The 131,255-nt window shown below is 57.4% G+C and overlaps 15 protein-coding genes and 2 non-coding genes across 20 annotated transcripts in view; 8 read left to right on the top strand and 9 right to left on the bottom strand.

The window, feature by feature from the left end:
• The window catches only part of THOP1 (thimet oligopeptidase 1), a 10,219-nt gene extending 5,453 nt beyond the window's left edge, over positions 1–4,766 (top strand). Inside the window, exons 5-13 of the mRNA XM_062510308.1 lie at positions 609–711; positions 820–980; positions 2,003–2,138; positions 2,223–2,589; positions 2,804–3,005; positions 3,092–3,278; positions 3,532–3,660; positions 3,911–4,047; positions 4,134–4,766. Of these exons, the coding sequence (XP_062366292.1) occupies positions 609–711; positions 820–980; positions 2,003–2,138; positions 2,223–2,589; positions 2,804–3,005; positions 3,092–3,278; positions 3,532–3,660; positions 3,911–4,047; positions 4,134–4,289 (1,578 nt within the window). The 3' untranslated portion in view covers positions 4,290–4,766. The remainder of the gene's footprint in view (positions 1–608; positions 712–819; positions 981–2,002; positions 2,139–2,222; positions 2,590–2,803; positions 3,006–3,091; positions 3,279–3,531; positions 3,661–3,910; positions 4,048–4,133) is intronic.
• Positions 4,767–9,573: 4,807 nt separating this feature from the next.
• Positions 9,574–14,458, top strand: ADAMTSL5 (ADAMTS like 5). Its single transcript, XM_062510318.1, has 12 exons — positions 9,574–9,632; positions 10,497–10,557; positions 10,659–10,804; positions 11,091–11,151; positions 11,229–11,337; positions 11,424–11,551; positions 11,650–11,773; positions 12,227–12,310; positions 12,886–13,049; positions 13,146–13,389; positions 13,659–13,730; positions 14,145–14,458. Exons 1-12 carry the CDS (start codon positions 9,574–9,576, stop codon positions 14,456–14,458), a joined length of 1,566 nt encoding a protein of 521 aa, XP_062366302.1.
• Positions 14,459–18,195: 3,737 nt separating this feature from the next.
• Positions 18,196–24,397, bottom strand: PCSK4 (proprotein convertase subtilisin/kexin type 4). Its single transcript, XM_062510300.1, has 15 exons — positions 24,194–24,397; positions 23,659–23,763; positions 23,483–23,578; positions 22,760–22,888; positions 21,762–21,838; positions 21,567–21,655; positions 20,957–21,129; positions 20,669–20,881; positions 20,369–20,469; positions 20,004–20,107; positions 19,781–19,898; positions 19,283–19,453; positions 18,973–19,097; positions 18,656–18,775; positions 18,196–18,584 (listed from the first exon to the last, which is right to left on the bottom strand). Exons 1-15 carry the CDS (start codon positions 24,395–24,397, stop codon positions 18,196–18,198), a joined length of 2,214 nt encoding a protein of 737 aa, XP_062366284.1.
• Positions 24,398–24,685: 288 nt separating this feature from the next.
• REEP6 (receptor accessory protein 6) lies at positions 24,686–28,848 on the top strand. Its single transcript, XM_062510382.1, has 5 exons — positions 24,686–24,800; positions 26,929–27,022; positions 27,262–27,400; positions 27,601–27,769; positions 28,799–28,848. Exons 1-5 carry the CDS (start codon positions 24,686–24,688, stop codon positions 28,846–28,848), a joined length of 567 nt encoding a protein of 188 aa, XP_062366366.1.
• A 529-nt stretch (positions 28,849–29,377) lies between these two features.
• Positions 29,378–30,335, top strand: C28H19orf25 (chromosome 28 C19orf25 homolog). 2 transcript variants are annotated; one of them, XM_062510389.1, is made up of 3 exons: positions 29,378–29,429; positions 29,893–30,066; positions 30,150–30,335. In XM_062510389.1, the coding sequence occupies exons 2-3, from the start codon at positions 29,919–29,921 to the stop codon at positions 30,320–30,322; spliced, it is 321 nt and encodes a 106-aa protein (XP_062366373.1). In that variant the 5' UTR covers positions 29,378–29,429; positions 29,893–29,918; the 3' UTR covers positions 30,323–30,335. The 2 variants fall into 2 exon arrangements, with proteins under 2 accessions (XP_062366373.1, XP_062366372.1); XM_062510388.1 differs by lacking the exon at positions 29,378–29,429 and having other exon boundaries at positions 29,769–30,066.
• A 1,005-nt stretch (positions 30,336–31,340) lies between these two features.
• Positions 31,341–34,082, top strand: GZMM (granzyme M). Its single transcript, XM_062510350.1, has 5 exons — positions 31,341–31,639; positions 31,717–31,861; positions 32,339–32,599; positions 32,764–32,979; positions 33,880–34,082. The coding sequence occupies exons 1-5, from the start codon at positions 31,341–31,343 to the stop codon at positions 33,898–33,900; spliced, it is 942 nt and encodes a 313-aa protein (XP_062366334.1). The 3' UTR covers positions 33,901–34,082.
• A 468-nt stretch (positions 34,083–34,550) lies between these two features.
• On the bottom strand, positions 34,551–48,157 carry APC2 (APC regulator of WNT signaling pathway 2). The gene is made up of 15 exons (XM_062510246.1): positions 48,149–48,157; positions 44,079–44,237; positions 43,915–44,005; positions 43,672–43,840; positions 43,490–43,598; positions 43,291–43,404; positions 42,995–43,072; positions 41,878–41,958; positions 41,415–41,796; positions 41,247–41,342; positions 41,012–41,151; positions 40,854–40,931; positions 40,655–40,771; positions 40,298–40,512; positions 34,551–39,936 (listed from the first exon to the last, which is right to left on the bottom strand). Exons 2-15 carry the CDS (start codon positions 44,217–44,219, stop codon positions 34,551–34,553), a joined length of 7,197 nt encoding a protein of 2,398 aa, XP_062366230.1. The 5' UTR covers positions 44,220–44,237; positions 48,149–48,157.
• Positions 48,158–49,695: 1,538 nt separating this feature from the next.
• On the bottom strand, positions 49,696–52,215 carry RPS15 (ribosomal protein S15). Its single transcript, XM_062510386.1, has 4 exons — positions 52,154–52,215; positions 51,712–51,797; positions 50,477–50,711; positions 49,696–49,866 (listed from the first exon to the last, which is right to left on the bottom strand). Exons 1-4 carry the CDS (start codon positions 52,154–52,156, stop codon positions 49,753–49,755), a joined length of 438 nt encoding a protein of 145 aa, XP_062366370.1. The 5' UTR covers positions 52,157–52,215; the 3' UTR covers positions 49,696–49,752.
• Positions 52,216–53,541: 1,326 nt separating this feature from the next.
• Positions 53,542–79,396, bottom strand: DAZAP1 (DAZ associated protein 1). Of its 3 annotated transcripts, none has more exons than XM_062510331.1 (12): positions 79,249–79,396; positions 72,834–72,874; positions 72,204–72,370; positions 71,867–71,932; positions 71,213–71,323; positions 68,848–68,896; positions 64,510–64,592; positions 61,099–61,252; positions 59,573–59,602; positions 59,000–59,140; positions 58,030–58,212; positions 53,542–54,931 (listed from the first exon to the last, which is right to left on the bottom strand). In XM_062510331.1, exons 1-12 carry the CDS (start codon positions 79,278–79,280, stop codon positions 54,759–54,761), a joined length of 1,230 nt encoding a protein of 409 aa, XP_062366315.1. In that variant the 5' UTR covers positions 79,281–79,396; the 3' UTR covers positions 53,542–54,758. The 3 variants fall into 3 exon arrangements, with proteins under 3 accessions (XP_062366315.1, XP_062366316.1, XP_062366317.1); XM_062510332.1 differs by having other exon boundaries at positions 71,213–71,320; XM_062510333.1 differs by lacking the exons at positions 64,510–64,592; positions 71,867–71,932; positions 72,204–72,370; positions 72,834–72,874; positions 79,249–79,396 and having other exon boundaries at positions 71,213–71,324.
• Positions 79,026–83,113, top strand: GAMT (guanidinoacetate N-methyltransferase). The gene is made up of 7 exons (XM_062510358.1): positions 79,026–79,185; positions 80,652–80,837; positions 81,409–81,554; positions 81,636–81,699; positions 82,480–82,547; positions 82,657–82,767; positions 82,973–83,113. Exons 1-7 carry the CDS (start codon positions 79,026–79,028, stop codon positions 83,111–83,113), a joined length of 876 nt encoding a protein of 291 aa, XP_062366342.1.
• A 1,098-nt stretch (positions 83,114–84,211) lies between these two features.
• Positions 84,212–87,666, bottom strand: NDUFS7 (NADH:ubiquinone oxidoreductase core subunit S7). The gene is made up of 8 exons (XM_062510367.1): positions 87,615–87,666; positions 87,390–87,426; positions 87,116–87,181; positions 86,658–86,772; positions 85,826–86,005; positions 85,706–85,752; positions 84,811–84,899; positions 84,212–84,409 (listed from the first exon to the last, which is right to left on the bottom strand). The coding sequence occupies exons 1-8, from the start codon at positions 87,628–87,630 to the stop codon at positions 84,312–84,314; spliced, it is 648 nt and encodes a 215-aa protein (XP_062366351.1). The 5' UTR covers positions 87,631–87,666; the 3' UTR covers positions 84,212–84,311.
• A 32-nt stretch (positions 87,667–87,698) lies between these two features.
• On the bottom strand, positions 87,699–88,459 carry LOC134054256 (variant surface antigen B-like). Its single transcript, XM_062509862.1, has 2 exons — positions 88,043–88,459; positions 87,699–87,755 (listed from the first exon to the last, which is right to left on the bottom strand). The coding sequence occupies exons 1-2, from the start codon at positions 88,457–88,459 to the stop codon at positions 87,699–87,701; spliced, it is 474 nt and encodes a 157-aa protein (XP_062365846.1).
• TRNAN-GUU (transfer RNA asparagine (anticodon GUU)) lies at positions 87,884–87,957 on the bottom strand. The gene has a single exon. It is a non-coding gene; the product is annotated as a tRNA-Asn (tRNA).
• A 74-nt stretch (positions 88,460–88,533) lies between the features above and the next one.
• Positions 88,534–88,606, top strand: TRNAF-GAA (transfer RNA phenylalanine (anticodon GAA)). Its single transcript has one exon. It is a non-coding gene; the product is annotated as a tRNA-Phe (tRNA).
• A 487-nt stretch (positions 88,607–89,093) lies between these two features.
• Positions 89,094–99,472, bottom strand: PWWP3A (PWWP domain containing 3A, DNA repair factor). The gene is made up of 15 exons (XM_062510287.1): positions 99,405–99,472; positions 98,544–98,596; positions 97,788–97,883; positions 97,198–97,292; positions 96,879–96,949; positions 95,498–96,421; positions 94,925–95,038; positions 94,220–94,290; positions 93,691–93,767; positions 93,150–93,210; positions 92,803–92,878; positions 92,496–92,546; positions 91,627–92,057; positions 90,853–90,941; positions 89,094–90,634 (listed from the first exon to the last, which is right to left on the bottom strand). The coding sequence occupies exons 3-15, from the start codon at positions 97,842–97,844 to the stop codon at positions 90,559–90,561; spliced, it is 2,193 nt and encodes a 730-aa protein (XP_062366271.1). The 5' UTR covers positions 97,845–97,883; positions 98,544–98,596; positions 99,405–99,472; the 3' UTR covers positions 89,094–90,558.
• An 883-nt stretch (positions 99,473–100,355) lies between these two features.
• On the bottom strand, positions 100,356–113,906 carry LOC134054502 (calcium/calmodulin-dependent protein kinase type IV-like). The gene is made up of 11 exons (XM_062510338.1): positions 113,706–113,906; positions 113,334–113,396; positions 110,874–110,956; positions 110,715–110,787; positions 109,267–109,357; positions 109,098–109,172; positions 107,984–108,059; positions 105,726–105,852; positions 103,691–103,843; positions 102,276–102,455; positions 100,356–102,200 (listed from the first exon to the last, which is right to left on the bottom strand). The coding sequence occupies exons 1-11, from the start codon at positions 113,904–113,906 to the stop codon at positions 102,135–102,137; spliced, it is 1,188 nt and encodes a 395-aa protein (XP_062366322.1). The 3' UTR covers positions 100,356–102,134.
• Positions 113,907–117,965: 4,059 nt separating this feature from the next.
• On the top strand, positions 117,966–126,874 carry LOC134054255 (skin secretory protein xP2-like). The gene is made up of 7 exons (XM_062509861.1): positions 117,966–118,717; positions 120,613–120,691; positions 120,895–120,995; positions 121,521–121,593; positions 121,765–122,290; positions 125,072–125,263; positions 126,666–126,874. The coding sequence occupies exons 1-7, from the start codon at positions 117,966–117,968 to the stop codon at positions 126,872–126,874; spliced, it is 1,932 nt and encodes a 643-aa protein (XP_062365845.1).
• Positions 126,875–131,255: the final 4,381 nt, after the last annotated feature.

The raw sequence follows: 131,255 nt of genomic DNA, 5'->3' as shown, positions 1-131,255 counted from the left end.
AGGAAGGAATTTTTTTCCTAATATCCCATGTAATCCTACTTCCTGTCAGTCTGAATCCATTCTTCCTTTTCCCTGTCACAGGGAGAGGAACCCTGGCAGGGCTCAGGGCAGGGTCTGAGGCTCAACTTTGGATTTTGCCCCTGATTTTGGGTGATGTCACCCCCGCCCTTTTTCCTTTCCATTAACAAAGTGGGAGTTTAGATATTCCTGGAAAGCTGAAATTGGGGAATTGGCACCAAATCCCCACATGGCAAGAGCTGGAGTTGGGGTGAGGGAACCTCCCTCTCTTACCATGTACCAGCAGAGGAGCTCAAAACTGGGTTAAAAACAGAAGAAAAGGTGAAATAAGGAGAGAGGAGGTTGTTTCTGCAACACCTGCAGCTCCTGAGGCAGCAGGGGCCAGGCAGGACCTTGCTGAGGTGGCTGATCCCTGCCAGGTGTGAACCCTGGGAGCCTTTCTGGGCTGCTTGCACACCATCATTAATTCTGCACCCTTGGGCTGGGTCAGAGCCAAGTCCAGGCTCGGTGCTGGGCAGCTCAGCAGGGTGGGCACAGAGCCTGAGTACCCCCCTGGCTCTGACTTCTCTCCTATTTTCTGTGTTTTGAAGAAAATCAAAGCTATTAAGAAAAAGCTGAGCGTGCTGTGCATAGACTTCAACAAGAACCTCAATGAAGACACCACTTTCCTGCCCTTCTCCAGGGAGGAATTAGGTATGGGGTGCTGTGCTGGCAGGGCCCCGAGTGCCTGCAATGGATGATCCCAGAGAATTCCTTGAGAATCCTGGGTTCTCCCTCATCCCCTGCCTGCTCTTTTCCCAGGGGGGCTCCCTGAGGATTTCCTGAACTCCCTGGAGAAGACAGAGGATGGGAAGCTGAAGGTCACACTGAAGTACCCACACTACTTCCCCCTGCTGAAGAAATGCTACGTGCCTGAGACCAGGAGGAAGGTGGAGGAGATGTTCAACTCCAGGTGCAAAGAGGTCAGTGGGACTGACCAGGGCACCCAGGGGATCTCCCCTGGGATTTGTGAGTGACCAGAGCACCCAGGGGATCTCCTCCTAGATTTGTGAGTGACCAGGGCACCCAGGGGATCTCCTCCTGGATTTGTGAGTGACCAGAGCACCCAGGGGATCTCTCCTGGGATTTGTGAGTGACCAGAGCACCCAGGGGATCTCCTCTGGGATTTGTGAGTGACCAGAGCACCCAGGGGATCTCCTCCTGGATTTGTGAGTGACCAGAGCACCCAGGGGATCTCCTCCTGGATTTGTGAGTGACCAGAGCACCCAGGGGATCTCCTCCTGGATTTGTGAGTGACCAGAGCACCCAGGGGATCTCCTCTGGGATTTGTGAGTGACCAGAGCACCCAGGGGATCTCCCCTGGGATTTGTGAGTGACCAGAGCACCCAGGGGATCTCCCCTGGGATTTGTGAGTGACCAGAGCACCCAGGGGATCTCCTCCTGGATTTGTGAGTGACCAGAGCACCCAGGGGATCTCCTCTGGGATTTGTGAGTGACCAGAGCACCCAGGGGATCTCTCCTGGGATTTGTGAGTGACCAGGGCACCCAGGGGATCTCCTCTGGGATTTGTGAGTGACCAGAGCACCCAGGGGATCTCCTCTGGGATTTGTGAGTGACCAGAGCACCCAGGGGATCTCCTCCTGGATTTGTGAGTGACCAGAGCACCCAGGGGATCTCCTCTGGGATTTGTGAGTGACCAGGGCACCCAGGGGATCTTCCCTGGGATTTGTGAGTGACCAGAGCACCCAGGGGATCTCTCCTGGGATTTGTGAGTGACCAGGGCACCCAGGGGATCTCCTCTGGGATTTGTGAGTGACCAGAGCACCCAGGGGATCTCTTCTGGGATTTGTGAGTGACCAGAGCACCCAGGGGATCTCCTCTGGGATTTGTGAGTGACCAGAGCACCCAGGGGATCTCCCCTGGGATTTGTTTCTTTCCACTCTGTTTCCCTTGTCCCCCATGTGCTTCACTCTCTGCCTTGCAGGAGAACTGCCTGATCCTGAAGGAGCTGGTGGACCTGAGGGCTCAGAAGGCCAATCTGCTGGGTTTCAGCACCCACGCTGACTTTGTGCTGGAGATGAACATGGCCAAGAGCAGCAGGACGGTGGCCACGTTCCTGGGTATGTCCTGGAGCCCAGCAGGGACATCCTGGGCCGGGTGTGCTGCTCTGGTCCCAGCTCCCAACCCTGCCTGGCTTCCCCTAGATGAGCTGGCCCAGAAGCTGAAGCCCCTGGGGGAGAAGGAACGGGCTGTGATCCTGGACCTGAAGAAGAAGGAGTGCGAGAAGCGCGGGCTGGAGTTCGACAACCGCATCAACGCCTGGGACATGCGCTACTACATGAACCAGGTGGAGGAGACCAAGTACAGCGTGGACCAGAACCTGCTCAAGGAGTATTTCCCCATGCAGGTGGTCACCACGGGCCTCCTGGCCATCTACCAGGAGCTGCTGGGCCTCACCTTCCAGCTGGAGGAGAAGGCTCAGGTGTGGCACGAGGACGTGCAGCTCTACACGGTGAAGGACGCGTCCTCCGGGGACACCATCGGGAAATTCTACCTGGACCTGTACCCAAGGTGAGGCCTGAGGCCAGGGGAAATCCGGGGGCAGAGCCTGAGGAAGAGGAGATTGCTGCTCCCAGATGCGTGGAGTGGAGGGAGCACCGTGTGCTGGGGCAGGGATGTCACCGAGGGGGTCACTGGGGGCTCCTGCTCTGAGGACCACAATGGGGAAGGCTGTAGCTGTGTCTGGCTTTTGGATGGATCCCTGAGCCTCCTCTCCTTCCCCCAGGGAAGGGAAGTATGGGCACGCCGCCTGCTTCGGCCTCCAGCCCGGCTGCCTCTTGCCAGACTCCAGCCGGCAAATCTCAGTGGCCGCCATGGTGGCCAACTTCACCAAACCCACGCCGGACGCCCCTTCCCTGCTGCAGCACGATGAAGTGGAGACCTACTTCCACGAATTTGGGCACGTCATGCACCAGCTCTGCTCTCAGGTGAGGCCTCCCTGAGCCGGCACAGATGGGGGTTTTTCTCCCATCCCGTTTTCCCGTGGAATTCCGAGCTGGCCGTGTCCCCCCAGGCGGAGTTTGCCATGTTCAGTGGGACACACGTGGAGCGGGATTTTGTGGAGGCCCCGTCCCAGATGTTGGAGAACTGGGTGTGGGAGAAGGAGCCGCTGCTGCGCATGTCCAGGCACTACAAAACAGGGAGCCCCATCCCGGATGAGCTGCTGGAGAAACTCATTAAATCCCGGCAGGCGAACACAGGTGGGAGAGAACTGATGGTCCCTGGGCGTGGGGACGGGAAGGGGACACTCAGTGACCTGGATGGGGACAGGAAAGGCTTCTCCTTGCTCACCGTGGTGTTGTGAGGGGATGGGGAGAAGGAACCCACATGTGGGAAGAGAGAGGGTGATGTGGCACGTGACGGGGACGAAGAGGTGCCACCCAGCCTGCCCTGCTGCCAGCAGCATTCCAGCCTCAGTTTGCCTCCTCCTCCTCCTCCTCTTTTTGGGAACAGGGCTCTTCAACCTACGCCAGATTGTCCTGGCCAAGGTGGACCAGGCGCTGCACACCCAAACCAAGGCTGACCCCGTGGAGGTGTTTGCCCAGCTCTGTGAAGAGGTGCTGGGTGTCCCTGCCACCCCAGGTACGAGGTGCCACCCTGCTGTCCCTCTAGGCCTGCCCTGCACACATGGCTCAGCAAATTCCTTTGGGTGGGGACAGTTTGTGCTGGCTCCAGGAAAAGCGGGACTGGAAAAGCCTGGAAAGTTCTTCCCTTTGTCCCCGGGGTTGTGAACCAGCTGAGCCAGCTCCTGTTGGGACAGCACCGGAGAGGTTTGGGATTTTTTTTTCTTTTTCTTTTTATTTTTTTTTTTTGACCCTTTGTGTCCCCTCAGGTACAAACATGCCGGCCACCTTCGGCCACCTGGCCGGGGGCTACGACGCCCAGTACTATGGCTACCTCTGGAGCGAGGTGTATTCCATGGACATGTTCCACACTCGTTTCAAGCAGGAGGGAATCATGAACTGCAAGGTAGGGAGAAGGTTCTGGGCTGTGTGGCAGGGATGTGGGGGGGTCGAGGGCGGGGGTCCCACCCCTGCCCCTGTGCGTGCCCGCAGGTGGGCATGGATTACAGGAACTGCATCCTGCACCCCGGCGGCTCCGTGGACGCCTCGGACATGCTGAGGAAATTCCTGGGCAGGGAACCCAGGCAGGACGCCTTCCTGGCCAGCAAGGGACTGAAGGTGGACAGCAACTCTGTGCCTTCGGCCTGAGGTGCTGCACTGGTGGGGGAAACTCCTGCCTTCACACCTGCCCTCACCTGGTTCCTGTCACCAAACACCCCCCGGGCCACCCCTGCCTGGAGCTGCCCCTCCAGGATCCCTCTCTGAGCCCCTCCCGGGGCGTTGGGAGCTGGGCTGGGGCTCTGTGGTGACACAGAGGTGACCTGTCCTTGTCACCCTAGTGCTGTGTGTCACCCACACCAATTGGCTGAACTTTGAACCTGATTTCTGCACGAGGGTGAGTTTTTGGCCTGGTTTTGGAGCCAGGAAGGAGGAGGAGAGGAGTTCCCAAACTTGAATATTTGTTTTTAAATCCCTTCTCTTTTAAGAAATCTCGTTGTTGTTGTTGTTGCCACCTTGGCTTGGTTTGTGCCCCATGGCAGACACGGCTGTCACCAGGGCAGGGACAGCTCCCCCCATCTTTAGGCAGCTCTTGGCTGTGCAGTAAAGATGGGGAGATCCCAGAGCTCAAACCCCACAGGGAACTGACTGGAACATCCTGCCCTGAGCCCCTCAGGGACCGTCCTGCCTGGCATGGGGACAGAGGTGGCTGGTGCAGGTGTTCCCAGAACACGGGGTTTGGGGACGTGGCCTCTGTGTGCTGCCAAGTGTCCCAGGGCCATCTCAGGGTCATCCTGGGGCCACCCCAGTGCCATGCCAGGGCAACCAGGGGCTCAGGCCGTGGAAGCTGAGGGTGTTGTTGTTGCTGTCAGCTCTGAGCCGCGCTGGGACAGGGCAGGGTCGTGTTTATGACTGAAAACACCGAGCTGACAGCTTCAAACAACACAAATGCCGGGATAAAAATATCCCATGGGCTCCGTGCCAGGCCTTGAGCTGCCGGCCGGGCTGGGGCTGCGGCGCCACGGGGAGGGACAGCAGCCAGCCTGGGCTGTGCCACCTGCCCCAGGCTGTCCCCAGTGTGCCCCAGGACCCTGCTGGCACCTTATGGCACAAGGTTCCTGACCCCGAGGGCGAAGGCTGGGTTTGGGAAAGGTTTGGAGCAGCTTCCTCGGGAGCTGAGGAGCTCCGGGATTTGTGTCCCACCCCTTACAGCCTCGGGCGCATTGTGTGAGGGCTGTGGGATCCATCCCTGCCGCTCTGCCGTGGTTTGGGGACACAAGTGACAGCCTGAGCGCCCCATCCCGGCCACTGCAGGCTGTTCCCTGTTCCCTGTCCTTTGTCACCAGCGCGGCTCTGGCGCTGGGGCAAGGCTCCCCCCCCCAGTGCAGACGAAGTCGTTGCTGTCACCTCCCTCCCTCAGACCCCGCTGGTGACACAGGAAGGCCGGTGACAACCCCTGGCCCATCCGGGAGCGGCTCCTTGGTGCTTGCTGGGGCCACCTCGAGCATCTTGTCCTTGTCCCCTCCCTCCGTGTTTTCGTCCAGCCGTGGGTGTTTTTGTTTTTAATGTCCTGTTTTATTGAGCTTTCATCGTTTTCTCCGACTCTTCTCTCCAGAGAGAGAGAGAAGTGAAGCTGAACAGGGAAACCACGCACTTTCCTCCCTCCTTCCCAGCCCACAACTCCCTCTGTCCCCTCTCCACTGCCCAGTAGGGGTGACCTGGCACCCCTCCAGTCTCTCCACGGGACATAGAGCTGCACCTCCCCATCCCAGGCTGGCAGGGAAGAGAGCTCCATTTATTTTTTTTTTTTTGGGGGGGGGGGGGGGGTGGTTTGGATTCCGGGGTTGCTTTTTCCTGTTAACAGTTTTAAGGGCAAACTGGTGTGTGTGTGCCGTTCGTACTGGTCACGTCCCACCCCGCTTGTTTCCATGACTGGATTTTAGACAACACTAATAAAGGTTTTCCTCCGCGGATTTTCAGGCTCAGGCGTTTTGGGGAGGGGTACGGCCACCTCCAGGGGTGACAGGGACACATCCACACCCCCTCCAGCACCGCAGCCCCCGCAGGATCCGGCTCAGGGAATCCTGTCCCACGAAGATGGGCACGGAGTGGCAGGCGCGGGGTGGCAGCGTGTGGGGTGTGAAACCCTGGGGAGCGACAGGCGGTGACGCCCCCCCGTGTCCCTTCAGCGTCCCCCAGCGTCCCCCGTGTCCCCCAGCCCCGCACCTGGGTGAGGAAGGGATGGCCCAGCACCCCCGCCAGGCTGGGCCGTGCCGCGAGGTCGGGGTCCAGCATGTGGGCGATGAGGGCACGGGCAGGGGGGGAGAGCTGGGGGGGCAGCGGGTACCGAGCCCCCCGGATGAGCCGGTACAGCTCCGGCCGGTGGCGAGCCTCGAACGGGGCGCGGCCGCTCAGCGCCGCGTACCTGGGGGACAGGGCCGGGAGCGTCCCCGTGCTCCCTGCGGTGTCCCCGTGCTCCCTGCGGTGTCCCTGTCCCCCTTCCAAACCCCCCACCCTCCCTCCAGCCTCTCCATCCTCCCTCCATCTCCCGATATTCCATCCTCCATCTCCCCTCATCCCATCCTCCCTCCATCACCCCTCCCTCTCCTTCCATCTCCCCCCTCCCTCCCTCTCTCCCCGCAGCCCCCTCTCACACAGCGCAGCCCAGGGCCCAGATGTCCGAGGGCACCGCGTGTCCCCTGCGGTCCAGCACCTCCGGGGCCAGGTAATTGGGTGTCCCACAGAGTGCCCTGAGGGGAGGGGGGACAGGGAAGGTGACCCCCAGGGACACGGGCAGGGTGAACCCCACCCCCTGCATCCCCCCCAGCCCCGCTCACCCCCAGCGCCGCCCGGGCGGTGCCGCCCGCTCTGCCAGCCCCAGGTCCCCGATCTTCACCCGCATCCTCTCCGTCACCAAGAAGTTGCCTGTGGAAGGGAGGGACACGGATGGTGTCACCCTCAGCCGCCCCCCGGGTCACCCCCGGGTCCCCTCCCCGAGCCCCACGCACTGGGTTTGAGGTCCCGGTGCACGAGGCCGTGTCCGTGCAGGTACCGCAGCCCCGAGAGCAGCTGCCGCAGGTAGTACCGCACCTCCGGCTCCGTCAGACGGCCCCGCGCCCGCAGGATGTCAGCCAGGGACTGGGGACAGAGCGACAGGGACTGGGACAGAGCGACAGGACCGGGGGACAGAGCGACAGGGACTGGGACAGAGCGACAGGGACCGGGGGACAGAGCTACAGGGACTGGGGACAGAGAGGAGGGACTGGGGGACAGAGCGACAGGGACTGGGGACAGAGCGACAGGGACTGGGGACAGAGAGGAGGGACCGGGGGACAGAGCGACAGGGACTGGGGACAGAGCGACAGGGATTGGGGGACAGAGCGACAGGGACCGGGGACAGAGAGGAGGGACTGGGGGACAGAGCGACAGGGATTGGGGGACAGAGCGACAGGGACTGGGGACAGAGAGGAGGGACTGGGGGACAGAGCGACAGGGACTGGGACAGAGAGGAGGGACTGGGGGACAGAGCGACAGGGACTGGGGACAGAGCGACAGGGATTGGGGACAGAGAGGAGGGACTGGGACAGAGAGGAGGGACTGGGGACAGCGACAGGGATTGGGGACAATGAAAGGGGACAGGCGACAGAGCGACTGGGATGGGGGATGGCGTGACAGGGACTGGGACAGAGTGAGGGGGGCCTGGGGACAGAGCAAGGCTGGGCCCTGCTGAAGCCCCGGCCTGAGGGCGCTCAGTTTCGGGGTTCAGGGGCTCCATTTTGCGGTGTTTGCACACAGTTTTGGGGTGCAAAGGCTCGATTTTGGGGCGCAGGGGCTTATGGGGTGCAAGATTTCAAAGTTCCGGGGCTCATTTTCAGGGTTCAAAGGCTCAGTTTCGGGGTGCAGGACTTCAGGACTCAGGGGCTCCGATTTGGAACGTGGGGGCTCAATTTCGGGGTGCGGAATCTCAAGGTTCAAGGGCTCATTTTCGGGATCCAGGAGCTGGGTTTCGGGAGGAAGGTCTCACCCCCCGGCTGCAGAGCTCCAGCAGCAGGTAGAGGTGGCCGCGGTCGGCGAAGTGCCCGTGCAGGCTCACGATGTGCGGGTGGCGCAGGTGACACTGCAGCTCCCGCTCCCGCTCCACCTGCAGCCACAGGATCCCGCCAGCCCCGGGGGGACCCTCGGGATCCGGGGAACCCCGACACTCACCCCGCGGGGACGGGAACCCACCCAGACCCCCGGGGAGGGGCACGGGCAGGGCTGTGGGGCTCTGCGGGGACCCCAGGGGTACTGTCCCCTCTCCCTGGGAAGTGTCGCCCCCTCGGACTCACCCTGTCCCCGATGCCCGCAGCAGCGAGCCGGGCTCGAGGGATCACCTTCGCCGCGTAGAGCCGGCCGCTGGTCACCTCTGTCACCTGGTAGCAGCGGCCGAAGGTGCCCTGCGAGTGCCACCGTGGGAATGGGCAGCCAGGAGGGTCAGGAGAGGGTCCCGGGGGATCGGGGTGGCCACACCTCGGGATGTGGGGCGAGGAACCCCAGGGACCGCAGCTGCTGGGGCTCAGTGCTCTGCCTCAGTTTCCCCTTCCCCAGAGGGGATGAGAGGGTCCCCCTTGAAGCGGGACACCTCGGGGACCCCCCCCTGTGTGCCCATCGGGGAGGGGGCGAGGGGCAGTTCAGGGGGGCAGGGAGGGGGATTGGATTTACCTGTCCCAGGAGCCGTCCCCTCTTGTAGAGCGCCCCGCTGCCCCGGTCCCGGAGGTACCAGCCGGGGGGGGGCTCAGCCCCTGCGCTCCCCGGGACCATCCTGCCCGCTCTGCTCGGCACCGGGGACACCCCAAGGGACACCCGCACCCCGACACTGTAACCCCTTCAGCTCCGGGCTGCGGGTGCTGCGTGCCCACCCACCCCCACGCACCCAACATCACCGCTCTGGCCCCCCCAGTCCCCCCTCAAGAATATCCCGATCACGAAGCGGAGACCCCCTCGGGGGTCCCGACCCTCGGGGGTGCCCAGCACTGAGGGGTCCCGGATCGGGATACGGCCGTGCCGGGGGGGTCCTGGTACCTCTTCTCCTCCGCCCCTGGGGCTGAGGGGGTTCCGAGGGGGGAGGAGGGGGGTCGCTGATGTTGCTTTGCAGCACCCGCGCCCCCCCCCCACCACCCTCCGGGACGCCACCGACCTCCGGAGCTCCGGGCCCCCAAGGGTTAACGGGCGGCCGGGGAGGGCTGGGCGCACCTTTGGGGCTGGATATTAATAACGCGGCGGGGAGGGACGGGAGGAGAACGGGGAGGGTGTGTGTGTGTGGGGGGGGGAAGCCTCGCCCGGCCCCCCCGGAGCTGCGCAGGCGATGCCCGCTCGCCCCGGGTCCCCCCCGCTCGCCGCCGCCGGGACGCCGAGCCGGGACTGAGCCACCGGGACGCCGCGGATGAGGGGCGGCATGGCCGGGGGGGGCCGTGGGGGCGGCTCGGACCCCCGCGAGGGACCCCACGGCGCTGGGTAAGCTCCTGATTTCTGCTTTAACCCTCGCGGACCCCCCCGCCCCGCACCCCCCTGGCACTCCCGGAGCTCTTGCGGGGAAACTGAGGCACGCGGTGCCCGCCGCGCTGCCGGCAGGGTCTGGGCATCACCCACCCGGCACCGCCCGAACCTCGGAGGGGTCCGGACGATCCCAACACCCCCCAACCGGAGCGGCGGCAGCGCGACCCACCCGCCCCTTCCCCTGTCCTGCTGGAGGGACCCAGAGCCGGGGGCTGCCGGTGGCCACCCGCGACCCTCCGGTCGCCGTGGGAGCTGCGCGGCGGGACGGAACCGGCTCGCCCGGGGAATTCCCCGACACGGGCATGGGACCCCGGCATCCCCCGCACCCCCTCGGTACCTCCCGCACCCCCGGGCTGGGCGCTTTGGGGCGCTGCAGGATCGGGTGCTATGAGTTATGGGGGACCCCCCCCGCTGCCCCCCAGCCTGCTCGCCCCATGGCGAGGCCGGATTCGGATCGGGGAGCGACGCGGAGCCCCGGCGTGCAGGTCTGGTCCTGCCCCGGCAGGCAGCGATCCCGGCCCGGCGCCCGCCGCGGGGCCCTGGGGGCGGCGGGGCCGTCGCCCGTCCCGGGGCTGCGTGGGTACGTGTGGAGGACTCGGCGTCACCCACCCGATGCCCCCCACCCGGTGTCCCCCACCCTCCTGCCCTCACATCCCCTCCCTGGGGTCTGGGATTGTCCCCACCTCACCCTGTCCCCCTCGCCGGGGTCCCTAAGGGGGCTCGATGATGGCCCCACCTCGGCGGGGATGCTGGGCCGGGGGACACCCCAGTGTCACCCCCCTGTCCCTTAGGACGGTGGGCTCAGGGCTCTCTGCTCTGCAGGTCCCGGTGGCCGTGGCGGCTGCTGCTGCTGGCCTGGCTCAGCCTGGTGGGCACGACACAGGTGAGGGGGTTTGGGGACAGGTGAGGGCGTTGGGACACACGGTGGCACCCCCGGGCTCCTTCATCCCATCCCCAGCGCTGACCATCACCTTCCTCACGCAGGACCCAGCCCTGGGGACACCAGCGAGGGTCCCCGAGCCCCCAGCCCCTGCTCGGCCCCGGGGGACCTGGGGGTCCTGGGCAGCCTGGAGCTCCTGCTCCAGCTCGTGTGGGGACGGCGTCGCCCTGCGCAGCCGGAGGTGCCTGCGGTGAGTGGGGGACAGAGCAGCACAGACCCCTCAGGGTTGTCCCCAGGCCCATGGCAGCTCCCAAATCCCACAGCACGACCTCGCCACCACCTCGTATCCCCCTGGACCCTCAGCAGCACCCAGACCCTGCTGCCTCCACCCTGGGGTACAGCTCCAAGGGGACATCGGGGTCCCCAGCCCTCTTCTGCTGCCCTGTGGGGACGTGTCACTCCCAGCACCGTGGTGACATCGTGGCGCTGGAGCTGGGGGGTCCCTGAGGGCACACGTGCTGTCACTGTCACCGCAGGACCAGCGAGGAGCAGCCATGCACGGGGGACCCGCGGCAGTACCGGCTGTGCCAGCTCCAGGTGAGCTCCACGGCACACACGTGGCTGTCCCCAGTCCCCATGGTGGCCCCCCCGGCTCCATCCTGGTGCTCCCACAGGGCTGCCCCAGCGGCTCCGTGCCCTTCCGGGCCATGCAGTGCTCCCTGTACGACAACCAGCCCGTCCTGGGCACCTCCGCCCGCTACCGCTGGGTGCCCTTCAACGGAGGTGAGTCCTGGGGTGGTGACGGCATCACTGGGGCCTCACAGCTGTCCCCAGCATCACCCCAATCCTTTCCCATCCTGCTCTGGCAGCCCCAAACCTCTGTGACCTCAACTGCCTGGCAGAGGGACACAACTTCTACTACAGCTTTGGCCGGGTGCTGGACGGCACCCGCTGCAGCCCCGGCTCCCCGGACCTGTGCGTCGGCGGGCGCTGCCTGGTGGGTGCACGCTGGGCCAGAACCCCTCAGAACCTCCGGGACCCCCAGTCCCGAGCTTCCCCCCCCCCGTGCTGAGTGGGTGTCTGGGCTCCCCACAGAGCGTGGGCTGTGATGGGATCCTGGGCTCGGGCTCACGCCCCGACGCCTGCGGCCACTGCGGCAGCGGCCACGGCTCGTGCGTCCTCGTGCACCGGCTGTTCCAGGGCTCGGACCCCTCCTCCGGTGAATGAACCATTGCCCCGGCCCCCTCCATGGGTGAATGCTTTGGCTCTTGGCTCCCCTGTCCTCCTGTCCCCATCCCTGTCCCCAAGGCATCACCTGGGTTCCCCATCGTCCCATCCCGTTGTCTTTGGTCCCTCCCTGTCCCCCCACATGCAGGGACAAGGACTCGGAGCAGCCCCTTCATTTGGGGGGGATTTAATTCATTGCAGAGGGGTCACTCCTGGGGTGGGCGGGAGTCTGTTACGTCCCCAGGGGTGTCCAGGGGTACTGGGGGCACTCAGGGTCCCTGTGTCCACATGTCCCTGATGTCCCAGCACGTGGGGCCCAGCTGGGTTCATGCCCCAGATCCGGGTCCCCCCTGTGCCCCATCCCCTCCCTCTCTGTCCCCCCGTGGTGTCCCCTGGGCCCTGCCCAGGCTCTGGCCTGACTCTGCCCGCCCCCCCCCCCCCGCAGGATATTTGGGATATGTGAATGTGACCAAGATCCCCGCCGGGGCCACCCACATCAAGGTGACGGACAAGAGCCGCAACTACCTGGGTAGGACATGAACTGCCTCCACCCCAGTCAGTCCCAGTCCATCCCAGTTGGTGCGGGCAGGGCAGGGCAGGGCAGGGCAGGGGTGGCCGTGTCATGCCGTGCCGTCCCATGTTTGTCCCATGTTTGTCCCATGTCGTGCCGTGCCGCTCCCTCCCTCGGATGCTGTTTTGAGCACCGCGGGGTCAGTGAACTCGCAAGCGCTCGGGGCAATTTTCCAGAGACCGCGGCCGCGTTTTGGGAAGGGCTGAGCTGGATCGGGGCCAGACTGGCCCCTGCAGCACCAGGACAGGGACCTCCATCCCCATCCCCCGTCCTCTTTCCCATGCAGCTGGAGCCCCTTCCCCCATCCCAGCCGGGATTTGGGGACTCAGGCCTGGGTTTGAACACCAGGGCTTGGCTGCGGCTCGGGCCCGGAGCCAAAATCCTACAGGAACGCAGATTCCCGGAGCCCCGAGCGCGGCTCCCCAGCCCACGCTGCCCTCCCGCTCCGGGAGAGGCCTCTGGTGGGGACCCGGGCGGGGGTCCCGGTTACCGTGGGGGGGGACTCGGTTTGCCAGAGCCGCTCCATCCCGCAGCGCTGATGGCGAGTGACGGGCGCTACGTCCTCAACGGGGACTGGGCCATCGCCTGGCCGGGGCCCTACGAGGCTGCGGGCACCCTCCTGACCTACAGCCGGGCCCCCGACGGCACCGAGAGCCTGGAGGCACCCGGGCCCACCCACGAGGACCTGCAGGTCATGGTGAGGGTGGGGGCAGGGGGACACGAGGGTGGGGACAGCCACTCCCACCCCCCCACCCTCCCGGCTCCCCCCAGCCCCGCCCGTGTCCCCCTCCAGGTGCTGCTGCAGGAGCCCAACCCCGGCATCGAGTACCAGTTCTGGCTGCCCCGCGGGCACCCCCAGCTCGGCCGCGGTGACACGAGCCCCCTGCGGCAGCCCCAGCCTCGGGGGGCAGGCAGCCCCCCGCCCCCGGAGCCCCCGCTCACTCCGGCCCCCGCGCAGCCCCCCCAGGCCGGGGGTTTTGCCACGGAGCCACCGCCGAGGAGCCCCCCTGACCGGAGCCAGGACGGGGCTGCCGCAGGTACCTCCTCGGGGGTCCCCGCCGGTACCTCCTCGGGGGTGCCCGCAGCCCCCACGCCCTTGCTGGGAACATCCTGGGCTGCCCAGGGGGAGCAATAAGATGGGGACCCTAAAAAGGAACCTAAAAACCCTCACCTGGGCTGTCAGGAGCCCCCTGTGATCCTCTCTGGGGTCTGGACCCGCAACCTCCCCTCTCAAAGTTGCATGAGCGGGGTTTGGGGGTCAGGATTCCCCTCTGCCCCCTAAATTGCGGCAGCTTTATCCCCGCAGGGCGCTGCGGGAGGTGCCGCCCACCCAAGGGGCGCTCCCAGCGCATCCGGCACTTCTGCCAGAGCGACTTCGGTGAGCGCCGGGGCTCGGGGGGCTCGGGAGGATGTCGGGGGTGGGACAGGGCTGAGGACATTGCCAAGGACAATGCCAGGAGTGGGAAAGAGCTCAGGGTGATACCGGGGCGATGCTGGGGACAGGAACGTGCTCAGGGCGATTCTAGAGGCAATGCCGGAGATGGAAAGGGGCTCAGAATGATGCCAGGGATGGTGAGAGGAAATGGGAAGGGGCTTAGAGCGCGGCTGGGACAGGAAGGGGCTCAGGGTGACGCCAGGGGTGATGTCAGGGATGGGAATGTGCTCAGGGTGATGCCGGGAATAGGAAGAGACTTGAGCGGTGGTGCCAGAGGCGATGCCAGCGATGGGAAAAGGCTCAGTGCGATACCAGGGACAGGAAGGGGCTCAGGGTGCCCCATCCTCACCCCCGCAGTGTTCCACGGGCGGATCCTGGCGCGGCGCGTGGTGGGGCAGGAGACGCGCTACGAGGTGGAGGTGATGGCGCGGTACCTGCAGCGCTTCCCGCTGGTGTCCCGGGAGTACCTGTGGGTGCCCAACACCTGCGGGTGCCCCGCGCTCCGCCAGGGTGGCGAGTACCTGCTGATGGCACGGCGCCACGTGAACCACGAGCACACCTTGAACCGCATCCTGCTGCAGGACGGCGGCTACGCCCGGCCCTGGACGCTCCGAGAGGCCCGGCTGGTGCGGGAGGCGGCCCGGCACTGCCCCCACCCCCGGCCACCCTGAGCCCCCGCCCGGTGTCACCCACCCCAGGGCGGGACCCCGAGGGTGAACCGGGAGGTCCTGCCGGGCACTGAACCCTTCCCAGGCACCCTCCCCGTAATGGACCCCCATCCATCTCGGCGTCCTTGGGGTCCACGTGGCAGCGAGGGGCGTGTGTGGGGGGGGTGATAATTTATTATTTTTGCAGAAAATAAATTGCTTATCCCCTCACTCGCCGCGTGTGTCCCTTGCTGGCTGGCGAAGGTCCAGGGGGTCCTCCTACTTCTGGGGGGTCTCCTCTGTGTCCCCATGAACAGGGGTCTCCTCCGTGTCCCCCCACTTCAGGGGATCTCCTCTGTGTCCCCGTGGGCCGGGGGTCTCCTCCGTGTCCCCGCACTGAGCCCCAGGCGCAGCTCCCACCCGGCAGAGTGTCCCTGTCCCCGTGGCCGTGTGCCAGGCTCTGCCTGCCGGGGTCGGGGACCTCCCGCTTATCTCCCTTCCGGCGGAGCCGAGCGTGTCCCCCCTCCGTGACAGAACCCCCCTCCTGCCCGTAACCCAACCCTTGGGCTGGTGGCGGCCACCGCGGGGCCCCTGTGGGGACAGGATGTGACCGAGGGCACTGGGGCACCCCCGGGGGGCTTCGCTCCCTTGGGGTGGGTTTGGAGCTGGTGCCAGGGGAAAGCTGAGACCTCCCAGCTCGTTTTGGGATTGTCCCCAAAGCGAGGTCCCGATGGCCCTGGGGTGCCCCGAGTGGTAGCTGCCATCCCGGGAGGGTCCTTGTCACATCGGGTGACATCAGAGATGAGCCCTGGGACCAACTGGGGCTCCCTTCTGTGCTCCCCAGCTGTTCCCAGTAAAGTCTGAGTGATTCCAGGTGCTCTGGGGTGATTTGGGTTGGAAAGGTACCTCCACCCTATAAAAATGCTCCCTCCCACCCCCATCCCACGGTTCATTTGGGGTTGCTGGAGGGGTTTGGGGCCGGCTCCTAGCCATGGCAGGTTTGGGGGCCACTCCACGCACGAAGAAACCTTCCAGGGAGGACCCGGGGCTCTCAACCCCGAGGGCTGCGGGTCGTGATTGTGCCAAGAGCCGGCAGAGAGAGGGGCAGAGCGTCCCGCGGGGGTGGGCGCGGGTGCCCTGCTCCCCCACCACCCCCGGGAAGGGGCGGCTGGTCCGGCAGGGACCCGAGGAGTGTCCCGGCCCCTCGTCCTCCCCGCCCAGCTCTGGGGAAAGCGGTGAGCGTGTCCCTGCCCGAGGAAATCCCTGCGTGGGGCAGGGGGGCTGTCCTGGCTGACAGGACCCCCCCCCGTGCCCCACAGACCCTGAGAGCCCCCCACCACTGCCCTGCCCCGAGGGCTCCTATTTCTCAGGGCTCTCCAAGGTTGAGCATCTATCCCCTGCTGTCCTCGTGGCCCCCAGCCTGTGAGTATGATGGGGGGGGTCTCTATAGCCCCCCAGTATGGCGGGAGGGGTCCAACAGCCCCCCAGCAGTGCTGACCCTCTGCCTTCCCCCTGCAGGCCGAGCTCTGGGGTGCTGACCCCTGGGAGGGACGGTCCCGGTCCCCGGAAAATCCGGAGCAAGTTGCAGCACACCCTGGTCCTGGAGCTGGTGAGCTGGGGGGTTTTGAGGGGGGCTCTGCAGTGCCTGGGGCTGGGGGCTGACCCTGTTCCCTGTCCCCAGGATGGGACCCTGCTCTACTCCTCTCTCCTCACCCATGGGCAGCAGGATGCCACGGCCACCTTCACCATGAGCTTCCAGGCGAGATCCTACAAGGTGGGTGCACCTTGGGGGTGGGACAGTGGGTGTTGAGTCTGGGGGGGGGGCTGGGGAGCTGTGATTTGGGGCCATGGATGATGTGGCTCTTGACTGCCACCCCATGTGGCCTCCATGTCAATGTCCCTTGTAGATGGAGGGAAGGGGCTCTGAAATCCTGTAGGTGAGGAGTTCTGCTGAGGGCACTGACCCCCCCCCTTGGGGCTCACCTTGGTGTTGGGATGGGGGTGCTGGTGGTTTTCCAAGATGCTGTTCCCTCCCAGGTCCATGTGAAGCTGCGTCCACACGTGCAGGAGTTTTTGGAGACCCTTTCCAAGACCTATGAGGTACCAGAGCCCATGGGGGAGGGGTTCTATGGGGTGACCCCTGGGGAGACTTGAGCAGGGACTTTCACCCTCTCTCTGCCAGATCTTTATCTACACCACTGCAAAGAAGGACTATGCCAAGAAGCTCCTGGAGGTGCTGGACCCCAAGAAGAAGCTGATCAGGTGATGGTGCTGCTAGCGCCCTGCTGGGGACCCTCTCTGTGACAGGGCAGTGCCCTCATGGCTCTGCCTCCCCACCAGGCACTGCCTCTCCCAGTCGGATTGTGTCTGCTCCCAGGGCTGTTACTGGAAGGACCTGACCCGTCTGGGCAGGGACCTGGCCAAGACGGTGGCCCTGGACCACACCATGCAGGGCTTCCCTGCCCAGGTAGGGCAGCGCTGCTCCCCGGGGGGAATTTGGGTGTCCCAGTCCCTGAGAGCACCGTGGGTGTGCAGGACCTAACCTCGTCCCTGTCCCTCCAGGCTGCCAACTGGATCTCGGTGCCACCGTGGTCTGGGGACCCTGCGGATGAGGAGCTGCTGCGCCTCATCCCAGCGCTGGGCCAGCTGGGCCAGGCGGTAGGACGTGGGGGTGGGGATAGGAAGGGGACAGGAGCTCTGGGCACAGCCCTCCCTTATCCCCTCTCTCCCTGTGCAGGAGGATGTACGCCCCGAGATCCAGAGGGAATTCCAGCCCTGCCAGCTGCCCACTGAGGGTTAGGCCAGCCTGGAGGAGCAGGAAGGGGAAAACCTCTGGGACAAGCCATGGGGAAGATGTGCTGGGGGAATCCAGCACTTCATCCTATGGAACTGGGCTGGATGGTTGTCCCAGGACTTTCCTTTGGTGTTTTCGGGGATCCCAGCTCATCCCTGGAGGCTGGGGGTGCCCCTAAGGAGAGCTCCTGCCTTTGGAGACAGCTCCATCCTGGCTCCCTCCTCTCCCTGCTCTGTAAGGTCCAGCCAAGGTTTTCACTTGGGTCATTATAAGCTTGGAGAAAGATCTGGCTCTGCCTTAATTCCCAAAACTCTTCAGCTGAGCAAACACAGTGTGCTGGGGATAGCACAGTTGGGGGGTGGGGGGGGGGGGGACGGACACACAAACCATGTCCCCAGGGTCCTGGCATGGGGCAGTGTCCCCGGGAGGGCCCCAGCTGGCAGCTCTCCCTGTCCCATCCCTGCCCTGTGCCATGGGTCCCACGTGCTGGGGCACAGCTGCCACTGTGCCCCTGCCAGTCCCCGTAGCACAGAGGGGCTGGGGGTGCAGCCACCCTGGGACCTCTCTTTTTAAGGCCTAAAGCCGTTGGTGAACAGGAACTGGGGACTTTGGAGAGGGTCTGGGCTGGCCTCTGCTGCCTCAGCTCTGCTGGAAGCCACATGGGCTCGTGGCCGAGCTCTGCACGGCCGCAGCTGTTTGGGGACATGTCACATCTCGTCCCTCTGTGCCTGGGAAAGGACACAGGGCTCCTGACCCCTCTGGGAATGTCCCTGTCCCCAGAGGTGTGGGAGGAGCCACCACTGCTGTCCCCTTGCACAGCTGGACACGGGGTGGGACCATCCCAGGCGCTACTGCGAAGGGGAGTCACCCTTGGGGAGGGCAGCTGAAAAGGCAACAACGGCTTTATTTCAGAAGCCAGGGACTATCCCAGCTCTGTCCCGGGCTGTCCCTGCAGCCCAGGCTGGTGTCACTCACTCCTCACAGCCTGGGGACAGCACGGAGCTCCTTTACCAGCACGAAGGACCTTGTGGTACGTGGGGTACAGCACCCCTGCCAGCACCAGGCTGCTGCAGGCCAGGACAGTGAGAACCACCAGGTCCCTGCGCAGCCCCAGCGGGCGGGGAGAGCCTTCTGCAGGGTGGTGGCAGGTATGAGTGATGTCCTCGAAGGTGCGGCCGGAGGGGCAGGACGTGCAGTTGTTGGCAGAGGCGCCCTGGCAGGTGTAGCAGGAGGGGTGGCAGCTGGCACAGACATGGGCAGTGTCCTGAGGGGTGGCACTCTGGGCTCGGCCGTAGTAGTGTGGGGGGCAGTAGGACAGGCAGGAACCGTGGTGAGCGTACAGGGAGCTGCCACAGTCTGTGGAGAGAGGCTGGAGTGAGACCCTGAGGAGCTGAGAATTGTCACTGTCCCCTCAAAACCTCGCTCACCCTCGCAGGCTCCCTGCTCATCCCTCTTGAGGCACTCGTCGGTTGTGGTGGCTGCAGAACGCCTGGCTGGCATGTCCTCATCCGTGCCATGCAGGTGTAGGATGAAGCTGGTCAGCTGGCCTGGGGACAGGAGGGATATGGGGCTGGAAGCTTTGGGGTTATGTCCTGCTCCTGGCCCTCTACTGGCCGGGGAGACCCTCAAAGCCAACACAAGGTCCTGTGGAAAAGGAGAAGCCAACAAATGGCCCCATGCAAGTGCGGGAAGGAAGAATGACCAAGTACATAGTGACCCCAGTAGAAATGAGGTTCACACCCACCTGTGTTGCTGTCATCACCCCTGTTCTCCAGCCGGAGGGTCCAGATCCCCTTGGGATTCTCATCCCAGAAGTGCGTGGACATGAAGGTCCAGTCCTGGTAGCCATCCTGGCTGGTGTCATAAGGACTGGAGGGGGAGAGTAGAGCTGAGAGTGCCGGCCTGGAGGGGCAGGATGTCACCTGCAGGGCCACCCTGTGCTTGCTCTGAGGGGCATTCCCATGTGGCAGGGTTCCAGAGGAGTTTTGGCTCAATGAGCCCCTTTGTGGGAGTCTCCTGGCCGTGGGAGCCCCGGTGCTCGCCCCTGTCCTTACCGCACTGTCACCAGCGTGGACGTGGTCCCCATGGGGCTGCTCAGAGCCACCACCAGGTCCCCTCTGCGGCTGTAGCTCAGGGACAGCTGGACCTGGACGTGCTCCAGGGATAGGATGCTCTCAGAGCAGGAGGAGACATCCGTGGAGATGGTGAGCCTGGAGCCGATGTCCCTGTCGAGGACAAGCTGCAGGTGAGGGCATGGGCATGCCCATGGATTGCCATGGGCAACCTGCCCTCCCCTGTGACCTCCAAGCACAGCAGGTCCCGTGCAGCACTTTTTGGGTCCCTGTGCCTGTGGTGGCCACAGCTGCCACTTCCCCTACACACCGTGTGCCTTGCCTGGGGAGGGGGTGGGGGATGATGGAGTTGACCCTGTGAGGGGTGAGGGGCTCGGGGCAGCCCCAGCCCCACCAGAGATGACCCCCCCCCCCAGTGTGGAGAGTTAGGCAGAGCCCACCAGCCCATGAGAGGCTGGGCCTGGGGTCACTGTCCCTTACCTGGGGACCTGAATGGCCTGGACCGAACACTTTTCCTGAGGCCGAGTCCCTGCCCACGTGGTGGCCGCCTGCACCAGCAGCCCCGCGTCCAGCAGCCCGTAGCCGTAGTAGTGGCTCACTGGGACAAAGGTGCCACCCAAGACAGGGACCCATGAGCCCCTCAGTGTCACCCGGGCACCAGAGGCTGCTGAAAGGTGTTGGAGGGGCTGAGCCCTGCACTCACCCCTGCGCCCGACGCCGTTCTCAGCCCAGTCCTCTGCCTGCAGGTGTGCGGGCTTGGAGGCTCTGATGATGAGGTGCTGCAGGTCACGCCAGGTAAGGGCTGGGCTGGAAGGAAGAAGGGATGTGGGGACAGAGGTCTGGGTTGATTTTTAACAGGGAGATTTGGCTCTTCTGGGGTGGGTAGAGCAACTGATCCTCCCCCAAAACCTCCTTCAGTGCCAAAATGGGAGTGAAGAGCTCCAGAGGACAAACCCTCCTGCTCTCCCCTGGCCATGGGGGAAGGCCACAACTCTGCACCCCAACCTTCCTGTTATCCCTCCCCTTTCTCACCCCTGGATTGTGTCCCTCTGTCTCAGTGTCACTTACTTGGCCTCCAGTGCCAGGGCCACCATGCCCGCGACCAGCGGGGCCGAGGCGGAGGTGCCGGTGTGTTTGTCTGTGCAGCGGTGGTGCAGGTCGGTGGTCACCTGGGGGGAACAGGGGGGTCTCAGCACTGATTCCAAAAAAGCCGCCTGGAGTTGGGTACCTTCAGCAAATTCTCCTTTTTGGGTCTCTTTGAGCTCTACACAGACACCAAGCTAAGGCAGACTGGGACCAGCCCAGCCCATGCTGGGATCTGTGTCTGCCCCAGAGCTGCGGCTCTGGCGGAGTTTTTGTGGCACTTACAATCTGCACCTTGCTGGTGGTCCTGCTGCTGTAGGTGGTGGTGAGGATGGCAGGGCAGCCCTCGCCGTAGCGGGGCCGCTGCCCGTCCCCCAGCACGCTGCCCACAGACACGGTGTAGATGCTGTTGGTGTAGCCATCACAGTTGCAGTTGTCATAGTTGATGCCGCCGTTGCCTGAGGCCCAGATGAAGATGGAGCCGAGCCCACCCCGTCCCTGTTGAAGAGCAGATGGGGGTGAGCAGGGTTGTCCCCGTGTCCCTGTGGACCCCGAGACCAGGGCTGGGTTTACCTGGAGGACTCCTCTGTGGAAAGCAGCCTCAGCCAGGACCCCCGGCCCATCCACCGTCTTTCCATCGTCCTCGGGGCCCCAGCTGGCGCTGTAGATGTGGATGTACTGGGGCTGCAGGCTCAGGGCCTGAGCCTCCACTATGTCCATGATGGAACCGTCCAGCATCCGCACGCCTGAGGACAGGCACTGGGGTGGCACCGAGGGGATGGGAGCCACGCACGTGCCACACCGAGGGCAGGGCATGGGAGCACCTGGCCAAGCCCCTCTAGTCCGCCCCAGTCCCCCCCAGCTTTCACATGACCCTGCCCTAAGGAGATCAGGCCCCTTCGGGTCTGTGCCCATGAGCTGCTTCCCAAAGCTCCTCGTTAAGCCTTTTGTAATTAAGCCCAGGGAGAGCTCCCAGCTTTTAACCCCCTTTGCCACCCTCAGTTCCACAGCGGAGCCTAAGCTTGCCCTGCTGCCTGTTTGGGCTGAGCTGAGTCTGGTGTGGGGTAACACTGCAGCACCCTGGACACCCCTAAAGCCTAGAGCAGCCCCACCTGGGCTCCTGCATTCCCACAGCAGCCTGGACCTGATTTCCAACTTCTCTCCCACAGGAGCAACATCTCACCTCCGATTCTGGCATTGTAAGCAACGCCTGCACCACAGATCCCATTGTTAGCCACAGCTGCCACTTCCCCTGCACAGCGTGTGCCATGCCTGGGGGGGACAGAGTGACCCTGTGAGGGGTGGGGGGCCTGGGACAGCTCCAGCTCCCCCCTCAGAGACGAACCCTCCCCAGGGTGGGGAGCTGGGCAGAACCCACCAGTTGTTGTCCCCGTCGCCGTATCGGGGCTGCGGATCGGGGTCGTTGCTGTTGAAGTCGTAACTTGCCAGCGGGTCCTGTTACAGAACGAGGCACGGGCATGAGCCAAAGGGCCTGGGCAGGGCTGTGACAGCCTGGCACTGAGCCCGGTGCTGGCAATGCCGAGGGGCCTGCCTGCCAGCCCGGGGGGACAGCGGGGCCCCTTCGTGCCCAACTGCACTGGGAGCTGGAGATAAAACGAGTCCTGAGAGGGAAGGGAGCTGGGAAGGGGCTCAGCCTGGAGAAAAGTAGGAGCAGGGTGGGTCTTGAGGCTCTGCGCAACTCACTGACAGGAGGGGACAGCCATGGGGCGGTCAGGCTGTGCTCTCAGGGGACAACAGGCCAAGAGGGAACAGCTTCAAGCTGTGCCAGGTGGGACATGAGCAGGAATTTCCTCATGGAAAGGGTGGTCGAGCACTGAAACGGTCTGCCCAGGGAGGGTGCGAGTAGCCACCCCTGGAGGTGGCACTTGGTGCTCTGGGCTGGTGACAAAGGTGGGCATCGGGCACAGCTTGGACCTGACGATCTGCAGTGACTCTGAGATTCTGCAGAAAGGGGTGAGAGCAGCACAGCTTTGCTGTTTCCCTGACAGAGCCCAGCATGTCGAGTCACCCAAGGGTGACCCTCGCTGGCCACACAGAGAGGAACCACACAACCCACGGAAACAGTGGTGTTATAAACACCCAGGATTGCCTTTCCTTCCCCATGGAGCACAGGAGTGTTTACCAGCTTTACTGGCTTTGCAGCTTGCTGTAATTACACCTATTTCGGGGGCTCTGGTGCGTGTGCAAGTTCTAACATTTCCTCAGTGTGAGATTCCACTGAAGGAGACTCCAAACCTTGGATTCAGACCTGGAGAGGCAGAGCTCCCACTGCACAAATCGGGGGTGGGATGAAGGCACTGACTCCACCCTCCCTGAAGGAACTGGTCCCTGCACCCCCCCCCCCCCCATAGTTACGTAGTTGGCAGCCAGGTCGGGATGATCCTTCTCCAGCCCATCATCCAGGACAGTCAGCACCACCCCCATCCCTGTGTAGCCTCTGCTCCAAGCTGTGAGGATGTTCAGGTCGGGATGGACATCGTTGTTCTGGAAAACAGATTAAATTTGATGGGCAGCCCGGGGTCACCTTGGAGGACTCTTGCTGCCTCATCACTGCCAGCATTAGCTTGGTTTATGTCTCGGCAGGGCACTGGGAAGGGCATTGCCAGCAGTCAGGGAGGGATCCTGCCCCTCTGCTCAGGCCTGGGAAGCACTTCTGGGGTGCAGTGTCCAGCTCTGGGCTCCTCAGGATATTAAGTTCCTGGAGTGGGTCCAGTGGAGGGTCACGCAGTTGAGGGAGGGACTGGAGCATCTGTTCAACTTTGGCAGGGGCCCTCAGCCCTGGGTGTCCCTGTGTCAGGGCAGGGCCCAGCAATGGCACCAGAGGAACAGGCAGGGATTGATCCCAGGAATTCCCCCTGCACAGGAGGAAGAATTTCTTCAGTGTGCAGTGCCCAAGCCCTGAACAGAGAGCAGAGAGGCTGTGGAGTCTCCCTCTCTGGGGACAGCCCAGAACAATCCAGATGCAGTCCTGTGCTCTGGGATTGTGCTGAGCAGGGAGGTGGCACCGGATGCCCCAAAGTGGTCCCTTCCATCCCATGATTTGGGGGAGGATTAGGAGGGGAAGCAGCCTGGTCTCACCATGTACCACTGCTTGGGGAACCAGGGATCCGTGGGCACCATGCCCGTGCCTCTCTTCGAGCGCTTCTTCAGCATCTGCTGCTCAAACCACAGGACCTGGGCAGGGAGCAGCGCTGTGGGTGCCAGGCAGTGCCTGCCCACAGCTGCCCCCCAGCTCCCTGTGCCCTCCTCCCTACCTGGGGGTCTCTGGTGAGCCGCATGTGCCACCCCCAGTGCCTGCTCAGGGCTCTCTGCCTGGTGCCACGGTGGCTGAAGTGATAGAAGGGCTCTCCCTCCATTACCTGCGGGCACAAAACCTGCTGTGAGCTCTTCTAGAGGACACTGGTGCCAGCCCCACGTGGGTCATGGAGGTCAGAACAGTGAATTTAAGATGAGCTGTAGTGCAGGACCAGCAGAAAGTGTCACCTGGAGACAGAATGGTGTCCTGAGGAGGGGGTGTGTGCCCTTGGGGGGTCCCTCGCTCAGCCCTGCACGCTCACAGGCCGTTTGCTCTGAGGGTGGGGGACACACTGGCACAGGATTCCCAGATTCCCAGGAAGTGTTCGAGGCCAGGTTGGACGGGGGACAGCAACCTGGTCTAATGGAAGATGTCCCTGCCCATGGGACAGGCGAAGAGGACAAACAATGGCGACACAGGACGGGTACGAGCAAGAAGGTCGGGCCAGGGGCACACGGGGTGGGCTGGGCCCGCCTTCCTCGCCCAGGCCGCACCTGGCCCAGGTAGAGCAGCCCGTGCCGGCGGGCCAGGGCCCGGGCGTCCCGCATCCCCGCCGCCACCCGCACGGCCCAGCTGCTCAGGTACACGCGGGGCTTGGCGAAGCCCGGACGGGCGGTGGCGGCCACCAAGAGCAGCGCGAACAGCACCGGGAACAGCGACAGCGACAGCACCGGGCCGGGCCTAGGCCGAGCCGCCATGAGGCCACGCCGCCGCTGCGCGCGTAGCCATGGCAACGGCGTCCGCCCCGCCCCTCTGCAAGGCCTCGCGTCATTGGCCCGCCTTGATCCCCGCCCCTCCTTATAATTTGCTCTGCCCAGAGTTAACCCCGCCCCTCCTTCCTACTGACCACGCCCCTCTGTATTACCCCGCCCCCTTGTTAGTGGCCAAGCCCCCAGCGGCCGCACTGACCGGGGCGCGGGGTCGGTCCGGGGCCGCTCCGGGGCCACCGCCGCTGCTTCATCACCTTCATCATCGCCACCGCCGCCATGGGCTCCGTGCAGCAGCGCCTGGAGCGCTTCCTCTACAGTCCCGGGCCGATCGGTGACTTGCTGGGTCAGCTGGAAGCCCGTACCGGCGTCCAACGGCTCTACCTGGCCACAGGTGCGACCGGTACCGCGGGGCCTCCCCGGTTCTCCCGTTCTGTCCCCTTCCCCCCGGTATCCTGGGGCACCTTGGCAGCTGCTCACCGTGGCTCTGGGCTCAGCACGGGGGCACGGGGAGGGCAAGCAGGGCCGCCCCGGACTGGGGGTGCAGAGCAGGGCCGTGCTGGGAGGGGACTGGGGGTGCCGGGGGTGACGTCGCTGTCACCGCACTGCCCTCACCTTCCACAGGCACGGAATCCCGAAATCCCGAAGCTCGCAGGGTCCAAGTGTTAGAGGTGTCAGAGAGACCCTTGAGACCCCGGGCACTGATAAAGGGGGGTCCCCGTTCTGGGTGAGCCCCCAGACCGCAGTGGGGCAGATCGGGTGCTGGGGATGGGAACTCATCCCTGCATCCCACTGGTGGGACCGTGGGGATCCGGCCTCTAACCGGATCCCTGTTGTTCATTAATGAGGAACCAGCCGGATTCTCCCCAGGGATCCTCCTCCTGGCATGTTGTGCCCCCTCTCCTCTGACCCTTGGCCCTGTGCCCTCTCTGCCAACTCGAACTGGCCTTGCCTACGTGCTCCAATTTGAGATTTCATATCAATCCTCCTGGGGGGGAGCTCAGGGTTTTCCTGTTTGCTGTGTCCCTCCAGGCCTGTGATTTCATGACCCAGGTGTGATTTCCTGACCCTTCACCTGCAGCAGGGTTGGTGTTCCCACTCTGAGGGGAGCAGTGTCCACGAAGGAGCACCTGCTGCTGTGCAGGTTGTGTTTGGATGTGGTGCCACTCAGACGTCTTCTGAGAAAATCAATCCTGGGGGATTGGATCAGGCTCAGCTGTGATGGACTTCTGGGGTAGAACAAGAGTGGACGCACCAAAAAGTGATGGTTTTACATTCTGGATCCCTGTCCTGGAAAGGAGAAACTATTGCTGAACTAAAAATTCCTGATTTCTCCCTCCCATGGCTCTGGAGCAATCCCTAATTTGAGTTTGAGCCCGTGGTCTGGTGTTTGGAGCAACCCCTGGGCAGCACCACCTCCAACTGCTCCCTCAGCAAAGCCTTTCCCTGGGTTTTTGCTGTTACATAAATTTCTCTGGGGGTTAAAATCCTGCGAAATCCCTTCTAAGGCTCTTGGGGAATGAAACCCAGCACTGCCTGGACCTGCCTGCCCTCCTTGGAGGGAGGTTTGGGATTGCTCCAAAGCCACGTTGCTCCTGCCCGTCTCCCAGGAAAGACCCGGAGCTGTGGGTGCCCTGGATCGGGGCCGGAGCTCAACCCAGGAATGCTGCAGCGAGCAGAGCTGGGATAATCCGCCCTCCAAGCCCGAGCAAGGACTTTAATTCACCAGCACAGACAGGTTAATTCCCAGCTTTCTTGCTGCTGATGGAGGAGTTTGTTCCAGTGCTGGGGAGAAGCTGCTGTGTTGGACAAAATGCTCCATCCCGTGTATCCCTGAGGTTTTCCTGCCCTCCGAACCCTGCTGGGAACGAGGTTTCCATCCCAAAAGCTCCCTGCCCCACCTTCCCCACGCACCCCCCTCTCCCAGCTCCGCTGCTCCAGCCTCCCGCGAGCATCCGAGCGCTGGGCAGGCTCCAGGCCACCAAAACCCCGCGGCTCACATTTAATTTAACGATCTAATTGAGTAGCAGGGAAGCGGGATTGGATTGCCGCTCCCAGGAGAGCCAACCCTTCCTTTGCCGACGGCTGCTCGGCCACGGGGAGCGCCTGCGGGAGGAGCCGCGATCCCGGGAGCTTGATCCGGGAGCTGGGCTCGTCCTTGAGCGGGAGGTCTGGGAATGCCGGGCGGCTCCGGGCCCCGCGCGCGGGGGAGGCGAGCGGAGCCTTGACTTTGGACCATGGGTGTGTTGTCAGAGTCTCTGGTTCCTGCCGCCCTGGCCCCGCTCCAGGAGCAGAAGTGCTACGAGTTTGGGGTGCTGAAGTCCCAGACGAGTCAAGGGAGGTGACAGGAGCAGGTCACGGGTCCCTCGGGAGAGATTGAGCCACGTGCCTCCTTACATCGGTGTCCTGGAATTAATGGGGGTGCTCGTTAACCCGCTCTGGGATGAGAATCCCGCTCAGGAGACCGAGCGGGGTCTTCCTCTGGGGGCAGCAGGTGCCAGACCGTCCCCTGTCCCCCGCAGGTTCCGTGGCTTTTCTGGGGCTGTACCTCATGTTCGGTTATGGTGCTTCTCTCCTCTGCAACATTATCGGCTTCGTTTACCCCGCCTACGTCTCGTAAGTACCTGTCCCACACCTGGAGAGCGTTCCCTGCCCTTCGCTGAGGGTCTGCCTGCTCAGTGAAGAGGCAATTATGGCTGGGAAGCTCTTGAGACCTTCTTGAAAACGTTGAGACCGTGCCAGCCCAGAGCACCAGTGGGCAGGTTCCCTCCAGGGTTTGGAGGATTTGGGAAGGTGGAGCCCATCCCAGTACTGCAGCAACTGTGTCCTTCCTTCCTTCCCCTGTCCTGCTGCAGCATCAAAGCCATCGAGAGCCACAGCAAGGAGGATGACACCATGTGGCTCACGTACTGGGTGGTCTACGGCGTCTTCAGCGTCGCCGAGTTCTTCTCCGACCTTTTCCTCTACTGGTTCCCCTTCTACTACGCCGGGAAGGTAAGGGCTGTGCCGGGCTCCTCCCGTCCCATGGCTGAACAGGGAGGAGCTGAGTGTGGTGGGCTCTGACCATGAGCAGGGCAGTGATGGGGCTCCACCCAGCTCGGATCCTGCGACCTCCAGTGATCTCCAGCTTTGGGCGCTGCTGCTGGACCCAGCCTTGGGGCCCTGGAGCAGCTGAGCCCCTCTTGTCTCCGCAGTGCCTGTTCCTGGTGTGGTGCATGTCCCCAGTGCCCTGGAACGGCTCCCAGGTCATCTACCACAGCGTCATCCGGCCCTTCTTCCTCAAGCACCACAGCACCGTGGACAACGTGATGGGTGACATCGGCACTAAGGCCCTGGATGCGGCCTCCACTGTCACCCGAGAAGGTAACTCAGGTCACCTGTCCCTCCATCCTGCTCCGTGTCCCGGTTTTCCCAGCGCAGGGACACAGACAGCTCAGTTTAGTTAGCAAAAAGTGATTATTTATTATTTCTCCGTGCCCGTGGGCGATGCTGCTGCAGCCCCGGGACAGGAGCCCCGGGACAGGCTCGGTCCCCTCTCTAACCTCTCTCTCCTCTCTGTGCTGCACGGTCCAGTCCTGCGGACTCTGGCCAACAGCAGAGCCCGGCTGGCGGCCGAGGTGGCCCCGCAGCCCAGCCTGCCCGTATGTAACGAGCCGCGGCTCCCGCTGCCGCCGCGCGGGGCCGGGGCCGGGGCCGGGGCCGGGGCCGGGCCGTGCCGGGCGCCCGCCGGGTCTGGTGTCCACCGCGGCACCGCCCGAACCGCTCTGCTCCCGCAGGCACCGGCGCGGCTCCCGCACACCCGGCCCTTTCTCCCGTGGCGTGGGTAGAGCAGGCGCTTCCCTCCCGCTTCTCAGTAGCCAGACCCCGTCCGTGTGTCCGTCCGTGTGTCCGTCCGTGTGTCCGTCCGCGTGTCTGTCCGTGTATCCATCCTCGTGTCCATCCTCACGTCCATCCACGTGTCTGTCCGTGTATCCATCCTCGTGTCCATCCTCACGTCCATCCACGTGTCTGTCCGTGTATCCATCCTCGTGTCCATCCTCATGTCTGTCCTCGTGTCCGTCCACGTGTCTGTCCGTGTATCCATCCTCGTGTCCATCCTCATGTCTGTCCTCGTGTCCATCCTCATGTCTGTCCGTGTATCCATCCGTGTGTCCCTCTACGTGCCCATCCGTGTGTCCGTCCCTGTTGCCCACCTACCCCTCAGCGCTGCTGCTGACCTGGGGCTCCCCTCTGGAGCCCCCCGGGGACAGGGAGGGCAGGGCTGGCTGTCACCCCCGTGCTCAGCGGGACGGGGAGGGAACCAGACGGTGACTCGGGGCTGGACCGGGCAGTGCCCCAGGACACCGGCCACTGCCCCGGGGACGGGCACCAACGCCACCCGTGTCCCCGCAGGCGTCAAAGCACCCCTGAACCTGGCGGAGTTACTGCAGAAGGCGAAGTAAGAAGAGCCTCGGGGCCTCTGGTACTGGCACTACCGTCCCGGTACCATCACCAGTGTCCCCAGTACAGGCACCACGCTCCCAGTTGCTTTGGCAACCCCCATTCTGGCACCGAAATCCCCCATACTGGCACTACAGCCACCGGTACCAGCGCTGTGCTCCCGGTACTGGTACCGGCATCCTCCGTTCTCGCACTGAAGTCTCCCATACAGACGCTGATACCGGCACCATGGCCCTGTTCACGGTACCGGGCTGCCCGGGCCGTACCCATCCGGTATCCCCAGTTTCTCCAGTCCAAGTCTGTTTTTCCCCTAGTCCCCCAATAAACTCCGCTGTCCCCCAAATCCCGCCTGTTCCGTGACACCGCGCGGCGCCTTTAAGAGCGGGTTGGGGGCGGAGCCTCTGGTAAAGGGGCGGGGTTATGTTGATGAGGTGTCCGGGGGCGTGGCGGAAGTGCGGCCGGACGGTGGCCGGGACGGGGGTGTCGGTCTGTCCGTCCGTGTGCCGTACCGGGGTGTCGGTCTGTCCGTCCGTGTGCCGTACCGGGGTTCGGTCTGTCCGTCCGTGTGCCGTACCGGGGTTCGGTCTGTCCGCTGGGGGGGATCGGGGGGTTCTGCCTGTGTTTCCGAGGGGCGGAGGGGGCCGGTTTATCTGTGCGGGAGGTGGGGGGCAAGGAGGGATCTGTCCGTCTGTCTGTCCGTCCAAAGGACGGGGGAGTGGGGAGTCTGTGAGTCTGGGGGGAAGGGAGTTGGTCTGTCTGGGTGGGGAGCAGCGCGGGGGATCTGTGTGTCTGTTTGGGCCGGGGTGGGGGAATGGGGGGCAGGTGTCTGTCTGTCTGTCCGGAGGGGAAGGTGTGGGGAGTTCTGTTTGTCCATCCGGGCGGACAGTGAGGAGGGGTGTGCCTGCTGCGGGGTGTCCGTCTGTCTGTCCCAAGAGCAGCACAGGGGGTCTGTCCGTCCTGGGGGGGATAGAAAAGGGAGGGTGTCTGTCTGTCTGTCTGTCCGGGGTGGGGGCAGCGCAGCGCCCTCACCCTCGTCCTCTCCCCAGCCCCTCCCACATGAGCGTCCCCCGGGATGAGCTCCAAGGCCAAGCGGGTGCTGCCCACCCGCCCTGAGCCCCCCAGCGCGGAGCAGATCCTGACCGACGTGCAGGGCGCGCTCCCCACCGACCCCGTCTTCATCCTCCCCTCCGAGCCCCCCCAGGACCACGGCCCCGCTCCAGGTGAGCCCGCGCTGGCGAAAAGGGGGGGGGACGTGGGAACCCCCACCCTTCCAGCCCCGCTGAGCCCCAGCTCTGCCCTCCAGGTTGCCCCGAGCCCGCGGCCGAGGAGCTGTACCGGCAGATCCGCTCCTACGTGGGGATGAACCAGCGGCTGCAGCAATCCCGGGAGCAGCTGCGGGAGCAGCGCCGGGAGCTGCAGAGGGTCGGGGAGGAGCTGGATCGGGGGATCGCGGAGATGAGGCAGAAGGCGTTCTGAGGGGATCGCGGTGGGCACCCTCGGGACACCCCACGCTGTGGTTTCACCTTTCCCAAACCGTTTGCGTCGGGAGGATCCGGGCTTGCCAGGACTGTGGCACCCCATCCTTTTCCTGGGGAACGCTGGGATCCGCCAGGCCAGTGCGGGGGCACCTTCCTGGTGCTGGAATAATGGCTTGCACCTCTCCTTCTGCCGCTGAACCGGCTGCCATGTCCTCCGTGGGTGACGCGTCCTCTGCTCCCTACGACTTTTCCCTCTGGTACGTCCCCGAGGATGACCACGTCGCTTCCCGCATCGCGGAGCGCCTGAGGGAGGAGGGATTTCGGGGCTTCACCGAGCACCAGGACCAAGTGGCCGGGACATCCGTCATCCTGACGGCCGTGGAGGCCATCGAGGCCAGCCGGGTGGCCATCCTGCTCCTCTCGGCCAAGTCCGTGGGTGACCGGTGGTGCCAGCGCGTGTCCCAGTGGAACCTGTTCTGCAATATCCACCAACGCGGCCCCAAGGTGGTCCCCGTGTGCGTGGGGGTGACCAGAGCCGAGGTTCCCCCGTTCCTGCAGCACCTCGTCCCGCTGGAATACCAGAATGAATTCTTCTTCCAGCGGCTCCTGGCCAGCCTGAGGTCGCAGCCAGGACGCGGGGCCAGGCGGGTCCCACCCAAGGGGACGCACTGAGTGACCACCAGGGAGGCCGGGTGGGGGGGTCAGCATTGCCCCATGGTGTGAAAAACTGCTGATAAAGGATGTGGGAATGCGTCACCCAGCGCTGTGGGCTGTCATAAAATCTCACAAACCCCCATTTTTGAGAGCTGAAGGTGCTGCTTTCTGTCCGCAAAGCTGAGTGCTGGAGGGACCGTGGGCGTTTCCCAGCCCCCCACAGGTGTTACCTTGTGGGTGCTGCTTCCCCTTCCTGCCCCCTGGGCGGGGTCTGTCCCCCACTGCTGTCCTGCTCTGCTGTCACACGCGACCTGGAGCTCCTGCAGCTCGGCAGCAGCTCCGGGACACGCGGAGCAGGCGGGATGGGAGCGAGGGGTTGCCTGGGGCCGCTGCTCCTGCTGCTGCTGCCGCCCCTCCCTTGGGGTGAGCACTGGGGCGATGGGTCCGGTGTGGCCAGCGCAGGCTCAGAGTCACTGGCCGGGGTGGTGGCAAGTGCTGGTGGGGACGGGACCTCGCTCCAGCCGTCGATCATCGGGGGACACGAGGCCAAATCCCACTCCCGGCCCTACATGGTGTTCATCCTGTCCGAGAGGGGCGCCTGCGGGGGAGCGCTGCTGCACCCTCGCTGGGTGCTCACGGCCGCGCACTGTCTGCAGAAGGGGTGAGTGTCCTGCCCGGGGAAGGGACGGGGCCCCGGGTGACCGGCACCGGGTTGACACCGCTCCCGGACAGGGACAGGTCGTGGCACAAAGGGAGGCTGCTGGTGGGGCTGCACAACTGGCAGAATCGCGGGCCGGGCATTCAGAGCTTCCCCATCCGGGCTGCCTGTCCCCACCCCGGCTACAACGAAACCACGATGGAGAACGACCTGCTCCTGCTCCAGGTGGGACGGTGGCCGCGGGGAAGGCTCCCGGGCGGGGCTGGAGCGGCGGCGGTGCCGGGAAGGGGCGGGGTGTTCTGTTCGCACGGCGCCAGGGCGAGCGGCTCGGTGACATTTCCGCTTCTCACCCCCAAGAGATTTCACACCTGGGTGTCATCTCCCCGCTCCCATGGGCGCTGCGCCGGCTCGGTGCTCCCCTTCGACCCGTGGTGTTGGGGGGCTCGTCCTCAGTCCCCCACCCACAGTATTGGGGTGCTCCCCTTTGACCCCCCCCACCCACAGCATTGGGATGCTCCCTCTCCACCCCTCACCTGCAGAATTTGGGGTGCTCCCCTTTGACCTCTCACCTGCGGTATTGGGGTGTCCCCTCTCGATCCCCCACTTACAGCATTGGGGTGCTTCCCTTTGACCTCCCCACCCCCGGTGTTGGGGTGCTCCCTGCCCATGATGGGGGTGTCTGACGCCGCCCCCCGCCCGCAGCTGGACGGGACGGTGACACTGAGCAGGACACGGCAGCTGATCTCTCTGCCGAGGAAGGAGCCGGCGCCGGGGGCGCGGTGCAGCCTGGCGGGCTGGGGGCTCCTGCACCCCAAGGGCAAGAAGCTGTCGCCCACCCTGCAGGAGATGGAGGTGACGGTGATGGACTCGCGGATGTGCAACAACAGCCGCTTCTGGAACGGCGGCATCGGCCCCAACATGATCTGCTTCCAGGGGCAGCACTGCGGCTCGGCACCTGCCAAGGTGAGCAGCTGGGGGTCCAAAGGCTACAAAGCTCTGCCCACCCCAAGCGCAGGTGAGGGGACTCCGGGGAGGATGCTCACCTTGAGTAGGTGAGATGTCCCCCTGGCTGTGGTGGAGGTTTCTGTCCCCTTGTCCACTCCCCAGTGTCACCCTCCACCTCTCAGGGTGACTCGGGGAGCCCCTTGGTGTGCGGGAAGCAGCCGGCAGTGGCTGGCGTGATGTCCTTCGGTAGCCCGGACCCCACTGACCCTTTCAAGCCACCGGTGGCCACTTCGACCTTGAAGTACAAGAAATGGATCCAGAAAACGCTGCAGAGGGGCTGCAGATCTGGCCAGCCCAAACACACGGGACACACCAAACAGCCCTTCCTATTTACACAGGTTGGATTTTAATTGGGAATACTGTCCAGAGTCTGGTAAAAGAACATCCTTAGTACATAGATACAGTGAAGGCGAGCGGAGCCCGGCAAAGCCCGGCGGGATTGTCAGTGGAGGAGGGGGAGGGCAGTGGCTTGGACCCCGGGGGCGATGCTGGCCCTCCTGCCACCCCTGCGCTCTGATACAGCACTTGGAAGTGCTGCTCCTGGGATTTCCCTCCTTTTCTTCACTCCCGGCCGCTGGTCCCTCTTTGCTGGCTACTGCCAGGGCAGGGGGGCTCCAGTGGGCACTGGGGTGTGCCCGTCCTCACGACCCCAGTGCACATCCCTGGGGACCCCCTGTATATCCCCATGGTCCTGGTGTCTTCCTGGCCCCACAGTGCAACAACCCAGAGCCCCTCACTGTGTCCCCACGGCCGCCCAGTTGTGTCCCCTGCACGTCCCCATAGCCCTGTGTGTGTCCCAGCAGCCCCATGTGGCACTGGTGGGGGAAGGACACAAAGGTCACCCCATCCAAAGCAAGGAGTGATGGTGTAGGAGTGGGAGGTATCCAAGGGGTCTGGGACCACCTAGACTGGGGGGTCCCTCTGCAGCCCATCCTACTCCCAGGGGCCAAGGCACTTCCCACACACCCCAATTTTGGCACCTGTGTCTGGCTGGCAGCAGGAGTGGGGGTGTCCCCAGGGTTTTGGGGCTGGGAGGCCCCTTGCTCGTGGGCGTAATCCAGTCCTAGATGGATTCGTGTCCACATCCACAAGGACACACTGGGATCCTGGCTGCGAGCCGAGGCTCTCCTGCCTTGGGGGTGGGAGGCTGGGGGGCTGAGGGTGAAGGTGAGGGACCCCAGACCCTTTCCTGGGGGTTGGGTATCCCGGTGCCAGCTCAGCACCCTGTTCCCTCCCAGAGCATCCCCCCAGCCTGGTGAGAGCACCCTGTGAGCAGCCCCTGGGATGAGCCCATCGGGACCCCAGCCACTCCCACGAGCCCTGCCCTGCTCCTCCTGCACCATTTCTGCCTGCCACCCCGTCGGACCAGCACAAGTCACCCATCAGCAATCAGGACCCTCCAGCAGGAGGTCCCAGACCCCATCTTCCCCTCCAAAGTCTCTCCCCTGTGTGCCTTCCCCTGTTAATAAATGAGCTGCCTTCATTGCCAGGGCCAGAGTTGGTGCCAGACAAACAGGAGCGTGTGGGGTTTTCCTGGTACTGGATGTGCTGTGCCAGCTCCTCAGCATGTGGGATCAGGCTCTGCCTCAACCCCTGGGGGAGCAGGATGGGGGCACATGGGGACACGGCCCCACCTCAGCTTGTCTCTTGATGTCCATCAGCGGGAGGAGATGGTCCATGAGAACCGCCCCAGCTCAGGGTGTCAGACCCAGAACGTTCCCAGTTCTGCCCAGTCCTTGCTCCTGGGAATTGTGATGCTCCAGCACAGCAAGACCCCAGCCGGGGCCAGCAGTGGGTTGGGGTGACTCACCAGTCCCCAGCTGTCCCACATCCCCATGTGCGTCCCAAAAACAGTCCTGGCCAGCTCCTGTGGGGCTGGGGGTGTCGCAGGACCCTCACTGAGGCATCATCAAGCTTGGATTTTCTCCACCGCCTTGTCGGCCACCGCTGCCACCGCCATGGGGCTGGGCACGTAGTTGAAGGGGGTGACACGGGCGGCCTTGCTGGGCGAGCCGTGCCGGCTGCCGGGGAAGGTCCCGGCGGGCACCTCGTGGCCGAAGGAGATGGGCAGGGCGGCCTTGGAGGGCGCGGGGGCTTCGCCGTCGCCGGTGGCGCGGGGGTGCGGGGGTCCCTCGCGGGTCTCCAGCGTGGGAGAGGTGCTGGAATTGGTCTTGGAGGTGGCGAAGTCCTCGGTCTGTACCACGGCGTCGCTGGTCTTCCTGGGCGTGCCGGGGTTGCTGGGGGTACCGGGGGGCTCCTCGTCTCCGGAACCCGCCAGCGGCAGCGCGGAGGAGGGCAGCGTGCTCTTCAGGATATGCGGGATGTCCTCGTCCCTGATCCTCCTCCACGTGCCCTTCATCACCACCACCGGCGGCTTTCCCGGCGGGTCCCCGGGAGCCGGCTCGTTCTGCCGCCGCCGCGCCGCCGCCTCGGAGCGCACGGAGGACGGGCTGGTCGCCCGCCGAGGCACGCTGATGTTGGGAGAGGACGAGTAGCGCTTGAAGGACTCGGCTGCGGGCACGCTGGTCTTCACCGGCAGCCTGGACGGGCTCTCGGAGCTAGTCCGGCGCGGCGGCTTGACCCCGGCCGTGGCTTTGCCGCCGGGCTGGGCTCTGGGGATGAGCGGCCGCTGGCCGGGGGTCGCCGGTTTGGCCGCCTTGAGCTCGTCGCAGCGGGAGGAGCAGAGGAACACGGCCGGGAGCGCGGCTCGGCTGCGCTGGGGGGAGCCCCGGCGAGGCAGCGAGGTGGCCGGTGGCGCCGGGGACAGGTCGGAGCGGTGCCGCAGCAGCAGGCTGGAGGATTCCTTGATGAAGGTGAGCTGGCGCAGGAAGCCGGAGCGGTCCGAGTCGCTTCCGCTGGAGCGGGCGGATGACATCCGCACCAGGTTGAGCCGGCTGCCACCCGGGACCCCGGGCCGAGCCTTGGAGCCACTGACCTGCTCCTCCAGCACCGGCATGGCCCCCCGGCCCGGCAGCACCTTCCTGCTGGGCTTCTGCATGAAGGGGATGCGCACGGGCGACTTCTGAGTCTTGGACTGCTTGGGAGCCGGGGATTTGGGGGCCGGGGCTCTGGCCGGGGGTCCCGGCGGGGAGGAGGAGCCGCTCGCCTTGCCCGCGGCCGGGCCGCCCTGTTTGGTCACCTGGGAGGGTGACGGAAGCTTTTTGGGGGCGTGCTGGGAGGGCGTGGAGGTGCGGGAGGAGCCCGAGGAGGGGGGGCCTTTGCCGATACGGGCGGGCGGGGTCGTGCTCCTCTTGGGCAGCGCCAGCTCCCCGGTTTCGGGGGCTTTGCCCAGCCGGTGCAGGCTCCGCGAGCGCTGCTGGCTCAGCGAGAGATTCTTGGCCGGCGGCGCCTCGGGCTTGGCCGCCGGGGTCTTCTTGGGGGTGGCCCGTGGGCTGGAGGCGTCTTTGGCCAGGTTGGGCATGTAGATGACGGTCCTGCCACGGAAGACCACGGGCAGGTTGGGCACCGGCTTGGCGGGCGCCGGGCTTCGCTCCGGCCTGGAGCTGGCGCGGCCGGCGGGACGGGCACCGGCCGCGTCCTTGCGCTCCGGGCGGCCCTTGCTGTGCTCCCTCCTCGCCGGCTCCCGGACGGAAGCGCTGCCGGGCCGCTGCTTCTCCTGCCTGCCCAGGGAGAGCTGGAGCGTGGAGCCCACCGAGAGCCCCGACATGAAGGATAGGATGGAGTCGGACTCGGAGGAAGGCTCCCGGGACAGGGAGGCCGCAGCCTGGTGCAGCCAGGTGACGATGGAGTTGGCTCCTTCTTGGATAGCTTGCCACTCCACGCTGTCTAGATCGGAGCCCCGGTCGGAGCCGGCGTCTTCTTCAGGGTGTTGCCTGGTCTCTGCTTTCCGCTCCCTCCCACCGGCGCCCGGCGGTTTCTGCTTTCTCTCCACCAGCCTGCGGCGAGCCACGGGCCGCCGGCGCTTGGGCATGGCCGAGCCGATGCACTTCTGCAGCAGATCATCCTCCGAATTGAGGCTGGGGGAGCTGGGCGAGCCCCCCTGCGCCTGCCCCACTGCAGCTGACCGCGGCCAGGTGGCTTTGCCGCAGGGCTGGCCCCGCTCCTCGCCCTCGGAGAGGTTGGCGTCGCTCAGGGAGCTCATGGAGGAGCTCAGGGAGTAGCAAGGCGGCGTCTCGTCGGCGATCAGGTTGTTTTGAGGCTTCGTCTTGGCCGAATGAGGACCTGGCTCGGGGTCCTTTTGGGGAACGGAGCCTCCCCAGCGCTCCCTCCGTGGCGCCCGGCCGGGCTGGGCTCTGCTGCCGGACCCGTCCCTGCCCGCCTCGGGCAGCTCGTCCAAATCCGGATCGTAGAAGCAGTAGACGGCTTCCTCCGTCGGCGTGGTGTGGCACAGCGACTGGAACAGCACCCCATCCTCCAGGGCCTCATCCTTCCTCCCGGGGACACCGCTGGCCCTGCCCACGCCCAGCTCCAGGCTGGCAGTGCCCTTCGGGAGGGTCTGGCTCCGTTTCCCGTCCCCACGGCCCGGTCCCGCTTTGCCCTTGCCGGCGGAGCTGAGGCGGGCGGGGGCCGAGCTGCCGGAGGCGGCTCTGCGGGCCGGGATGCTGCCGGGCTCGCGGCGCCGCTCGGGCGCGGGGTGCTCGGTCTCCTCGCCCGCCGGGTACCGCAGGGTCTCGTCGCTCAGCGAGGCGGCGCTGGAGAAGTTGACGGGGGTCCCGTCGGCCGAGTCGGTGAAGGAGTCGTCGTCCTTGAAGAGGTCGCGGGCGGTGGCTCGCAGGTGCTTGGGGACACCGGGGTGGGCGTGGGCCGGCACCAGCATGTACACGGGGACGTGCAGCGGCTTCTTGGTCTGCGGGTGCAGCACCTGGCCGGACAGCAGCGAGGTCTTGACCTTGCGGAAGCGGGAGGGCATGGCCGAGCTGATGCACTCCTTGAGGATCTCGATGTCGTCGTCGTCGGGGGGCTCGGGGCGCTCGGCCCTTCTGCGTCCCTCCAGGTACCGCTCCTCCCGCCGCTCCTCCCGCTTCTCGTGAGCCGCGAAGTTCAGGCTGTTCTTCTCCGGGAAGGTGGGGATCAGCTTGAGCTCCACGTCCTTCTGGACGTAGTGCTCGTGCAGGGGCAGGGCGCTCAGGCTGGAGGCGCACGAGAAGTTCTCGTTGGGTTTCTCCACCGTGAAGTAGACCATGGAGTCCAGGTCCTGGGGCAGCTGGAAGCGTTCCTTGAAGTCGGTGATCTCCATGAACTTCTTGACGTTGTTCTCCCACTGGATGTTGAACTGGCTGGTCTCCTTCTCCGGCTGGCAGCCCAGCTCGAAGAGGGGAGTCTTGCTGCGGCTGGGGGGCATGGTCTGCCCGGGGCTGTCGGGCAGCTCGCTGGGGCTGATGGTGCCGCTGATCATTTCGCTGCAGGGGTCGCTCTGGATGGAGCTGGCGATGGAGGGGCTCTCGAAGCTGCCCAGGGAGCTGACGGAGCTGCAGCGGCTCATCACCAGCGGCGTCTCCTGGATGTAATTCTCTGAGGAGCTCGAGGGTGTCAGGTCCTCCTGGCGCGAGGGCGAGGCTTCCCGCAGGAAAACCTTGTCACGCTTCGGGAAGGGGATGGTGATGGGCTGGGAGATCCCCACCGGTGTGGTGGGACCCGGATCCACCACCTTCTCCTTCTCCTGCCTCCCATCCTCCCCTTCTGCATCCCCTTCCTCCATCTCCAGGATCTCCAGGGAGGAGTCACTATCCAGGTCGTTCTCGCTGTGGCTCTGCCCGTCCAGCACGTTGTCTGCCGACGAGAGAGAGGACAGGGAGCTGCACCGGGAGAAGCAGATTGGGGTGTCCTCCACCGAGTACTTCTGCACCGACTCCTGCTCCGCCGAGGCCGGTGGTTGGGCCGGCAGCTTCTCTGGGATCTTGCTCAGGGGCTCAGCCGCCTGCAGCAGGGCTGGGGGGAGCCAGGCTTGCTTCCTGCCCAGCAAAGAGGGCTGGTGGCCAGCAGCTGTGCTGCTCTTGGCCAGGGTCTCAAGCATGGGGACATGCTGGTAGGATGGAGAGAGCTTGATGGTTCGAACATGGGGATCGGTGGGGGGCTTGGTGCCCACCTCCTTCTTCCACTCTGTCTCCTTCTCTGGCACCTTGGGGCTGGGGAAAGTCACCATCTTCTTGGCTCGTTCGGGCAGGTCCCTCTGCTCGGGTTTGTCTGGCTCGGCCGAATCCCGCGCGGGGGGCTCGGCCCGCTCAGGTTTGCCCAGGATGCTTTTGAGGTCGAGCCGGCTGGGCCGCTTCTGGTAGCGCTGCAGCTCGTCACGATAGTCCAGGAAGGCGGCCCTGGGGCAGGGCTTCATGTGCTCCTTGGTGCAGTAGCCGTCGCTGGTGCTGCCGCTGTTGAGGCTGTCGGTGGACAGGCTGGTGTAGGCCGTTTTCAGCCGCAGCAGGGTGTGCGCCCGGCTCAGGCTCTCCCTCTTGGCGAAGCCGCCGGCATCCGACAGCCGGCACGGCGAGCAGGACTGGGCGCGCGCCTCGTGCCCATCCTCGGGGCCGTACTGCCAGTCCAGGCAGTGATCCTCGGAGCTGAGGCTGAAGCTGTCGTCCGAGGAGTTGTGCATGGTGGAGATGTCCTCCACCAGCTTATCGATCTTGGCCACCGTGCTGGAGATCTTGTTGGCCAACTTCTCGGCGGCCAGCGAGACGTCGTCCTCCGGCAACGACGGCTTCTTGGGCTCGGCTGCCTTCCCGCTGCCGTCCTTCTCCGGCTCCGGGCAGCGCCGCTGTGCCAGCGCCCGCGGCAGCGCTTGGCCCTGCAGGAATGAGGAGTTGAGGAACATGGAGAGCACGGAGGCACTGGCTGTTTCCACACCGGTGGAGACGTTGGGCACCTCGTCGTCGTCGAAGCAGCCGGAGTCGGAGGCGTAGTCCTTCACCAGGCTCTCCATGTGCCGCATCGGCTTCTTGGCGCTCTGACCCTTCAGGCTCTGCTTCTCCATGGTGTCAAAGGTCTCAGCCAGGTGTTTGGCATCCAGCTCGGCCTCCAGCGCCTTCTGTTTGCGCATGTAGAGCGAGGGCATGCAGGAGCCCGGCGACACCACGGCCGCGTCCTTGTACTTGGGGGGCCGGTTGGTGAGGAGGTTGCGCAGCGCGGCCGCGCTGCCCATGGCGATCATCTTGTGCTTGGAGTGGATGAGGTTGCGGAGCATGCTGACCGCCCCCAGGTCCCACAGCAGCTCCTGGTCACGGGGGCTGCGGGCGGACAGGTTCCAGAGGGTGCCGCAGGCGTTGCTGACGATGGTCAGGCTGTGCGAGCGCAGGTGCTGCAGCAGCGTCTGCAGGCAGTTGTGGTCCCGGAGCACCTGCCTGTGGGACAGCGCGGGACCCCCCCCCGGCTGTCAGGATAGTCCTGGACCCCTTCCCACCCCATTCCAGGGGGTGCAAGGTGACCTCAGCCCTGCCCAGCCATGACATCCCCATGTCATAGTGCTGTCCCTAGGGTCTGCAGTGCCCTTGATCCTGCAGCACCCCCAGCTATGGCATTCCCCGATGCCATCCATGGTGCCCAAAGTCCTCCACCTCTATCCTACCCCCCAGTCACGGCATCCCCCAACACCATCCCTGGTATCCAAGGTCCCCCATCTCCATCCCCCTCGTACCCCAAGCCACGCATCCCCCAGTCCCATCCTGGGGTCTGTGGCGCCCTGGTCCCTCAGGTGCCCCTCACCTGTAATCCTCCCGCGTGGCGATGAGGCTGGAGACGTTCCTGAGGATGCCGCCGCCACTCTCGATGATGGCCAGGGAGTTGCTCTGGCACTTGTAGGTGAGGGTGCTGACCAGGAAGCCCAGGGCCCCCTCCACCCCGCAGATGGCCGCCTTGTTCTCCGTGCTGTGCGCCGAGAGGTTCCACAGCGCGCTCAGGACGCTCTTCAGTGTCGACTCCTGTGCCAGAAGGGGACACACATCTCCTGTTAGCCCTGTCCCTGTCACCCTGTGCCTGCTGTCACCTGCCCTAGGGGGGACACACAGCCCAGCCAGGTCCGTCTGGCCATTCTGTGCCCATTGTCACCTGCCCCGGGCTCACCTTGCCGGCGTGCAGGGCACAGCGCGTCAGCCCGGTGACGCTGCCCACCTCCCGCAGCACCTTCTTGCTGTTGATGTCAGCGCGCCAGGAGAGGTTCCTCAGAATGCTGGAGACCACCTGGAGGGGCAGAGTGGGGTGAATGGCGATGGGACTGTCCCCCTGCCTGTCCACCACCCCTAGGAGCCCCACCAGCACCCACCTGGTGCAGCTCCTCGCTGTCGGAGCCCAGCTGAGCTACGATGGCCTCCATGCAGCCCCGGCGGGAGCACAGCGTGGCCTGTGGGGAGGATGAAGGTGATGAGGGTGACGCTGTGACCCCCAGACCCTGATGACCCCCCCCAAACTGCCGCCCCCCACCTTGTTGACCACATCTCCGAAGGTGAGGTTGGTGAGGGCCATCCCCGCGTAGCGTCGCAGCGCCAGGTTCAGGGGGTCGTTGGTCATCTTGTGCATCTCGTAGTCCACCTGCAGCAGCTCGGCCACTGCCTGCAGCCCACCTGTGGGACGAGGCAGGGGTCATTTGGGGTTCCCCCACCTCCAGCACCCCGTCTGGGTGAGGTGCAGAGGGAAGGAGCCGCCTCCCCGAGCTCACCCAGCTCGTTCATGGCCCGCCGGTACTCCTCGTCGAAGGACAGCTTCATGATGGCACAGGTGGCCTGGCAGATCTGGGGCTCGATGGGCACTGGCACTGCGGGGGGATGAGGGTCAGTCCCCCGTGTCACACACGACGCTCGCAGCCCCTCCCAGCCCCTCCCCGTACCAGTGCCCTCGGGTCCCCGTGCCCCATCCCGGCTCTGCATCTGCAGCCAGTCCCAGCAGGTCTCCGAGTAGGAGCGGATCTGCTCCAGCACGTGCAGCACCCGCATCTCCTTCTTGGCCTGGCCCTCGTCGGGCTGGGAGAAGACGATGTTGTGCAGGGCGGCGTTGGCTCTCATCCGAGCGTCCTTGGCACCCGTGGGGCTCTCGGGGGGCCCCGGCTCCCCGTCGGAGTCGTGCAGGATCTGGATGAGCAGGGGCAGGCAGCCCGACTTGCGCATGGCCAGGCAGCTCTCCTGCGAGCTGGACATGGCCAGCAGCGTGCGGGACATGTCCTCCTTGTCGCGCGTGGCCAGCATGGACAGCAGCCAGAACACCACCTCCACCTGCGGGGGGGCACACGGGATCGCGCTCAGCCCTTCCCCGGGCTCAGCGCACCCCAGCCGGGCTCCGGGGCTGCTCCTCACCTTGGTGTTGCCGCCCTCCTCGGGGTGGGTCGGGGGGTCCAGGCTGTTGTCCCCCTCCATGCCCGGGACCTTCCCGCAGAGCTGCAGAGGAGGGGGCAGGTGGCGGAGGGGGCTGCATTTCTGTGCCCTCGCCCCCACGCCCAGCCCCTCCCCGCTTCCCCGCCGCCCCCTGCGGTTCCCAGTCTCGCTTCCGTCAGTGCCAGGAGTGTGTTTTGAGCTAAAATCAGCGATGATTGGGATGGGGGGGCTGCTGCAGCCGTGTCTCAGGGAAGCGAGAGCGTGGGTGAGAGAGAGGGTGGGGCAGCAGGACTGGTGCTGAGCCTGCAGAGTGAGGGAGGGGTTGGAACTGGGGGGCTGTGAGGATCTGGGGGTGTCTGGGAGTGATGGGGGCTGTGGTGTTGTCACGTGGGGCTGGGGGTGATGGTGGGGACCGTGTTGGTGGCAGAGCTGTGGGTGACAGCGGGGCTGTGGTGATGGCAGCCCGTGACAATGTCGATGGTACTGTGGGTGACAGCGGGGCTGTGGTGATGGCAGCCTGTGACAATGACGATGGTGAGGACGTGTGGGGCTGTGATGATGGCAGCCTGTGGTGGTGACAGCGGTGGAGCTGCGGGTGACAGAGGGGCCGTGGTGATGATGACAATGGGACGATGGCAATGGCAGCCTGTGACGGTGACAACGGCAGAGCTGCGGGTGACAGTGGGTCGTGACAATGCTGGGGCAGGGGGCGACAATGTGGCAATGGCGGTGGCAGCCCATGGTGATGATGATGGCGGTGGAGCTGCGGGTGACAGCAGGACAATGACAACGGTGAGGCTGTGGGTGACGCTGGGACCATGCGGATGGCAGCCCATGCCCATGACGATGACGATGATGATGGCAGGCTGCCCACCCTGGGTCTCCGTCGGCGGCAGAAGCCGCGGGAGCCCCCGCGCTGCCCGCCCGCCGTGGCCTACTTCTGGTCTCCATGGCAACTGCCCATTTCACGGTGCCCGAGCCGCACAAAGCCCCGGCTGTGCCGATGGGGACAGCGCGGGGACAATGGTGGGGGCCCCCCTCCTCCGCCCTCCCTGGCTCCATCGCCCCGCAGGGACCGAGGACACCCCGGCCCCGCTACCTGCGGCTCCGGCTGCTGCGCCTTGTCCTGCGCCTCCATCAGCTCCTTGTCGATCTGCTCCAGCCGGGATGCGCGGATCTGGGGGGGGGCAGAGAGGGGCTTGCACAGGGCTGGGACCCCCCAGGACCACAAGAAATGGGAGGGAGGGATGTAAGTGTGCAAGGAACGGGGTGTGAGGGTGCGAGGAGCTGCTGTGGGGTGTGAGGAGCTGCTTGTGAGGGTGCCCAGAGTTGATCCCATCACTCTGGGGTCCCTCAGAAGCAGAGCAGGGGGAGTTTGGGGGCGAAGGACCCCACCTGTGCCCTCTGCACCATCTCGTCGGCCGTCCCGAAGCGTTCCTCCATCAGCGAGCGGATGTGCTGCGCCTCGAACTGCAGCTGCTGCCGGATCAGATCCATCTGCATGGAGAACTGGGGGGCACGGGGGGTGGCGTGAGCGGGGCAGGGTCCCCGTGGCCTGGGGGGGGGGGGAGGACAGGGGGTGTCCCCCACTCACCGTCTCCACGTGGGGCAGCTCGTCCAGGCGTGTGGCCAGGCTCTGCAGCTGCGCGTAGTACCAGACCTTCTCCTTCTCCTCCTTCTCGATCTCCCCCAGCAGGAAACACCTGCGGAGAGGGGAGGACCCCCGTCAGCACTACCCCCGGCTCCCCCAGCCCCTTTTATCCCCCAGACCATCACCTCTCGCGGTCCAGCTCCTCCAGCATGCGGAAGGTGGCCCTGCCCAGCTCCCCGGGGCCGTCCCGATGAGGGGCGGGGGCCGGCGGGCTCTCCTCGGAGCCCCGCCCGGTGCTCATCACCTCCGGGGCGAACTTGAGGTTGTAGAGGCTGGTGATGTCCATCTGCAGGGCTGGGGATGGGGACAGCGGTATCAGGGTGGGCTTGGCGGGGTCACCCCCCTCCCCATCCTGCCCGGGCACCCACCTTTGAGCTGGTCCAGCACCTCTGTCTGCCCCGAGGACACCATGACTCGGGCCTCCTGCTCCAGCTTGCCCTGGAGGTGCTTCAGGACCTCCTAAAACAGCGATCAAGCCATTGAGGAGGGGGAGACCTGGATGGAATCCCCCCAGTTTGGGGCCTGTCCCCACCTTCATGTCCGAGGTCTCATTTTCCAGCTTGGAGAGGTGGTTGGAGTTGTCCTCCAGCTCCCGCCGGAGGTGGCTGTTCTCCTTCTTCAGCGCCTCCACCTGCCGCACCAGCTGGTCGTACGAGGCGATGGAGCCGGACATCTTCACCTCCTCCAGCGCCTGCGGAGGGTTTTGGGGGTGGGCAGCACTCGGGGGGGGGGGCTCCCCAGCACCCTCAGAGCCCCCCAGCACCCACCGCCCGCCCGGGATCACGGCACAGCGCTGGGCACCCCACCACCCGCACCCCCCGAGCTCTGGAAGAGCTGGTGCCCCCCCAAACACCCCCAGAGGGGCGTCCTCGGCTCAGGGTGGGTGGGGGGGGGGTCCAGCTCTGCCGCCCCCAGGCAGGGCCCCCCCAGCCCCGCCAGCCCCCGCCTGGTTCCCACCCTCCGCAGAGCTCCGCTCTCCTCTCCCTTTGTCTCGCTTTTGTCTTCTCCCGCTCCCAACCTTCTCCCGCTCCGCTCCCTCCGGCACCGGGGGCAGCCTCGGCCCCTCCACGGCCCCCCCGCCCCGCTCTGCCCCCCCAACCCCTCTCATCCCCCCCAGTGCCCCCCCACCCATCCCCAGCCCCCCAAACCTCCTCTTGCCGCAGCCCTGCGGGGTGGGGGGGACACACAGGACTGTCACACACGGGGAGGGGGGGCCGGGGCCGGGGACCCCTCGTCACCCCCCCAGAGGGTCGGGCCGGCAGCGGGAGCTCGATGGCCCCACGGAGCCTCTGTCAGGGCCGCGTGTGAGCGGGGGGAGCTGGAATGGGGGGACAATGGGGGGGCAATGGGAGGGCAATGGAGGGGCAATGGGGGGCTGGGGTTCCCCTCTGCTGCCCCCACCCCACACCCCCTCAACAGCAGGACAGGGGTGGCAGCGATCAATCCCCCCCCCGGCTCTGACACCCCCAAATCTGCCCCGCAGCGGCTGCCTGGGGCCCTTCTGCTTCTGCCAGCCCTTTTGGGTGTCCCAGCACCCCCTGCCAGCACAGAGGCCCCACCAGGCAGTGATGGGAGGCAGCAACCCCCCAAGGCCCCATCGGTGTCCTTCACACCCCCAGGAGCCATCCCAGGGCCCCCCAGTCTGATCCCTCACCCCTCCACCCCACAGTGTGTGGATCCCCACATCCTGCTCTGTGGCTTCTGCTGTGGGGTTCCCCCCTCCCAGCGCCCAGATCTGCTCCTGATTCCAAAGGGAGACAAATTCAACCCCCCCAGCTGCCGAAAATTCCCCCCAGGAGAGAAATAACCCCCGGGAGAGGGTGGGGAGCAGAGGAAGGGTGGAGGTGTGGGGTGAGGGATGTGGGATTGGGGGTGCGGGACGGACAGTGAGGGATTCGGGAGGGAGGGATGCGGGAATGCGGGGTGAGGGATGTGGGATGGTCGGAGCAGGTTTCGGAATATGGGATGCAGGGTGAAGGATGCAGAATGAGGGGCGAGGGATGGGGGATGTGGAACGCAGAACGTCACATGAGGGAGGTGGGATGATGGATGCGGGATATGGGATGCAGGATAATGGATGCGGGATGCGGGATGCAGGATGCGGGATGAGCTCGGCCTGCCGTTGCTATGGTGACAGTGATGGGGGAGCACAGGCGGTTCCCGGCCCTTCCTGAGGACTCAGACGGGAAGGATGGGGGTGTTCAGCCCTGTAGGGGATAACGGGAGCCAGGCACTTCTCCAGGGAAACACGTCCCTCCCTCCCCAGCACCCCAAACTTGTGGGTCGCACCCAACCCTCAGTCAGGGCCACCCTCCCCTTACAGCACCCTGTGTGAACCCGGGGTGCTCCGGCTGCCTTCCCGGGGGGATCAGGGCTGGAATATTCGGGGGGTTGATGGGGGGAAAAGGGGGGCTGAACTCTGCCCCCCCAGTTCCTGGCAGGGCCGGCCGAGCGCAGCGGCTGCAGCGGCGCCGGGATCTGCAGCCTGAGGGGAGGGGCTGGGGCTGCACCTGCATCCACTGAGCGGCGAGACACAACGGGAAAAAAGGGACAGGGAAAGGGAAAAAAGGGACAGGGAAAGGGAAAAAAGGGAAAGGGAAAGGGAAAGGGAAAGGGAAAGGGAAAGGGAAAGGGGGCCAGGGCTGCAGGAAATGGGGGGTGAGGGCTGCAGCTACATTCCAGCACTGTGACGGTCACTGTGCCACAGGACCCGCTGTCCCCCCACGGGCTGGGTGCCAGGTGGGGCCATGGGCTGATCCTGGGGGGATGTGATGGCTCGGGGTCCTGGGTGTGTCTCCTCTGACCCCCAAAATCTGCCTCTCTTTACTGAGGGCATCCAAGGCCTCCCTCTGCCGAGGCCACTGGTGGGGCCTGAATCCATCCAGCAATTTCCTGGCAGGGTAGATGCTGCAGCAGATGAAGCAGCAGCTGCGCTACCCAGCACACCCTGCTGTCCTCCATGCTGCCCAGGGTGTTCACTGCCCATCCACTGCCCATCCACTGCCCACAGTGCCCACAGCACTGCCCACCTCACTGCCCAGGGTAGCCACTGCCCACCCCCCCACGTCCTCTGCATTCTTCATCACCGCAGCGTCTTTCTTGCCCACCGGCCACTGCTCACCAAATGTGATGCCACCTCGGCCTGGGCAGAGCAGGGCAGAGCCTGGGGAGCCCTGGGGATACCCCAAGCTCCCAGCACCCCTCCAGGCTCACTCCAGCCTGGCAGCAGCTCTGGGGATGGGGCTGGGGACAGGGACCGCAGCCATCAGCCCAGTGCAGCCACATCGCCAAAGCCACAGCTGAGCCCCCGGAGCCCTCGGGGACATTAAACAAACAGCGTGTTGTCACCAACCGGGGCTGATCGACCCGGCCCCGGGGACCCCCGACCACAGCAAACCCCCTCCAGGGAGCACAGCCCCCCCCATGTCGACCCCGCACACATGTGGGGGCACATGCAGGGACACGGGGATTTGGGATCCATCACCCTCTCCTGACACAGCATCGGCCCCGCAGCCCCCGCACAGCACCTGCACACGCGCGCACACACACACGCACACACAAACGCACACACACACACACACACACACACATCATGGCCTGAAGATGCGGTGGGGCCCTGGTGGAGCGAGCATCGGGGTCCCCAACACCCCCAGCACAGCCCCCCACAGTGCAGGGCTCCCCTGACCCACCCCACACCCCGGGGCGCTCGCGGGAGCCGGCGGGGTGGAACGTGCTGGGGCCGGCAGCCACGTCCCCACCCCCATTTGGGGTGTCTGGGGACAACCCTGCCCGGGGACACCGCACTGGGACCCTTGGGGTGCCCCCGGGTGGGGTTGATGTGCTGGTTTAGAGGCCGAGTTTTTTGAGGGACCGGTTTGGGAGGTGGATTTGGGGTTCGGGTTTGCGGGGAGGGTTTGGGGTGTTGGTTTGGGTGAGGTTTTGGGGCTCCAATTCCGGGGCTCAGCCATAATCCTCGGCCCAGCCGCGTTGGGGGAGCATCGGGAGGGGGGAACTGCGGGGAGCCGAGCTCGCATCGGGGCGGGGGGAGCTGCTGTCACCCCAGGGGCGACCCCTCCGCCTCGCCCGCAGGATGGGGATGGGAAGGGAATGGGAATGGGGATGGGGAGGGAATGGGAAGGGGATGAAAGTGAGAATGGGGACAGAAGGTGCTGCTCCCTCTTCTCCCCCTCCCGCAGACTCCCCGCCGAGCCCCGGCATTGTCCGGCCTTTGTCCCTGCAGGATGCGGGGGATAAACGCTGCCCGACCCTCCCGATTCGCCCTGAACCCCCTGATCCGCCCTGAACCCTCCTGTCCCCCAATACCCGCCTGATCCCCCCGATCCCGCGGGACGGAGCCGCGCCCGCCGCAGGACGCAGCGCAGCCGGGGCCGGGGGCATCCCCACCGCGGGGAGGGGGCGCAGATCGTGGCCCCCCGGTGCATCCAAGCCCCCGCAAGCCCACACCGCATCCCGATCTCCCCCGGCCCCGCCGCGCAGCCCACCCCCGCTTCCCCCCATCCCCGGCGGCTGCAGCGGCCGGAGCCGCCGGGACCCCCGGGGGGCTCGGGGGGCTCGGAGGTGCGGGGGCAGGTGCGGCCGTACCTCATCCCCGGCGGTGCGGAGCGGCGCGGGGCGGTGCGGAGCGGTGCGGAGCTGGGCGAGGCTCCGGCGCGGCCCCGAGCAGCCGCATCCCGCCCCCGCCCCCCCGCTCCCGGTCGGGATTTTCCAGCGGCGCCGCCGCCGTTAGAGGGCGGCACCGGGGGCTCCCCGCGCCCCCCCCGGACTGTGCCGGGTGGGGGGAGACGGGGTCTCCGGGGAGGGCTCCGTTCCTCTCCATCCGCCTCTTTTCCAGCCTCCGCACAAACGCCGGGATCTGCCCCATCCTCAACCCCATCCCCGTGTCCCGGAACGCACCTGCCGCTCCCGACCGGACCGGCCCTTCCAGACCGAACCTGCCCCTTCAGACCGGACCGGTCCCTTCTGACCGAACCGGCCCTCCCGGCCGAATCTGTCCCCTCGAGCCGCCTGGTGCCATCCCCTCGTCCTTGGGGAGCTGCCCAAGGTGCGGCAGCAGAGGCTGAGCCCCGGAGTCTCCCCCGGGAATCACGACGATTCCTCTGCAGCCGATCTCTCCCGTGAAAGCGGCTTCTGCCATGTGCTCGGGTCACTGTCACCCACCGAGGTCACCGTCACTGTCACCCACCTCCCACCGGGGTATCCAGCCCCTCCAGGGGCTGAGAGTCCCCCCGTGGCTCCAGCTGGAGTGACCCCGGCTGGACAGTGACCCCAGCCCTCTTCTCCCCGCTGCTGCCACCGAGGGTGGGAGGATTCTCAAGGTCACGCTGCTGGAGCAGAAAGGGACCTGGGACCAAGGGACCTTCCCAAAAGGACAAACGGCACTGGCACCACTAGTTACAGGAAAAGGATACAGTGTGAGACTTCAAGAGCTGGAGCTGGGCCCCAAGGGACCCCGGCCAGCAGCAGGGACAAGGCAGGACCACCTCGGGGACAAATGGTCCCTCTCCACTGCTGGCTTCACCGTGGGACATGGCACTGGTGAAGATGAGCACTGGGTTCATTTGGCTGTTCAGGGACAAACCCTATCATCCACCCGAGATCAACTCCTCTGCCTTCTCATCATCATCCTCATCCCTGAGAGCATCCCCCAAATCACATCCCTCCCTCCCAGCCTGAGCTGCAAAACCCCAGTTCACCCCCAGCCAATGCCCCTGTGATCCCCGCCACCAAAATCCCCTGGGTTCCCAAATTAAGGACGAGAAAACAATGGTTTGGGCTTTTGACATCCCGTGATGGGCATTGGCAGCTTCTCCTGGGGCTCAGGTTGGTTCTGAGCCCTGGGAACCCTCCCTTGCCTCCCCCAATTCCACATTTCCACATTCCCAGTGTTTGCATTAACAAATGAAGTTAAATACGTGGAAACACCGTAAATATTGATGTGCCATTCCCCACCTCCCAGCAAAGAGCAAGGAAATTCATTCATTTACTAAACCCACACCGTTTGTTTGCTGCAGGTGCCAATAGAAAGCAGTGCCAAAAAACCTGGGAATACTCGGGGAAACATCCGATCAGGGTGGAGTTTAGCACATCCCAGCCCACCCCTGGGAACGGAGAGGCAGGACACAGACAGATCCAGGTGGAATTTCTTTATTTACACTGGACGAGGCTCCCTCCCTCTCCTCCCGGGGTTACTTGAGCGGGATGAAGCGGGAGGAGTGGGTGGCGCCGATGCCGGGCCGGCCGTGCTTCACCGGCTTGTATGTGATGGAAAACTCGCCCAGGTAGTGGCCGATCATCTCGGGCTGCAAGTGGAGAGAACCGTGCTGGGACAGTGCCAGGGGGCACAGGGACATCCCCATCCCACCCCCATCCCCATCCCAGGGCTGGCAGGAGCCTGGCACAGCCGGTTATTCCGGCCAGGCTCCTCCCGCGGTGCCTTGATGTGGAGCCAGAGGGGCTTCCCCAGCTCTGCCCCTCCCGGGAGAGGTGACACAGGAGCCACAGGGGCATTTGTGCCCTTCCAGGTGGGATTTAATGCCAGGTCAGAGTAAGAAGTGGCATTTAATCCCACTGGTGGTATCAAGTGACACCACCCTGTGGGTAATTCCACTCCTGGGAATACTCAGGGATCTGTTTCATCCCAAAGCGGTGCTGGCAGGCTGGGAGCCAGGGCTGAGCACATGGATCACTCTGCAGCTATTTCAGTGCTTCAGAGCCATACCGAGACCCCTCTGGGAGCTGGCCAGCCTTGGCATGACACCTCCAGGTATCCCTCTGAGCAGAGCCCACTCCAAGGAGGAGCCTGAACCCCTCCCAGACACAGGAATCAGTAGGATTTACAAAGAAGAGTTAGAAGCGAACACTCCAGACACTGAGCTTGGTCTGAGAGCCACCTGCCAGTCCCCAGCTCACCTTGATCTCCACCTGGTTGAAGGTCTTGCCGTTGTAGACGCCCACCATGCTGCCCACCATCTCGGGCAGGATGATCATATCCCTCAGGTGGGTCTTCACCACCTCGGGTTTCTCCATGGGTGGTGCCTCCTTCTTGGCCTTGCGCAGGCGCTTGAGCAGCGAGTGCTGCTTGCGGCGCAGGCCCCGGTTCAGGCGCCGCCGCTGCCGCGCGCTGTACAGCTGCATCAGCTGCTCGCTGCCAAATGGGGACAGGGACGGGTCAGGGGACAGCCAGGGACCCCAAACCCAGCCTGGGCTATGGCCTGGGCAGAGCCCAGAGATGCCACAGCCACAGCGTTACCCAGACAGAGACTGGGGTACAGCCCCAGGACACCCCCAGGGACCCCAAACAGAGCCTGAGGTATGGCCTGAGGACGTTCCCAGGGACCCCACACTGAGCCTAGGGAACAGCCTGGGGAGACCCCACAGCCACAGTTAGCCACACTGAGCCTGGGGTACAGCCTCGTAAGACCCCCAGACACCCCAAATTGAGCCTGGAGAACTCCCAGAGACAATCCCAGAGTTACTCATGATGAGCCTGGGGACATCCCCAGGAACAGACAGAGTCTGGGGTGGCTCAGGGCCCCCAGATTGAGCCTGGGGTACAGCGTGGACAGATCCCAAATGAACTCCTCAATAACACAGTCATGCAGAACAGGCCCAGGGAGCCCCCAAAGCCACAGACTCTGGGGTACAGCCCCAGGAGACCCCAGGGCCCCACATCCAGAGTTATCCTGACTGAGCCTGGGGCCACCCCCCGGGACCCCAAACTGAGCTTGGAGTACATCCTGGAGAGACTCCCAACGATCCCATAGCCAGTATTATCCACACTAAGGCCCGGGGAGACCCCTAAGAGTCAGGGGTACAGCCTGAGAAGACCTCGGGTATTCCAAACCGAGCATGGGGTACAGCCCCGGGGAGACCCCCGGGGACCCCAAATTAACAGTGTTACGCCAAGTGAGCCTGGCCTCGAGGAGTTCCAGGGACCCCACACGCACAGCATCACCCGAACTCAGCGTGGAGCAGGACCCCGGGACCCCACACTGACGGTGTCACCCACTGAGGGGCTTTAAAGAGCTCAGAAAGCAGCAGCTGAACACCCAAACACCGGTTACTGCCGCTATCTGAACAGAACCCGAGTCTGGGGCAGCTCCCCGAGCCCCAAACCCCAGCCCGGGGGGCTCCCCAGCCCTTACTAGGACATGTCGAGCAGCTGGTCCAGGTCCACCCCGCGGTAGGTGAATTTGCGGAAGGTTCGCTTCTTCTTCTGCTCCACCTCCGCCTGCAGCGGGAGAGGGGGGGTCAGGGCAGGGGGTCGCGGCCTCCCGGGAGAAGGATCAGGGGATTCAAGCCCGAGCGGCCCCGCGTTCCCCGCCCCGCACACGGGAAGGCCGCGGCCCCACCGAGCTCCGCGGGGCGCCCAGGCCGCTCCTTCCCCTCAGCCCCGTTCCCGCCGCGCTGAGCCCCGGCCGGCCGGAGCACCCACGGCCCCCGCAGCGCCCCGGGGAGACCCATTCCCCGTCCCCCAGGAAAGCCCCGAGTCCCGGGAGGCGCCGCCGCGGCGGGTGAGTCCCGGATGGGCCGCGGATGGCGGCGGATGGAGCCCGATGGCGCCGGCGGGGCCTCCCCCTCACCCACCATCTTGGTCGGGGCTGCTCGGAAAGGCCGCGCCCGCGCCGGAAGTCGCAGATCTCGCGAGAGCGGCGCGGGAGGAACGGGCGGAGAAGCCGAGACGTCGCGGCACTTCCGCCCTCACTGCGCTTAAAGGGGCCGCACCCGCAGTGCGGGGACAGTGCGGGGACACCCGAGAGGGACGGAGCGTCCTCTTCCCCCGAACCTGCCCCTCAGGTTCCAATGAAACCGCTCCTTGCCGCTGGCCCAAGGTGGAACCCAGCAGTGACAGGTCACAGTCACCTGGAGGGCAGCGGCACAAGGACAGCCTGGAGCTCGCAGGCGCTCCGGGCCAGCTCGGAGCATCCCGCACGTATTTTGGAAGCCACGTTCGTGTTTCACCCGTGGACATTCATCTTCCCACGGGAGCCAGCAGCTCCGAGGCTCAGAGGGATGGCGGAGGACACGAGGAACAGGCTCGTTCGGCTCAGATTCCAGATCTGACGGCCCACACGGGCCTGGAAGAGCTGGTTCTGCATAGGTGGGATCCAAATCCAAAGACTTTTATCCCAGAAGAGGGTAAAGACGTTGGGTGTCCTCTGCTCCGGGTGTCCCCGAGGCTCCAGGGTGGTGCTGTGCCATTTCCCGAGGAGTCCTGTTGGTCTCAGAAGTGACACCTGCACAAACATCACTGGAGCTGCTCCTGTTCCAGCAGGGGTTTTGAAACTCAGGGATGAAACTGAGCGAGCAGAACCACGGGGATTAGAGCCTGCAGGATTAACGGCGAGCAGAACCAGATCCACACAAAATACAAAAATACCCTCTGAACTGATGGAAGTCCTGCCAGGAGCAACCCAGTGACCTCCACAGCACAGACACATCCCCACACATCCCCGGTTCCACCTCATTAACTGAGTAATTACCCCAGACGGGGCTAAAGATCACATACACAGCCCCCGGGAAGGATCCATGGACAGGATTTGGGGCTGCCCTGGAGCCAAGGGACACTTCCACCTCAGGGAAGTTTAGCCACAGTTTAGCCCCGCATTCCAGAGCCAAACCCCACGGTGATATTCCAGAAGACACAAGGCAAAATTATAGACACTGACATCCACAAAGGATGCTGAGAAATCTGTAAATTACCCAGTTTTCTGCAGTGCCTTGAGGTGAAGTGTGAAGAGCAGCATTTATGTCGCTGCCACCATCGTTTGTGACCCAAGACAGGACCAGGCAAAGGGTTTTAGGAGCCCTTCACCAGCCCAGATCTGATCCAGACTAGAGCCCTTCAGCAGGAAGGATCCCACTGAGGTCAGAAACCCTTCACCAACTCTGACCCAGTCCAGAGCAAAGCCCTGCACCAGGATGGAACCAATCCAGGCTGGAACATCCTTCACCTCACTGGCTTGCAAGTCCAAGCCCTTCACCATGAGCCTGGATCAAAGCTTTGCACTGGGTCTCATGCAGGTGGGATCCAGGACAGGGTGGAGGATCCTTCACAGGGCTGGATCCAATCCAATCCAATCCAATCCAATCCGATCCCTTCACCACATCAAATTGGATCAAAGCTCTTCAACAGCTTGATCTGATCCAGGCTGGAGGATCCTTCCCCAGGTCAGATCCCATCCAGGAGTGGCTTCCTGGGAGTGCCATCCAGCAGGGTGGGCATCAGGGACAACTGGTGACACCACACAGCCGCCCATGAGGACTTGTCTAGAAAACCCACACTCACAAAAGCAAAAAAAAAAAAAAAACCACCAAACAAACAAACAAACAAAACCCAGAAAAATGGAGACAGGCTGATGTTTCTAATCCAAAGGTTCTTGTCTTTATTCAAACCAGGGCTCAGCACTGCTCAGTGCCAAACTCACCAAAACCTTTTTGCCTGAGGGAAATGCACATCTCTCCGGAGCCCCGCGGCAGCGCCAGGGGAGGGCAGCGTGGAGCCCCGAGCCAGCGCTCCTCCTCCCCTCCCCGTGCCTCTGTGCGCCCGCAGCTCCTGCCCTGGCCCAGCTCTGCCCCCCCCTGAACAAACAGCAAAATACACTCAGCAGGTTTCTGTCAACTCCCAGAGTTTCGGAACCCTCCGCCCCAGCGCTGCCGTGGGGGAGGGAGGGAGGGAGGGGCCGCAGCTCTTCCCCCGCCTCCAACAGCGCTCACGGAAACCCTGTTTTAAATTAAAAAATAAGCCAGCATACATAGTAGAAAATTTCTCTTAAAAATTTCACAATCTGTAAATGTATATATTTTTTTTTCTTTTAAACATAAAAGTTTACAATATACGGTAAAACAAAGGCTCAGGAAAAATAATTTCAAAAAAAAGAAACCTGAAGTTTTGAATTAAAGCTGAAGACATTTTTAAAACCCTGTAATTTGAACCAGTGACATTTTCTTTATTTGTGCTGATGGGTTAGAGAAAGGAAAATCTTTAAAAACTGCAGTCCAAACACCCACAGCTCTGCCTTCAGAAGCCATCTGCCCCCACCCCTCCCCCCGAAAAAAAAAAAAAAAAATTGTTGTTAGGTTTTTCTTCCATCAAGTAATGTGATTGTCACAAGTTCAGAAGTCTGGGATGCCGGGGTTCAGCTGGGCCCAGAGATCCCTGTGGACAGCACTCCCTGATTGCCAGCCCAGGCTAGCGCCGGTAGGGATGGAATCCTTGCACGTTGTGGTTCTGGCCCCGGCCGAAGCCGCTGCCCCCGGCCGGGGGGCCGCTGGATGGCTGCACCGAGGGGCCTCCGTAGGGAGGGGGCTGCTGGCTGGGGTCAGAGAAACCTTGTCCAAACCCGCTTAAATCTTGTCCATACCCTGGGGAGGAGGGAAAGGCACAGGATGAGCTTCCAGGAACAGCCACGGGCATCAATTCCATACATGACGCTGCCTTTCCTACACTGGAACAGCACCGGGGAGGAGCAGCAGCTCTGGGGTCCTGCAGGGATTTTCCTTCCTCATAAAGGAAATGGGCAAAAAAGCAGAAGGGAACAGGTGTGCAAGAAGGGGGAAATGTGTTTGGGGTAATCCCAGCCAGGCTGGCAGTTCAACCATCTGCTCACAGGGAGTAGTTTGATTTTGGGGTGGGTTTTTTATTGGCTAAAAGCTGTCAGATCTGGCACAGGTAAGAGATGGAGCCAGGAAGTTTTTCCTGAAATCTCCCAGACTGAGGGTGCAGTTATCAGATTTTGGTTTTGCACACTCAAAAGCCTTCCCGCACTGAACAGACAATCCCAAAACTCTCTTTTAAAACACACAAGTATTGGAACCTGCACCACAGGCCACTCTGGAGTGAGCAGAATTTAAGGACAGGGAGAACAGCAGGGGTTTTCTTTCCAAGAGAAAAGATTGGCTGGAATTCCTGCTACCAACACAAAATTTACAACTAGATGCAAATTAAGACGACTGAGAAATTGAGAAATTGAATTCAGATTCTCATAATTAAATATGACTCTTAATCCTGGCATCAGTGCCAGCCCCTGCTCTGAAAGATGCTATTAAGGCTCCTAATTACCAAGAGCATTCTGCAGCACTGCCTCTCTCTGTACAGGCTTAGAGCAGGTTTAACTCTCTTAATCCCAAACAAAGTCTCTTAGCACGTCTTCAGCAGTTCAATTTCAAGCTCTGCCTGTCCCTCAGGACTTGCTGGCACTAATGAGCACTAAAACACAGCGAGCTCAGGCTCTGGGAGCTCCAAATGCTCCTCCTGGCATTTGTTCAGACACAGATAAGCAGGCTCCCAAAACTACAACTGGATTGTTTGCCAAGGGGTGAGGCTGGGAGTGGAAAAACACAACCCTGGAGTTGCTCTCCCCGCACACAGTGGTGCAAAGCACAGCTCAGCACAGGGCTCAGGTTGATGATGAAGGAAGCCCACAGCACACACCTGCACAGCCTCTCCCTGCCTTCCCTGGCTCTGCTCCAGCCCCTCTGCTCCCCTGGGCTGTGCCAGTTGTGCGCTCTGAGTGTCTGACTCCAAACCTGAGCCTGGATTCATCTCCAGGATAAAGCCTGGCCAGGCTGTGGGGGTGAGCAGTGGCAGGCACAGCTCACTGTGGGGTTTCACACAGCTGAAAGAGCAGCACTGCCCTGACACAAAAACCCAACATCTGAGCCCCATCCCTGCCTCTCACCCTCTCCAAGAGCCCCGGCAAGGAAAAACCAGGGAATTTTTGTAGGACCTGCCTGAGGCTCCCCTCCTCCCCGCTCAGCCTGACCTTGGGAGTGCAGACAAAGCTTTGGGGTGTGGCCTGAAGGGGCTGGAGCAGACAAACCCATGCTAGTGACAACTCGGGGGACTGCAAGGACAACCCTCAAGAGCGCCCTGCACGGGGATAATGATCTTTTAATTATTTTAAATTCATGTAATTCATTAATTTGATTTTGCAGGGTGAGTGTTAGTGCTGACACTCATCCCAAGTGCACCCACTGAAGGATTTAGGACACTGCCCAGGATAAACTTTACAGTGCCTTACATGCATTAGGCAACTCTGTGGCTCTTTAAAGCCCACGAGCTTTACACATTTATGTAAATCTATGCAAATCAGGGACACTTCCAGGGATGGGGCAGCCACAGCTTCTCTGGGAAATCTGTGCTTCAACACCCTCACAGTGAAGAAGTTTTTCCTAATAGCCAGTCTAAACCTATTTTTTTCCAGATTGAAACCATTCCCCTTGTCCTGTCACTGCAGCTCCAGATGAAGAGTCCTTCTCCATCAGATCCCTCCTAAAAACTCTGGCTTCCTCACTGATTGTAACTGTCTGTGCTGGGATTTGTGCTTTATTTAGAAGGGTCCAACCACCTCCAAAAAGAGTCTGCAAAGAGCCAAGTGCTGGCAGAACAAGAAAAACTTCGAGTTACAAGGGCAAAACTATCCATGGAGTCAACTGTGTTTGTAAGAAACAAATGAAGAAACATTTCAAACTCATCAACATGAGAACATGCTGCTTCACAAACACATCTCAAAGGCTCATCTTCCTTAAGAGGCTGCTTTACATTGCTGGAATTTTGAATATTATCTACTTAAATAAATTCTGTGAAGTTTTCATCTCATAGCAGTTTCTGCAGGAACTTGAGGCAGCACTACCACATGAAGGACGTGTTCCAGCAGGGAACAGCCTGAATCCACAGGGCTGCTGCATGAAAAATTCCCTTCACAAGTGAAAACGGACCAATTACAATCCCTTAAAAACAACATTAGTACAGAGTTCTTTGCAGAGATCTCTGTAGAGATATTTGGAGAGCATTGCTGAAAAACAGAGCTGAGAAGAGCAAGATGAGAATAAGAATTCCCTCTGAGCTCCCTCAGGGAGCAACAGCAGAAATTTTACTCTGGAGCACAGGCACTTGTCTAGCAATTTAAAAAAGAATTTGTTTTTTGTAGCACTGCCTGTCTGGTTTAAAACTTGTTAGCTCATTGCCTCCTACCTCAAAGTTACCTACAGAGCACAACAAAGCTTTGCACAGAACTGCATCTCCAGAGGGATGGGAAGGGATGGGGAAAGGGAGGAAAAGGCACTGGTTTGGATCCTTACACATGCACTGCCTGTCTCTCCAAACATGCTGCTCTAACTCTTCAAGTCTGTTCTCCAAGGTCTGGAGATACAAAAAAAAAAAAAAACTTCACTACAAGCTCTGTGAAACTCTTGGAGTGGAAAGTTTTAGCTACAGGTTTGGGGAGAGTAGAAACCAGAAATTCATCCTAGCAGTGCATCAATCCCTGAAGGTTATTTTACAGCACAAAAGCAACACTTTAGAGCTAAGAAAATTCCTTCTGGCTAGAATATTGCATGATTTAAGGATGGCTTGAGCTGGGGGGAACATTCCCACCCTGGAGAAGTGCCTGAAGCAAACTGTGTCCAACATTCTGTGCCCAGAACTAAAGGGAAAGGGGATAAATTGCAGCATTACTCACCAAACTGACTGTAAGGGAATTCTGGCTGAGCAGTCGGGGGTTTGCTCATGTCCTGAGTAGCCTGAGATGGTGGTGGTGGTGGAGGAAAAGCGAGTGGTGCTGCCCCTGGAGTGGCAGGTGGAGGGGGGACTCCAGGGGGGGCAAACTGGTCAGGTGGAGGAGGTGGAGCACCGTAACTAAAACCTGCAAGGACAGAACAGGTGAACATCAGCGTTCTGCTTGGCTTTAGGGATGAGTTAAAACCATTTCAAATCAACATTTCCAAAGCTATGAAACCCAGGTGTTTGTGGCCAGTGGCTGCACAGAGAATCATCTTGACACGTTGGTCACTCCCATGGCTCAAAGATCTCAGCAACTCACCTTGCACAGAAATGTCCCCCCCAAAGGCAGAGGCTGCAGCAGCCAGCACAGAGAAAGGGATAAAGCAGAACTGGGGACCAAACTCTGTGCTCACAGACATGAGAAATGTGGAGAGAATTATATTGTCAAATATTTTGGGAGGAAGAAGTATCTTGAAATAACTGGGTGCTATTTTCTACCTTCTTCTTTAAACCAGGTTTGTGACAGACTTCTGGAAAGGTGGCCTGAGAGGAAGGTGCTAAAATCCTATTTGTATTTCCAGCCCCAGTTATGACCTTAATTCCTTAAGCTCCTCCAAAAAACCCTGGCAGTGTTTGGCCCAGGTCAGCAGCAGTGAGCTCTTAAGTTTTCTCTCTGATGTCCTAACAAACCTGCACAATGTATCTAAATTTATTTAGCAACATGGATTTAAACTAGAGAACAGAAATTATTACTGCATCCAAGAATAAAATAAACCAAGGAAAAAAATGCTATAGTTAATTATAGCTATGAATATATAATCTGGGAAAAATAATTAAGGATAGGAGGAAACACAGGGAGGAATCCAAGTCCAGCAAGATGAGGAAAAAATTTGGAGCTGGATGTGCTCCAGCTCCTGGGGGTCACTTACTAAATGGTGGAGGGGTGCCATAGCCCTGTGGAAATCCTTGTGGAGGTGGGAATCCCCCGGGAGGTGTGGAGACTATGTATGAGGTAAATGGTGGTGGTGGGGGAGGAGCTCCTCTGCCCGGAGGAGGGGGTCCGTATCCACCTGGAAAAGGAAGAGAAACTCAAAAACTGAAGCAGATGAGTATCAAGGAGCTGCTGCTGGAGTCAGCTTCCTCTAGATGGGGTAAGGCTGTCGGGTGGATTTCATATGCAGGTTCAGCCTTCTGTGAATCCTCACTCTGGGAAATATTTGTCCTCCAAATATCCCCACTGTAAATAATTGGAATTTAGCATGTAATCCCTTGGTAATAAATTAATGTGCTTGGAACAGCAGGATGTGTGTCAGCTCCCATTACTGAGCTGCTAAGAATCCACTGTCTTCCCCTTCGTTCTTCCAGGACAAATTCAATCAAGCTTTTAAATGTAGGTTAAATCCTACAGAAATCCATAAATCAGTGTGAATGCTCAAAGAAGCTGCACCCGTGCTTTGGAGGATTTTTCTCCTTCCAGAATTGGTCCCATATAATGTACTTACCAATTGCCTGTCCAGCTGGCACCCACATCCCTACAACAGAACAAAAAAAGAGTTTCAGACACCACTGAAGCTGTGCACTCTGGAGCAGGGATGATGCAAGAAGGAGGATTTGGCTCTGGGATAGACTGGGTATCCTCCCCGTGTCCCTTACAGGGCTATTTTTATGGTACAAGCAACACCGTGGGACTATTTCTGAATGTGCAATTCTGAAAAGACTCTGAATCATTCAGCAAATGATGCTCAGAAAAGACAGCAGTTCCCAAATCAGATGGAGCATTTGAGAGCTGCCACATACCAAGTGCAAGAAACTACAGAGAACAAAACCCCGGAGAACCCCAGCAGACTACACATCCAAGGGGTTCTTAATTTACTACCAGGTTTATCCCAGTTATCCTTGCAGTTTTTGAAGCATATAAAAGCTTTTCCCATCCCCTGTGCAGTGCTGAGATTGAAGGATAAATGCACTCGTGTCTGACATTTATCTTTCCAGGAGATCAGATATCATTTTCCCTACTAATCACTGCATGGAAAATAATGGGAGTTTCTCAGTTTGTAGATTAGCACATCTGTGCACAATGTCAACCCTCAGCTGCAGCTTTCAAGTTAATCAGCACCGTGGGGAAATGAGCAATCCCTGTGCTGCACTTCCATCCATCGGAGCAGGGATGGAGCAGCCACGCTCCCTGCAGCCCCCCAGGTGAACATTTCTCATCTCTCAGAGCAAGCAAGTCACAGCAACTCAATTATCCCTCTGCATTTCTCCAGAAGTTATCAAAATTGTCTTTGGATGAACTCAGCATGTTTATCCTGCTTCTGGAATCTCAGGGGGGGTTGCAGCCATCAAACCCAGGCTGCTCCTGAGCCCTGAAGGGTTCCTGGTGTGCTCTGAGTGCTCCCTGAACCAGAGCTGCCTGGTGCTTCCCCTAGCTACATTAAGCAATAAAATTCAAAGGCAAGGCCATCCATTTTCCCTTCATCCCCTTCAGATTTTCCTGATAACTTCCTTTGAAACTGCCTCATCCTTGAAAACCTGTATTTCAACCAAATTTGTCATTGGGGTTCTGTGCAGAACTCACAGCTGGAGCCTTCCCAACACCTTCTCTGAGCTCCCCCAACCCCCAGGAATTCCATGTGGGGAGAGGCACCTCCAAAGGGAACAGGTGAAACACAACTGGGACATGTGTCACACCCGGCACTACCTTCTGCTAACAAAACAGATTTTTGGGAAAAGCAGTGAAAAAAACCTCAGGAAAGACTGGAGAGGGTGGAAATTTAGTCCTGCTATCAGGGAGACAAACCTGAGAACACCATCTAGACCAGAAAAGCAGAGCGACACTCTGGCACTACCTTCTGCTAACAAAACAGATTTTTGGGAAAAGCAGTGAAAAAAACCTCAGGAAAGACCGGAGAGGGTGGAAATTTAGTCCTGCTATCAGGGAGATAAACCTGAGAGCAGCCTGTAGGCAGAGTGCAGCGAGCTGGGAAGGCCAGACAGGGGTTGGCACACTGGGCAGGGTGGGCAGTACCTTGGGGGCCGTATCCCTGCTGCCAGGTCGGAGGGGGCTGCCCTGCCCAGCCGTTGGCAGCACTTGGCATGATCCTGCTTCCCCACTGGCTGGCCCCTGGTGGCCCCGGAGTTTGGCTCTTGCTATCCCGAGGCTCTGCACGTTTCACCTCCACCTAAACAAACAGAGGAAGAGCTCAGAGGGGCTGGGGGGGGCCCCGCGCCCCCCGGCCCCTCACACACACCCGCAGTTACACTTAAACTACACTTAGCATCTTATGACTTATGTCTAAGTACTTAATAATTAAAACTTAAGGCCAGTAATTTACAATGTTTCTCAGGTACAGTGTAGGTGATTGGTAAGGAATTACAAGTCCTACTGTCGAGGGATTCCGAGAAAAGCGTCCTACAAATCGCTTCAGTCTTGTTGGCTTTCATCTTAAAACAGCAGTACCCTCTTACAGCAGCTCTGCACTTAAAACAGCAGAATCTTGGACATTCATGACAGATTGATTTCAAGTTCAAGGCAGGAGATACGAAGATGATGTTTTCAGTTAAAAAAACCAGAATTTTGAGTGAAGAGGCTGCTCTGAAAAAGGGTACTAATGCTTTAACCAAATATATTTGGGGTCCATTTGGAAGTGACAGTTTAACCCACCCCAACTAACTGCAATTTCAGCTCTGCTCATACCTGAGAAACACACATTTTTTGTTGTTTTTTTTTTTTTTTTGTATTGTTGTCTTTTTTTTTTTAACTTAAGATTTTATTTAAATGTCTAATGGAAGATAAAGACTTACCTTCCCCAGGCTAACGCTTAAAGAATCTCAGTTAACTCAAACAATGTCAGAGGGAATGGATGTGATAAGAGAATCTTACATTACATCTAACAAAAAAGTAAACAAACATGCAAGTAATAAAAATGGACAGTTGAGTCAATAAGAAGCAAATCTTCATACTGTGTTAAGTCAGTGACAAAACCCCTCCTGTTTTAAAAATTAGTAACCACAGTGCTTAACTTACTTCATTCTAAGATAAAATGTCCCAGTGTTCCCAGCCATGGAATAAGTGCATTTGACCTACTTAAAATAAGCTGCACATTCAACATAAACCTCTCAAAAAAAAAAAAAAAATCCAGTTCTGATTTAATGAAACCCTCTCAGCACTTGCTGAATTCGAGGCTTTTTTTTTTTTTCCACGATTAATTTTAATGGGTGCCAGAGTACAAAGAAAATAAATCTCAATCATCAATGGGCCTGAGTAGTATGGAAAATAAAGTATTCAGAATTCTTCCTGCTACGTCTTAAAAGCCATTCATGTTGGAGAACAAACAGGAAACAGGCACAAGGCAAGGACAAAGCCCCCCACACCCCCCTGCCAATGCCCCAAGGACATGAGACATGACAGTAACCAAATCTCTGTCAGCTCAAGGCCCTTCCAAGAGAGGAACCAAGGGAATTTTTCAAAGGACTCAAATTAATGAGTCTTAACACATTTGCCTTGAGGGAATTTGGTTATTGCTTACAAAAGCAGAGGCCGCCTTGCAATTTTAATTTCCCCCCCCTCCTTTCAACAACATATGGATTCATTTCAGCAATACCTTTTTAATTACCAAAAAGACAGAGATACCATTTTTAAAGCAGGCATGATTAGGCAGTGAAGGAGAGAGCAGGGGATCTGGAGCTCATTAATCCTTGTGGAAGAATCCCATTAATTTTTTCAGTGCACACTTGGAAGCGGGGAACTGCCAAAGTGAGGGGTGAAGATTCCCTGTGCAATAGGGAGATTCAAATTCCACAGCTGCCTAGAGCCCAGGTTACCCCAAGAACTGAGGCAGCTCTATTACTCTGAGCTAAAAATCCCTGAATCCTGCTTTTTTTCTGTCACTGAAAGGAGGGGGAGAGAAGAGCAAAAATCAATTATTTCAGTTTGGAATTGGGTTTGTTTGGGGAACACTGAGAACTCCGAGTCCCAGTGCTGTGTCCCAAAGCCAGCAGCAATGAGGTGACATCTGGAGGCTCACACTGGGCTCTCCATCCTCTCCCAGCACCTCATGCGTGTTTCTCCTTTGTGCCCATCTGGACCTGCTGCTTTGTGGGATCAGCTCCCACTTTAGGGGCTTGCTGAAGGGAATTCCAGGGAGTATTGGGGGATACAGTGATCCTTACATAGCCCTGTGTGATTTCCTGCACCTGCTCACACCAGGAACCAAGAACTCATCTTCTGGATCCTACAAGCACATTCCTTTGTTCCCATCATCAGGAAACCACCCAGCCCTCCACCCCAAAACAAGTTCACAGGAATTAAAGGCATTATTACCCTGCAAAATGAACCAGAACTCCACTGATCTGCAGAGTGTGTCCCCTGCTAGCTAAGGCAAGGCTTATGAAATGTCAGCACGTAAGACTTTAAAGACAATTAAAAATTCATACAATGCAATACTTAAAGGAATGTGAGAATCTCCTATGTCTCCCTGAACCCCCTCACTCCAAGTTTAGCAGTTTTAAGGGTTAGTTTAAAATCTGTGTATACCTTAAAGCTGTGCAAGGACTTAAATTTACCAGAATTTCCTGTGGCTTATTTTTCTTTAAATTACCCTTTTCTCTATATATAAAACTTGGATGTCCTGCAATCATTTGTTTTGCTTTTGGCTTTATTTGGGGTTTTTTTCCACAGGTAAAAGCATGTTCCTTGCTGAATAACATCAAAAGAACCTAAAAAAATTCCTCCCTATCCAAGCCCCGTTTGCTGACAACACAGTATGAAGATGAAACAACCAGAGGTCACTTAACTGCATTGTGGTTAAATACTATATAGAGTACGTGGGTTGGTATCAAAGTTTCACAGTAAGTGACCCAATTTTTTAAAAAACCAATCCTTCAGGATGTTTTCTGGTTTTTTTTCCACCCTTTCTCTTTTAAAGTTTAAGATTATATCAAGGAGATTGTCTGACAGCACCTCAAGATTTGAGTATCGAGTACACATCTGAAGGAGTGGTATCTTAAACCAAGCCTTGAACAACTCGGATTTCACTGGGATTCTGCTTTTCCAACAACTGGAAATCACTGATTTCTCTCCTTGCACCACAGCAGTGCTCAAAGCAGAAGCAGTGAGCACCAGTTCATCCCAGTGATGATGATCCCATCTGGTCATGCTCAGCCAGAGCAGCCCCCAGGTCTGTACACACAAGGCCTCACCCCAAGCAGAGCCCACAGCCTGAATCCTCAGGCTTCCAAAGTCCTCCCCTCCCCAGGCTGCCCCCATCCTAACTGCCCTTCTCCAGCAAACTCAGACTTTCCCCACCTCCATGGATAAAGCCTTGAATTTGGACTGCTGTGCCCTCCCATCAACAATTAAGTTGGATTGCCCAGTGAAATCGCTCATTGCCCAAGACTTGGTTCTTTCTTAAGGTAAAATAAAACTACAACTACACACTTTTTTGCCCATGATGTCGTGAAAATGCATGTTGACAGCCTGGTCCACTGATTGTTCGTCCTCGAAAGTAATAAATCCAAAACCTAGCCAACGACGAAGAGTGAATCAAGGTAGCAGGGTGTTGTGACACAAAACAGGATGATGAACAGTATTAGGGGCAGACCAAGGGTTCAAGCAGGGGTTTCAGATAACGACACTTGTGTTCAATTGGCAAAAACTCTGAGGAAATTGCAATGGATACTTCCTGTGAAGAGGCTTTAGTGCCTCGTCTCGATTGCGCACATGCAGCTTCGAACTGAGCTCGTTAACCGGCTTTTAATTTGATTTTATTCCTCATCCACCTACCAGGAAATGGAAAAAAACTGCTAAAATCAAAATACTTGTGGGACAGCAGATTGAAGTCAAGCAACTTTGTTGCTCCTCCCTTTGATACAGCCTAGTTTCCCCAAGGAAAACCTGTCACATATCCCTGTTCCCCAAAGCTGCAAAGCAACTTCCTCCCAGTCCCTCAGCCCAGCTTCCAGTTAGGGAATATTTTCCCACGGAAAATAAGAAAGTTAGTTTTGAAATGTAGCCGTTAAAGCATGAGAAATTTTACCACTCCATGGATGAATGAGAAGCTTCAGAAACTAACAACCTACATCAGAGGTTCTCAAGTTTTCCACACCTTACAGAAAAAGCCCAGAACAAGTGTTACTCCTTCCCAGCACAGCAACCCCTTGTGAGGTGCTGCTCACACAGAACGTGGTGCTGCTGCCACGTCCTGAATCCGTTTCATTTCTTGTATTTCCTGTTGGTTTCCTTTCGAAAAACCACACAAATTCCCAGTTCATTTAACCACCCCTCCCATGAGTGGCTCATTCCCTTCCACTTGCCCACAGCCCTGGCTGCTAACAGCTCAGCTGGATCCAGCAGCTTTTGATGTTTGGAGAAAGCTCTGGGAAAGGAGGCAAAGCTCCCCTTTTTGGAGGTCACTCTGAGAACCACTGCACATAGGTTGTAGCTGCTGACACAGCCGAGAGAGTGGCAAAATAGTGGTTAATCCCCCAGGACATGGCAGCTGCTTCATGCCATCACCCACTGGCTGGCGGTGGGGACAACCCAGGGCAGGGAGGGACACATGCAGTACAGGAATTGTGCCATTCTTTGGATTAGCTAAGGAGGGGGGGGGGAGAAGGGGGAAGGGGGAAGAGCAATAAAAAAATTAGAAAAGAAACCCGAGGTGCGGCGTGGGAAGCGTTTATGGAACATGGATGCGGTTTTGCTTTTCTGAAACCCAAGATTTCCCCCTTGGTTTGCGTTTTGCTTTGCAGCTAGTGCTGACAGCAGCCAAATCTTGCTCTAAAGCGTTACAGAATACAGGATCTAGCACAGGAATGTCTCTCCACGCTTATCCAACTGCGTTGGGTAAGCCCAAAGAGGCCTAGTGTAGAGAAAGTTTATATATATATATATATATAAAAAAATACACAAAGATACAGGCCAAAATAGATTCCAGCAGGTCAAATTCTGCTGTCAGCAACAAGAGCAAAAGACATCACTAAAATAAACTGAAAATAAAAAGGAAAAAACTTGGCATTTCCCACACACAAGAGACTGGCAGTATAAACGAAGTTTTGTGGAGCTGTGATGAAAGCAGCCTCGAAGCTGAGAGCAGCATTTCATCACAATATATTTGTCTGAGTTAACCAGAAATCTGAGTGCTGGAGCCAAAGGAAAAGTGTTTGTATTTAAATCACGTTTAGTATTCCAGCCTTTGTCTAAAAAGATGGGGAAGAAATACAGTGGATTCCATGTGGATACGAAGGCTGTTGTTAAATTTGATTCCAAAATTAAAGGAGAGGAACAGATTGTGGGATGGGTTGGAGGGGTGGAACAGGGAGAGCAAGAGGTCATTGAGGAAAGCAGTAAATAAATTTTTAAAAGGGGATTTAAAAGGTCAGACAACACAAGGAAGAGAAATTAAAGTAACACAGCAAAACTCCAAGGTGAAGTTTTGAGCAGAAGGGATGAAGCCCATCAGTTTTTGAAGGACAGAAGTCTGTTAAAGCTGAACAAATGAACTGCAGGAATCCAAGAGGACCAGACCAGAGTGACAGGGCTGGTCTGCAGCCAAGGCAGGAAGAAAACAGACACTGCAAGAAGCTGGAAATGCCTTCCCAGATGTTGGCTTGGCCAAGAACAGGAACCAGGAGAAGCTGAGACTGCACCAGAGCCACTTTGTTCCTTCAGAGATGTGACATGGCTGCTGTGCTTGGGGCTGTGCAAAGAGTTTGGATGAGGCAGAACAGGCAGGACTGAGAGGAAGCAAAGATCATGTGGATACCTGGTCCCAGTCAGCTCCTCAAGGACATCACCTGACAATTTGGTGCCTCCTGAGGAGCTGGAGGTCAATGGATGCTACAGGGACTAACAAGAGGAATCATCTTCCCTCCTCCTTCCAGTAAACCAATGTGCAGTGTCCAAAGGAAGGGTGGTAAAGGGAATGGGAAAAGGCAAAATTCAGAAGGGTCTGAGGAGAGATGGCACTGAACTGGCCTCTGGAATTTTATCAACAGTCATTAAAAGGGTAAGGGGAAAGAACAGCAGGAGAACACAGGGCACACAGAGAAAGCAAGAGAAAATGTTCTGGGATGCACAGCCAGAAGTACCCAATACAAACTCGAGGAATTTTTCCTGGCACCCCCCAGGGACTGCCAAGGCCATTTTGGGAGATGACTGTTAGTCAGCAGACTAAAAAAAGCCTGGAACAGCACAGAAACAAGAGGCAGAGAGACAGGACTCAAGAAATGTTTAAGAAATTTGATGAATTAGGGGAGGAAGTTTTCTGTGGGTAAAGACAAGACCTTTCCCCCACCTGGCACCTGTGCTTTGTACCCCAAGCCCTCCTTCTCCAGTTTTTTGTTTTTAGTAGAGCTTGAAGCAGAGAAGCCATTAATTGAGACAGGATTAATCCAGACCAGGCATGATGTTTAAGTACCTTTTGCACAGAGGCTGCAAGGCTGGGATTAAATATTGCAAAGATGGAGATGATACAATAATTACTGCAATATTTCAGAACTAAAGCCCCAAATCACATTTGGAAGCCAGTGCCTTTGTGTCCTCTACCCAAAATCAGTTGCTCTAGAGCATTGAAACAGATGAATTTGTGTGCTGCTTAAATCAAAGGTATCTGCTGGAAGAAGATTAGGACAGCTAAAGCAAGAAAACATAAAAAAAAAAACAAATATATTGAAACTTCGTTTACACTCCAATAAAAGACAAAGCCCGTCCCTCCTCTGACTGCGGAACTGGCCTGTACCTCTGTGATAAATTATCACCTAGAGAGAAGAAATCTAAAGAGATATCGTTAATCACAGTCAAACAATTCACAGAGAGAAAAGAAACAAAACAAAAAAAGAACTTACTTAACATTACCATACTTTACTATGAAACACTTAAATATGTCACTAAGGATGTATGTCTAAATTAAAAATAAAACTAAGACTTAGCAGCTTAATAAATATGAAGTGAAGGATATATTTCTTAATAATGAGGCAGAAGAGAAATGAAAAGTTCAGATGGCAAACTATTCTCTAGCATGTCCAACATGCTACAGGGTGGGAGCACAGCTAAGCTTCATGTGCCAAAATATTGCCTCTTCCTTGGCAAACAGATGGTGGATGCAAAGGGACATGGGTGATGTGAAACTTGCTTCATATTTTGACCAAAGGTTCCCAGCTTGATTCAGTATCTAGTGAATCTTTCAGGTTTTCAGGGTTTTTTTTCCCATCCCCTCTCAAAAAGCAATCTGGTATAGAGGGATTGTATACCCCAATTAAAAATATACATATGTATATATATTTCAGGATTATTTTTGTGTTGCTTAAGAAGAGTTTAATTTGAGGTGAAGCCATTTAACCAAAACAAAAAGCAGGTGATGGATGAATTCTGTCCTGTCTCGTGCTCTGGCTGGAGCACCCCCCATGCACTTGCAGACCCAACATACCTTTCATGTGGAATAGGAGGAAAATCTGCTTATTTTTTTTTCCCCCCTCCAAAGTACCTTAAGCCACAGGAGTGGCTCGAGAATCAAATTTCATTCAACTATTAAAAAAAACCCAAAACAATCCAACCCATCAATGAGCATGAAACAGCTGAGTTGAAATGCACAGACCCCAGTGAAGTTGGAGATGAAGAGTCTAGACTTGAAGTGATGTTTGCCTAGTGAATTATTCTTTTTCCTGAGGCAACATAGGAAAAAAAAAAATCTACCTTTTCTGATGGTGTGAAATAGTTTGCCATCTGACTATAGGAGAGCATGAAGAAATTTCAAGGACAAACTAGATCAGCCTTTACCTCGGGGCCTCTGTTTCTCTGCGTCATAGATCATTACAACTTCAGTGACCTGGAAGAGAGAAGGGAAATTCTACTCCCTGTGCAAGCAGGGAAGGGCTGCAGCAGTCACCACTGGCTGCTTCCTGCTGTCTACCCACAAAGCACAATCCAAGTGCAGCCATCATCCCAGCAACAGCACAAAAACAGGGAGTGTTGCTCTTCCTGGGAGTTTAGAAAGCCTGAGTTCATCTCCATTGTCTCATCACACTTAACATTTTAATTTAACATTGAGGTTTTGCACTATTTGTACCCACTCTATGGCCTATTACACACCCCAAGGGTTTGTTTTCCAACGACTCATCAGTGTAGGTTTTAAAAACATGATTTTCCCCATTTTTAACCATTTTCACTTTCACCATGAAAAGCAGCTTGAGCTGCAGGCACCTTTAGGAACATGCAGGGCTCCTCTGATTGAATTACTGGAACAGCAGAGAGGCCCAGAGCATCAGTTAAAACAATGCTTTAAACAGCTTTACAAAACCCCTCTAAGTTCTGGATGAGCAGTATCAGTGTGATTTTAACCTAAAAAAGGAAAAAAAAATGGAAGTTGCAAGCTGTTCAAGGGCTTTGGGATTATTCTTCTCAGAATGAGCACCACAGTGAGCTACAATTTAAACAAAACCCGAGACGTGATGTTTATGTCAACATTAAAACAGCTGAAGGGAACTGCTCTGAAATCTCTCAGATGCACAAAAGTGGTCACAAAATGGGTGTGATTTTGTAGAACTGCATCTTCAAAACAATCTTAGGATATTTTTACTTGTGAGTAAAAATGAGTTTAAAATCTGACACTATTTCCTCTTTACTAAAAGCTAGAAAACATTTGGGTTTGAGCTGCTGCACTGTCTTGAGCACATCCTAATGGATGCTCCCAGCTGGGGCTGGGGGACCCACATGGAGATTATGCCATGGGACAGTCAGTGCCAGATCTGTCACAGCCCTGCTCCACTTGGATCCTCTTCACCCTGGCCTAATGACCCCACAATTCCCAGGGCTAAAAACCAGTGCCTGCCTTGGGCTCTTCACTCTCGTGGCCACAAATCCATCTGTGAGACTCCACTGCTCCAAAGGGACTCGTTACAGCTCCAGGAAGATTTTCTGATTTCTATACTATGAGTAAAGTGCTACTACTTACTTTTAAAGGCACTTACAGTTGTGGCTGTTGCCTTCTACACCTGCAGGACATACCCTGTATCTCCCCAGCATCCAGGGCACAGCTGGAAAGCCAAGTCTGTGAGGAAGAGCCTTTAGAAACTACATCCCACAGCTGTGGAACGTGCTCCCTGTTTTTATTATTAGTCTACTGCAGCCTTTCAAGCTAAAAAAACAGTTGTTAGCTGTTGCTATTTGTGTTTTGAACTAAATTATTTTAATGGAATTTTAAACATTGATTTAACTCTGGATAAACTTAAGAACTGGTTTCTCAATAAATCCTTTGCTGCCACTAGGAAATGTTGGAAAAGGTTTTTCAAAAAAGTATCAAAAACTACACTTAATGCCAATTAAGTTAATTTTTATCAGCACAGTCCTGAATTTAACTTGGGCAATCTTTAACTTCCTCAAAAATATTCACAGCTGAATTATTTAACTCAGTAGTTTATCACATTAAATGGGCAGTGAGAGCTGGGATAAATGGGAATTACAACTAAATAAAAACTAAATAAAAAAATAATACAGAAGATACAGTCAGTTCAGTCCAAGGTTACAAAGTGAATTAAAGAAGGTGCATGAAGAGCAGTTTCTCTCAGAATGGAGGTTCTAGGGACACCAGAACTGAATTCCAGATGGTCTGAAAGCAGCTACTGCTCCCAAAATAATGACAGGAGACCCAAATTTAACCTACATGTACACATAGTCAATTACCAGAATCTTAAAATTCAGCCCATTGAGAGACTCACTGTTCCCAAAAAGTAATCAGCAGACATTTTTAATTGCCCAGCTGAAAGTCACCAAGAGAAAAGGGGGTGGGAGTGGAAATAAGAACAATAACAACAATAATAATAGTAATAATAATAATAATAATAATAATAATAATAATAATAATAATAATAATAGTTCTTAAGCCACCTCAGGAGTTTTTGGAAGGACAGAATAATGCACCAGGTAGACTTAAACATGAGGAGACAGAAGCAGCAAAGTAAATTCCACATGAGCAGCAGGTTCTGCCAAGGGACATTTCCAGATGATGAATGTTCACTACAGTTTCTCACAAAATGCTTCAGGTGCCCCTTCAGCAATTTGTCCAAATTATCCCCAATTTTGACAGCTCGAGGTAATGTGAGAGGAGGCAGCAGGGAGGGGAGGCACCTTCCCCCCCAGGACTCACCACTCCGAACTTCTTGAAGTATTCCCTGAGCTCTGTCTCGCCACAGTTATGAGGAATCCCACCAACAAAAATTTTATTGGATTTATTGTTATCGCTCCTGGATCCTTTCTGCTAAATCAAGGAGGAAAAAATTCAGTCAGAAGGACAATAAGGGTGGCTGCTTCTATCATTTTACACTGAACCATGAACAATGGGCTCTGGCAGGCTGAGGGGAGAGCTCCAGCCTTGAAGTCTCCCAGGCATGAAAGGGAAGCACGTTCTGAGCTCAGAGGTTCAGTGTCCCCTGTTCTTCAGAGCACCAGGAATCCAGGGCCTGTGTTCTGAGGCAACTGATTCATTTTACACTGAAATCTGGTGAAGCTGCAGGGTGTGGAATAGGCTGGAACAGCATCAGTGCCCTTCCACACACTGCTCTCGAACCTGAAGAACTCCAGTAAAAGCATCACTAAGAGCTTAGGAAATACCACACCCAAACTGACACTGCTGTGCACAGAGCCTGCCCATGGAAACCTAAATTGAAGACTTTTTTTTTTTAGAAATGAAATTTACACTTGAGTTCTGCATACAGACTTCTGCCTTCAATACATGGATAGAATCCAGAGGAATTCAAGAGAACTCGGACAACAGGCAGGGTCCACAGAGCTCTTTCCTTACCCATCCTTCCTTCGGCCGTGTCCGCTCTGGCTGCATCCCCCGAGGTGTGCATGGCTTTGGATCAATCTGCAAGAAGTTCCAGTTTGGTCAGACCTCAGCATGAAGAATTTTGCTCTAAAAGTTACATTTTATGACAGCTGAACCCAGCCCTGCTGAAATGCAGCTCCTCAGAGATCAGAGCAACACAAGACATGGAGTTAGAGCTGCCTTACAATAAATCGCTTAAACCAACAACCAGGTTAAGTTTGACACTCTTCAAATGAGGAGGCAGAACTTAAATCAAATCTTTGAATCTGGTGCAGGAAAAAAAAAAAAAAACAACACAAAAGGAACTTACATTTCGGCCATCTAACGTATGAGGTCTGCTGGCCAGCACTGTTCCCACACAGTTTGGATCTTTAAATTTGACAAATCCAAATCCTCGAGATTGATTTGTTGTTTTGTCTTTCATTATTACACAGTCTACGACTTCTCCATACTGGGAGAAGTAGCTACGAAGGGTTTCTGTGAAAGAAAAAAAAACAAAAAAAACAAGCAAGTATTAAAAAGAACCAGATATTAACACCATCAGACTGAACTTACAATTATGAGACAACAGATCAGCAAACATGGAAAACAAATTCAAATTCATCTTTTGAAAATGATCACATCTTACTCCCTGCAAACAAATAGCAGACAACAGTTTATTTCCACTCATACAAATGGAAAGTAGTAGGAAAGTGATTATAAAAAGGGTTGTCTGTTGAGCTAACAAAAACTTCTGCAACAAAAAACCTAAAAGTACTAATATAAAAAAATAAACAAAAAAAAATATATATATATATCTGAGCTGTCTCTACAGAAAGCTCTGTTAATTAGCAGAGGAGGAGGAGGCTCTGAGCCCCAGCTCTTCACCACAGCAATGCCTGTTAAAAGCTCCTGGCTGGGTTTTCACCATGGCCCAAGGCCTGCAACACACGTTGCTCACCTTGTGTCGTGCTCCAGTCCAGGCCACCCACGAACAGCTTTCTGCAAACAAAGCACAGGGCAGGTTTAGGGACTACAGCAGATGCTCCACCTCATTTAAGGCACAACTCATTTGGGGGTACCAGGACCTCCAACATGCCCTATAAAGCTGGCACCACACTCAAAGCTGCTTATTAAGCCAAACCCTTCCTCCACTCCTGCTCTCTGCTACTCCCTCACCGTCACAAAACGCTCCCGTGGCTGCCAGCCCCTTCCTGTGGGGTGAAAGCAAAAGTAGAACTGCCAAGCTCAGGCCTGAGACAGAAGTCAAACCTGTGCAGCAGGTACTAAATAACAGAGCAGCACTAATCCAGCAGCAGTTGTGAAACCATTGTACAACCCAGTTTTCAGACAGCGCCCAGCAGGGGCTGAACCCCAAACTGAACTGCTGAAAACTGATTCAACTCTTCCTCTACAAAGAGCACCCAAATCTGCAGGGTTTCATGTCCCAGCATGCCCAAGGACCTGGGTGGGTGCCAGAGGAGCTCCATGCCAGGCTGCCAGCTCTGCAGCTCTTCATCAACTCCTGGGTGTAACAAAATTTCCATTTACTCACTATTTAAAGGTTGACTCAGGGCACCTCAACTCAACACTTGTCCCTAGTCAGTATCAACAATCAACCCCAAAAAAACCCTCATAGCTGCCTGCAGCTTCTTCCTGATGAGCAAGGGCAGGACCCAGGGAACAGCTGGAGCTGTGTCTGGGGAGGGTCAGGCTGGGTATCCGGAAAAATTCTTCCTCAGAGGGTGCTGGGCACTGCCCAGGCTCCCCAGGGAATGGTCCCAGCCCTGAGGCTCCCAGAGCTCCAGGAGCGTTTGGACAGGGTGGGATTGTTGGGGTGTCTGCACAGAGCTTTGATGATCCTTGGGGATCCCTTCCAGCTCAGGAGATTGTGAAAAACTCTGCTGTTAATGGATCCATGGCTCTGCACGGACAAGCACTAGGATAGTTTATTTTTGGGGGATGCCTTCTAGTTCGCCATCAGACATCAAAGAAAAAAAACCTTCTGCTTTGTCTTCTACTTGCCTTCACCTATACCTGAGTACAGCTGAGGATGGTGGAAATTCCTGTATCTTCACTTACATGGGCAAAGTTGAATTTCTCCTAACAAAAAAAAACACTAAACCTGCTCTCACCTGCTCTTTTTCAGCAGCAGCTAACAGAAGGGAGAGCCCGGTCACCCCCAGTAAGAGCTGCAGGTGCACTGGGAGCACCAGGGGAAGTGAAAGCCTTGCGACTGGAAGTTCCTGTGGAGCAGGGCAGCTCATCGACAAAACCAGCCCATCCCTTTCCACTTTGATTCACTTCTCTGTGATAGAACATCATGTCACGACCCTTGTGCACCAGCCAAAGTAACAGAATTCAATACTACACAGCACCTCGGAGCCTTGTTCCACTGAGGCAAATTCTGTTCCTAAGTTACAAGGCGAGATGTGACACGAGGCTTGTCTTCCACAAAAACAGACCAACTGTTAAGCGCTGATCAAAGCATCTCCTTGAGCAGCCAGCAAACAACTGAGCTGGTGACACACAAGGCAAAGACAGCCCTCAGTGTCACAGTACACAGCGGCTGCCTTATCGTCATGCAAAAGGACGTGTCACCCCTGCCCTGAGAGCAGCACAGGCAGGACGTGTCACCCTGCCCTGAGAGCAGCACAGGCAGGACGTGTCACCCTGCCCTGAGAGCAGCACAGGCAGGACCTGTCACCTCTGCCCTGAGAGCAGCACAGGCAGGACGTGTCACCCTGCCCTGAGAGCAGCACAGGCAGGACCTGTCACCCCTGCCCTGAGAGCAGCACAGGCAGGACGTGTCACCCCTGCCCTGAGAGCAGCACAGGCAGGACCTGTCACCCTTCCCTGAGAGCAGCACAGGCAGGACCTGTCACCCTTCCCTGAGAGCAGCACAGGCAGGACGTGTCACCCCTGCCCTGAGAGCAGCACAGGCAGGACCTGTCACCCCTGCCCTGAGAGCAGCACAGGCAGGACCTGTCACCCCTGCCCTGAGAGCAGCACAGGCAGGACGTGTCACCCCTGCCCTGAGAGCAGCACAGGCAGGACCTGTCACCCCTCCCTGAGAGCAGCACAGGCAGGACCTGTCACCCCTTCCTGAGAGCAGCACAGGCAGGACCTGTCACCCCTTCCTGAGAGCAGCACAGGCAGGACCTGTCACCCCTTCCTGAGAGCAGCACAGGCAGGACGTGTCACCCCTGCCCTGAGAGCAGCACAGGCAGGACCTGTCACCCCTCCCTGAGAGCAGCACAGGCAGGACGTGTCACCCCTTCCTGAGAGCAGCACAGGCAGGACCTGTCACCCCTTCCTGAGAGCAGCACAGGCAGGACCTGTCACCCCTTCCTGAGAGCAGCACAGGCAGGACCTGTCACGCCCCGCCCTCTCTCAGATCACGCCTGTTTTCTGCGGGCACATTCGGGATGATGAAGTTTCCCTCAAGGATTGGCAAAGCTCCCCCAGCTCCCTCTGGCAGCGTGCTGGCTCCTGGCACGGGCTCAGGGCCTTGCTCAACAGCAAGCAGTTCACAGCAACAGGTCTGTTCTGGGACCAGCCAGGCTTTGCCCAGGTGGCTCCACCATCCCGGTGGCTGCCTCAACTGTCCCTTGACCACCTTCACTCTCCACACACAGGACACAAACCCCTCTGCTGTGTCTTATTTTTAGGGAAAATAATTAACTCGAATTTCTTAATAGCAAAGCAAAACCAACTGATCTACTGCTATATTCACAATAAAGTTTTGATGTGTGGTTAGTGATGTTTTCTTGAGCAACAATATTTGAGCTTATGGTTTGTTTTGGGGTGTTTTTAACTCAATTTGATAGCTTGGTATACAATATGAATCTATTTTACATCCTTGTAAAAGTACCAGCTGTGTTCTGTAGAACACCAAGCTGTCTGCAAGGACGGAGGTCACTGAAACCTTCCAATTCCACCATGAATTATTTGTAGCTGCCCCACATGGACTGAAACAGCAAAGCCGGCTTGCTCAAGGCCAGCCCCAGCAGCTGTATGGAAATCCACAGCCCCAGTTTATATACATGCTGTGGAATACCAAAAGCCAGGAATCCTCTGTTTTGGGATCCTCTGTGGTTTGAAGACATTGAGCAGGGCCAGAGTTTACAAAAATCCAGATGTGGTATGATACAGGACAGCTGTGAGGCAGGATGGCTGTGTGAGTGCTCCTGCCCCCGTGCTCAGCTGCACCACCAGCCCTTTCCCAAGGTCTCACCCACGCTCCAGCCCACAAAACTTTTGGTCCTAACAGTTCATGGGCCGGCAGCTCTTTAATTTATAGAAATGTATAAAATTCATAGAATATCCTGAGCTGGAAGGGATCCATGAGAACTGAGTCCAACTCCCAGGCCTGCCCAGACACCCCAACAATCCCTGACACCCTGAGCATCCCTGGGGGCTGGGACCATTCCCTGGGGAGCCTGGGCAATGCCCAGCACCCTCAGGGGGAAGAAACCTTTCCTGATACCCAGCCTGACACACCCTGACACAGCTCCAGCCATTCCCTGGGTCCTGCCCTTCCTCCCAGAAAGCAGAGGTTGCTGCTGCCTCTTGGGAAGAAGCTGCAGACACTGCTGAATTACCCCTCACCTTCTTCCACGTTTTTAGTTCATACCTGCTGACACCACCCCAAACCCCACACCTCCACAAAACTCTAAATATACAGACTGCAGGACACTACAGTCCATCCCCACTGGAATGCAAAGAAACTCCAGCACAGCCAGGTGACAGCACAAACCACCAGCCTGTTTTTTGGTGAGTCTGCCCACCATGAGCAGTGAGATCCTGACAGTTTCAGCACCCCTGAATTCCCCACTGGGATCCTTCAGGAACAGAAAGTTGGATAATGACTCCTCAGAAGTGGCAGCTGTATATTAAGTTTCAACCAAGTGTTCCGCCTCACTACTTCCTGGAGAATTTTCGTTGCTAATTTATTCTTTGTTGCCATAAACATACCTGCTGCTGGAGCAAATCAAGTCAGGATTAGTAAAAAAGCCTGTAAAGGTATTTTAAAACCACCAAAACTCAACAAAAGCACAAACTCTTTGCCTACATAAATAATCTGGGGTTTGATTAATAGCTCTGATCGACACCTCAGCACAGCCCCCATCAGCTGCAGGACAGAAGGATCAAGATCAGCACTTTTCTTCCTCCAAAACAGCCCCAAGTACTAATTAATTACAACAAAAAACACTCACAAGGGCCCTCCCTACCCATGCCAACATACCTGCAAGGCTTACACCACTTCCTTACGTATCTTCTCTGAAAATCTTTGCCTAGAAAAGCAGCTGAATTCATAACTTCCCATCCAGAACTGCCTCTCACAACAGCTTTAAACCAGGGCTTCCTTCTAAAGGCTGGAGCAGCTGAGTTTGTTCTATGCTCTCACCTTTCCCCCCGAGTGCTTTTGGGGGAGGAGAATAAAGAAAATTTCCCTCTCTGATTAACCCCCAATCCTTCCCAATCTGATTACAGCTCTGAAGGGTCACAGCCTGTGACTGGGAACAAACTCTGGGACAGCCAAGCCTGCTCAGGAGGGGCACTGATGATATTCCATGGAATAACCTGGAGTCTGGCGCTCACCTACAGCTTGGAAAGTCAGACCTGATCAGGTCTCTCATAAAGCACCGGACAGTGATTAAGGCCCAGGAGCAAATAAAAACACTTTCAGAACAAAACCCACATACTTAAACAGGCCTCACGCAATGTGTGTTGGAATTGGATCACCTCTAAGGTCCCTTCCAACCAACCCAAACCATTCCAACGTGATATTCCAATCACTTATCCTGCCTCCTGTACTTTTAGGATTTACAAATTAAGAACATGGAGTTAATAAGCAGCTTACAAAGCACTGCAAGCAGTATGGTACAAGTGGTCTGGTGTTTCCAGTTACAAGCAGGGTGACCAATCCTGATGGACAAATTCTGTGCCAAAACTTGCACTGGAAGAACCAGTCAAGGATTTTTAAATTTGGTTTTTGCAACTTTGAGTTCTAACATGCCCAAGTCTACAGCCTGGTAATTTCAATGTCACCAGGGCACAGCTCTCAAGCAGAGTAACACCGAGTGCAACTGGATGATCTCTAAAGTCCCTTCCAACCCAAGCCTTGCTATGAAACTAAAAGCACGTCACAAGAACCAGACCTGTGTCAGGTTTTCGGTTTCAAGCCACAAAACCCCCGGGAACGCTTAAACTGGGATTTTCCTGCCTGGAACACATCCCGAGCAGAGAGCAGAGGGGAGCTGGGCAGGGCACCCCTGTGAGGGGACATGGAGGGCGAGGGGAGGTTCCTGGTGCTGGCTTTGTCCCATCACCTTCCCCGTCCTCCCCCCCAAGCCCTTCGGGATGGCCCTGAGAAGTTATCAGAACAAAATCCCCAGAGGGGTCACAGAATCACAGAACAGACCCTCAAGGACCCTCGAGTCTAATCCCTGGTCCTGTAAAGACATCCCAACAATCCCACCCTGTGCCTGAGAGCGTTGTCCAAGCGCTCCTGGAGCTCCGGCAGCCTTCAGGCTGGGACCATTCCCTGGGGAGCCTGGGCAGTGCCCAGCACCCTCCGGGGTAAAAAAAACCTTTCCGTGATAGCCTAAAACTCCCTGGACACAGTTCCAGCCGTTCCCTCTGGTTCTGTCACTGGTCCCAGAGAGCAGAGATCGGAGCTGCCCCTCTGCTTCACTAACGAGAAGTTTTAGACTGCGGTGAGTCTCAGACTCCTCCAGAATGAACACATCAAGTAACCTCAGCCGCTCCTCCTAAGCCTTTCCCTCAAGGCCTTTCACCACGTCCGCTGCCCTCTTTTGGACGCTCTCTAACACCTCGCTATCTTTCTTATATTGTAGCGCCTAAAACTGCGCGCAGAACTCAAGGTGAGGCCGCACCAGCAGACCGGGACAATCCCCTCCCTCGACCGGAGTGCTGTCCCCTCGCCCCGCGTCCCAGCGGGAGGTGAGAGGAGAGGAGGACGCGAAGGGACACGAAGTGGGACGCGGGGGAATCCGGAGCGGGCGGGCGCGGGAAACGCCGCGGGCGGGTGACCTTGGGCGCGCGCACCTGCCGCAGCCCCGCGCGCGCGCCGGTCACGTGACGGACGAGGGGGGGGCGGGGGGGTGTGCGCCCTCACAGCCCCAACATGGCGGGACCGGCCCCCCCCTCAGGACCCCCGGCCCGGGACCAGCCTCCTCCCCCCCCCAGCCCCCTCCGGCCCGGCACCGGTCCCTGCTCAGCGCCCCCCGCCCCCCCCCGCTCCGCGGGAGCCCCGGCGGGACCCTCTCGTGAGGTTGCGGGAAAAGGTGACCGAACCCTTGCCCCCCCCCCACCCTCGTCCCAGCGCGTCGCCCTCCCCTTCCCCTCACCCGATCTCATCGGCGCCTCCCACGCTGTTCATGGCGGCGGCTCCTCCGGGGCCGCGCCCGGCTCTTCCCTCCGGTGGCGGCGGTGCCAGCGGCGGGTCGTGGGGCCGCGGGCGGGCGCTCCCGGCCGTGTCCCGGTTCCCGTGTCCCGGTTCCCCCCCCGCCGCCCCCGGCCCGGCCCCCCCCGCCGCGCGCTCGCGCTCCCTCAGCGCCGCCGCTGCGCGCGCACCCGCCCCTCGCTACGGGGTCTCCGGGGCCGCGCCCTGGGAGGGGCAGAGAGGGGCGTGGCCGCGCGCGCGCGGGGGCCGGCGGGAAGGGCAGTCCGCGCGCGCGGGGGGGCGGGGCTTCCCTGGGATCCCCGTGTCCATCCCAGGGGATCCCAGTGTCCATCCCCAGGGATCCCAGTGTCCATCCCAGGGGATCCCAGTGTCCATCCCCGGGGATCCCAGTGTCCATCCCCGGGGATCCAAGTGTCCATCCCCGGGGATCCCCGTGTCCATCCCAGGGGATCCCAGTGTCCATCCCCAGGGGATCCCAGTGTCCATCCCAGGGGATCCCAGTGTCCATCCCAGGGGATCCCAGTGTCCATCCCCGGGGATCCAAGTGTCCATCCCAGGGGATCCCAGTGTCCATCCCAGGGGATCCCAGTGTCCATCCCCAGGGATCCCAGTGTCCATCCCCGGGGATCCAAGTGTCCATCCCAGGGGATCCCAGTGTCCATCCCAGGGGATCCCAGTGTCCATCCCCGGGGATCCCAGTGTCCATCCCAGGGGATCCCAGTGTCCATCCCAGGGGATCCCAGTGTCCATCCCCATGGATCCCAGTGTCCATCCCCAGGGGATCCCAGTGCCCATCCCCATGGATCCCAATGTCCATCCCCATGGATCCCAATGTCCATCCCAGGGGATCCCAGTGTCCATCCCCATGGATCCCAATGTCCATCCCCAGGGGATCCCAGTGTCCATCCCCATGGATCCCAGTGTCCAGCCCCAGAGGGTGGCACAGCGTGGGACACAGCACCGAGCACAGAGGAAATCCCTTCCTCCATATCCCCCCTGCTGCAGCCCGGCTCCACCACTCAGCGCTGCTGCTCATTCCCAGCCGTGCCATGCACAGCACAGTGCCACCAGGAGCAGGGACATCCTCCGCACCCCACATCACCCCAGTGACCCCCAGGCCACAAGTGACCGCTCAGGCCTGGCAGCCCCGGCCTGTCCCGTGGTGCCCCGTTCCCGATAAGGGCTCCCATTCCCGATAAGGGCTCCCGATCCCTGGAGGGGCCCCAGCCGGCTGTGCACACTCAGCACTTTCCAGCAGGGCTATTTAAAGCCGGCCAAGAGCCCAGTGCCTCTTTCTTTCCCTCCCCTGGCAGTCTTGGCCAGTCCAGCTGGACTTTCCTCCTGCAGCCATGAGCTCCGGAGCGGCGGCGGGGCCGATCTTTGCCGAGGGCGAGGACTGCAGGGCGGCCTGGAGGGAAGCCACGGCGGGCTACGATGAGCCCGACGCCCACCTGGAGATCCTGGGCAAGCCGGTGATGGAGCGCTGGGAGACCCCCTACATGCACTCACTGGCCACCGTGGCTGCATCGAAGGGTAACAGGGACCCCGCTGGCTCTGGGATGTGCTGGGGGTGCAGCTTCCCCAAAAGCAGCTGCTGTGGGGGGAGATGTTCTGCTGGGGGACCCCACTGCAAGTGACCCCTGTGCAGTGACAGGGACAGCAGGGCCATGGTGGCACTTGTGTGCTTGTGTCAGGGTGATGCATTCTTGAAAGGGGATGGGGACGTGGGAGGGGATGCAGCCACCTCCCTCCCAAGCCCTGCTGATTTTGGGGCTGTTTCCCCTCCCAAGCCCTGCTGATTTTGGGGCTGTTTCCCTGCCAGTTGGATGTTGTTTGTTCCCACTGGGATCAACTGGGGGTGTTTGGTGGGGGCAAAGGGCCACTGTAGGGGGGGCAGCAGGTGACAGGGACACATGGGAAGCTGGAGGGGAGGCAGCAGGTGACAGGAACTGGGGCTGCTACCAACTTCTCCCTCAGTGCCAGCAGCACCACGTGCTCCTAACCCGCACCCAAAGAGCTCAATCTGGGGAAAGAATGGGTGAGAATTCAGGGCTGGAGGTTTTTTGAGGCAGAGAAAACCCAGAGCTGTGAGTTCCGTCTGCAGGCGGCCGCGTGCTCGAGGTGGGGTTTGGGATGGCCATCGCTGCCTCCAAGGTGCAGGAGTTGGACATCGAGGAGCACTGGATCATCGAGTGCAACGAGGGCGTTTTCCAGCGCCTGGAGCAGTGGGCCAAGGCACAGCCACACAAGGTCAGGGCATGGGGGGCTGTGCCAGGGCTGGGGGGGTGCCTGTGACCCCCCCCCGCTCACCCCTCTGCCCCCTGTGCACAGGTGGTGCCCCTGAAGGGACTGTGGGAAGACGTGGTGCCAGCGCTGCCGGACGGGCACTTCAGTGGTGAGACATCAACAGCAGCGTGGGGAGGGGCTGGGGTGGGGACCCCACTGCAAAAGGGGGTGCAGCAAAGCCCAGGGTATCCCAGGACATCCCTGAGCCATGGAAAGGGGGGAGCAGTTTGACCAGGGTGCAGGTGGGCATCCTCTCATGGAGCTGTGGACAGGGCACAGCTGTGTCCCTGGGGTCCTTGTCCTGGGGGGGCAGATCCCTGTCCTGGGGATAGATCCTTGTCCTGGGGATAGATCCTTGTCCCGGGGAGTAGATCCCTGTCCTGGGGATAGATCCTTGTCCCGGGGAGCAGATCCTTGTCCCGGGGAGCAGATCCTTGTCCTGGGGATAGATCCTTGTCCTGGGGGGGCAGATCCCTGTCCTGGGGATAGATCCTTGTCCTGGGGAGTAGATCCCTGTCCTGGGGATAGATCCTTGTCCTGGGGATAGATCCTTGTCCCGGGGAGCAGATCCTTGTCCTGGGGAGCAGATCCTTGTCCTGGGGATAGATCCTTGTCCTGGGGGCAGATCCTTGTCCCGGGAGCAGATCCTTGTCCCAGGGAGCAGATCCTTGTCCTGGGGATAGATCCTTGTCCCGGGGAGCAGATCCTTGTGCTGGGGTGGGTCCTTATTTTGGGGGCCATCACATTGATGCCTTCCAGGGGTCACAGACATGGGGGCAAATTGCAATAGGAACACAACAATACCATGCCATGAAGGGGGATTTCCCGGGCCATATGAGCCCCTCAGGGTCTCTCCCAGCTAACAGCCAGCCCCGGTGTTCCCGGGCAGGGATCCTGTACGACACCTACCCGCTGTCGGAGGACACCTGGCACACGCATCAGTTCAACTTCATCAAGGTGACAGCTCGGGCAGCGGTTTTGCGGGGAGGAGCTGGGCTCGGATGGGGAGCTGGGGCCGGGTGCTGAGCGGGAGGAGCTGACCCGGCTCCCCGGATTCCCGGGGCAGGAGCACGCCTTCCGCCTGCTGCGGCCCGGAGGAGTCCTCACCTACTGCAACCTGACCTCGTGGGGGGAGCTGCTCAAAACCAGCTACAGCGACATCGAGAAGATGTTTGAAGTGAGTTGTTCCCCTCCCCAAAGCTGTGCCCGGGATGAGCCAGAGCCACGCCGTGGCTGTGGAACTCAATCCGCGGTGCTGGGGATGAGCCAAAGGAGAGCTCGGAGAGCTTTTCCCCCTTTGCCGGCGCTGTCCCGTGTCCCCGCAGTGTCCCTTCTCACAGCAGCCACCCACGGCTGCTCTTCCCTCCCCTCCTCTCCCGCAGGAGACCCAGGTGGGGCCGCTGCTGCAGGCGGGGTTCAGACGGGAGAACATCAGCACGAGCGTGATGGAGCTGCAGCCGCCCCTCGAGTGCCGCTACTACTCCCACCCCAGGATGATCACCCCCACCGTCCTCAAACACTGAGGGGCTGAGCCCGAGGGGAAGGAGCTGGGCAGGTGCTGATGAGGAGGAAAAAGGCTCTGATCTCCTTTAAAGCCCCCAAGGGAGATGGGAGCCGATTTATCCGGCGATGGCTGGAGGTTTTGGATTCCAGGGGACAAAAGGACAGGAAACTCCCTGCCCCGGGAGCCCCCAGCCCTGGAGGGGTCTTGTGGGCTCTGTGGAAGATCTGACCTTGCTCTTTCCCCTCAAGACTTCAAATTCTCAATTAAGCTGCAATTTCAGAGTGTGGTTTGGAGCCTTGGGTTCCAGAACCAGCCATTTCCTCTAAAAATGGGATCATTTTGAGAAATCACAGGGTGCCTTCCCACAAGAGTAAAATAATCCAAACCAGGTGGGAGAAATGAGGCAGCCTGAGGCATTTTGAGGCATTTCAGCTTCTCCTGAAGCAACTCCCCAGGGAAGTTTCCCAATATTTTCAGCCAAAAGCCCACGGCAGCAAATCCTGACCCCAACAGCCCCTCACAGCTCAATGAGTGATGTTTCCTCTCTCCCCAGAAGGGATAAAGTCCATTAAAAGGAATGAAATACCCAAACTGCTGTTCCCCAGCGATTTATTTGTCTTTCCAAAGTGTGTTTGTCCCTCAGGCTCAACCATTCCTCATCCCAGGCTCCTGGGATGCATCCAGGACAGGCTGCTCTATCCCTGCCCTGCTTAGGAGCTCTACATTCAGGTTTATGAATCACATTCTGATTTTAATCATCAGTATTTGACTTGTTACAGAAACAGAATTAATTTCTGGCCCCTGTGCATACAAATATTATGGATTTATTAGAGCCTGTGTAGGAATTACCAACAAGGAGCAGGTGGTGAATAAAGGATGAGCTCAGAGAGGGCTCAGAGATCACCTGGACACGTGTTGGTCTCAAAACTTCCCAACAAAGCTAAAAAAAAAAAGAAAATCCTGGCAAAGCCTTTGTGTCACGATATGACATCATCTTCCCTGTCAGATTGTTCAGACCTGAAAGCAACTCAGCAGTGTTATCAAATTCAAGCTCCTGCTTTTTAGCCCAGTTTTTCAACCCCTCAGATCAGACGAGGTTTATTAAAGACAGAAAAGCCCCTGGAGCAGGTAGAGTTTTATTGGAAGGCCTGTGAGGAGCCAGATTTGTGCGTGAATGTGAGCGGTGCCCAGGGCAGTGAGTGGAACATAAATAAAGGTTATTTCCTGTACCAGATCTGCATCCTCCTCTCCCGCTTGATTTTCCTCTGCAGCTGCAGGATCCCGTACAGCAAAGCCTCAGCTGTGGGTGGGCAACCTGAGAGGGAGAAAAAGGAAAGAAGGAAGGGAGGAAGGTCACAGGGCTGGTACCTGCATGGACAGAGCTGGAGCCAGCAGCAGAGGTGCCAACCCCAGGATGTATCCAAAGTCCCCTCTGGCTTTGTGGCTGGCACAGGCAGGAGTGCAAAGAAACTAAACTGATGGTGTTTATCAAGATCTTTATCAAATAGAACGATTCTTTGATTTCAAAGTGTATCCAAATCCCCCTCCCACCCCACTGACAGTGCCACCACCACCACAACCCCCCCCCACTCCACAGTCCCTGGAGCTGCTGCAGCTCCTCCACCACTCAAACAGGAAAACCTTTCAAATCTACCCCAAAAATGCAGAGAATTCCCCTCTCCCTTCCCTGCTCCCAGGTGGAGCTGCCCCTTGTACCTGGCACATAAATGTCTACGGGCACGATGCGGTCACAGCCCCTCACCACGGAGTAGGAGTAGTGGTAGTAGCCCCCACCGTTGGCACAGCTGCAGGACAGGGACAGGGACAAGGACAGAGACAGGGTCAGCCCAGGAAGCTGAGCAGGAGGCCAAGGCAAGGTGGCCCTGGGCAGGTGGGTGCTGCCAGGCTTGGAGCCACCAGCTGAGAGCTCACAGGTGACACCACCCCATCACGAACCCTGCCTGGGATGTTGTTAAGATGAATCCAACCCAACTGAACTGTTCCCATCACCCTCACAAAGCAGATTGCACAGCCCTCCCTCTCTGCTACAAAATCTTCTATTTTGCCTCAGAGCTTTCCCAGAATTTCTCTTGTTCCAGCCTGGACTGGCTGCCCTCAACCCTGGTATGAGGACAAGAAAATTGTGAGAACCATGGAATCATTCAGGTTGGAAAAGACCTCTGAGACCATGGAGTCCAACTGAGTCTCCCATGGAGCAGATTCCAACCAAATCCCTTCATAGGCCAGATTCCAATTGATTTCCCCAATGGAGCATTTTCCAACTGAGTCTCTCTCATGAAGGAGATTCCAACTGAGCCCATCCATGGAGCAGATTCCAACTAAATCCCTTCATAGAGCAGATTCCAACTGAACCCCCAAGGAGCAGATTCCAGCACAGCAGAAGCATTTTGAAAGCCAAAAGCAAACCCTGGGATTCTGGATATACACAAGTTTGGCAGCTGCAAACCCCCTGGATCTATCTCTGGGATGATTCACACACACCATTTCCAGAAGGAATTTCTGCTCAGCTCTACAAACCCTCTTTAAGAACCTGGAAACACAAACAAGCAAAGAACTGTCCCCTCTGCACCGGGGACACCCCGGCACTCACCTCCCCATGGACACCACGTAGCGAGGCTCTGGCATCTGGTCATAGACCTGCAGAACAGGGATTTTTGGGATGATTCCCAGCTGCCCCCAAGGTCCCCGAGGTCCCTGAGACCCCCAGTACCTTGCGCAGTGCCGGGGCCATTTTGTTGGTCAGGGTCCCTGCCACGATCATGACATCAGCCTGGCGGGGGCTGGCCCGGAACACGACCCCGAAGCGATCCATGTCATAGCGAGGGGCTGCCATGTGCATCATCTCCACGGCACAGCAGGCCAGCCCGAAGGTCATGGGCCACAGGGAGCTCTGTGGGGACAGGCAGCAGCTCAGGGACAGCACGGGTGACACACAGAAAGGGAGAGGTCAAGGGATGGGGAGCAAAACACACGGCTCCGGGGGAATGGATGCGTGGGGAGAGAGCTCTGTGTGAGGTTTGAATGTGTCCAGAGTGCTCCCCTGACACTGCTAAAGCCACCTCAGAGCCACACGGGGACAGCAGAGATTGAAGAAGGGACAGCTCAGAGCCCCTCAGGGACACGAGGGATCGAAGAAGTGACAGCTCAAGGCCCCAGATGGGCAGGAGTGGCCAGAGAAGGGACAGCTCAGGGCCCCATGCAGACAGTGGTGGCCAGAGAAGGACCAGCCCAGCTAACGCACAGCACAGCAGACCCAGGGCACTGTCACTCGTGTCACCCTTCCCCACAGGCAGAGCAGCTGCTCAGGGCAGGGACAACTCCAGAAAGTGCCTTTTACTGGTGACGAAAGGGCAGTTCCAGACCCCACACACCCTCAGTGCCTTCAGCCTCTCCCGCTCTCTCACTGGACCCCAATGTCACCCTCTGGGCACAGAACTTGGCCACGGGAGCTCTGAGCCTATTTTTATCCTGAGCAGGAGGTGCCTCTGATCTGTCACCCTCTGTCCTTCGGTGCCAGGGGATCTGGGTGGCTCAGGACTCACCCGCCGTGCCCAGTTGACCAGGTCATCGAGCTTGGCAATGACGTACTCGCCACGGCTGCTGGGGACGTAGGATTTCCTCTGGACAACAGCAGAGCTCTTCTGCACCTGGACAGAGCTAAAAGAAGCAGCACAGAGCCATCACTCTCCAGTTATTTCCATGCTGAGTCAGCCTTTAGGCCTCCAAGGGGCTGTAGTTCCCTGAGAAATGACAATCCCACCCCTCTGTCTGTAGCAGAAGATTCTCCCCAGTGTGGGATCTGTGGGTTTGGTGCTCAGACAGAGCCCCCCAGCCATACCCCAACCACAGAGAGACCCTGGCTGCCTCTCTCCGGGGCTTCCAGAGCTGCCAGATCTCCTCGGATTTTAGCAGGGAAGGGAAGAAACGCCTGACAGTAGGTGCCTCCCCTGCCTTGGGAACACAAGTGGCTGTTCCCTGTCCTCAGGGCAGGAGTTGTTACCTGTCAGCATGATCGGCCGGCGTCTGATGGAGCAGCTGAGCGCGAACAGGACTCCCAGAGCCGGGCCTGGGGACAGAAAGAGCCCGCACAGGGTGACAGAACCCCCGGGAGACGCCAGAACCGCGCCGCGAGTTTGCTCCACAAACCCCAGTGGGGAGGAAACCCGCACTGACCCGCAAAGCTGGGGGACCCGTTCAGCCGCCCCCCATTCCATCACCCCCAGTCCCCGGGGTCCCACCGCCCCCGTGCCCCCCAGCCGGTCCCCGGCGCTCACCGCCAGCCGAGCACACCGTGAGCGGGGAGCCGGAGACCTGCAAGAGAGGACGGGAGAGCTCAGCCCGGCTGTGGGCCGGGAACGGCCTGGCGTCCCCTCAGGGTTCCCTCCCGGCCACTTCTTCGGCGGAGGGCCGAGTGGTCGTTTCGGTTCCCAAACCGCTCCCTGTACCCATCCCTGTCCCCACCCAGTCCCTGTCCCGTCCCTGTCCCCGGCCCCGCTCACGGCCCAGCGCCGCCATCTCTCCGCAGCCCTTCACGCAACCTCTGGGCGCGGTGCACCCGCTAAAGGGCCCGGCGCGGCACCGCCTCAGCGCTCCGGCGGGAAACGCGGCCTGGGTGAAGAGTTCCGCAGGCAGCCGCCGACCTCGCGGCAAAACGATCCAAAAACGAACCCAAATTACCCCCGGCGGGAGGGGCTCTCCGGAGCCGCTACAGGAGTCGGCGGGAAGTGCCCGTGCCGGAGCTGCGGAGCCGCAGGAAAATAGGTAGGGGCGTCCCTGGGTGGGCTCGAACCACCAACCTTTCAGTTAACAGCCGAACGCGCTAACCGATTGCGCCACAGAGACCGCACTGAGGTTGCCTCCTGCCTGCCCCCAGTCCCGCCCGTCCCCGTGTCCCGCCTGTCCTGTATCCTGCGTCCCCGTGTCCCGCCTGCCCTGTGTCCTGTGTCCCGTGTCCCCGTGTCCTGAGTCCCGCGTCCTGTGTCCTGTGTCCCCGTGTCCTGAGTCCCGCGTCCCGCCTGTCCTGTGTCCCGCGTCCCCGTGTCCCGCCTGTCCTGTGTCCTGTGTCCCGTGTCCCCGTGTCCTGAGTCCCGCGTCCTGTGTCCTGTGTCCCCGTGTCCTGAGTCCCGCGTCCCGCCTGTCCTGTGTCCCGCGTCCCCGTGTCCCGCCTGTCCTGTGTCCTGTGTCCTGTGTCCCCGTGTCCTGAGTCCCGCGTCCCGTGTCCCCGTGTCCCGCGTCCTGTGTCCTGTGTCCCCGTGTCCTGAGTCCCGCGTCCCGCCTGTCCTGTGTCCCGCGTCCCCGTGTCCCGCCTGTCCTGCGTCCCCGTGTCCTGTGTCCCGTGTCCCATACCCCGCCCCGTGCCCCCGAGCCCGGCACGGCCCAGTGGCGGTGGTGGGTGATGAGGGGCAGCGCCCCCGTGCAGCCGAAATAGCTCAGTTGGGAGAGCGTTAGACTGAAGATCTAAAGGTCCCTGGTTCGATCCCGGGTTTCGGCAAAAGCTTCTTTTCCTGTTGGGCCCTGGGTTGCAATAGCGCTGTTTTCACCCCAAAACACCCCCAGGAACTTCGGAATTCGTTATTCCCTCCCCAAACTCTGTACGCGACCGTTTTAATATCCTGGAAACACACACGCACAGGCAGGGAAGGGTGAAGGACCACGGGCTGTAACACTGGAGTAATGATAAATACCACTAAAGATCTTAAATAAATATGAATTATGAGTTTATGATAAATATGAGTTAGTGTTCTTACACTGATCATTGAGAAGGCAGCTGAGGGAACATGGATTAATTAACACTGAACAATCACAAGCAGCGCCAGCCCATTTTAAATAAAGCACAAGAACAAAAACCAGTAAGTTCATTTCCTAGTGATGAATGACATCAAACTGAGACAGGACATCACAGCTTTATCTGCTGTATAAAAACAATCTTCACCTGCAGTAAAGGTGGAAGGGTGGTGCTTCCACCACCTACCAGAGATCAAAATAATTAAACAAAAGCAGCAAATTTTGATGATTCACTTCATCCCACTTTATTGAGTCCACGTGACTTGTACATGGTGAGGCTGAGCCTGGTGCCCAGTACCAGGGAGTGACTGGTGGGGCAGAACTGGAAGGGGGTGGAACAAGGTCAGGAATATCCTTGGAAATGTCTGAGGCCAGGCTGGAGGGATTTGGAGCACCCAGGGACAAGAGGGAGGTGTCCCTGCCCATGGATGGGCTTTGAGGTCCCTTCCAGCCCAAAGCTCTCCAGCACTCCACAGCTGCAGGGAAGGAGAGTCGAGGAGGTTCTGATTCTGTGCACGGGTGTGGAGCAGGATCTTAACAGCACTTGAGGAATTTTGATGGAGAGGGGAACACAGGGTTAATGTAGAGGAGGGGGAAGTTGATCCCCATCTCCAAATTACCCCAGAGCACTGGGATGAGGGGCAGGAAGTCCCTCCCCAACCTCTCACCTCCAAAGGGAAAGTGCCACTCACAGCTCTGAGTTAACTCCATCATTAATTTTTCGTCCTATCCCTCCTCACAGGTTTTAATAAAACCCTCACTTCCTGGCCTGTCCCCATAATTGAGGTACTTGAGATATCGGGAATAAAGATTCCATGGTAAAACTCATTTGAGAGCACAGAGCAATTAAAAGTGTAATTAAAATATATTCAGATAATTACTACAGCCAGGATAGACATCTGGATCCCAATTTCAACTTCTTCATTTCAAATCATCTTGGGTTTTATTGGACAAGCAAGGAGATCACATTTCATTATCACAGAGAAACCCTAATCAGGGGGTTTTATGTATCATTTATCATTATTCATCATTAATTAGTTCTTGGTGACACTGCTTCCATGTGCCACAGCTCCAGCAAAGGTGGGCAGGATTAAACTGGGAATTTAGATGAGAAAAAGACAATTAAAATCCTCCCCAAAGAGGCAATAAACCAGCATTCCACTGGTTCACTGTTAGAGCAAAAGGGAATGCTGTTGTTTAAGCAAAGCTGGATTCCTTCTCCACAGAATTTTACTTGTCATAACAAAACAAAAACCCAGATCTTTGTGATCCAGGTCGCAGCTCTGGGCACCAATCTGATTTCCCACCCTTGGAGATCCATGAGGGAGGAAGGGGGAACCCCTGGGAGTGTTTCCTGCCAGGAAACCCCTGGTTTTATCAGCAGCAATGAGGCCACAAAGCAGGACAAGATCCTCTCCCAGGCTGTGTGTTTGGCCAGAAGAATCCATGTGGAAATTGCACAGCACCGGGGGTCTCTGGCAGCCCCCCCAGGAGGGCACTGATGGATGAGGATCCTGAACATGGTGAGGCCACGGGAAGCAGCAAGGGCTGAGAGCAGAATATCTGGGAATGTGCACACAGACTTTACAAAGAATGCCACGTTTCATAGAAATCACCACTGGTTATTTACACCTGGTCCTGGGCAGCCCTGGCCACTCCTCAGCTCTCTGCAGGCTCTGCCTCCATCTTGAGCTTTTTGCTTCCCAGGACTTGTTCATCAAACAACTCTCTCTCTCTAGAAAGAAAAACAGAAACAGGATGTTATTGTCCAGATTAAGTCACAAATTTGGACAAATTAAATTTGCACTGTTGGAGTAGCTCAGCTGGGACATTTTCCACATTTTGTCCCTCACAGGAGGAGGACGCTGAACTGTCCTGCCTTCACCCTTAAACCTTTTCTGTATCCAACAATAAAGAAGTAAAAACCCTTAAAAATCCTGAAAACAGATCTACCTTTTGCTCACAGGAGGTCCTTTAATGTACTTCTCTTCTGCCTTCTCATAATCGATGTCATCCACAGCAGCTATGGCACAGATGATGGCCTAGAAAAGTATTGAATAATTAATATAATAATAAATAAGCAAAGTTAAATCACAGCCAGGGTTTTGAAACTGTCTCAACTGAGCACGTTTTGAGAAAAGGATTCCTCAGTTACTTGGAAAACTTGGATGAAACCGCTCACTGAGTGCCTGAAATTCTTAAATAAATAATATGAAATTGTTCAGTATCATCCCCTGGGGGATATTTTTATCCTCAGATTAAAATATTCTTCTGAGTAATTTTGTTTCTACACGAGTTAATGTTCTCCTGGGAAAACTCCTGGGAAGAACACCAGGTATCCACAACAACTGTAAAAACAGCCTGCACAGCACCCCCCACCTCAACACACACAAAGGACCAAGAAAAACCCTGAGAAGTTGCCAAATTAAAGTAAAAACTCCAAAACAAAGCTTTAAAGCATTTCAGAAGTCATTAAAATACAACAGAAAACTATCAGTCTGCTTTTAAAAACAACGAACTACCTGAAGCTTCTCTTTTCTGTGCTTAAAAATCAGCATTTGAGTGACTCAGGCTGAGGGCAGGTGATTATTACTGCCTGGCTCAGTTCTGGGAACTCTCTCCAGGAACACTCCATAGGAACCACATCACAGCAAAGGAATAAATAATGGGAATTAGTATCATTTATTGCCCCACAGCTCATTTTTGCCCCGTTTCAGGCTCCCTCACCTCAGGTAAAAGCACATCTGAGATGAATCTGATGCCATCCCCCAGGATCTGGTGCAGGTTCTTGGTGTCCATCTCCCTGTACACCTCCTTCAGGTACCCAACCACCAGGTCCAGCTGCTCCTCATCCTCCAAGTAAGTCTCCACACAGGTCATGTACCGGCTGGAATTCAGGAATTTCTTCAGCCAACGGGATTGTTTCCCACTTTTCAAGATGCCCAGGAGATGTTCTTCAGCCCCTTTGGTTTTCACTATGAACTCCACCAGCTTCTTGTTCTCCCTGTCCCTGGCAGCTCTGGTCCTGTCAGGGAGGAGCTTCCTCGGGGGTTTCTGGGGGGAGGTGTCTGAGGAAGACTCTCCAGCTCCTTCCTCCTCTGTGTTTGGGAATGCCATCTGCACCACACTCTGGTATCCCTCTTTCCTCACTGGGTAGCCTGAAAGAGAAACCACAAGAATTGATATTTAAATGTACAAAGAGTTGTCATAGCCATATCAATAGAAAATAAGGAATTTTACTGCTGAGAGGAGTTTTTCTTCCTTGCCAAGCAAAGAGGTTAAAAAAAAAAAAAAAAAAAAAAACACCACCAAAAGATTTATTTGCCTTAAAGAAAATAAAAATATTAGGGAGTTGACATGGACTCTGCAACATAAAGAACCAGGCACAACTCCAACTATTCTCTGATTCCATGACCTGATTGTCTTGAACCACCAGTATTTATTTAATTTATTAAACCCTTAAATGCAATAATGGGGAGTTGTAAATTTACCAGCAGCCTCTCCCCGGGTTTGGTGCCAAAGTCACTTGCGTGTAAATGTCAGAGCTACATTTACCCAGCCAAGAGAAAAGTTCCCAAAGGGATGGATTCACTTACTGATATCAGCAGCAAAATACTCCAGGAAGGATCCAGTGAAAGAATGACAACCTAAAAACCCAAAACAGGGGCAGTGATCAGTTCCGCTCAGGAATCAAAGCTTGGGCTTCCCTTTTCCTGGTGGATCAGAGGATGAGATCCCAGAGAAGCTGGCAGTGTCCAAGGCCAGGTTGGAAGGGGCTTGGAGCACCCTGGGGCAGTGGGAGGTGTCCTTGCCCATGGCAGGGGGGACTGGATGAGGTTGAAGGTCCTTTCCCCACCAAACCACGCTGGGATTTGATGATTCCGTGGTGCTGCCCCTCCTTACCCACTCGGATCCGATAGTCCAGGATCAGCTGGAGGCACCACTCGATTTCCATGGAATAATTCTCCTTGGCTCGTTCCTGCAAAAAACAAGGAGGATTTTCTGTCCCAAATCCAGCAGCTCTCCAAGAGGTTCAGCCCAGGACACCGAGCAGGGGACAGAAATGGTCCACGACAATTTTTTACCTCAAAGTAAAACCAGTTCCTGCCAGAACTGTCACAGGGATGAGAGAGGCTTTGAGGGGGTCAAGGCCCACATTTCCCCCCCCCCCCCCCCCCCGGCCATTTATATCCTGGATTTCCCACTGTATTTGCCCAACCCCTGCAATTCCACATCTCTGGGATACTCACAATGAGCTCCTGCTTCTCCTCACAGTCAAAGTGCTTCAGGCTCTTCAGAGACACTGAGAAACTTTTAAAGGAACACAGTCAGAAGTGCCTTTAACTGCCCCACTTTCCTGTTTATTCACTGCAGTTCTGCTTCTCCCTGAAAATCCCATTTCCCAAGGAACCAAGGAGCAAGAATTTTAATGGTTTTTGCTTCCTGAGCAAGTTGAAGTATGGAATCTTCTAACAAATGAGAAATCCCTGGTTTAGAGAAAAGTTAAAGGCAGCCTAAGTGTTTCCAGAAAGTTTGTGCAGCACAGGGAAAATACCAGCTGCCTTCCAGGGATTTTTTATTTTGGTTTTGTTTTCGATTCCTCAGCCCTTCCCGAGGACAGGGAGCTGCCTCAACCTGCAGCATGACAAAGCACCTGCAACCCTCACCTGCCCCAGCCCCTCCCTCCCAGATCAACCTGGAGAGAACTGTCCTCACCCTGCACCAGGAAATGGGCACAGGGCATGGAATAACAGACTGGGAATTCAGGATGGGATGAAAATCCACATTTACCCTTTTTTCTTCTCATTTGTGGTGCCATCTATGAAGAGCACACAGGCCCTCCGGTGCTTCCTCTTCACTGCTTTCACCTGGAGAGAGGATAAAACCTCAAAAACCCTAATTCTGATAAAGCAGGGATAGTTTTCCGTGGTTATCACCCACCACAACCCACACTTAAATTTTCCTATTGGTGCAACTTTTTTTTTTACACAAATACGAAAAATTCAAGTGGAAGCAGCAACCAGTTCCCTCAAGGGAGCGTTTTTTAGTGCACAAAGAGCACACACCCATTTCTTTTTGTTTTTTCCAAATTGAGAACAAACTCCTGCTCCATGACAAAAGAACTGGGATAATCCTGTGCTCTGCACAAACGGGTGTGAACTGATCACATTTTGAGCACTTTTAGCATAAATCTACTTCTACAAATCCTGAAATGCTTCTACTGGAAGGTCTTTAACACTTTCAGGAAGGGCAAAAGTCACTCCAGGACTGGGAATTGCTGCTTATCAGCAGGATATGAGGAGGCAGGAGCTGCTCTTACCACCGCTGGCCAGTACGGATACCTCCGCAGCTTGCACCACACCAACATCCCTTCCTCGAAAAATTTGGGTTCTGGGGTGAAAAAAAGGGAATTTTTTTTTTTTTTTGTTTTAAAAACAATAAGACAGATGTTGCCCCTCTCTGCTTCTCCTCCAACAGAAACCCCAGGAGTTTCTCTTCACAATAAGAGATGTTGTGGTTTTGGTTTAAATTGGGTAGAAATATTAATTTTGTGTGAAAGATGTGGGGGAGTAAGTGCTGTCTTCTATAATAAACTTTGCACTTTTTTTTTTCCCCTTTATTTTTGGAATTAGTTTTAAAGTTGCAGAATTTAATATTTAACACAAACAGAACAGACAGTTGGGGATACAAGTATTATAAAGTTATTTTAGGATATTTTACTCTTTATCCCCATATCATCATCTTACTACATATATTTTTTTAACTTTTGAAGAGAAACTCCTCTTCAGTGCTTTTACAGTGACCCCCAAAATGCAGCACAGGGAGCTCTGAACTGAAAGCCAACAACTTTAACCCCAAGTCCTTGCCCAGATTCAGGGATTTTCACTTCATTCTGCAGCAAAATGCCCGATGGAGCCAGGAAATGCATTTTATCCCAAACCTGGACATAGCTAGATTCCCTCCAGGAATGCCCATGGATTGCAAACTGAGGGGGAAGAGCCTCAGGCCTGTGCTGATGTCTCACCTCGATGGGATAGAACACTTGGGAAATTTTCCTCCTCTTCATCTGCCAGAGGGGAGAGTGGAGGCAGGCTCTCCGAGGAAACTCTCCTGGAAGACATCCCAGAGGGTTCCAGCCCTGCCAACAGCACAGGATCCAGGGATTAGGTCAGGATCAGCTTCAGAGCAGGTGACACACACCTGAGTGTGACCCCAGAGGGTACCTGACACACCTGCACACTCCTCTAATTCCCTGATCATGTGGTAGAAGAGGGACAGGGGAAGGAGTGGGGCTGGATTCAGGACCCTGCACCTACTCATTTAAAAACATTTAATCTCAATTTATCAGAAAGCAGCAAAGGAAAACAAGTGTGAGCCCAAAAAATCCCACACAATTCCAGACAACCCAAATACCATCCAAGCCCTCTCCAGCACTGAAGGGATGAGCATTTCAGCTCCTCAGGAACAGAAACCAAAAGGAATTAAACCAGCAACCCCAGAGCCACTTCCCCAAAATGAGAGCACCGTTCCAAGGTGAGTAACAGTGCTCAGCAGCCACGTGGGATGAAGGTTTCCCTTCCCCAAGGGATTTGCCCACCTTCATCTTCTTTGGAGTCAAGAGCTCTATTCCCAGCCAGGTGTGAGGGATCCTCATTTTCCTCCTCCTGAGGCTGAGGGAAGGCACCAGAAGGCCCAGGTGAGGATCCAGGGTGGCTCCTGCATTTCCTGTCTGTGCCTGAGGCCCCATCCAGGTGTTTTCCACCCTCTGCCTCTCTCCTCCCATCCAGCTGCTTTGCCAGGCTCTCACTCTCACTGCTGATGCTTTTCTCCAACTCATCCGAGGCAGTTTCACGGGAGGAATCCTGGAATGCACCCCCAGGCTGAATTCCTGTCTTTCTAGAAGGTTCCACTGTGCCAGATTTCAAGGGGGCAGGTGGAGACCCCTCCTCGGGATGCACTTGTGCTTCATGCTGGGGGGAATCATCCCTGCCTTTTCTTTTCCTTCCTTGCTGACTTCTCCCAGACTTTGGCTGACAGGAGACTCCATTCCCTGTTTTGGGCTGGATTTTCTTCTGTCTGGGTGATGATTTTGGTTCTGCATTTTTGCAGTTGTGACTGTCAGGGGCTGGTGCCACACAAGAGTCCCTGGCACCACACCTGGCAGGGTTTGTTCGACCCCCACGTGTCCTGGCAGGGCTTGCTCCACTTCCAGGTGCTTTTCCATTCCCCTCTGGAGCCACAGAACCTCCCTGGCTCCGTGCTTTGGGATCATCATAGTTCTTTTGGGGTTTTCTTTTCCCCTTGGCAGCCTCAGGTTCTGAATTTTTAGAGTGAGAGCGTAATAAGAAGCCATGGGAGAGGGTGGGTGGGGAAGATTTCTCCCGGGAAAATTTGGAGTTTGGTCCTTCTTCAGGTGGCATTTCACTGTCTGAGTCAGTCTGATGGAGAATATCCAAAGCAATTTTAAGGGAGCAGCGATATTGCAGCTCCTCCACAGCCTCACTCATACTTTTCTTTTGCTCTGATGAGGAAAAAATAAACAATAAATGAAATTATCCTCGTAATTCTGTCATAAACAATATTTATTGTTAAAGAAATAATATATGTTACTTGTAGTGTTTCTTTTAAGAAAATTAATTTACTATTTAAATCATCCACGATTCCCAAGGCAAAGCATGGAGACACACAAAGACCAGGCTGGAAGTGCCTCATTTTTAGGGAAACCCACATTTCTTCACCATCCCCCTAACAAACCACCCCAGGGAAGAGGAAATTTATCATTTTTATCCTATTTTGCAACTTTATGGAAAAGGAGAATAGAAAATAAATGAAATGCACAAGTTTGATCCCCCCCAGGCTGAGTTTCTACGGATACTTTTTCACCCTAAAAAGACACAAAGCAGCACATTCAGGGCTCTTTGTGGGTAATATTCACCCAGAAAAGACAAAGTAGCACATTTGGGCCCCACCCTCCTCACCCAGGGTGGAGGCGATGGCCTTGATCCACTCCTCGGTCAGGGGAATGGTGTTTGCAGAGCTCACACTGACCCTGGAACACAAAAAGGTGACTAGAACCAGCACCCAAAACACTCCCAGCACCACAAAACTGCTCTCAGACAGCAAAAACCTCAAAACATTCCCACCCCCAGCCTGTCCTCGTTAGGGTTAAACACCTCAACCTTCAGCAAATCCAGGATCCTATCCCACACACACCTTCAGGTAAAGGGATTTCTTTCTTCCCCTTATTTTTTTAACCTCTAAGAATTCAAACACATGACAGGAACAAAGATACTCAACTGCTTCTCCAAGCCAAGGATTTCAGCTTTAAATAATCCCATCCTTTTCGTGGTGGCAACAGGACTGCTCCCAGCAACTCCAGGTTTGCACAAAACCTGTGTTAAAAGTGAGGGGGAAAATAAAAATCCTCATTTAAAATCCTGACCAACATCAAAACTTTTATATAAAAGCATCTTGACAGAGCCTTAGGACCATGGAATGATAAAATCCCATGATGGATTGGGTGGGAAGGGACTTTAAATCACATCCAGTCCCACGCTGCCATGGCAGGGACACTTTCCACTGTCCCAGGGTGCTCCAACCCTCATCCAACCTGGCCTTGGGCCAGGGATGGGGCAGCCTCATCTTCTCTGGAAATCCATTCCAGGGTCTCCCCACCTTCACAGTGAGGAATTTTTTCCCAATATCCTACCCAACCCTGCCCTCTCAACCCCCCCATCCCATCATTCTAGGCCCTCTCCATTTTTTCCTGCTGGCATCTCCACAGCTCAGACAAGTTCAAACACGTTTCTGGGACTTCTCCCATCCTTCCTGCTCTGTTTCAGCTCTTTCCAAGCAGCCTCCACGAACATGACCTCATTCCTCATTACCTTGGCTGGCCACAAACGCCTCTTCCACTTGCAGAGAACAAGCTCTTGGTCGGTCATGGCTGAGCTTCACGTGGAGAAGGGCAATTCCAAGGGGTTCTGAGGGGGAAAAAAAAAAAGGGGGGGGAATAAAGGAGTCACCCACCTTTGTCGATTGTGGTCTTTGTTTTTTGAAGGAAATACAGGATCTAATAGAACATATTACTACAGTTATTACTGGTTTATCTTCGGGATCACTGCAGTGATATCACCCTGCAGCATTCTCCAAAATTATAGCTTAAATTCCAATTTTCTGTAGGAGCTGTGGCTGCCCCCTCCCTGGAAATGTCCAAGGCCAGGTTGGACAAGGTTTGGAGCAACCTGAGACAGTGGAAGGGATGGGACTGGATGGGCTTTTAGGTCCTTCCAACCCAAACAATCCCAGAATTCAATAATTCCATAATTCCAGAAGCACAAGTGGCTGTCACTGCATGTGTTGGGTGAGGAAAACACTATCAGGAATTACACAATGCAGCCATGGGCCTGCCCAATCCACAGCTTCCTGCGACCAAACCCTGAAAATAGGGAACTACACCCTAAAAACAACCGGACAGACTCTACACGTAATTTGATCCCAATTTTTACACACGGTTTGCAACAGAAACCTGAGCAGAGCGGCCTCAGAGGTTCCTCAAAGGCTGGGGGGGAGGGAAAAATAAAAAAATTAAAAAAAAAAAAAAACAAACAGCAATACTAAAGGGAAGCTCTTCCTGTACTTACAAGGTCCAGGTGCTGGGCTGGGCTGGGCTGGCCGGGGCTCCGGGATCGCGGCCCTGCGGTGGAGGGAAGGAGGGAAGGAGGGACGAGGGGCCGTTAGTGGCGCCCGGAACGGCGACGCCGCTGCGGGACCCCCATGAGGCGGCGCGGGGACAGCGGGAACCGCCCGGCCCCAAAAAAAACCCTACGTGAGGGGAGGGACGGGACCGGACCCTCCCCCAAACCGCCCTCGGTGAGGGGAGAGACCCTTAAAATCCGTGAGGGGAGAGAACCCCAAAATCCTGTACTGGGTGAGGGGAGAGAACCCCAAAATCCGTGAGGGGAGAGAACCCCAAAATCCTGTACTCGGTGAGGGGAGAGAACCCCAAAATCCGTGAGGGAAGAGAACCCCAAAATCCTGTACTCGGTGAGGGGAACGACCCTCAAGATCCTGCACTGCGTGAGGGGAGCGACCCCCAAAATCCCGTACTGGGTGAGGAATGGGACACGACCCCCAAACCCGGACCGGTGAGGGGAGAGGGACGGGACAGGACCCCCAAACCCGGACCGGTGAGGGGAGAGATGGGACAGGACCCCCCTGCAGAGCCTCCTCCATACGGTTCGGGACCCCCAAACCTCCCTCCGTGAGAGACGGAACCCTCCAAGCGCCCCGGTGAGGGAGGGAACGGAACCCCTCAAAACCCTCCCCTCACAGGGGACGTCCCCCCCCAACCTTCCCTGCTGGGGGGAGGAAGGGGCCCCCTCCCTTCGCCCACTCAGAGGACGGGCGGGACCCCCAAACGCGGTGCCGATGCCAGCCCCAGACTCTCGTGTCCCCCTCAGACCCCGGTTTGAGCGGTAAGGGGGAGGGGGGGGCACCGTTACCGTGCGCGCTCCCGACAACACCGCCCCCCCGTGCGCGCCGCCGCCGCCGCTACCCTCCACACCACGAGGGTCTACGCATGCGCCGCGCAGCAGCGCCCTCCGGACCAATCAGCGAGCGTCGCCTGGCGCTTCGCCCTCTCCGCCGCGGCCAAAACACGAGGCTCAGCCAATCAGAGCGCACGCTTCTCCTTAGCCACTCCCACCTCCTTTACTATTGCAGGTTTAGGCGGGGCGGCATGGCAACTGGGCGAGTGACGTCATTGCCAGGAAGGGTGACGTCATTTGCTGGTTTGGGCTGGCCGGAGGTTCGGGTCCGCGCAGTGCCACGGGCAGGGACACATTCCATCGGCTCCAAGCACCGCCCACGCCCCGCAGGGTCAATCCAAGGTGGATCTAATCCCAGTTCTTGGAATGGGATTCCTAGAGCAGTCTAGGAATGCGCCCAAGGTTGGACGCGGCTTGGAGCACCCCGGGACACACTGGAAGGTGACCCTGGAGATGACACGACGTGATCCTTACGTTCCCTTCCGACCCAACCCATTCCATGCCAGTCTTCAGCCCCGGCATTCCGAGCAAATTTCTGTGGAAAACAGTGAAAACTGAGCCCTCGCTCTGAGATTTGATGCTTTATTCACTGTCTCTACTTGGTTATAAACACCTGGCTGTCAGAACTGTCACCACCGCACCGAAGAAGTCACTCAAACACACTCTGCAAACAGCAACAGACCAAAATGCACCTTCCTGGGCTCTGCTCCCAAGAGTGCATTTCCCCTATCTTTAAATACAGATACCTGTGGAATAGCAACAATAAGAGATTTAACTCCCCACCTGGTTTGGCTCGAAGGCCCCCTGCTTCCTCCCGCTGCAGGAGATACTTTGATTTTTTTGATACTTTGATTTTTTGACACTTTGATTGGGCAACTGCAATTCCAGTTTTCCTGCAGGATTGGGAGTCCTTCAGTTGTTACTGAGCCTTTTCCCTGCTTGGCAGGGACTGGCAGTGCCCAGCCTGGTCCTGCGAGGGGCGTCCATCAGCATTTTTGCATCAAATGATAGAAAATAGTCTTTAAAACCCAGGTGAGGAAACAACAAGGTGGAGTTCAGGTTTTGCCAGAGACACGACGAGGAGATGGGAGGACGGGATGGACTCTGGAGCTGAGCACACCCTGCAAGGCTCAGCCCTTAGGATTAGAAAAAGGAGAGGGAACAACTCCCCCTCCTGAAAAAAAAATAAAAAAGAAATAAAAAAGAAAAAGGGAGAAATTCCCTGTGCTGCAGAGTCCCATGGGATCAGCAGCTTTGTTTCCCCTGGGACACTCCACTGGGCAGATTCTTCCCCACTAAAGAGAAACTCAGGTTTTAAAAAGCTCAGCTCTGCTCAAGCCATGATATTTTTCCCAATTAAAACTCCCTCTTGAACACCCCATTTCTCTGTCTCTGCCTCCCCAAACCTCGCTGAGCTCTGGGGTGGATCCTGACTTGGAGCTGTTTTGATTGCTGGAGATAAACCCAAAATCCTTTTTCCTCCCCCTGCTCTGAGCTCGGCCTCCTGACCCTGCTCTGTCACCCTCAAGTCCGTCACTGCTGTCTCACATTTGGCAAAACCTCCAATTTTGGTTGATTTTTTTTTTTCCCTTCTCACCCCAGCTGCTCAATTCTGCACCCCCATCCTGGGGGTATTAACTTCCTGTATTAATTTATTCTCCTCCAGGTGGGATTTTTACCCTGAAAACACCATTCTAAGCCCAACATGTGGGTGTGCAGGTCACGGTCACTGCCTTAGGATTCAAACCTGGGCAGGATCCCACCTCTGTAATTCCCACATGGAATATGGCTTTTCCTGTCCAGTCACTTGCTGTTTATTAAAATCTGCAAATGCTTATCCTATTTCCTACCTTAAAAAAAAAAAAAAAACATAAAACCCCAAGCAAACAAAAAACAAACAAACAACCCCTGCCCCCCCACATTTTCAATAAGTTTGTCTGCTGATTTTATGGAAAAAAAAATTAAAAGGTGGAAACTCATTGTCTTCCCTGAGGGAACAGCAGCTACGTGGCAAAATCTCACAATATTGAAGAATTGTGTAAATTCTTGTGTTAAAATTGTGTCAATCCTGACCTGGAACACCAAGGGGAGGCTGGACCAGCATTCCCAGGCCAGTGGCCACCCCACAACCACCAGAGATGCACAGCAAGGTTGAGGGTGGGGAACACACCCCCAAAAAAAATCACAACCCAAGGCTCAGCTGCTGCCTGGCAAAGACAAGGGAAGCTCTGGACCGGGCTGTTCTCCAGAGAGGATCAAACATTCGGTGTAAAAGGCTCCTAAAACCCCTCCTGACAACAACAGCAACTCCACAGCTGTGCTGGTGACAGTGCTGGAGATAGCAGCAAAATCCAAAAAAAAAAAAAAAAAAAAAAAAAAAAGACAAAAACCTTCAGGATTATTTACAGGAACCCCTCAAAGACAACTCGCTGCCTTTGCAGGGAAAGCTGGGAGAAATCATCCTTAGTTCTGCTGTTTGCTCCTCGTTTTTCGGGATCTTTCCGAGCCACGGCAGCCCAAAGTGCCGCAGGGTGGGAAGGCAAAGTCACCACCTCGACCCCTCAGGTGACAGGGACAGCGACCGGGGAGGGGGTGACAGGACACGACACGAGGATGTTCCAGAGCCCAGACCAAGGCTCGGGGCTCTCGGGGTCAAGGCTCGGTGGTGGCACCGTCCCGGACCCGTTAGCTGTCACATCCAGAGCCTGGCACGGCCACCGGGGCCACCGGGGCCACCAGGGCCACCGCGGGCTGGTCGCTCTGGAACACGGCGGGGTGCTCGCTCTGGAACACCGGGGCCACACCGGGGTGCTCGCTCTGGAACACCGGGGCCACACCGGGGTGCTCGCTCTGGAACACGGCGAGCTCCGTTCCAGCCTCGGTGCCGCCGGTGTCCCCGGGCTGGGCCAAGCCCCGGGGTCCCCCCTGGCCACGGCCGCCGCGGGAGCAGTCGTGGTGGCCGTGGTTGCCCAAGCGGCCGGAGGCCACCACGGCTTTCATGGCAGCCTGGGATAGAGGTAGAGAATTAGGGAATTGATGGAATTATGGAATATTGGGAACGTTCGGAGGGGATCACCCAGACAAAATCTTGGACACCCCAACAATCCCAGCCCAAACACTCCTGGAGCTGGGGTAGCCTCAGGGTCGGGGCTGTTCCCTGAGGGAATTCAGTGCCCAGCAGCCTCTGGGGGAGGAACCTTCCCCTAAAATCCCAAAAATCTATCCCAAAATCTATCCCAAAATCCATCCCAATTCCATCCCAAAATCTATCCCAAAATCCATCCCAATTCCATCCCAAATCCATCCCAAAATCCATCCAAAATTCTATGCCAAATCCATCCCAAAATCCATCCCAAATTCTACCCCAAAATCCATCCCAAATCCATCCCAAAATCCATCCCAAATCCATCCCAAATCCATCCCAAATCCATCCCGAACCCCTGGCACAGCTCCAAACTCTTCCCTGGGATGCCAAGGGGCTGCTGGGCAGAATTCCCTGTGGGTGGGGACGTGGCAGCCACTCCCTCGCTGTCCCCCCTGTGCTGCCACTGTCCCCAGCTGTGACAGGTGTGACCTCAGGTGTGTCCCCAGGTGTGACCCCAGGTGTGACCCCATGTGCCCAAGGTGAGTCCCCAGGTGTCCCAGGTGTGTCCCCAAGTGTGTCCCTAGGTATGTCCCAGCTGTGTCACAGATGTGTCCCCAGGTGTGTCCCCAGCTGTGTTCCCAGGTGTGTCCCCAGCTGTGTCCCCAGGTGTGTCCCAGCTGTCCAGGTGTGCCCCCAGGTGTGTCCCCAGCTGTGTCCCCAGGTGTGTTCCCAGGTGTGTCCCCAGCTATGTCCCCAGCTATGTCCCCAGGTGTGTCCCCAGCTGTGTCCCCAGCTGTGTCCCCAGCTGTGTCCCCAGGTGTGTCCCAGCTGTCCAGGTGTGTCCCCAGCTGTGTCCCCAGCTGTGTCCCCAGGTGTGTCCCAGCTGTCCAGGTGTGTCCCCAGCTGTGTCCCCAGGTGTGTCACAGGGGTCACAGGTGTTCCAGGTGTCCCCAGGTGTGTTCCCAGGTGTGTCCCAGGTATCCCAGCTGTGTCCCCAGCTGTGTCCCCAGCTGTGTTCCCAGGTGTCATAGGTGTGTCCCCAGATGTGTCCCCAGCTGTCCAGCTGTGCCCCCAGCTGTGCCCCCAGCTGTGCCCCCAGCTGTGCCCCCAGCTGTGTCCCAGCTGTCCAGGTGTGTCCCCAGGTGCATCCCCTCACCTTCAGCTTCCTCCTGGCGTTGAACTCCTGCAGTTTCCTTTGGGTGCTGTCCATGTGAGCGAACTTCGCCGCCTTCCCGGTGACCCAGGGGTGCTCCAGGGCCTGATGAACCGTCAGCCTCTTCTGGGGCTCCAGGACAATCAACTTCCTCACCTGAAAAACACCCAAATCCCCACCTTTGGTTATTTCCAAGTAGCTCACGGTAAAGGGAGAAAAAAATTATAATAAAGGTGTAACGTGTAATAAAACAAATCATAAATTCGAGAGTGAAAATAAAGGATAAATGTAATGAATAGTGTAAGAAATAGAATCAAAATATTATTTTAAATAATTTTTTTAAAAATGTTTTAAATAATATTTATTGTAGCTAATTATACATAATATAACATAGCATAACATAGCATTGTATTATGTTTTAATGTTTTAATTATTGCTAATGTAATATATTATATTATATTATATTATATTATATTATATTATATTATATTGTATTACATTACATTATGTTATATTACATTATGTTATATTATATTATATTACATTATATTATATTATATTATGTAATATAATATCATATTATATCATAGAATATCATATCATATAATAGAATATCATAATATAAAATATAATTAATAAAATATAATAAAAATAAAAATATAATATAATGTAATATAACATAATGTAATATAACATAATATAATATAACATAATATAATAACATAATATATTTCATATTATATATACTAGCAACATATTATATATAATTCTATAATAATATTATATTTTAAATATATATTATAATAAATATAATAAAATACAAATGTAATAAATAAAATAAATATAAAATAAGGAATATATAAAGAAGTAAAATTAAGCGTAGAATCAAGTAGCTCATGGTAAAATAAAAGAGAATTATAATAAATATATACTATATAGTATAAAAAATAATAAATTCAATCATGAAAAGAAGGAATAAATATAATAAATAAGATAGGAAATAATAAATAATAAAAATGTAAATATAGTAAATATAATATAAATGTAAATATAATAAGTATAAAATAAGGAATACATAAAGAAGTAAAATTGACCTTAAAATCAATCATGAAAATAAGGAATAAATAAAGGAAATTAAAGGAATCAAGAGTGCATCATAAATAAATAATAAATTCACATGGAAAATGAAATAATATAAATGTTTGAGAAATAAAGAAACGCAATTAAATAAATATATGTAGTACATGAAAATAAAATCATGAAATGCATGAAATAAAAAATGGAAATATGTGATTAATAAATAAAAATAAATAAACAAATACAATATATAGACAAAAAATAAAATCATAAAACAAGCTAAATCAACAATGAAAATAATGATAAATAGATAAATCAATGAAAATTTGCAATACATAAACGAAAATTTGTAATAAATAAACATGAAATAATAAATAAATCAATAATAAAAAGATGTTATAAATGAATAGAATTAAAGAAATTAATAAATAAATGAAAAATGAAATCACAAAGCAAGCAATCAAAATGTTATAAATGCATAATTAATAAATATAGGGATAAAAATGAACTCATGACAGAAATAATAACCATATGCAAGAAATAAATAGAAATGAATAAATAAATAAAAATAAAGGAAAGGAAAGGAAAGGAAAGGAAAGGAAAGGAAAGGAAAGGAAAGGAAAGGAAAGGAAAGGAAAGGAAAGGAAAGGAAAGGAAAGGAAAGGAAAGGAAAGGAAAGGAAAGGAAAGGAAAGGAAAGGAAAGGAAAGGAAAGGAAAGGAAAGGAAAGGAAAGGAAAGGAAAGGAAAGGAAAAATAAAAGAAAAGAAAAGGAAAGGAAAGAAAAGAAAAGAAAAGAAAAGAAAAGAAAAGAAAAGAAAAGAAAAGAAAAGAAAAGAAAAGAAAAGAAAAGAAAAAGTAAAAAGTAAAAATGAAATGAAACTAATTAAAATAAAATAAAATAAAATAAAATAAAATAAAATAATGTTACAGTTTCCCAAGCCCCAGTGCGGCCTCACTCACCAGATCCTTGGCGTTTGGGGACACCTCGTCCCACCAGGGGGACACGAACTCGTAGTCACAGGTGAGGATGCGGCCGTACATGAACTGATCCCCCCGGGGGTCAAAGAAGGGCTCGAAACCACAGAGCCTGGGGGGACAGAGCCAGGGGACACGGTGGGACACACCTGGCACCCCTGGCACTGCCACCGAGGGGACAAACCCAGGGTGGGACACACCTGGCACCCCTGGCACTGCCACCGAGGGGACAAACCCAGGGTGGGACACACCTGGCACCCCTGGCACTGTCACCGAGGGGACAAACCCAGGGTGGGACACACCTGGCACCCCTGGCACTGCCACCGTGGGGACAAACCCAGGGTGGGACACACCTGGCACCCCTGGCACTGCCACCGAGGGGACAAACCCAGGGTGGGACACACCTGGCACCCCTGGCACTGCCACCGAGGGGACAAACCCAGGGTGGGACACACCTGGCACCCCTGGCACTGTCACCGAGGGGACAAACCCAGGGTGGGACAAACCTGGCACTCCTGGCACTGCCACCGAGGGGACAAACCCAGGGTGAGACACACCTGGCACTCCTGGCACTGCCACCGAGGGGACAAACCCAGGGTGGGACACACCTGGCACCCCTGGCACTGCCACCGAGGGGACAAACCCAGGGTGGGACACACCTGGCACCCCTGGCACTGCCACCGATGGGACAAACCCAGGGTGGGACACACCTGGCACTCCTGGCACTGCCACCGAGGGGACAAACCCAGGGTGGGACACACCTGGCACTCCTGGCACTGCCACCGTGGGGACAAACCCAGGGTGGGACACACCTGGCACTCCTGGCACTGCCACCGAGGGGACAAACCCAGGGTGGGACACACCTGGCACTCCTGGCACTGCCACCGTGGGGACAAACCCAGGGTGGGACACACCTGCCACCCCTGGCACTGCCACCGAGGGGACAAACCCAGGGTGGGACACACCTGGCACCCCTGGCACTGCCACCGAGGGGACAAACCCAGGGTGGGACACACCTGGCACTCCTGGCACTGCCACCGAGGGGACAAACCCAGGGTGGGACACACCTGGCACCCCTGGCACTGCCACCGAGGGGACAAACCCAGGGTGGGACACACCTGGCACCCCTGGCACTGCCACCGTGGGGACAAACCCAGGGTGGGACACACCTGGCACCCCTGGCACTGCCACCGAGGGGACAAACCCAGGGTGGGACACACCTGGCACCCCTGGCACTGCCACCGTGGGGACAAACCCAGGGTGGGACACACCTGGCACTCCTGGCACTGCCACCGTGGGGACAAACCCAGGGTGGGACACACCTGGCACTCCTGGCACTGCCACCGTGGGGACAAACCCAGGGTGGGACACACCTGGCACTCCTGGCACTGCCACCGTGGGGACAAACCCAGGGTGGGACACACCTGGCACCCCTGGCACTGCCACCGTGGGGACAAACCCAGGGTGGGACACACCTGGCACCCCTGGCACTGCCACCGAGGGGACAAACCCAGGGTGGGACACACCTGGCACCCCTGGCACTGCCACCGTGGGGACAAACCCAGGGTGGGACACACCTGGCACCCCTGGCACTGCCACCGAGGGGACAAACCCAGGGTGGGACACACCTGGCACTCCTGGCACTGCCACCGAGGGGACAAACCCAGGGTGGGACACACCTGGCACCCCTGGCACTGCCACCGAGGGGACAAACCCAGGGTGGGACACACCTGGCACCCCTGGCACTGCCACCGAGGGGACAAACCCAGGGTGGGACACACCTGGCACCCCTGGCACTGCCACCGAGGGGACAAACCCAGGGTGGGACACACCTGGCACCCCTGGCACTGCCACCGAGGGGACAAACCCAGGGTGGGACACACCTGGCACCCCTGGCACTGCCACCGAGGGGACGAACCCAGGGTGGGACACACCTGGCACCCCTGGCACTGCCACCGAGGGGACAAACCCAGGGTGGGACACACCTGCCACCCCTGGCACTGCCACCGAGGGGACAAACCCAGGGTGGGACACACCTGGCACCCCTGGCACTGCCACCGAGGGGACAAACCCAGGGTGGGACACACCTGGCACCCCTGGCACTGCCACCGAGGGGACAAACCCAGGGTGGGACACACCTGCCACCCCTGGCACTGCCACCGAGGGGACAAACCCAGGGTGGGACACACCTGCCACCCCTGGCACTGCCACCGAGGGGACAATCCCCTGCCTGTGACACTCACAGGATGTAGGTGATGACCCCCACGCTCCACATGTCCACCTCAGGTCCGTAGGGACACCCGTGCAGGATTTCGGGAGCTGGAAGGAAAATTTGGGGTCAAATGCACCCATGGGGACATCCCAGTGGAGAAAATCCCGATGGGAACCGGCATGTGTGGGGAAAAGGGGAAATGTGGGGAATGGGAGAAAGGGAAAGAAAGGGAGAAAGGAGAAACGGGGAGAAATGTGGGGGGAAAAGGAGAAATGGGGGGAAAGGGAGAAATGTGGGGGGAAAAAGGAGAAATGTTGGGGGAAAGGGAGAAATGGGAAGAAAAAGGAGAAATGTAGAGAAAAGGGATGAATGTGGAGAAAAGGGAAACATCTGAAGAAAGAGGGATAAACGTGGACACAAGGCATAAATGTGGCTCTGTGCCAGCCAAATGTGGCACGGCCCCAGCCACCCGAGCCTCAGGCAGGGAAAACCCCCGGAATGTCCCTTCTGTCCCCAGGTTTTTTCTCCCCAAAATGTCGCTGCCGCCACGTTTTCCTCTCCCCGCAATGTCCCTCCCTTGTCACCATTTTCCCTCTCCCCACAATGTCTCTCCCATTCCCGTTTTCCCTCTCCCCACCGTGTCCCTCCTTCTCTCCCATTCCCATTTTCTCTCTCCCCACTGTGTCCCTGTTCTCTCCCATTCCCATTTTCTCTCTCCCCACTGTGTCCCTGTTCTCTCCCATTCCCATTTTCCTTCTCCCCACTGTGTCCCTCCTTCTCTCCCATTCCCATTTTTCCTCTCCCCACTGTGTCCCTGTTCTCTCCCATTCCCATTTTCCTTCTCCCCACTGTGTCCCTGTTCTCTCCCATTCCCATTTCCCCTCTCCCCACCGTGTCCCTCCTTGTCTCCCATTCCCATTTTCCCTCTCCCTACTGTGTCCCTGTTCTCTCCCATTCCCATTTTTCTTCTCCCCACCGTGTCCCTCCTTCTCTTCCATTCCCATTTTCCCTCTCCCCACTGTGTCCCTGTTCTCTCCCATTCCCGTTTTTTCCTCTCTCCACTGTGTCCCTGTTCTCTCCCATTCCCGTTTTTTCCTCTCCCCACTGTGTCCCCCCCTCCCACCCGGTCCCCCCTCCCCGCTCACCGCAGTACCCCGGTGTCCCACACACGGTTTTCATGGTGTCCTGCTCATCCACGATCTTGGAGAGCCCAAAGTCACCTTGCAGGGACACAAGGGAGTGGCATTGCCACCAGGGAGTAGCACTGGGACCCCCTCTGGTGCCACCAGCCCCCCTTCAGGGTCCCCAACCCACCAATTTTGAGGGGTGCATCAGGGGACAGGTCTGCATAGAGCAAATTCTCCGGTTTCAGGTCCCGGTGCACGACTCCATTCTCGTGCAAATACTGCAAAAAAATGGGAAAAGTGGGATGAGAAAAGCAAGGGAATGGCCTCAGACAGAATTTGGGAGGTGGCAGCAGCGACTGGGGACTGGTCACAGCATCTGGAACAGCCACCACTGTGGTGAATCTTTTTCCAGTTCAGAGTTCCTGTTTTTAAAAACTCTCCTGTTGCCATGGAAACTCTGGGATGCAGAGCAGCCCTGACCTTCCTCTTTCCTCCTCTTCATCCCCCCTAAGAGCGGATCCAGCTGTTCCCAGCGGTGCCTTTGGAAAGCCAAGGGCAAGGGGACGAATGAGGTTTGGGATGGGGTCAGCTCCGGGTGTCTCTCCCCAGGGATATTTGGGATCAGCACAGCTCTGGGTGCCTCTTCCCAAGGATATTTGGGATCAGCGCAGCTCTGGGTGCCTCTTCCCAGGGATATTTGGGATCTGTGCAGCTCTGGGTGCCTCTTCCCAAGGATATTTGGGATCAGCGCAGCTCTGGGTGTCTCTCCCCAGGGATATTTGGGATCTGTGCAGCTCTGGGTGCCTCTTCCCAAGGATATTTGGGATCTGTTCAGCTCTGGGTGCCTCTTCCCAAGGATATTTGGGATCAGCGCAGCTCTGGGTGCCTCTTCCCAAGGATATTTGGGATCTGTTCAGCTCTGGGTGCCTCTTCCCAAGGATATTTGGGATCAGCGCAGCTCTGGGTGCCTCTTCCCAAGGATATTTGGGATCTGTTCAGCTCTGGGTGTCTCTCCCCAGGGATATTTGGGATCTGTGCAGCTCTGGGTGCCTCTTCCCAAGGATATTTGGGATCAGCGCAGCTCTGGGTGTCTCTCCCCAGGGATATTTGGGATCTGTGCAGCTCTGAGTGCCTCTTCCCAAGGATATTTGGGATCTGTTCAGCTCTGGGTGCCTCTTCCCAAGTATATTTGGGATCAGCGCAGCTCTGGGTATCTCTCCCCAGGGATATTTGGGATCTGTGCAGCTCTGGGTGCCTCTTCCCAAGGATATTTAGGATCTGTTCAGCTCTGGGTGCCTCTTCCCAAGGATATTTGGGATCTGTGCAGCTCTGGGTGTCTCTCCCCAGGGATATTTGGGATCTGTGCAGCTCTGGGTGTCTCTCCCCAGGGATATTTGGGATCTGTTCAGCTCTGGGTGCCTCTTCCCAAGGATATTTGGGATCTGTGCAGCTCTGGGTGCCTCTTCCCAAGGATATTTGGGATCAGCGCAGCTCTGGGTGTCTCTCCCCAGGGATATTTGGGATGGGGACAGCTCCAGGTATCTCTTCCCAGGCATATTTAGCCACAGCCCCCCAGTGCCACCCCCAAACCACCCCCAGGACCCCCTGACCCGGCCACCCCCAGGGTCCCATTACCGAAACTGCCTCCAGGATCTGTTTGACCACGTGTGCCGCGTCCCGCTCGCTGTAGAATCCCCTCTCCACGATCCTGTGGGCACACGGAGCCTTCAGCCGCCTCCATCCTCTTCCTCCTCCCCCATCTCCCTGGGATCCATCCCCTGAGCAGGTCCGTACCTGTCGAAGAGTTCTCCCCCGGTCACCAGCTCCAGCACCAGAGCGATCTCCGAGGGCGTCTCGAAAATCTCCTTCAGCTTGATCTGCAAAGGGGACAGCAGGGATTTGGGGTGTGGGATTTTGGGATGTGAGGTATGGGATGTGGGATGCAGGGTGTGGGATGTGGGAATGCGTCCTGGCTCTGCCAGGAGGAGGCTGTGACCACCAGGGAAGGGGGGGAAAGGATTTTTTCAAGGCAAACATTTCCCTCCTCCATTTGGTTTTTCCCCCATTCTTGATTTGTTTCCACCTGGATTCTTTTAACTGCTCACAGCAGCCCCACTCAACCGGGTTCAAAGATGAATCTGGGAACGTGCAAGGCCTTGACCCTCCTCACATCTCCGAGTTTGTTTGTCACAGGAGGAGCTCCCTGAGAACATTTTAATTTCATGGCTCTTCGAGCCTCTGTCCAGCCCCGCAGCATGGGAGCGACTCCTGCTGCATCCCACGGGATGGATCCTGGTCCTGCACACCTGGCTGCATGAGGGACAGCCGGACACACCCTGCCAGGTCACAGCCACTCCGGGATTAAGGCTCTGGAAATGTCCCTTGGATTGCTCTGCAGCACAAGAGGCACCGATTTCGTGTTTTCCTCCTGACTTTTTGTGACTCTGCTCCCACACGAGCCCTTTGTGCCTCCACAGCCCATCTGGAATTAACAATTCTCTCTTAAAGCAACAACCAAATGCAATTTTCCCTTTTTTTCTTCCCCCCCCCCCTTTTTTTTTTTTTAAATGGAAACCCAAGAATTTCATGCTTCTTAAGACTTTTGTGACACCGCGAATTTCATGGGGCTTTAATCATTCCCTTCCCAGGCTGGGTGACAAGCCGTGATCCCCTGCGGGGTGAGAGACACTATGTGGCAGCTTATTGCATTATAATAATACACGGAGCACTATAATTTTCCTATTAACTTCAAAAGTTTACAATCCTATTATCAGCTGCTGCCGAGGTCGGTGCTGCACGATAGCGGCGCCGGCGTCAATAATGGAGCAGAGCAGCTCCTCTTCAAACATCACTTGAACTTGGGATGAGCAGAACCCCATGGAAACCTCGGGGATTTAAATATTCAAACGGGCTGGATCCTCCTGCATGGCTCTGAGGAGAGGGGAGGACGGAAATTGGATTTTCTGTGGTGTTCCTGATAACACATCAGAGAGAAGCCTCTTCCAGTCCATGGCTGGTGTCACCTGGGCTGCTCTGAGGGTGTGATTCCCATCCTGGATGTCGTCCCAGATGTCAGGGGATGGAGGAAATATTTCCATGGAAGAGGCTGAAGCACGAAATTACCCCAAAACATTGAACACCCCAAAACAGGCCCACGTCGAGCTGGCCGAGAGGTTTAGACACAACCTGTCCCAAGTGCTTTGACCTCTTTATCTCTGCTTTGGGGATGTTTGGGATTTCTCTTGATTCCATCTCTTTACATGAAGGTTTTGAGGTTTCTTCAGACACTAAAGCTCCGAGGATGGGCTGGGAGCGTGGCCTGGGTTTGAGGGATGCAGTGACAAGACAATGTCCCAGTGATGTCCTGATGATGTCCCAGTGATTTCCTGAAAATGTCCAGTGATGTCCCAGCGATGTCCTGATCACAATCCCAACAGGAGCAACCCTGAGCCCCACAGCAGCTCCCAGGTGGCTTTTTTTGTGTCCTTTCCTTAACTCAGGTGTTCTCCAAGATCCTTTTGTGATTTCCCAGTGGAACCACGCCGTTGGGATTGAACCTTTTTAGGGAGATGGGGGGGCACGGAGCCTTCCCCAGCCCCTGGCATTCCAGAGGGGCTCTGCTGGCCCTGGCTGAATTCGATCCATTCTTGGCATTGTGAATCACTCCAGCCCCGCTCCCGTTATCTCCCTGGAGCTCCTGGAGCTCCCGATATCCCTGGAATGCTGAGCAAGGGAATGGTGGTGGCCAGGACACAGCCCCAGCCCCGCGGCCCCAGCCTCTCCTTTTATCTCCCCTTGCAGGATTCATTACAGATGGGCAATTTTCCCTGGGATTCATTTGATCTCCTCGATGGAAATTGCTTGCCTGGTGGAAATCTCAAGCCAGGGTGTGGGAATGGGGAGGATGGGGGGGGGGGGGAGGGGGGGGGGATGGTCCTTGGCCTTGGATATCAGAGCTGGGAGCTCAAAAGAGCTGCAAGGAGCAGGAATTCATGTAGCAGAGTGTGGGGAATCAGCTGGATCCTGTCAGTGAGGCAGGGAGGGGACATGGAGTGCAGGGAGAGTTTTCCACGGGGTGCAGGGAGGGGACACGGGGTGCAGGGATGGTTTTCCATGGGATGGTGCCTTCATCCTGCACCCAGATAGGATGAGGACAAGGAAATCCCAGCCCTTCCCCCAGCACTGGGCTGAGTTAAGGACAAACCCGGCCGGCCCCAAGGGAGGTGGCAGCTGTGTCACAAGGCTCCTACTCACGATGTTGGGGTGCGAGAGCCGCAGCAGGACCCCGATCTCCGTCCTCACGATCTTTTTGTCGATCTGGGAAGCAGAGCCCGCCCAGAGCTTGTGTCACCGGCTCTGCCAGGCATGGCCCTGGCTGCCCCACCCCACAGAGACCCCCTCATCACTCCCAGCACATTCCCGTGTCTGTCCCAGAGCCCACCCCCATCCCCAATCCCAGCGTTTTTGTCCATGTGGGACCCCCCGGTTGTGGGAGCAATGCCCCGTGCCAGCCCCACGCCCGTCCCTGGTGCCGAGGGGCAGGGGAGGAGAGACACCCCCAGCCCTGTCCCCCAGTTCCCTGATGCTCCCCCTTCCCCTCCCCAGCCCCTCTCCTGCCTCACTCACCGTTTTCTTCAGGATCTTGGCAGCATAGGGAGCTCCCGTGCCCTTCTCCTGGCAGCTGAACACCACTGAGGTGGCTCCCCTGGCAGGGCAGGAGGGATGTGAGGCTGGCACAGAGCTGGGGGTCCCGTTCCCCCTGTGCCCACCACCAGCACCTTTGGCAGTGCCAGGCCCTGGGAGCTCAGCATGGATCCAACTCCTCATGGACCCTGCTTTCCATGGATGTCCCTCCTCCTGCATCCCCCACCTCCTGCAGACCCCTCTTCTTGGATCTCAGTTTTCATGGGTCTCCCTTCTCCAGCATCCCCCCCATTCCTGAATTCCCTTCCTCCTGCATCCCCCTCTTCCTGAATCTCAATTTTCACCGATGCCCCTCCTCCCGCATTCCCTCTTTCATCCCTCCGGTGCTAATTTCCCTTCCTAGATCCCTCTCCTTCATCCCCACTCCACATCCTCTTCCTGCACCCCCTCCTGATCCATCCCTCTCCCACATCCCACTCCTCCTGCACCCTCCTCCTTCATCCTTCCCATTTTCCTGGCTAAGACCATTTTAATTAAACCCGAGTTCTACAGGGGGTTTAAATCCTTAAGCAGCTTTCACGGCAGGACGGAGCCACCGTGTCCCCACTCGGCGACATCAGCGACACTGCCGGGACCCATCCCAACCAATTCCTGACACCAGACACCTCCCAGCCCGGTGACACCGCTGCGGGTGACACGGGCACTGTCGCCACCGCCCCAGCCGACGGCGACCTCAGCTCGAGTTAATCTCGTTTCCTGAGCGCTGGACGATGAAATCAGCCCAGCGCTCCGGGCCGTTCCGGGACCATTTGTAATTCCATCTCCATGCCTGGCTCCTGGAGCAGATTAACTCTTGCCCCTGAGTAATCAGCGGCGTTTTGCCGCAGTTTGGCTTCTTGGACGGAGCTCAGGCTGTGCCTGGAGGTGCACGGCAAGATCAGATCCCCAAAAACGCTGATTTTCACACCAAAACCTGCTCCTGAGCCCACCAACATCCCGCGCTGCAGCCCCTGTGCTCCCGGGCTCTCTCCTGAAACAGGGATTTGTCTTCAAACCCAGAGCAGATTTTGCCACTCATCCGGCTAAACTTGGGAACGGCGTTCCCATGGCAACGGCAGCGCCAGGTACCAGATTCCTCCGGGATGCTGCGGGATCCAGCTGGGACCGACCAACCCCGACCCTGCCCAGCTTCAAAACATTTCCTCCCTTTTGTCAAACGCTCTCCACGAAACTTAAGGTTACAAATAAAAAGGGATTTGGAAACGAATTGTGGAAGCTGGGAGGGGAGGGGCGGCCACCACGTGCTCCAGCTCAGGAAAACGGGCAAAAGCTGCAATTTGACCCCAAAATGGCATCGCCGCTGGTGCGGCCACCACAACAAGGCTCTTCCACCAGGAGAAGCCATGGGGTTATTCTTGGAATTTCCCAGCTGGGCTGGACACGGGGCAGGACCCTCCAGCCCCTCTCCACAGCTGAATCCCAGCCAGGATCTGGTGCCTCTCACCCTCCCTCGACATTTTTCCGCACGGACAATTCGCAGCCTGATTCCCACCGCTAACGAGATCATTTAGGAGCTCTCGGCTCGGCGTTTAGGAGGACTCGGGGTGGCTCCTGTGCCCGCTGTGCCAGCGGCGCTGCCCCTCACGAGTCCCCAATTAGAGCAGCGCTCGGATCCGTGCTGGAATTCGCCACACCTCGGGCCCCGGCCCCGCCGCTCAAGGCCTCAAATAAATATCCCCAATCAGCCTTGCCTGCGACGGGAGATAATTGCATTTGCTTTCCAGATGAACTGGAAAATGTCGAACGATGGGATTTGCCGAGAGCCTGGAACGTGCGGCTGCTGCCAGGGCCGGGAGCAGCTCCGGGCTGGGTCCTCCCTGCTGTCCCCACATCCCTGCCTGGCTCCTTCCATCCCTCTCCTGCTCCCTGGGGCTTCCTGGCCAGAGCTGGGTCCAATCTTGCCAGGAGAGGCTTTAAGGGAGAGCTGTGCACAGTGAGTGGGCTCCCAAACCCTAAATCCCAAATCCCAAATCCCAGCCGAATCCCAACACGCCGTGAGTGCGTGGCTACAGAAGTGAGAGCAATTTGATTTAAATCTGGTGCTGAAAGTGGATGGATGGGAGAAAGGATGGATGGAAGGAAGGAAGGATGGATGGATGGATGGATGGATGGATGGATGGATGGATGGAAGGAAGGAAGGAAGGAAGGAAGGAAGGAAGGATGGATGGATGGATGGATGGATGGATGGATGGGAGAAAGGATGGATGGAAGGAAGGATGGAAGGATGGATGCCGGGAACTCCAGGCCTGTCCTTCTGTCCTACACCCCTCTGTGCAGGGCTGCATGTTGCCAAACCCTGGACTGATGTGGCCACACCTCAGTACAAACTCTTAAATTCCTGCTTCCACCAAATTCTGCTATTCAGGATTCTCTGAGGGTGGAACCCAGTAGCATCTGGGGCTGGCCCAGCCTGAACCACCAAATCCAAGCCAGGGCTCTGAGGCAGCTCTGCCTCCCCACACTGGCACAGCCTGGAGCCCCCACAAACGGGACCACCAACCTTCCCACCACGGGCTCCTGGCACCCCCTGGCACCCCCCTGCCTGAGGGGCACCAGAACACCTCACCCCGGATCACAGCCCTCAGATGGACTCTCTATTCAAATCCAGAGCTGGGAATTCAGACTCTTTGTGGAGGTTGGCACTGCCTGGCCTCTGCAGGGAGCTGCGGCAGGCAGAACCTTGGTTGCCCACCCCCAAAACCTTGGGATGCTCGGAGGGGGGATGGGTCTCCCCATGATCCCACTGCCATGGACATGAGGAATATCCAGCTCCACAGCCTCAGGGACCCCCAGCCCAGCCTGCAAACCCCCAGTGAGCGCTCCCAGACGGTGGCTGCAGCATCACAGCACAGTCCAAGCACCAGGTTAAAGGAGAGGGGAGGTTCTGCCACCATCCAGCCCCCTTATCCGTCCTCCCATCCTTCCACAGCCCTTCTACATCCATCCCTTCCTGCTTCCCTCCATTCTTCCATCCCTCCTCATCCATTCCTCCCACATCCGTCCATCCTCTTTGTATCTGACTCTCCTTTCCTGCACACTTTCCTGCATCCCTTCACTCCCCATTCCCCTTCATCCACCCGTCCTGAATCCCTCCAACCCCCCCATCCATCCCCTCTGTATTTCTCCACTCTCCCCCACATCCCTCCATCCCTCTTGCCTCCCTCCATCCCTCTCCACATCCCTCCATCCCTCCTGCCTCCCTCCATCCCTCTCCACATCCCTCCATCCCTCCTGCTTCCCTTCATCCCTTCCCACCAGGCCACTCCCTGGCCCATCCAGGACCCTCTCCCAGCCCAGGGGGGCTCCTGCCCCTCCCAGCCCCTCCTTGTCTCCCCGCCCGGTACCGTCCCAGCTCGGGGCCCACGACGTAGAAATCTTCCAGTGCCGCCTCCCGGTGGGATCCATCGATCCAGAACTCGCTCCCACTCTTGGACGACGGCATGGTGGGCTGGGGGCTGCGAGCTGCCGCCAGCTGCTGGGAAGGGGAGACCCCCGGCATGGATGGCCGCAGCCCCCCCCCGCCTCCCCCCCACCCATTCCCCCCCGCGCTTCCACGAGCGCCCAGATGGCTCGGGAAAAACCAGCGCTCGGGATTATCGAGCGCCATGGAATCACGGCCACAAATCCCCTTCCCACCCGGCACGTACGATGCCTTTTCCGAGATAATTCCCCCCCTCTGGGATGTTTCCCCCCTCCCCGGCTTTTTCCATCACCCTCCTCTCCCTTTTCCCACCCCATTCCCACCTGTCTGGAGATCGCCCTGGCAGGTCGGGACTGGTTTGCACCCCGATTCCTGCAGCCTCCCCCAACCCCCCGGCCCTCCGCACGCCCCCGATAATTTTGGAGTGGGGTCGTGGCCCGGCACGTACCGTTACCTGCGGCGCCGCTCGTGTCCCCCCCGGCGCTGCCTCATCCCCGGCGTGGGGCGGCCGTGCCGAGGGTGGGCACTGGGGGTCCGGAGCCCCCGGGGCTGATGCTGATCCTGCCCGAGGCCCCCCGGGCCCGTGCGGGCCCCCCCGCTGCTCCCCAAAAACCGGGCTCAGCCGCTCGGGGTGGGGGCTTCACGGGGCGCTGAGCAGCGCTGGGCTGGGAGGATGCAGGGATGGGAAGATGGAGAGATGCAGGGATCCAGGGATGGGAGGATTCGGGAATGGAGGGATACAGGGATGGCAGGATGCCGGGATGCGGGAGCGCAGGGATGCCGAGCAGCACGGATGCAGCTGCCAGGATGCCGGGATGAGAGGATGCAGGGATGCGGGGATACCGAGCAGCACCGGGAGGCAGAGACGGGAGGATGCGGAGATACCGAGCAGCACCGGGAGGCAGAGACGGGAGGATGCGGGGATACCGAGCAGCACCGGGAGGCAGAGACGGGAGGATGCCGGGCTGCCGGGAAGAGGGAGCGCCGCGCTGCAGGGAGAGAGGAAGGTGGGGATGCGGGGCCGGGGCTGCGGAGCACCGGGACCCTCCCAGGCAGCATCACCGGCTCCGCCGCGCTCCCGCCTGACTCGGCCGTGCCACCCCCCGGCTCGGCGCCGCCACTGCACCCCCCCCCCCACCGCCCCCCGCCCCCCCGGGGCTGCGGGACATCCCCCCCCGGTGCTCTGGGAATCCGGGAGCCCCCGACCCCACTCCCCGCAGCGGCAGGACCCGGCCCCGCGGCAGAATCAGGGAGGGGGAACCTCGGCCGCTCCTCGGGAGCGCCCGGAACACCCCCCCGGTGCCGCGCCCCCCATCCCGTCCCGGAGCCCGGGGAGAGCTCGCAGCCCCGAACCCACCGGGGCTGGTTGTGCCCCTGCCAGCAGCCGGAGCCGGGAACCACCCCCGGAGCGGGGGTCGCGAACGGGCGGGGGGCGCGGGCGCTGCCCGGAGCTGCCGCACGGTGACGCCGTCGCCCACCGGATGGGAACGGGGGGTCGGGGGAAAATGGGGAGGTGGGAAGGGACCGGGCGGGACTGAGATTGGGATTGGAGAGGGAATGGGACTGGGGATGGAATGGTGGAAATGGTGGGAATGGTGGGAATGGTGGGAATGGGACTGGGAACGGTGGGAGTGTTGGGAATGGGACTGGGAATGGTGAGAATGGGACTGGGGATGGTGGGAATTCGGGAATGGGACTGGGAACGGTGGGAATGGGACTGGAAATGGTGGGAATGGGACTGGGGATGGTGGGAATGCTGGGAATGGGACTGGGACTGGTACTGGTGGGACTGGTGGGAATGGGACTGGTTGGAATGGGACTGGGAATGGTGGGAATCGTGGGAATGGGACTGATGGGAATGGGACTGGGAACGGTGAGAATGGTGGGAATAGGACTAGGAATGGGACTGGGAATGGGAACGGTGGGAATGGTGGGAATGGGACTGGGAATGGTGGGAATGGGACTGGGACTGGAGGGAATGGGACTGGGAATGGGAACGGTGGGAATGGTGGGACTGGAACTGGGACTGGTGGGAATAGGACTGGTGGGAATGGGACTGGGAATGGTGGGAATGGTGGGACTGGAACTGGGAATGATGGGGCCTGCTGGAGCAGTGGAGGTGGGGGGTGAGATGGGACCAGGGATGAGTGGGTTCAGGGCAGGCTCAGGGCAGGTTCAGGGTGGATTCAGGGCAGGATTGGAATTGGGGATGGGGTGGGGCCAGGGACAGCACGGGAATGGAGATAGGACTGGAGATGGGATGGGATAGGGCAGGGCTGGGACTGAGAATGGGATGGCAGTGGGGATAGGGCCAAGGTAAGATTTGGATTGGGATTGGGGCCAGGAACAGAATCAGAATGGACATGGGGTTAGAGAAGGAGATGGAATGGGGCCAGGGACTGGACCAGGCTGGGACTGTGGATGGTGTTCAGATGGGGCCAGGGGTGGGATGGGAGTGGGGATGGAATAAATACAGGAATGAGGTGGGAGTGAAGATAGGGGAGGGAGTTGTCTGAGAGAAGGATAAGAATGGGGCTGGGATGGGGCCAGGAACAGGGTGGGAGTAGGGATAGGGCTGGGATGCTGCTGTCCCCGTGTTTGGGGCCCCCCACACTGTCGGGGAGCCCTGTGGGGTGTCGTGCTCCCCACAGCAAAGGAAACAGGAAATCCCTCCTGAACATCCAAGGCCAGGAAACAGCAGATTTTTATATTTTTCTATTAAGAACTGGAAATAGGGAGATCATCCCATAGGACAGTAACCTTCCTGTGGGACTGAGGGATAGACAGGCCCTGAGGATGCTTCAGGACACCCCAAATCCCACAGCACAAACAGGAGACCCCCCCCAAAAAAAGGCCCTGCCATGAAGGTCTCACCAGCACAAAACATTCTCCTTGTCATGGGCTCCCTGAGTATTTATTAGAATATTTTATCATATCTGAGGGAGGCAAACTCAGCCCTGCTTGATCTCCTCCAGTTGCAACTCCCTTTTGAAAGCGATGTTCGTACAGGGAGTGACCTGCTCCGTGAATAAATTGACTCTGCCTCTGTCTCTCCCCGTCCTGGAATGTTGAGGAGACAAGGGTGGGCTGGAGAGGCTGCTTTGCATAATTAATATTTATCACTCGATCCCAAACAAGCACAATCCCCCCTCCCCGTTCGTCCCCTAAGAGTGTGGGGCTGTGTTGGCAGAGGGGAGGCAGCTCCTTCCCTTTGGAATTCTCATCACTGGGTTCCTGGCGAGGGTTCCAACCCCCCCAGGGCACTCACGGACACCCGTGGGTGGGCACGGGATGGGGCACGGCGCTGGATCCAGCCCAGAGAGCAGGACATGGGGATGGGAATGAGGCAACCCCCGTCCCCTGCACACCCCAAAATCCCCATGAGGCAGGGGGTGGCTTTTTCAGCAGCTGTCCCCAGCTGGGACAGGTCCCCAAGGCGCAGATCCGGCTGCTGGCAGCTGGAATTGTCCCATTCTCTGCCGGCTTGGTGGGACGGTGGGGCTGGATCCGCGCCTCCAGCCTTTTGTCTGCGGGAAAGGAATTAATTATTTTGTACTCTCATTACCCTGGACTAAAAATCCATTTCTGAGCAGCATAAATTTAGGTGCCTGAAGTGGCTATTTTAACATCCCGGGAAACATTTCTCTCCCTCTCTCGCCCTTTTCCCGATCATTTCTGCCTCATTCGCAGCCATCGACGTTCCGGATGAAGCACAAGATGGAGGGACATTATCCAAACACGGCCAAAAGGCCCTTCCTGGGTGGAAAATGGGATGGCGAGGCTGAAGCGAGGTCCCCACAGTCTCCCCAAAACCCCCAAACCCCCCAGTCTGGAGTTCTGGGACAAATCCCAGTGCGGGCAGAACAGAGTCTGAGAACGGCCCCGCCAGGGACCGGCTGCCTCCGTGAGCTGCTCAATTGTTTGGAACATAAAATGGAAATTAATACATGGGGTGACCCCCTCCCCCGACATCCCCCCTTCCCCCCAGCGCCGCTCGCCTCGTTAATTGAACGGCTCGAAGCAAATGAGGTCAGAGCTCACTTGAGCCAGACAAGGACACGGGAACACGCGCGGCTGCCGGCGAGGCAGGGCTGTACCTGCCCGTGTTTAGCATTCCTGCCGGGATCCGCTCATTAAAAACCTAAAAGGCGGCTTAAGCATCCCATTAGAGCCGAGCCGGGCTCTGGAGCCTTTCCCTGGCAGACGAGTTTGAGGGGAGATCGGCCCAGCAGCCGGGCAAGGGGAGGGGGTTTGCAGTTCCTGCCCCATCTCCGGCTCTTCGGGGGGCTTTGGAGCTTTTCTGGGGGTCCTCCGAGATCCCGGTGGGAGAGGGTGAGAGAGGCAGAAGTGCTGGAGGCCGCCGGGAAGCTGCTGGAGCCCAAGACTTGGGTCAGGCTCCTGTCACTGGGGACCCCCAGGGCCCCCCCGACCCTCCTCATCTCCTCTCTTTCCAAGGAGATCCCCTCAGCCGGGCTTTGGGAACAGTTCCCACTTCGTGCCTCAGTTTCCCCAGCTATGGCAGGGCCTTGGCTGTGGGAGCTGACCCTTCCCATTTTCCAGATGTCCCCAGGGATGTTTTTGGCTCCATCCCCAGCACCGATTCCTCCTCTGGGGTCAGCCCCTGATGCTGTGGGAGCTCCACCGGTGCTGCTGCAGCCCTGCCTGGCCATGGATCACCAGGATTTTGGGAAGAGCATCCCTGTGGGACCCCTTCCAGTCTCCCCTCACCCAGGACAGCCCAAGGGACCCTGTGCCAGGTCTGTGGCACTGATCCCACAGGATTCACCATTCCTGCTGCACTGGATGCTGTCGCCGCTCCAGGGGCTGGGTGGGGACCCCACTCCTCGTGTCCCATCCCAAACAGGACCCCAGCAAGTGAGGAGCACTCTGAGCCACCCCGGGGCTGCTCAGCACCCCAGCCAGGAGCACCCATACTTCGAGGCCTCATCTCAGGTGGTACCTGAGAACCACCTTGTGCCACCTCCTCTGGACTTTGACTTCTCCAGCTGCTCCATCCTCATCCCAGTGACCTCAAGGAGCCAACCCGGAGCCCACCCAGCATTTCCCCTCTCCAGAGGAGTCTCAGGCATCCAGCATTCCCTCTTTCCCAGCATCTCCCTGCATCCTCCTCCACTTCCTCTCTCTTCCCTTTCTCCCTCTCTTCCTTCTTTTTCTTTTTTTTTAAGACAAGAAATGAGTTGTCTTCCCGCAGATGTGACTAAAAGCACTCTGGAAATGTCAGCCACTGCTGGAAAGGGACCCAGATAACATTTAGCTTTAGGTAAGAGAGTAGATTTTCTCTGCACTAATTCATATTTATAAGCTCTCGTGTTCCCGGGGAGAGCGCGGCGCTGATGGCACTCGCTGATTGCCAGCGCGCGGAGCAGGGAATTGTTTTCATATCCGAGATTAAAGAGTGGTTTCTGCTCCCAGTGGCACCTGTGTATTTACACTGGTCATTCTCAATTCATTCTTATAAGATTAAGACTGGAAATAGGAAATGGTTATAAAGTGCCAAGGCCGGAGGGGTCGGGGGACGTGACGGGGACGGGGCCGAGCCCAGACCTTGCACCGGGATCAATCCAGCTCGAGGAGGGGCACAAGGGACTCTGCTCTCCTCGGGTGGGAAACTGTGTCCAGAGGGAAATTCCTCATCCAGATCCTATGGGATGGTCACTCTGAGTGACCCCAGCAGGGATGGATGGGGATGGATGGGGATGGATGGGGATGGATGGGGATGGATGGGCATGGTCAGCCAGAGCAGCACGGGCAGCAGGATGGACATAAGCTCACCACAGATTAGAGGAGAGCTTTATTTCTATTAAGATTAAGTAAAAGATTTATTTCTATTAAGATTAGGTGAAAGATTTATTTCTATTATGACTTGGCAGAAGATTTATTTCTACTATTATTATTTTTCAACACATCCCGGGGTTTGTGTCAACTGATTAAAAACAAACAAGTAAAGCTCCTCTTCTCCGTGGCGGATCAAGGATTTGGGAACTTTTGGAGCTTTATTTAGTTTTTCTCTGTTTTATTTAATTTTTTTTTTTAAATCGTGTTTGCGAAGTGGCTGAGCGGCTCCGGAGAGAGTCGGAGTGTAAACGTGGGGGGAAAGGGAAAAAAAAATGGGTTGTGTCAGGGATTGAGGGGCTGGAATTAGGGGGAGGAAGGGGCAAAAAAAAGGGGGAGGAGGCGATGGGGGATGCAGGAGGGGTTCGGGGTGGAAAGGGAAAAAGGCGAAAGGAGAAACAAGACAATGGCAGAAGGCACCCCGGGGACTTCCTGAGAGGTTTTAGAAATTCAAAATACGCCTTAGAGCCTCAAAGCTGTGTCAGTCACAGCCCCGGCGCAGGGATCACTAAGGCTGCGGCCAAACAATACCAGATTGTGTGAGGAAGGTGGGAAAATCGGGGGTCTCAGCGGCTCCCGCTCACACCAGCGGTTCCGCCCGTCAAGCACGCGTTCCACATGAATCAATTCTGGACAGAGCCGCGGCATAATCCCCGCCAGCCTCGCTATGACAACTTGAAGGAGAATTCGGCGGCTGAGTGACAGCAGACGGAGAACTGACAAGGCAAAAGGCCGCAGGACTTTCCTGCCCTTTTTTCCGATTTTTTCCTCTTTTTTTTTTTTTTTTTTTTCCCCTTTTTCATCCTCCCTTTCCCTCCCCTCCCCATCCCAGTAACTTTTCCCGGGCAGCCCCTCGGGGCTCACACGCGTCCCTGTGCTGCTGCTGAGGGGCAGAGGGGCTTCGCTCCCTCCGTGCAGCCCCTCTGCCCTTTCCCTGCTCCCGAGAATCCTTCCCACAGCGGGATGCTCGGGGTCTGGTCACCTCTGCCACCCAGGCTGGACACGGGGCTGTGACCTCCAGCCAGGGTGTTGGTGACAGAGGACACGTGGCACCTCGCTGCAGCTTCGACACAGGTGGTGGGACCCCCAAACTGGGGGCTCTCAGCATCCCCTGTGGGACTGGAGGGGCAGGGGTGGCCTAGCAGAGCAGAGGGGCTCCCTCAGCCCAGGCAGTGAGGCTTTAATTACTCCAGGATCGTTATCAGAGGGGTTTAATGAACCCTGTGAGTTTTCCAGTTAATCCTGGGCTGGGGTTACAATGTTGGGGGCTGACAAATTCCAACCCCCCCCCCCCCCCCCCCCCGACCTCAGGGACATCGGCAGCACCCACCAAATTGTGCCAGCAAAGCCACCAGAGGAGCCAGGGCTGGGCTGGGGGTCGGGGGTGTTTGTGGGGAGGGGACCAGCACCCCTGAGATGCTCCAAGTAATATTTAAAGATTCCAGTGGTTCAAGCTGCTCCTCCATCCCCGCAGCTGAAGGAAGCACTAATCACCTCCCTGCGCCACCCCCACCCCGTGCTCCCGCCTCGTTAGGTAAACGAGTGTATTATTAATAATCATATCAAGGATAAAAAGTGCTTTTGTCACCTCTGGATCTCGCTCCTTTCCGGGCTGCCCTGTTCCGGTTCCACATGCCTGCTCGGGGAGGAAGGAGGGAGAAAGGAAACTAATTAAAAATTGCCAGTGTCTTATGTCGGAGCGTTTGGGTGCGTTGGGTGGTGAAAGACGAGCGGCTTGTTGCAAGAAAATCAATTTTACAGTTACAGGAGCAGAATAAATAGAGGTGGTGCGTTAAGACAGGAGGATGAGCAGCCTCTGAGGGCTCCGGCTCCGCAGGGATACGGGATGAGCCATCCCGGGATGCTTTGTGTGTCCCCGAGTCCCCACCCCATCCCGCCACGACCCAGCCCCATCACCCGGCAAACGGTTTTGCATAGAACCTGGTGAAAAAACACCCAAAAGAGCTCCTAAATTCAGGCTGGAGCAGAAATTAGGGATTTTTTTTTCCCCCAGGAAATGCAGAATTGAGCGCCAAAAGCCACCCAGAGCGTGGCTGTGAGGTGCACACGGACCTGGGGGTGGTGGGGGGGTCACCTCATCCCGACCCCGGGCAGCCCCGGCACGTCCCGGCTCCCGCTCCGAATCCATTCCCATCCCCGCCGCACGAGGCTCCATCTGTATTTTATTCCTCTCGCCTCTCCGCAGGCCTGTGGCTAAAATCTATTGGTTTCGTGCACGATTTCATTGTCTTTTTGGGGTCAGGGAAACGGTGAAGCAGCCAATTCCCCTTGGCGGGGGGGTTAAACGCTGCTCGCCCCGCGCAGCGATCCCGCGGGGGCCCCGATGCCTGGGAATGAGGGAGCAGCAGCCGGGGGTCCCCGACCAAAATGACTTTTATGCTAAACGGGATGCGGGAGGAGAGAGCCGCTGGGAGCACGGCTGGAATGGAGCAGGGGGGTCCCGCTTTGGGATCTCTCTGCTGCTTCCAAAGCCGTTCCAGCCGGGACCTGTCCTGTTCCACTGCGTGCAGCAATCCCCTCCCAGCTCCAGAGTCCTCTTCCCAACCCTGCATCCCTTTTTTTTTCTCCTTTCCCGGCCTGGCTGGGCTCGGTGTCCCTTTCCCAGCCTGATCCCACCCCCATCAGGATTGCCCTTGCTTTGCTCTTCACACCAGGACACGCCGATCCCAAATCCTCAAATCGTCCCTCGTCGGTTTTACATCCACCTCTAAGCTTCTCATAATACATTTATTAAAAAAAAATAATAAAGAAGGGAAGGAAATAAAAACCCCTCTGTGGGTTATTAGGGGATATTTTGGTTTTAATTGAAAAGTACCCAGAGCAGAGGAGCCGGATCCGGATCCCCCCCAGTGAGAGGGATTGGACCTGTTTATTCCAGATGTCACCAGCATCCCATTCCTGGGAAACAGAGGATGGAAGGACCCTGTGAGGGACTCCCAGGTGGGGACAGAGGGTCCCCAGAGTGTTGCGTGAAGAGGACAGAGCCCGCTCCGTGCCGTGAATCCCTGGATCCCGGGGATGGTGTTTGCCAGAGCCTCCACTCAGCTCCCGAGATATTCCTGGAGTTTTCTGGGCTGGGATTTTTTGACCAGGAGCTGCCTCGAGCAGGCTCTGGCCTGAGAAAAGGGAGGTCTCTGGGTGAATCAGCATTTCCGAGCTGTGCCAGGCATCCCAAATCCCCGCTCTCCATTAGCACCTAATAAAAACGGAGCTAATTATGAATTAGAGCGGGATGAAAATGTTTTGGTTTCTGTTCCCCGGGAGCTGCTCAAACTCCTCTGTCAATTTGGAGTGAAGAATGGACAGGATCCCTCAGCCCCAGGGCCAGCAAGGAGCTGCTGGGGCGACAGAGCTGGGGATACCCAGAGCTGGAGGCACCCAGAACCCAGGGCAGAGCCGGGGACACACAGAGCCAGGGAGAATCTGGGGAGCCACCAGGACTCCAACTGCATGAGGGATCCTTCCACGAGGGATCCCTGCATGAGGCACGTTGGGATCAGCAGCATCCCCAGGACCATCAGAGCAACCTCTGCCCACACGTCCCCATCCGGCTGCGAGTGACACAGCGGCTGCCCCTGTGCCCACAGCCCCTGCCCGGGGTGGCATTTTTGAGGTCCAGAAACCTCCAGCAGCAGCCAGGTCTGGCCGTGGGCAGCACCGTGCGGGCAGCCCCAGGCTGGCACCCGGCTCGGCTCGGCCGGGCGAGGAGCTCGTTGTGGATTCACGGCACTCCCCGGCACAAATGGGTTTAAACTACCTTAAGTGTTTCAGCAGGGAACTGGCGCTGGCGGTGTAACACTGTATTACCACAGCATTAGGAGTGAAGTATTGATCCTAATCCCCTGGTTCAAAAATAGGATTATCAGAAGGGGAAGGGAAGGAGGGAGGGGGTGCGGGTGGATCCCCAGCCCCAGCCCCCGGAGACCCGGTCCCTGCGGTGGAGGGAGAGGTCGGGACACTGCGGTGGCACCTGGGCGATCACAGCGGTGTCCAGGTATCCCTCACCCCTGGAATGGCTGTGTCTGTCCGGATCCAGATGCACTCCACAGGGATTTGCTCACCCCAAGTTCTTTGGGAAGGGGCACAGGGTGAACAGGAGCTGCCACCGCGGCTTCTCCTCCTGCAAACCAGCTCGGCTGGCAGTGCCCGTGGCCGGAGGGGTTCTGTCTGATTGTCCCCATTCCCATTCCCATTCCCATTCCCATCCCCATTCCCATCCCCATCCCCATCCCCATCCCCATCCCCATCCCCATCCCCATTCCCATCCCCATTCCCATCCCCATTCCCATTCCCATTCCCATCCCCATTCCCATTCCCATTCCCATTCATCTCCCCGACTGATCGATTCCCACGCCGGTGCTCCTTATGGATGGATGGATGGATGGATGGATGGATGGATGGATGGATGGATGGACCAATGGAGCAAACCCGACCCGGGGCCTCGAGAATTCCCCCTGCTACTCCTCCTTTTACTGCTTTCCCTTCTGGAGCTCGGCGAGGGGGGAGCAGCTGCTGCCGTGGGGCACAGGGGGTTGGGGAGGCTGCGAGCAGTGGGGTTACAACAGGGTTACACCGAGGAGTGGGGTGGCACAAGGAGCAGGTGACACCGAGGAGCTGTCACCATGTCCCGATCCCGCCCCCGCCCGCGGTGCCCCCAGACCCCCGAAGCCCCAGGGCTGATGGTGCTGGTCAGTCAGTGATGGAGGGGGGGTGGATTCCCTGGGTTCCCTGGTTTGTCTGGGGTGTGTCCCGCTTCCCGGGGCACCCACCTGGAGCAGTCTCCTTACTACAGATTAATGTACACGACAGAGGCTGGGCAGGGATTGCGGCGCTTCTGTGCAGGAGAAAAGGGAGGGTCTGTGCAGCCCCCACCCCATCCTGCCTCGTCTATCCCAGCCCCGCTTTTTCTTGAGCCCCCCGGCACCGGAGCCGGTCCCAGGGTGACCCCCCCCCCCGCCCCTCCCGGCCCTCCCCTCCCCGACCACGGCCTCTTCCCGCCTGGCTGAGTCTCCATACAGTTCCCATTTCACTCCTAATCTCCTCTCTTAGTTTTTAATCCCCTCTCTCCTCCAAGGCTGCCTTTCCCTGTCCTCCCTCGCCTCCTCTCCTTCCCTCTCCCTTCGCCTCCCCCTCCCCGCAAGACAAATTACCCTTAATGATATGCTGAAGGCCATGACACCCATGTTGTCTCTTTGTCATCCTTCGCGGTGCAGCGTGAAAAGATAATACAAACCGCGGCACTTATCTACAATTGAGCGCCAAGACAACCTGCTAATCCCTTAATAACGCGGCGCCGGCCCCACGGCTGCGCTCCCGCCGCTGAATGCCAAATCGGCCAAATCGCCGCCGCTGCCAGCGCCCCTGGCCCGGCTCGGCTCGGGGTGCCCCGGCACCCGGCGGGGATGTGGTGCCACTGAACGGGGTGGAAAACTCTGTACCGGAGCCAAAAGGTGCGGGGAGATGGACGATGGCAGAGGATGGCGGGGGGGGGGATAATCAGCGATGGATGGGTGCAAAAGGTTGGGGAGATGGGGGAAAGTGTCGATAGAAAAAGATGGGGAGAAGGGATCATTGAGTGGAGGAGGATGGGGGGAGGGGGGAATCCTCAATAAATGGGTGAGAAATATTGGGGAATGGGTGCGAAATGTTGGGGAGATCCTCAGTAAATGGACCCAAAAGGATGGGGTGATGAGATCACTGAGTGGCAGAGGATGGGAGGATAATCATTGATAAATGGGTACAAAAGGTTGGGATATGGGGCAAATCTTCGATAGATGGGTTTAAAAGGATGGGGAGATGAGATCATCAAGTAGCAGAGAATGGGAGAGAAATCCTCAATAAGTGGGTGCTAAAGGTTGGTGAGATCCTCAATAAATGGACCCAAAAGAATCTGGGAGTGGCAGAGGATAGGAGGAAAATCCTTAATACAGGGATCCATAAGATGTGGTGACAGGATCATGGAGTGGCAGAGGATGGGGGAAAATCATCAATAAATGGGCACAAAAGGTTGGGAGATGGGGAAAAATCCTCGATAAGCAGGTAAAAAAGGAGGCGGAGATGAGATCATGGAGTGGCAGAGGATGGGGGGAAATCCTCCATAAATGAACCTAAAAGTTTGGGCAGATGGGGGGAAATTCTCAATAAATGGACCCAAAAACGATGCACTGATGGGACCATGAAGTGGTAGAGGATGAGGGGGAAGGGAAATTCTCAATAAAAGGATCCAAAAGATGCAGTGCTGGGAGAGGCGAGTGGGAGCGTGGAGTGGCTTCCAGTTCCGAGGGGGAAGAGGCCGGATCCCTGTGGGTCCCATCTTAATTCTGCTGGTGCAGACAATGCATCCCAGATGGCTGATCCCTGTCCAGCTGCAACCTGCAGGACATCTGGGCACATCTGGGCATCCCAGAGAGTTTTCTGCCTGGTGTCCACCGCCAGGATCCCAACTGTCGGGTGGAAACCTTGGATCAATGTCAGCCCCAGGGGGAAAGGTGTCACACACCCCGGCAGGTCCCATCCCGAACCTGCTGGTGTCCCATCCCCATCCCAGCACAAAGCACGGCACAGACTCGACGTGAGCAAACATCTGGGCACATCTGGACATCCCAGAGGGCTTGCACTCAATGCCCACCCCAGAAATCCCACCGGAGGATGGAGCATCGCTGCTCCCAGCACTCGGCAGGCGCGATGGGGACTCCGGGTGACACCGGCACGCTCCGTGTCCGGCATCCCCAGCCCCACGCTGCCCTGACGGACAGGAATTGCCGCTTAATTTCCTGCTCCCTATTCCCTTCCCACCCCCGCCGTGATTTACCTCTCCCCAGAGGAGCCCAAAAGCTGTAAACACACTTTTATTTGTCAGTCGAGTCCCCGCAGCCGCGCGGCTGTTGGGAAGGTAATAAATGATTCCGGTCCTCTTGGCTTGATGATGTCGGGATTAGGAGCCCTACATATTTTATGGAAACCTCTACATGATCTTCCTTGATAAATCATTTAAATAGGAGTGTCTTTTCTTGGTGTGGGATATAAAATATTTACTGGAGCGGGTGAAGGCTGTTCATCCGTGTTTACCCTCCCGCTTCCCAGCCCGGCTCTGGTGACAAACAGCTCAGCCCTTCGTCGTCTCAATGGCACCTCGGCTGTGACACGGGGACAGGCTCCTTGGGGCTGAAAGCTGGGAATTTTGGGGATTTATGTGTTCTCCCAGCTGCATTTTGTTGCAAAAAGAAGTGATTTTGGTGCAGAGTCAGAGAATCCTCCCCGTAGCGCCCATCAGCCCCATACCAGGGGGGTGCATCCATGGCAGGACCAGCTCCAGCTGGCAAAACCAGGATGGCCGCAAGGATAGGAGCTCACCAAGGGGGATTTCTGGCACCAACACATCCCCCCAGCTGCATTTTGTTGCAAAAAGAAGTGATTTTGGTCCAGCACCCCAGAGCATCCTCCCTGCAGCACCCACCAGCCCCCTGCCAGAAAATGTTTTCCACCAGCTCCAACCTGCAAACTCGGGGTTCTCCAGCATCTCCCCCATTCCCAGGGCTGGATCCCCCCCATCCCTGCCCACCTCATCCCCACCTTCAGCCCCGGCAGCCTCCGCAGCGTCCTGCTCCCCTCTCCATTAGCATTCATCGCAATTCTTTTCATTTGTTACCTGGCAGGGGAATGAAAACACGTTGTTCCCCGCAGCGGGGGGTTTCCTACGGCGAGCCCCAACTTTTCAATCATTCCTTGGCAGCGCCGTGGCAGAGCGTGGCCCCCCCGCCCCCCGGGCAGGAGCCAGCGCTATTAAAAGGCTCACCCAGGGGCATGTATTTTCCATAAGACGCCGTGTACATGCTGTGCAACATTCAGGAGGATCATGCTGGAGCAATTGGTCCGGATATAATGCTGGTTACCTTGCGAGAGAGGAGCTCCGAGGGGAATGGATGCTCACTCCGTGCCTGGGGGAGAAATCGCTCCCCGGCAAAGCTCGGGGGCGGTGATGTGGATGCTCGCCACCAGGTCCGTGTCTGTCGCCAGCCAAATTAGGCTTGGAACGGGGGCAAAGGAGCAGGGGAGGTGGCCGAGGGGAGGGTGAGACACAGTGACTTGCCGAGGTGCCCTCACTTATTGCATCCGTGGGATACCGGGAAGAAATCCTTCCCTGTGAGGGTGGTGAGGAATGGATTTCCCAGAGAAGC

Source organism: Cinclus cinclus, chromosome 28, assembly GCF_963662255.1.
Source record: "Cinclus cinclus chromosome 28, bCinCin1.1, whole genome shotgun sequence".
NCBI lineage: Eukaryota > Metazoa > Chordata > Aves > Passeriformes > Cinclidae > Cinclus > Cinclus cinclus.
The sequence above is the reverse complement of the archived record's forward strand: the minus strand, read 5'-3'. Positions and strand labels throughout refer to the sequence as shown.

Bases quoted from the DNA above. Each gene is read 5' to 3' on its own strand.
- PCSK4 (XM_062510300.1), bottom strand. From the start codon at position 24,397: ATGGCGGCTCGGCCTAGGCCCGGCCCGGTGCTGTCGCTGTCGCTGTTC. The intron at 23,764-24,193 runs GTGCGGCCTGGG...TTGTGCCCGCAG, and splicing joins GGCTGCTCTACCTGGGCCAG to GTAATGGAGGGAGAGCCCTT. The intron at 21,839-22,759 runs GTAACTATGGGG...GTTCTGTAACAG, and splicing joins CCGACCTGGCTGCCAACTAC to GACCCGCTGGCAAGTTACGA.
- LOC134054256 (XM_062509862.1), bottom strand. From the start codon at position 88,459: ATGGGACACGGGACACAGGACACGGGGACGCAGGACAGGCGGGACACG. The intron at 87,756-88,042 runs GCGGGACACGGG...TTTTGCCGCGAG, and splicing joins GGACACAGGACACAGGGCAG to GTCGGCGGCTGCCTGCGGAA.
- LOC134054255 (XM_062509861.1), top strand. From the start codon at position 117,966: ATGCGGGAGCGCAGGGATGCCGAGCAGCACGGATGCAGCTGCCAGGAT. The intron at 118,718-120,612 runs GTGGGAAGGGAC...CTTTTTCAGCAG, and splicing joins GGTCGGGGGAAAATGGGGAG to CTGTCCCCAGCTGGGACAGG. The intron at 122,291-125,071 runs GCATCCAGCATT...TTTTTCCCCCAG, and splicing joins CCTCTCCAGAGGAGTCTCAG to GAAATGCAGAATTGAGCGCC.
- DAZAP1 (XM_062510331.1), bottom strand. From the start codon at position 79,280: ATGAACAGCGTGGGAGGCGCCGATGAGATCGG. The intron at 72,875-79,248 runs GTGAGGGGAAGG...CTTTGTTTGCAG, and splicing joins GGAGGCGCCGATGAGATCGG to AAAGCTGTTCGTGGGTGGCC. The intron at 58,213-58,999 runs GTAAGTGACCCC...CTGTCCTTGCAG, and splicing joins TGGCACCCCTCCACCATTTA to GTTTTAGTTACGGTGCTCCA.
- ADAMTSL5 (XM_062510318.1), top strand. From the start codon at position 9,574: ATGGCCGGGGGGGGCCGTGGGGGCGGCTCGGACCCCCGCGAGGGACCC. The intron at 9,633-10,496 runs GTAAGCTCCTGA...TCTGCTCTGCAG, and splicing joins GAGGGACCCCACGGCGCTGG to GTCCCGGTGGCCGTGGCGGC. The intron at 11,774-12,226 runs GTGAATGAACCA...CCCCCCCCGCAG, and splicing joins GGGCTCGGACCCCTCCTCCG to GATATTTGGGATATGTGAAT.
- GZMM (XM_062510350.1), top strand. From the start codon at position 31,341: ATGGGAGCGAGGGGTTGCCTGGGGCCGCTGCTCCTGCTGCTGCTGCCG. The intron at 31,640-31,716 runs GTGAGTGTCCTG...GGACAGGGACAG, and splicing joins GCGCACTGTCTGCAGAAGGG to GTCGTGGCACAAAGGGAGGC. The intron at 32,980-33,879 runs GTTGGATTTTAA...GTTCCCTCCCAG, and splicing joins AGCCCTTCCTATTTACACAG to AGCATCCCCCCAGCCTGGTG.
- PWWP3A (XM_062510287.1), bottom strand. From the start codon at position 97,844: ATGACCGACCAAGAGCTTGTTCTCTGCAAGTGGAAGAGGCGTTTGTGG. The intron at 95,039-95,497 runs GTGGGCAAATCC...TGCTGTTGGCAG, and splicing joins TGACTCCAAAGAAGATGAAG to GGCTGGAACCCTCTGGGATG. The intron at 90,635-90,852 runs GTAGATCTGTTT...TTTTCTTTCTAG, and splicing joins GGACCTCCTGTGAGCAAAAG to AGAGAGAGAGTTGTTTGATG.
- NDUFS7 (XM_062510367.1), bottom strand. The intron at 86,773-87,115 runs GTAACAACTCCT...TGCTTCTTTTAG, and splicing joins CCGGCCGATCATGCTGACAG to CTCTGTCCAGGTGCAGAAGA. The intron at 85,753-85,825 runs GTACTGGGGGTC...CCTGTTCTGCAG, and splicing joins TGGCCCCGGCACTGCGCAAG to GTCTATGACCAGATGCCAGA.
- APC2 (XM_062510246.1), bottom strand. From the start codon at position 44,219: ATGTCCGGCTCCATCGCCTCGTACGACCAGCTGGTGCGGCAGGTGGAG. The intron at 43,073-43,290 runs GTGGGGTCCTTC...GCCCCCCCCCAG, and splicing joins AGATGGTGCAGAGGGCACAG to ATCCGCGCATCCCGGCTGGA. The intron at 41,797-41,877 runs GTGAGGAGCAGC...GCCCCCCCGCAG, and splicing joins AGGAGGGCGGCAACACCAAG to GTGGAGGTGGTGTTCTGGCT.
- C28H19orf25 (XM_062510389.1), top strand. From the start codon at position 29,919: ATGAGCTCCAAGGCCAAGCGGGTGCTGCCCACCCGCCCTGAGCCCCCC. The intron at 30,067-30,149 runs GTGAGCCCGCGC...TCTGCCCTCCAG, and splicing joins GGACCACGGCCCCGCTCCAG to GTTGCCCCGAGCCCGCGGCC.
- REEP6 (XM_062510382.1), top strand. From the start codon at position 24,686: ATGGGCTCCGTGCAGCAGCGCCTGGAGCGCTTCCTCTACAGTCCCGGG. The intron at 27,023-27,261 runs GTAAGTACCTGT...GTCCTGCTGCAG, and splicing joins GTTTACCCCGCCTACGTCTC to CATCAAAGCCATCGAGAGCC. The intron at 27,770-28,798 runs GTAACTCAGGTC...GTGTCCCCGCAG, and splicing joins CTCCACTGTCACCCGAGAAG to GCGTCAAAGCACCCCTGAAC.
- LOC134054502 (XM_062510338.1), bottom strand. From the start codon at position 113,906: ATGAGGAGTTGGATCCATGCTGAGCTCCCAGGGCCTGGCACTGCCAAA. The intron at 110,788-110,873 runs GTACGGACCTGC...GTGTGCCCACAG, and splicing joins GGGGGAGAACTCTTCGACAG to GATCGTGGAGAGGGGATTCT. The intron at 103,844-105,725 runs GTGAGTGAGGCC...GGTGTTTTTCAG, and splicing joins CCCCAAACGCCAAGGATCTG to GTGAGGAAGTTGATTGTCCT.
- GAMT (XM_062510358.1), top strand. From the start codon at position 79,026: ATGGCGGGACCGGCCCCCCCCTCAGGACCCCCGGCCCGGGACCAGCCT. The intron at 80,838-81,408 runs GTAACAGGGACC...TTCCGTCTGCAG, and splicing joins CACCGTGGCTGCATCGAAGG to GCGGCCGCGTGCTCGAGGTG. The intron at 81,555-81,635 runs GTCAGGGCATGG...CCCTGTGCACAG, and splicing joins CCAAGGCACAGCCACACAAG to GTGGTGCCCCTGAAGGGACT.
- RPS15 (XM_062510386.1), bottom strand. The intron at 50,712-51,711 runs GTAAGGGCTGGG...CCCATTTGGCAG, and splicing joins CAGCTGCTCGACATGTCCTA to CGAGCAGCTGATGCAGCTGT. The intron at 49,867-50,476 runs GTGAGCTGGGGA...CTCCACTTGCAG, and splicing joins TCAACCAGGTGGAGATCAAG to CCCGAGATGATCGGCCACTA.